General features: G+C 35.4%; 4 protein-coding genes across 16 annotated transcripts; 3 read left to right on the forward strand and 1 right to left on the reverse strand.

Moving 5' to 3' along the window:
• Positions 1–2,137: 2,137 nt before the first annotated feature.
• On the forward strand, positions 2,138–36,243 carry LOC138694607 (protein lin-9 homolog). 3 transcript variants are annotated; one of them, XM_069818512.1, is made up of 9 exons: positions 2,138–2,396; positions 12,691–12,902; positions 14,074–14,426; positions 17,030–17,165; positions 19,989–20,270; positions 20,800–21,021; positions 24,103–24,309; positions 28,014–28,420; positions 28,871–36,243. In XM_069818512.1, the coding sequence occupies exons 1-8, from the start codon at positions 2,357–2,359 to the stop codon at positions 28,386–28,388; spliced, it is 1,827 nt and encodes a 608-aa protein (XP_069674613.1). In that variant the 5' UTR covers positions 2,138–2,356; the 3' UTR covers positions 28,389–28,420; positions 28,871–36,243. The 3 variants fall into 3 exon arrangements, with proteins under 3 accessions (XP_069674613.1, XP_069674611.1, XP_069674612.1); XM_069818510.1 differs by having other exon boundaries at positions 36,161–36,243; XM_069818511.1 differs by lacking the exon at positions 2,138–2,396 and adding an exon at positions 11,334–11,388 and having other exon boundaries at positions 36,161–36,243.
• Positions 36,244–45,535: 9,292 nt separating this feature from the next.
• Nup50 (nuclear pore complex protein Nup50) lies at positions 45,536–60,319 on the reverse strand. Of its 9 annotated transcripts, none has more exons than XM_069818522.1 (6): positions 60,180–60,319; positions 59,409–59,578; positions 52,398–52,819; positions 48,903–49,046; positions 48,637–48,786; positions 45,536–46,321 (listed from the first exon to the last, which is right to left on the reverse strand). In XM_069818522.1, the coding sequence occupies exons 2-6, from the start codon at positions 59,565–59,567 to the stop codon at positions 46,018–46,020; spliced, it is 1,179 nt and encodes a 392-aa protein (XP_069674623.1). In that variant the 5' UTR covers positions 59,568–59,578; positions 60,180–60,319; the 3' UTR covers positions 45,536–46,017. The 9 variants fall into 9 exon arrangements, with proteins under 9 accessions (XP_069674623.1, XP_069674626.1, XP_069674620.1 ...); XM_069818525.1 differs by having other exon boundaries at positions 59,409–59,575; positions 60,180–60,308; XM_069818519.1 differs by lacking the exon at positions 60,180–60,319 and adding an exon at positions 59,990–60,133 and having other exon boundaries at positions 59,409–59,575.
• A 29-nt stretch (positions 60,320–60,348) lies between these two features.
• Positions 60,349–96,814, forward strand: LOC138694608 (PHD finger protein 21A-like). 3 transcript variants are annotated; one of them, XM_069818513.1, is made up of 9 exons: positions 60,349–60,489; positions 66,270–66,302; positions 71,525–71,590; positions 77,382–77,536; positions 80,989–81,188; positions 82,892–83,004; positions 88,841–89,222; positions 93,218–93,327; positions 96,343–96,814. In XM_069818513.1, the coding sequence occupies exons 1-9, from the start codon at positions 60,412–60,414 to the stop codon at positions 96,463–96,465; spliced, it is 1,260 nt and encodes a 419-aa protein (XP_069674614.1). In that variant the 5' UTR covers positions 60,349–60,411; the 3' UTR covers positions 96,466–96,814. The 3 variants fall into 3 exon arrangements, with proteins under 3 accessions (XP_069674614.1, XP_069674615.1, XP_069674616.1); XM_069818514.1 differs by having other exon boundaries at positions 81,025–81,188; XM_069818515.1 differs by lacking the exon at positions 60,349–60,489 and adding an exon at positions 61,740–61,761.
• A 3,217-nt stretch (positions 96,815–100,031) lies between these two features.
• On the forward strand, positions 100,032–104,713 carry LOC138694610 (E3 ubiquitin-protein ligase UHRF1-like). The gene is made up of 2 exons (XM_069818526.1): positions 100,032–102,453; positions 104,579–104,713. The coding sequence occupies exon 1, from the start codon at positions 100,167–100,169 to the stop codon at positions 102,435–102,437; it is 2,271 nt and encodes a 756-aa protein (XP_069674627.1). The 5' UTR covers positions 100,032–100,166; the 3' UTR covers positions 102,438–102,453; positions 104,579–104,713.
• The last annotated feature ends 39,466 nt before the right edge of the window (positions 104,714–144,179 follow it).

Raw genomic sequence — 144,179 nt, forward strand, 5'->3', positions numbered from 1 at the left:
ACAGACCGAAACATGTTACACCTATCAGTCATCTTAATCCACATATTGTGGCAACTGACAACAGCTGAGATTTGAGTTTCAAACTTCAACACAGTAATTTACATACATTTGAATACGAAAATGCTAAAATGTATAATTTTATGTAATATTACTAAGAATATGTAAAATACCTACACTTATGTAAATATATGTCATGAAATTCAGTTATAATGTCCTTAACATAGTAGTTTGTGAACATACAACTTTTCCCAGGGTCTAAATAGCAAGGAAAAAATATATAGTTACATAGAAATCCCAGTTCTACAGGGACATCATTTTATTTTTACTTCAATTTTTATTGTACCTGAGTTTTTGAATATACTTCACTCCCACCCCTTCTACTAAGGAAGTTCCAACTCCACACAGAACCAAGACCGCAGATAGTAAGCAGTACTGAGTTACTGGGTATAGTACGTTCCAGAAATATGTTCGCGTTTTCCAGTGACGAAAGAGCTTTCAATATTGAATCATATTTTCGCACAGGTACTGTCCGTTTGCCTACGTCGCATCCCGATTTCCCCCACCTGCTTCTGCTCGCCCCTCTGTAAAAGCTGGGCTGTCTTAGCTCTTTTCTGAAAACATTAATTTCTCTTAGGAATTGGAAGTTTACGTAATATTATACAGCTGTTTAATTTAACTTAAATAAAAGGGCCTCTTTAAGTAATTAACTGTCACGTGATTTCCTCCCTTTCTACAATCCTGCGGCATAACCACTTGGACGGACAGTAGATAGCATGTCTGAGTAATTTTATATTTTCGGGTCGGGCAGAAGTGAAGATTAAGTTTACAGTACGTAGAGTAGGTACAGAATTATTTCAACATGAGTTACTAGTACGAAGGACGAAACTGGCAATTGGAATTAGATGCAATAGTCTATAGTACGATAATATGCACAAAAGAACTGAAGCCTGTATCGAAATGAACGGCCACCATTTTCAAAATTGTGTTTAAATATTCATATTATGATTATTTTTCAATTTAACTTCTTTCTCTATATTGTACGCTAATGTGCTGTAGACAGTATACACTGCATAATGAATACGTTCGCATGGATAACTCACTTCGTGAGTAAAAACACTTATTCTTAATACAGTACTGTACTTTGATTAAAGAAAAACCTAATGAAAATGATCAAACTCAAAATCGCGATATTTCCTAGTTTCCGTAAATGGATGAACTACTTTTCTTCCATCCTATACCTAGTAGAGTGATTTGTGTTTTACGCCAGTATCATCGAACTCCAGTCTTGGAGGGGGGAGCAAGCGGTGTTTCCGGTTCTCTAAAGGTATAGACAGGTTAATATTAAAAATGTTAGTAAAAATAAAATGATGTCCCTATATTTATAGCAAGCAACTAAAATTATGTGTAACTAAGTATATCACTAACAATTATTAAATTTTAAAATTTTATTTACATAATGATACAAGATTTTTTTATGTTCGAGCAAAAATGATGCCGTGAAATCCAGATAAATACGTCGCATGGTCGCATCATATGACGTTCCGTTAGTATCTGGTGCTTCAGTTGCCTCTATAGTCTGACTGTACCGCGTGCATGACGTTATCGTTCGTAAACAGAGCAAGTGGCACACTCATCTCCCAGGTCCAGACGGATAATATCTATACATTCAATATTGGTCTGTGGTATGCATGTGGAGTGGACGCAAAATACCTCTGTTGCCTTCCCTCCGTCGCAAAAGAGGAGGGTGAGATAAGGAGAAACGAATAAATCATGCTTTAGTACGAATTGTTATGCGTACATGCTAAAACTGAAAACATCGACTGCTCACAGCTCTGTATGTTGCTTCACAGTGACAGTGAGCGAATGTTTTTAATTTCGGCAGTGGGAAGGACTTATTTTTATTGTCGCACACTTGTCCCTATCTCCCGTAATTCCGTTTCTAGTAATCGTAATTGTTATCGTATCGGCGTATCGGTCATCAGGCTCGGAGACATTCTGTGACCAGTCTCCTGGTCATTCACTTTTCGCGACTTGTGAGAACTCGAAACGTCACAATCTATTCTGTTATGAACGTTGTTTGACAGGTCCACTTGGTCTACTTTTCCTTGAATTCACCCACGTATCCCATAATGCATTGAAGTTTTTACGAACAGTGGTGCCGCCAACAATCAGTAACAAGTAGATACGTTGAGAGATTTGAAATTATAGAAATTTGTGCAATTAATGTAGAGGACTGGATATTATTTAGCGCTAATGTATATCTAGATTTTATTAAATTATATATATTGCAAAATTGACTTACCTTGTTGGATATCAGAAATACTTTGCATTGTGAAATTGGCTATCCTGATTACATATGCTTGAAGACTACGTCAATATGGCGGATCAACTTGAAAGTTAGTATTTTTACGTAAACGAATAGTATGTTTTAATTCTACATTGTCTTTTTTTGTACATTATTAAAATAGTGTGCATGTTGATATGCGGTCATATTTTATTTTATTGCGTGGTATGACATATTGTGTTTTGAAAATTCGAAAATCATCCTAATATTTGCCAATAGGAATCCTTCAGCGTATCGAATTGAATACGGTGTGAAAGTTTAAAAATTCAAAACTTACTTACATCTGTACATTCCATTTATGGTTTTTAAATGTTGATGACAAGTTATGGGACGATGAATTACTTTGAATTTAACTATTAAGAAAAAAATGCACAATTTATTTGTTAGTTTAATACAAATTACGTCCTTGAAGTGGGTGTATTTGATTAAATGTTAATCTATTCAAATTACTGATAACGTCAGTTGTTTAGTGTTCAGTAATTCCCATGGTTGTGTCATATGTATTGAGAAATACTAATTTAATGTTGCAATTACATTTCTTAGTTGCTTTATTTACTCATTGGTTAGAACATAATTTAACCTTACAATGTTATAAAATAGTTCATCAAATAACTTTATTAATTGTATGGTTGAGGTTATAAATTTACTTCACTACGTTAGATTTTCCGCTACAGCTTGTTTTTTCAGTTGCTGGTAGCTTTAGGATCTTGAAGTTTTGAATTTTGATCTTGGTTTAAACAAACACTGTAGAACTTCTAATATTGGATGGAATGACTAAATAACCTTCCTTTTTTTTTTATTATTAGCAAGTATCGACGAGGCCGCCATCTTTCAACAGTAGAGCTCCAGGGCACATACTTTCCCGTTAGAGTGTAAAGAGGTTGACAGTATGTCAGTCATAAGAAAACGTTTAATATTTGGTGAAACTGTAACCGGTCATGCTGGCCTTTTTATTTAATTTTTCTTTAAAAAATCTTTTTTCTTGATCTTCCAAAACCGAAAATTACTGAAAGATGCCAAAAAACACAGTTTAAATTTATAAAACCAAATTAGGCCTACACGTTACAAATTTAAAAAAAATCGCTAAAAATGGATAATTTCTACCAAGAAAAAAAAAATACAAAAAAAGTTACTGTTCACAAACATAGTACAGTTAAACTCCTTTTTTCTAAATTTAGCACAAAAAGAAAAAAAAGTGTATGCAAAGCATATCAAAACTCTGAACAAACTAACTTATTGATCCTATATCTTACTAAAACTCGCTTTCTATCTACTTATTAAAAAGCAAATAAGCAAGGACATACAGTACTAAGAGCCTGAACAAAGCTAACCTAACCTGTCACTCATCCTCGACTGTAGGAAAATTCGCTATCAAAAAATGTATATGCAAAGCCTGAAAAAAATCAAACCTAACCTGTCACTGATCCTCGACCTTTCGAAAACTCTCTTATTCCACAGATGCACAGTTTGCACAGACATGCAGCAGCCTATATCGGATATATGCTATGACTTAAAAAAAAGATCGTAATTCTTCAACATTCAACAGTAGCCTCTTTAAAAATTCCAAAACCGTCCATTGACAACTGTACCACAGAGCACACACTTTGGGTCCTGCCTCCTCCATGATCATTAACCAAGAGATTCAATGATCCACAGCAACTTCGCAGGATATAATAAAATATACCATTTACACTGGTCACTATCTGGGTGCAGGCACGTTTTCCCCTTCATGGGCATCAGTGAGCGGACAAAGGAGGGGAGGTAGTGGAAAAATAGTAGGAACCACTCGAAGTACAGTGTTGGTTGATTTGGGAGCATTGTGTACTAGTAGTCACTAATAAGTAGCCTATATAATAAATATTATTTCGTTGTAGATACGATAATTTCAATTTTAGTTGATACAACAACTGTGACTGAAATCCCTGATCACATATAACAGATTGATCAGCCTAATGGACTTTAAAGGCAACCATTTTTATCAATTTCACTACGCTGCCATCTAGCGACTACAAAAAAAGTCATGTTATAACCTTTATGAAATTGCATGTAGCAATTGTACTTCCATCTAATGCTACCAGCGTGGCTCAGTCGGTTAAGCCGCTTGACTGCCAGTCTGAAGTTGCACTCGGGTGCGGGTTCGATCCCCGCTTGGGCTGATTACCTGATTGGGTTTATTCCAAGGTTTTCCCCAACCGTAAAGTAAATGCCAGGTAATCTGTGGTGAATCCTCGGCCTCATCTCTCTGTCACCAATCTCATCGACACTAAATAACCTCGTAGTTGATACAGCGTCGTTAAATAACCAACTAAAGAAAACTTCCATCTGGCGATCATTACCAAAAAATGCCTTTTCGACGGTGGAGGCTCTGGTTGTTCTCATTTTATGTTGCCATTTTATAACATGAGAATGACCAATCTGATATATATATAAATAAAGGGTATGTGATCAGGGCTGAAATGAGTGCAGAATGTTCCAGAACTTAGGTCACCAACACCTACAGTTTTTAATTGTGAGTTGGAGGAGATGATGTTTATGTTTGCGAAAAGGGATGTAATTACAAAATGCAACGACGTCATACTGCTTGCCATGTAAGAGATTATCAGAAATATGAGGGAGCAGAGTGCTTAGAAGTAATAAAAGATATTTTTTATTTGGTTTATTTTAAAATGCTTTATCAACTGTGATGGTTATCTAGCGTCTAAGTGAGATGAAGGTGGTAATACCAACGAAATGAGTCCAGAGTCCAGTGCCAGAAGTTTCCCGGCATTTGCACAATCTTTTTCAAAACTAAAATATGCAGTGCACCTATCGAATATATGCCTATAAATGAGCTCTTTTTCAAAACTTAAACAAGTCCAATATATATGAAAATACTCTTCAGATGCCAAAAACTTACTTCTCTGCAATGAACAAAATATGTTCTATGGCGAAATATTAAAGATTTTTTTTTTTCAATTGATTTGTATAAATTTTTACCGAAGAAAAATCTTCGTTTATTACAGAGACACATAGCTATTAAATTGTAGCATTTTCTAAAAATGGACATGTTAAGTTTTGAAAAAAAAAAAAACTCCTCAAATAAAAGTAATTATATGATGTGATCCAGGAAACCCTGCCAAAAATTGTGAACATTATTTTATATTTTCTCCCTGTTGGTATAAAACCTGCAAAAATTAAAATTATGAGGACATCTTGGTTACACAACTTTTAACAAATATCACTTCGGAATAACATATGTATATATTACTTTCAGGGGGAAAGGAATTGGTCACTCTACCCCATTATCTCCTGGCCTGTTTGCCTCATAAGTGATGCCTTCTTGGTGTCGCTTGTGAGGTTCAAACCTGTCTTTGGACAGTTGACTAAACAACAACAGTATTACTTTCACGTCTTAATTTGAACTAAGTGTAAGATATTTTTAAACTTAGTTCAAATTAACATGTGAAAAATATATACATATTTTATTCCTAAATTAGTATTTCAAGCATTAATAAAACTACTGGTTTTTTACCTGTTTCCGGATAATGGCTATTATCACAGTTAAAAAAAATACTTTGTGAAGTTATATCTCATACTTAGTTTTAATTAAAAGTATTTAAATGTCCTGTTTTAACTGGAAACTACATTTTTGTATGAGATATGAATTTATGTGCTGTTTTGAAATATTTGCCGCCACAACCTGAGGTAGTATTGTGTCCTAAGTCACATTACTTACGTAAGTTAGAGAGGAAAGGAATACAGTAAGAATATTAATTTATTTATATTATATTCAGGATAAATCTGTGATTGTTTTTTCCAAATGCATGATGAGATTATTTATTTATTAAGCTTCATTTGTGGATTCTCTCCGGCACTGGGATTTGAACCTGGGTTTTCAGCTCTACGATGACGCAGAATATCTGCAGGGAAACATCATATGTACTTCAGTACATTAAAATAATATATTTATACTGCAAATGGGTATATACCCGGTGGCAATGGTAGTTAATTACACTGAATAATGATAATAATAAAACAATAAAAATAAAATTAATAATAATACTAATAACAATAATTAATACTACTACTACTACTACTACTACTACTACTACTACTACTACTACTACTGCTACTACTACTACTACTACTACTAATAATAATAGTAATAATAATAATAATAACAACAGGGAGCATCCTAAATTAAATGAAGCACGATCACTTAAAATAACATTTAAAGTAAATCTAATTTGTATCTTAACCCTAAGTTCGAAATAAAACCCACGAGTATGATATGTTCATAAATGCACAAATACTTTTTAGCACTACACTTATTTTGCTGACAACTCACTCACTGCACTGGAACTACGACACATTTCACTGGTTTTATCCTGATTTCACTAACACTTCAAAAACATTTCATTGTTCAAATACTTTACACTGCCACTGTAAACTATAAAACTTCACTTACACAACACACTTCACTGACACAACACACTTCACACTTCACTGATCCAACACTTCAGTAACAAATATCAATTACACCCTTTAAATAGTGTGTATAATATACTACCATCTATTAGTAAAGTTCTTAAGCCTATTTTTAAATACATTTTTGGTTATTGGTAAAGCCTTTAGTAAGTTTGCAGGTAAAGCATTCTAGTCCCTGATAGTACGATTGAGAAAAGAAAACTTTCCAGTGTCCGTCCTTTGTCTTCTTTCCCTCAATTTATATGAGTGGTCGTTCCTTGAAGAGTAATTTGGCGGCTGCAACCTATTTTTTATTTCTCTCCAGGCAGGCTCACCTCTGTGTGTTTTGAACATTGTGCATAATCGAATTCGCGTTCTCCTGTCTGTGAGTGTGGCCCATTTTAATGGTGAATTATTACGACAACACTTGAGAGCCTGTTTTTGAATCTTTTCCAGTGTCTTAATATGTTCTAATCTGTAAGGATTCCAACATGCAGCACCATATTCCATTACTGGACATACTAGTGATTTATATTCAATCTCTTTGGATTTATCAGAGCCTTTTCTTAGTACCCTCATCACAAAGTGTAATGCTCTCCATTCTTTTCCCGCTGTGTCAGTAACGTGTTCCCCCCAACTGAGATCGCTGCTAAATGTTATTCCTAGGTATTTACATTTGCTAACTTTCGGAATGTTTTCACCCCCTAACGTATAAGATGTAATTATTTAATTTATTTTTCTTGTAAAGCTGATGGCTTTGCACTTTAGAGAATTTATTTTCATTTTGACCAAGAAAACCACAATTTGCAATCTCGTGTAGAATGAATAGTTCAATAATATTATCAATTATCACAATGTTAAAAATATTGTATTTTCAAAATTTTATTTATGTTAAAAAAAAAAGTATCCAATATTTTAGGAGGTGATAGTATGCATCAAAACAAGAAAATAATGTCAAATAAATGCGGGTCCTACAACATATACTTTCTGAGATCTGAACACTTGTTCATAGAAGGTGCTCAATGTGACATCCATTTATGGCAATGCATTTCTCTGCCCTAAAATACAGCAGACTACCAGATAATCATACCTTAGTTGACATCCCTGGCATGGAATACTGATATGTCGCAAGGATACTGAAAACAAAAGTTTGGTTGCTGATATGAGTGGGGTTCAGCAGAGATGGTATTGTGAATTTTAGTAATCAACATATGTGGGCTGATGAAAATCCCCATGCAGTTGAAGAAACAAGCCATCAGCACTGATTCTCAATCAATGTATGGGCAGACGTTCTTGACGATAGATTAATAGGGCTATATCACAGAAATTAACTGAGGCTTATTATCAGGACTTTCTTATTAACATATTGCCTATCTTGCTGGAGAATGTACCCTGTCAGCAAAGACTACAGATGTGGTTGATGCAAGATGGTGCACCAGCACATTCTCTCCGCAGTGTGCCTGAACACTTGATGCTGACATTTCAGGACTGCTGGATTGGTCTGAGAGGCCCCAAACCTTGGCCTGCTTGTTCCCCAAACCTAAATCTCCTAGACTTTTGATTATGGGGATATATGAAGGAATTGGTCTATGCCACTCCAATCAACAATGTGCAGACACTACAGGATCGCGTCTTCAATGCATGTCAGTACATGCAAGAACAACCAGGTCAATTTCAAAGAGAGTATGATTCCTTATGCTAAAGGGAGAGGAATCATGAATGGACCTCACATTGAGCATCTCCTATGAACAAGTGTTCAGATCTCAGAAAGTATGTGTTGTAGGACCCATGTTTATTAGATATTATTTATTTGCTTTGATGTATACTAGCACTTCCTAAAATAGTGGATACTTTTTTTACACCCTGTGTGTGTGTTTTTTTTTTATTTATTTAAAAATATGTGAAAATCATCTAATAACTCATACTTCATTATTTTCTTAATGGTAAAATGTTACTTTCTCTATGTACTATTACAGTATCGTCATAGGTATAATTATAATTATTGTTATATTCATAATAATAATAATAATAATAATAATAATAATAATAATAATAATAATCCTCATCTCGTGACCATCACCACTACCATTACCTGCAACAAAAACAAGTTCTGGTAAATCTTTATTAAAATGAACATGTAGTCACATGTTCATATGTAGCTATATTTACAAGGCTGCCACTGCAGCATGTATGTGCATTGATAACAAGCATCATAGCCATATTATCCTTGATCTTGATTCGTTCAACCCATGCGGGCAGTGGGGCAAATATCAGGAGCCTGATAGGACTTTGTAATGATGGAATCTGATCTACACGAACATCAACTAGCGGGAAATCCATACACTATCAGACATTATGAAGAAACATGTCACAGTAACTTTGTAATCTTAGAAGCATATGGACCTCTGGTTACCAGAAAGCCATTATTCTATCACAATACAGGTAAAGTCACAAAAATCAAATACACGCAGAACACACTTAAGTTTTACTGCTTGACCACCACTTCTTAAGCCTAAATAAATGCACTCAAACTGACATTAACTTCAAAAATGTAATTTTTGTATTTTATTGGCATTGTCATGATGGATAATATAATTATCTAATACATGTATAGCTCGCGCAAGAAATGATTACTGAAAAGCAATGATGGCGTTGCTGTCTGTTTTGACGTGTGTATGTAGGCATGCCAAGGAGGGAGAGGTGCGAGCTGATGGAAGTACTGTCTCTTCCAAAAAGATGAACAAATGAGGACATCGCTGTGGAAATAAAGAACGTAGGAAGAGAAAAATTCGAAGCTTATTAAACGCGCAACATATATTTACGAATGAAATAATAATACCGTGCGATACAAGACACGTATTCGCATGCAATGGAACAAACTAAAGTCGTAATGTAACTATCACAACGCAAGACTGATTCTATCGATGTCATTTCTCTTCTGACTGTACTCTTGAATTTCATTCAAGTTATCTCGTGACCTTTCCTGTCGCCCGCTCTTCCTTATCGCAGTGTTTGATTCGCATTCCTTCCTTCGGTAATCCGTACTTGCGAGACATATATATATATATATATATATATATGGGGTAATGTATATGTCTTGGACCTGTCTCTAGTGCAGAAAGATGGCCTTGCTGATGCTTGCTACATAATTAACTTCCTATTTTTTTTTTTTTGTAAGGAATTCATTAGGAAGCTGCAGTAGATAGATTGCTGGACTGTTGATTCTGTACATGATTTGAGGATTTGTGTGTATGATTTTATCTCGCCAAGAAAAATGAATAATTTTTGACTTGTAAGATCTATTTTATTTTTTTATTTTAGTAGATTATTTTACGATGCTTTATCAACATCTTAGGTTATTTAGCGTCTGAATGATATGAAGGTGATAATGCCGGTGAAATGAGTCCGGGGTCCAGCACCGATAGTTACCCATATTGGGTTGAGGAAAAACCCCGGAAAAAACCTGAACCAGGTAACTTGCCCTGACTGGGAATCGCACCCAGGCCACCTGGTTTTCGGCCAGAAGTGCTAACCGTTATTCCACAGGTGTGGGCTGTAAGATCTATGGAATACAATAAATTAAAAGAGAAAAATGAAAATTGTAATAGTATAACTTAGTAATAATTTTAGTTGTTTCTAATTTGCATGAAGTAATAGTGAATGGTGTCTTCTTATGAATGAATAGCTATTAGTAAAGTTTGGCAACTAATGTTTTATGAGTAAACATTTCGGAATATAAATAATTTTTTTATGTAACTGGAGAGCGCATTTTGTGGCTGTTATTGTGTGAATTTGAAATTAATTATTAATAAAAACACACTCATAAATTGCAATAGAAAGCACATGAACTGTAGCTTTGTAATTTTGGTAGGTGTGAAAATCTCTTACCCCAATATATTATTTGGTATACTTTGTTGTTAGTGACAAATTAAAGCTCTCTAAAGCAACAAACCAACTTTTGACGGCTCTGTATCATATAATTTTTGAACTTCCAACCTTCTTACTCTTTCTGAGTAAGGGTGTAGACTGCTATGGAAACACTTAGGCATGAATAGCCCATTGTGCATCCCATAAACTGGAAATCAATCCAGAAATCGCATTGTGTGACCAACTTTGTGAGTTGCTGAGGGAACTCCCATCCACTCCCTGGATTCCTCAACCAATGGGAACTGGATACGTTATTTGCCTGCCTGGAGCCACACAGAAAGTGGACATGGCATTACTACAAAGATGTATTCTCTAACTTTACTTCTGCTCTTATTTTCCTGCCCATCCACAGCTGTCTGACATTAGGGTGACATTTTTCTTATGGGGCAATATATTACCTTTACACACCCACCTTGGAGTAATGAAGTAAATTATGTTGTCCATTTCTGGAGATCAACATTAGATATAAAGCAAAATATTTTGTGGAAAGTTATGATCAGCAGCAGTTGAAATTAATTTCAAAACAGTGAATTCATATGTTTTAAAAACATAATAAGTCATACTTGTCTATCTTCTTCAGTGAAAAGCATACAAGTGAAAGAGGGAAATAGGCCTGTGTGGAGAAACAGTAATGGAGAGAGAATTAAGTTCTCGAATTGCATTCTCTCTTTGTAAGCAATTTAAATGTGAATGTACAGGGTGTGTATAAAGTCACTATTTTCGGATAGAAACAGAAAATGAAACTAAATACTACTTTATATCCTTAAAGAGGTAATTTAATATAAACCTAAAGCAACTACTACTCATTACCATAAAGAAGTACAGAACTCAATGAGTTTCCACGTGAGCACTATCTTGTATCTCTGCAAAGCTCACATCGCAAAGCTGTTTCACGGAAAACATTTTCCAACCTCCATGGAGTAATTCATATAACTGCTTGCAAAATACAATCTCTCAAAACTACCAAAATTATCGACTTTTGTTTCATACACTTTGGATTTTACAAAGCCCAAGCAAAGAACTCTAAGTGTTAAATCCGGTGATCTTGGTGGCCATAGTCTGTCATCATCCCACCCAATCCAGCGAGCGATTTGAAAATCGATCATTGAAGTAATCTAGACAATGGCTGCATAGTGACATGAAGTCCGATTTTTGTTTTGTAATTTATTTAATGAGTTTTATTCTTGCTTATTTATTTGCTTTTAAAAGTTTTTGCGTGATTTAGTTATTTTTGTGCGCTCCATCCTGCTGAAATATGACATCATGAATGATTCCATCTTGAAGTAGTTGCGGCTCTAGGAATTGCTGAAGCATATCAAGGTAAACAGTCCCAGTTACTGTTTTTTTCCACAAAGAAAAGAGGGCTCTACTCTTGTGACTTTGTCATTCCAAGCCACACATTAATCTTTGGCGAATCCCTCTCCCACGTAACAAATTCCTTCCACAAATGTGGAAGGTAGCCTCATCACTAAACAGAATGTGCTTCATAAAACGTTCATCTCCAATCTGATCAGTTGATTCTGCACACACAGCTGCTCGTGTTGGGTAATCTTCTTCATGAAGATCGTGTAGGGTCTGAATGTGGTAAGCATTCTTCCCTAATAAGATCTTGATATGCTTGATTCCTCTTCAAATAGTTTACATGTCAATGCAATACTTCGGCATTAAAATTTATGCAAGAACTCAAATAGACCTGTAGCTTTGTCGGTAGGTTCTCATTTGTTGAAACGTCATGAAATCTCTCTCCAATAACACTACATGTTTGTCCTTGGATATGAAATGTCATGACCAGTATACATTCTTTTTTATTCATTCTTGATCATAATCCTCAATGTAGTTAAAAAGCACGCGCCAAGGATAGATAGTGACTTTATAGGCTCTCTGTATATTGGAAACCCTTGTTGAAGTAGAATATTACAATCATAAGTTAACCATAAATATTGTCACCCAAAAGACACTTTTATTATATTCAGATGAATCTGCAGCAGCATTACTAACATTTAAGAATGGAGGCGTGAATTATGATGGCATCAAGCAGGAAAGTACAGATGATGGCATGGACGTTGATCAGGAGGAGGAACCAATTCTTGGACCAGCTGCTTTGGGATTAAAACGAGTTGGGGAGGAGATGCCTCCAAGACCGCAAACTCAACAGCCTGGATTGGTGCTCAACAGACGAGGAATGGTGAGATAAATATGTTGTATCGCCTAGGCAACAAAATGTGATGTCACATATATATTTTGAATTAATGATTAGTTATAGAAAGCTTTTTTGTGTTAGTAAATTTTGCAGGAGATTTATTCCCTTACATACTGTATTTCTGTTTCATGTAAGGGCTCATTAAATTTAGAGTAGGAGTGCTCAGTAGTATCTGAATTAAGCTCTAATTTTAAGTTTTATTACCATTAATTTGCGAGAGTACTATAAGATTAAAACAGTTACAGTGAATGAGGAATGATGACATCTATAATAATGATGGTGATATTAGTGATGATGGCTACAAGGAAGTGGCAGCACTTGGACTGTGACAGATGGAGGAAATTTCTTGAAAAGTGAATTGTAGAGCCATAGATGGTGTCATGTTGACTACAAAGATGACAACTTATAATGTGAATTCTGTTATTTATATTGTGTTAGAAACGAAAATATTTGCTCCATAACATTACGACAAAATTCGAACTACTGTATATGATAATTATGAAATTCGTTTTGAGAATAGAAACTTCTTTATCAAATATGAAAATACGCGAAGTGCCAATGTTCCTGCTCATTTTTAGTACATTTAATTCGAATAAATTGAAGCTGTATTTTGTGGGTAGTCTGTTCAGCTTCTTATAATAATTATCCCTGTCTTGAATTAAAGAAATAATGCTATGAAAACAGTTTTTTAGATCTGTGAAACAGACAAATTTTTTTGTATTCATATGAAATACTGTCAAATAGAATTATATTACTGAATTATAAACCAGAATTTATTTTCTTTGAAAAATTGTTTCCTCATTCTTTTTCAAAATCGTAGATGTTTGACTTAATAGATGAAACATTGAGAGTTACCAAGTAATTGCTTTAATAACCAAATCATTTGGAGGATTTTTGATTATATATGATAGAAATATTTTCATTGGAAAAGTTGATTTTTATGTGGAAGGGAAGTATAATGTAAGTTAATGGTAAATACTTGTAATTGTGTACATGTGTTTTTGTTAGAATCTAATGAATGGTAATTTCATTTAACAGTTTTTTCAAATGACGAGCTACAGGTGTAGGGATGTAATTGATTATTTTAAATAGAGGTATTCCTCTCTGTACTATAAAATTAAGTGTTCAGTACGAATTATGATTTTGTTATTTACAGCCTGCACGTATCCGTAAAAAGAACCGCCTGTTCTTTGCTGATGATGTTATCAATAATATGTTACCACGCTCATCACCAAAACGTGGCTCAAGGAGCTCTCCAACCAAGAAGTCTGCAGCAGCTGCAGCTTCTGCGGCTGGTAGGTTGGCAGCACTGCAGATTAAGAAGCAACAACAGATGCCAGTGGCACAATCTGAGTCTCAACACTCAGATGCTCATGAAGGAGGTGTTTCTCAAACGTCTCCAGATCGGCGTGTGGGACAAAGGATAGGCATGAGACTACGTAACCTTCTGAAGCTTCCAAAGGCCCACAAATGGGTGTGCTATGAATGGTTTTACAGTAACATTGACAAGTGAGTGTAGCTTATTGTGTTTCTGTTATATTCCTTTTTAAAATTAGATTAGCTTAGAATTCTTTTATATCTTTGTATGTCCCTGGATACCACTACATGTATAAAAAACTATGAAGTGCCTTAACATAGACTTATTTTTAAATTAATTTAATAACCAAAAGAAACAGCAACTGCTTTATTGTTATGTGGTGTTCTAACAACTTAATGGTTGTTACAGTTGTTATGCATTATTGATACTGAAAATTGTCATTTAAAAGCTACTAGAAATCACTGTGTATGAACACACAGATAAATAGCTTTTCAGAAACCACTTTTCGGTATCAGTGATGCTTAAAATGTATTTCTGTGAAAACTCTGATATTGGTTAATTATTTTACATCATCACAGCACACACCTCTTATACAGTACTTCATATAAAGAGACGGTAAAACAGTGAGTTTTCCATACTCTTGCATATTGATTGCCTCACTTTTGAATATGGTTGGTTGGTTTCTAATGCTACACTTGTTGGAGTTCTTCCACTTGCCATCTTAATTCCTAGTAGCATTGTGCTAATCCTCCTGCAGTTAAGCTCCGACATTATTTTTTTATATGTGATTCAGGTTCATTATGCTGTTATCTTCATTACAGAGTATACAATTTGGACTAGGAAAAATGTTCAATGTCCAAATGTTCAGACAATCGTGTATCTTAGTTTCCCTCCTTTCTACTCTGATTAGGTTCTGATCTTATGATGTCTGTTTTTAGATCCAGTTAGGTAAATGATTTTGTGCGAGATCGTGCGTATTTGCTTGGTTTCTGCACAAAACCAATCCGCGGAAAGTGTAAAATTCCACATTCAGTATTCCCAACCTAACACACATAACAATTTCCCTCTCCTTACCGCTTAAGTGACATATTGATTTTACTGCTTTAGGCTTTTAACATATTATTTTTAGAGACGTTGAATATAGTAATCATTATAAATTGGAAACTTACCACTGCAATTTCACCTAAATTCCACTGTTAATTATTGTTTTTAAATATTTGCAAAAATTAAGTAAACTCTACAACTCCACTAAAGTTACTGCATTCGTGATGAAAGTAACATTAAGGAAGCCGTGAAAAAATCAACAAGATTCCAGATGCTGATGTTATTACTGCAATATGTTATATAAATAATATTGTTAAAATATTAAAATGAAAAATAAATCATTACATAACCTTACCGTTTGTTTTAAGTTCGCATTTATAGACTGGGGGAAAAAAAAGACAGACGTATATCATGGCCTGCTGGAGTATAGTAAACACAGAAAACATTTTAAAGCAACAATGTTGAAGATAGATATTTTTGTTTTGCAAATTTGCCGTCATTGAACAGAAACCAAGATGGAGATTTCATTGCAACTAATTAGAAATTCCTCTTTCAGGTATGTAATAAACGATCTTCGCACAAAATAATGTACGATACATGATCGGTATGTTTTCTTTCAATTCTCAGAAATTAAAAAAGCTCAACTACGTTTCGCTTTTTCAAACTTTTTCTCGAACATGAAAACTTCAACATACCATTCTTGTAACGCATATTACCCAGTACTATTATGACAAAAGATCACGAAAAATAAAAATGTAATAGTTTTTTCTTGTTTAAAGAGCAGGTCTTCTATCTAGATAAACTGGCGAGAGCATGGCATGCTAGAAGTTTAACAATGTTTATATTAACCACATTTTCAATTCCCGTCTCTACTGCATACAAAAGAGATAGTCTAGTTTCATCTTAAGAACTGACGTTTGCTGAATACATGGTAGAGCCTGGAGCCAATTACAGTAATTAGTATTCTAATTATTAAATATTAAGTATTAATGCCTGGGTAGCGCAGTTCAGTATGGCACTGGCCTTCTGTGCTCGAGATTGCGAGTTCAATCCCGACCCAGGTCGAAGGCATTTAAGTGTGCTTAAATGCGACAGGCTTATGTGAGTAGATTTACTGGCATGTAAAAGAACTGTGGGACAAAATTCCGGCACACTGGTGACGCTGATATAACCTTGGCAGTTGCGAGTGTCATTAAATAAAACATAATTTAAATTTTTAAGTATTCTAATTACATAGAAAAAAAGAACTTCAAATATTAAGATATAGAAAAGCATAACATTTAACACTGACAAACACTTACTGATATGCAATTATTTTATTATTATTATTATTATTATTATTATTATTATTATCATCATCATCATCATCATCATCATCAGAGTTTCTAAATTAAATACATCTTCCTATGCCAATTTATCATCATCATCATCATCATCATTATACGATTTCTAAATTAAATACAACTTCCAGTCCTAATTTTTATACAATTGAAATTTTATTTCCCCATTCATTTCCATCGTCCCAGTCACCATACCTTCTACTGTAATCCTGATTTGTAAATATTCCTGCATAAACTTGAGGTTTTTCGAGTGATAAGCTATGCAACTACTCTTAGTCATGTTTGTGTCTTAAATGATTTTTTCATCACTAACAAGTACATTTTGTCTTCTGTGGCTCATTTGATTAATACTGTTGCTAGAGAAACTATTTCCTTAGTTACAATTATAGCAATCAAAATTTTTGTTTCAGACCACTCTTCGATGGTGACAATGATTTTATGATTTGTCTAAAAGAATCTTTCCCACATCTTCGAACACGTAAACTAACCCGGGTTGAATGGTGCAAGATTCGGCGAATGATGGGGAAACCAAGACGTTGTTCACAGGTATATAATTAGCAAATTTATACTGTGTCAATGTAAATTATGGTTAATATTTTGCTCTTCCTTAGTTTTGCAACAGTAATAATGAAACTACGTTACATATTTTTGTATTTCCAATTACACTGGCTGGTGAGAAAAGTGAATCACTTTGTGAAAAGCGAATTAGAATAGAAAGGTGTATTCAAAATTTATGAAGGTTAATATGTTACTTTTCACCCTAAATGCTAAGCTTACTTTATTGCGCTGACCAGGAGTATAATCTTTTAAGTTTAACACTAATGAGACAAAATTTGTTGATGGATTATCAGTGTGTGACACATTGTTATAAGCAGACATTTTACTTCACTTTCTCTCTCACATTTGACAAATTAGCTGAGACAAGCTGTCTCTTAGCTGAGAAGACATGAGAGCTGCCACTAGGTTGAGGATGGATAGAGCATTTCTTTTGTGTTCAATGTCATGAGTGCATCACTTGGAAGCATTCAATATATTTTCATTGATTGAGATGCTTTGATTGACCCGATATATAGTGGAGGTGATAGCAGTGCATATAATGTTCTTTGCTCTCAAAATTTCACCTTTCTGCATAAGATCACTTAACCATGCCACTTGGTGGATGATTAAATATTTTCGCGATCTCAGAATACAAACCTTGAACAGGCCAGGATGCAGCTTAGACTTCAGTTGCATTCATTATTGTTGGATATGCTTGGCCAAAATGTCTGGCTACACATCAATGCCCTGAACAAAATGCGGACATCTTAATGAGTGAATGAGCATCTCCCAGAGGACAATCCAGGATCTTACGAGCAGCATTTGACAGTATGTGGAGGTACCACCCTATATTAGGAAATGGTGCACAGTAACAACATTAAAAGTTTTACTGGCATAATCGTGTGTTAAGATCACGACAATTCCATGTAATGTATTTCTTGAAATTTGAAAAAAATACGTAATTTTTGGAACTTGGATTTTGATAATGAGAATAATGTGCATATAACACATGTTAACTTTGTTTCATGGTAAGTTACTATGATGATTTATAAAAAAATAAGTTTACAGTAAAAAAGATACATTTAAAAATTGCCACTTTTTTTGCCGGCCATTGTGTAACAATTTTACAAATGTGTGATAAACACTTTTTTTTTTATAAATTGAAGTAAACTTTATTGTACATAAATAAATACATTATAGTTGGGAATAACAAACAGAGAAAAGAAAACAAAAGAAAAAAAAAATAACTTGACATGATAAACACTTGATACTAATCCTTAACTACGCTATTATTCAATCTCACTTTTTTCATACTATGCACTATCCAGGATAGCCTCCTCCATCTTACTCATCGCCTATTTTCGTTATCTCTGTCATCTCACTTGACTTTTTACTACATTCCCCTAATTTGTTTATTATACTTACTAAATCATCTATATCCTTAACCTTTGCTGGACCAGAATCATCAACTTCACCCATTACTGTCATAAACTCGCCTTCCTTTTTCTTCTCTTCACCTCTCTACATTTCATTCCTTGCACTCACTGAAACACTTTCACATTCCCTCTCTACACTGACCTTCAGTCCCTCTAAACTATTTAATTCACTTCTCGAATCACATGAATTTTTACTCGTGTCACTATAGTTGACTTGATTGATACTAGAGCTTTAATTTTTCTTGGATTCCTGTTACTTCAGTTTTATATAATGCTATTTTATTTTATATCTTTGTGTAACTTCTAACAACAATTTTCACACATTGTTATAAGCCTTTGCAACTCTTCCAGTGAGACTTGTCTCGTAGGATTGTACTGGGAAACAAGAGGATTAATAGATAGGCCATTGTGGAAACAACATTCTCGACAATTTCTTTAAGTCTTTCACACACATCCTTCCTTTTCTCTTTATGTGCTCATTGAAATTTGTATATTTTCTCTGCTCTGTTTTTAAGTTTCTAGTTTAGCTTCCATTTTTTTCTTTTTTGTCACTTACTAAACCATTTCACATTTTTTGTAATTCTTTTAATTGCACCTTATTTTGAGTAAAGCCATTATTGTTGTTCGAAGTTCGTGAAGCCATTTGATATAAATACTGGCCGTCTTACCCAGACAACAATCAGATTACAACATAATGAAGAAACAACTGGTTTGGTTCATCATTATTGCTGTTGTATGCTGTACAGCGTCAGATCTCAATTTTGAGACCGTTTCGAAGGATGAACAGTTGCTTACCAGTTTCATAGGCTGTTTGCTGGACAACAGTCCTTGCTCTGCTGATGAAGCTGAATTTAGATCTCGTCTTCCTGAAGTTGTTGCCTTATTTGAAGACTTTCCTGACATACTAATTACGAATAGAATCTTGAATGAGATAAACATAAAAATTTTAAAGCACACTAGAAACAGAGTTCTGTTTTGTCTGTGTAAATATTGTAAGAAGTTCAAGCGTTGTTAGTAAATTAGATGATGTCCTCTCATTTGGAGACCGAATTATAATGTTAGATCCCTATTAAGATCCTCCAAAATTCGTGGCAGATATAAAAGCTGTGGAACTAATTTTCTCCAAATACCTACTTCTCTTTTGCTTCCCAATATTATTTTACATTTCATCAAGTGACAGTCTCACTGGTTCTGGATAGCCTTGTACTTCAACAATATACATATTATAAACATGGAGAATTTTACCTAAACATGGAGAATTTTACCAGAAATACTAGATAGTCTCTAATATTAATATATTAGGTAAAATATTTACACACACAGAGAATTTTATTAATATGTTTGAATTTTAAAATTACGTTACTTCTATTATAATGAGATAAAATCACTCTTTTAGGCATTCTTTGAAGAGGAACGACGTGAATTAGAACGTAAAAGAGCAAAAATTCGTTTGTTACAACAACGTAAAACTGCCGATGTAACTAATTGCAAGGATTTGCCTGGAGAGATTCCCCTGCAACTTGTGATTGGTACAAAAGTGACGGCCCGTCTGAGGAAACCACAGGATGGTTTGTTCAATGGCAGTATTGATGCTGTTGATACTTCTAATAATACATATAGAATAACTTTTGAACGTAATGGGCTTGGTACACATTCTGTACCAGATTATGAAGTATTGGTAAGCAGTTTATTTGTATTACTAATAGCAAATTAGAGCTAATATTTCGATAGTGTATGTCTAAAAACCGGATAAAACGTAAATATTCTCAGTTGATAGAAGTCTGTTATAATAATTTGTTAGATTCTGATTGCCTTTCTCCAGTATGTTCTGATCCTTTATTAGCCATGCCATATAAATTGAGAAGGACAAACCTTCACAGAATTGTTGCTATTTGTATCAACACTGAAAGATTTTCTCAAAAAAAAAAAAAACCTGTCTCATGATAATGAAAATCAATGTGTGAATGGATTGTTTCAGTCTAATCTATTGCACTCCTAAGCATAGTATTTCAATAATTTTAATAATTCGTAGACAAAATGAATGTGAGAACAAAATGTTTACTTTGTGAACTAAGCTAAAAGATTTTCTACTGATTTCTGTTGTTAAACATGAGAAGTAAGGAGGTTAGTTAGTTCATTGTTAAATTCAGAGCATTAGGTATGTATATTTGTGTATGTATATACTAATGTGTAACTTAATGTTGCAGTCTAATGAACCACCTGAAACCATAACTGTGTCCAGTTTTGCTCAGAAGTTCAGACCACGTAACATGGCTCCTTATATGACCCCTCCTCGCTATTCATCAGATCCTTCTTCTCCAAGACTGAACAGTGATCCATTATTGGCTGGTTCACCTGTCATCAAAACCAAGAGCATCCCATCAGATGGGACTGTTGGAGGTTTTCCAGTAAAGTTCCTTGACATGGTTGTAAGTACATTTATGGTAGCCTATAGTATATAGTTTATATTCTTACTGTATACCCTTCCCAAGAATATTTGCAACCACAGTCTGACAAGATACCAACAGCCATTTTAAAATAAATACCAATCTATTGCTTATAAACAGTCATATAATATTCACTCTGTTTATTTGTTAGAATACTACATAAGTAATAATTGGATGATATGCATCTCATATTTGTTAGATAGGTAAGTTATGAAATTGAAACAATAATTTATTATTCTGATCAAGGACGTTGGCTTTTGGAGTTTTAATTCCTTGTTAGTAGAATTTTAATTATTTAGATTAATCACCAAGGTTCAGATTTTAATGATCCATGAACTGTGAATTTTAAAGAAAATTAACTAAAAAAAATGATCGAAATGTATTTATTAACATTTACTCTCCAATCTCGGAAACAAATTTTCTTAAGCCTTTTTATCCCATTGTTGCATTTTCGCAACATTTGTGTACATTGTATTAAGTGTGTGAAAGTACCATATTTTTTAATCAAGTATTTATGCATATTTAAAGGGTCACTGAACATTATAGACTATTAAACATAACACTAAAAATGGCAGTGGGAAACTACTTCCCAGTATATATATATATATATATATATATATATATATATATATATAAAAAGAAAATTACACTTACAATGCATGGTTTAGATACGTGAATGATACTTCAGTTTCTAAATTATAGTAGTATTCATATTATGTGTTGAAATCTAATGTTGCTTTTCTGCAACAATAGGAAAATACTGTAGAGACCCAGAAACAAATTCAGATGGCCCAAATTTTGTTTTTGAGTCTATTCATGACCTTTTATACATTTATATCTACCTGCATCATCTGTACAAAAATTTGACTACTAACAAAATTGTCTTAGTACAGTATTAGGAGAGGATGACATTCAAATTGTTGTAGAAGTTGTACTTTGGAACCGTGAAGTAGATGATTAGATGATTCTAATGGCAATTCACAAACAAAATAAACACAGTAAATGAAGCAGATGAAAGAATAGGCAGTGTAAAAAACTGTATACTTACAAGGGATGTACTTGATCTTGAATGCTCAGAACCGCATAAAACATGCTTAGAATATAAATCGTCCATCACAAAAACAGTGATGTGAGTCATTCCCATGCAAAACTGCACGTCTTACCACAAGAGACATTTGAATGATCACCTATTCAAGGTCTAGGAGAAGAACTTTGACAATGCAGAGGAGCAAAAATTAAATACAATGGGACCAAAAACACACATATTTCAATGTTGTGACTATATTGTTACATCAACAGTGTCACAAAACCTCTGCCTAAAATAATTACGATACCTGAACAACAAACTTACTTTTTTTCTATGGGGCTATTCCATCAAATGACCAGTTGCCATAGAAGCGACTACCTATCACATAGCTTCCATAATGTACTAGGCCAGGCCCATAAAACCAATGCTTTTTTCTTAATGTGGAATGCTGTAGTGTTGCACAGCTATTCGATCTTCAAAGTGCAGGTATGGGATTTCAATGAAGTGGCCAAAGCAAAGTGGAACATATTAAAAGTAACTTTTTCACATTCAACATCACTTCTGCATTCAAGCAGTCCAATATCAAAAATCACACAATTACGTTTTCAAACAATGATATTAGAATGTCAGTATCATAATCTGCCTTTTGCCAAGCATATTGCAACATACAATAGGCTTATACTTTGGTGATTGTATATCACAAAGCGAAGTAATGAAATGGCGTTCTTGTAACTTGTGGTTTTCCACATTGTCGTCGTACAAAATCAACGATCCTTCTTATATAGAGCTTATATTGCCTAAAGAAGTACACATCAAAAGGTTGGCAATATTTTTTTGTTTGTTGTTGATGTTTATGGGAAGTGTACCAATATGGTCACGACTTTGAAATATGTATGTTTTTGGTCCTATTATATTGATATTTTGCATCTTTGCGTTGTTAAAGTTCTTTTCTCTTAGACTTTGAATAGGTAATCATTCAAATGTCTCTCATGGTCAGATGCGCAGTTTTCTCATACCATTGTTTTTGTGATAGGTGATTAATATTATAAGCATGTTTTTGTGTGGTTCTGAGCGTTTGAGGTCAAGTACATCCCTTGTTAGATGAAAATGAACCTCAAAGGTAGTGAAGTGGTGAAAGACTTGTTGCATAAAACTATTGAAGAGAACGAAAATTTTATTAATCAAGATATAATAATCGCTTACAACATAAGAAATGAGGACTGTTTTTGCAAAACTTGCTAACTGCAAAATTTGCAAAATTGAGATTTTTATGGATTCGTTAACATAAGGCAGGCCTCTACATGATGTAAATGCGTCTTAGTAAAATTGGATTATTTCTCTTCATTATAGTGTGTCAAAGTGTGATCGTTTTTTCGAAACTTGCTTTCTCCTATAAGTAAGAGTTACAGCAAAATTTGCTTACTACAGTGTTTTGTCTCTCCTGTAAAATTTAGTTTTTTCAGTTAGCAAGTTTTGCAAAAACGGTCCTCAAATCTTCCAGTTATTTTTAAGTGGTGCCATGCTTGAAATATTTATCACTACAATACATAATTTGTATTAATATTATTAATTAATGGTCGAAATTGTTGTGCGCTATGTTTTATCTGGATGCTGACACTAAAAGTAAGTTTTTTAATTTAACGAAAATAATAAATTGGTAAGGAATTTGACAGTGTGTTAATAGTAAAATGCAGAATATGACTTAAATGTTCACCTGAAACTTTAAAAATCACCTAAATGTTTACCCAAACTTAATGATTACTGTATCTAAAATTCAACAGCGACAAGAAAATGACGAATTACCTATAAATTATGTGTTTTTAGAATTTATAGATAATAAATACACTTTAGGTTGGCTTGTAAGTTATTGGAATTTTCGATAGAAAACTGCAATAACGCTTCAAAAGAATGGAGTGGGAAATAAAAAATACACATTCTGTGAACAATTGTCACTGTTAGAATTAATAAAGTATGTATTGTTTTGTGGTCGTATATATTTTTTTTTATAGATATACTCTTCATTTTTGTTTTGACAGGTGAGATTATCCAAGATATTGAATTCAAAGAAGTCTAAAATAAAGACATTACGAGAGATGAACACAGAGGCAGAGAAGAGGAAATCATATGGAGCACACATCCCAGAGGACTTTCAGCGACGCTATGCTAGTGTCATAATTGATTTGGAACGTCTAAATCGAGATTTGCAGGATTATTTGACAAGTGTTCAGAACTACTGTCAGGAGGTAATTTTTCAGAAAATTGAAAATCTAAAAAATGGCACAGTGATGTATACATTGACTAGCACAAAAAATGCAACATTTAAATTAAAGAAAAATGATTTATTTTACGTTTCTATGAATTTCATGAAGAGTCATCTATTATTTTATGATTTAATATTGAATTCAAAAGTTTTATAATTTATTTCAGACAGTATTTTTTTTGTAAGAATGACACAATGCATAATCACTGTTTTTTTGCACTTTTACCATTTTTTTTTTAAATGCACTGTTCATTCACTCTTCTCCGCTTGGTTTACAGTACTTCACTGACACTTTTCTTTTACCTCACATTGGTCATTATTTCCAACCTCCCAGACATGCTTCTTATTAATGGTGCAATCTCCTAAGGTCTCACTCTTTTTGGACGATTCCCTCTTGATGAGCTGGCAGACTATTCTTTCCCATTTGTTGAACACATGGCTGATGGGATTCAAATCTAGACTTCAAGCAGGCCATGCCATGACATGAATCTTCACCTCATCTTGGTACTGTTGCACATATCTGGCACATGTGGACCTGCATTGTCTTGCATTAGCAACCATCAATAAATGAAGAAAAAGGCACACCATGTTCCTGAAGAAATTTCCTCTGCATATCTATATGCTGTCATAGTCCCATGCTCTAGTGAGACCAGCTTTGTCTTTGCTGTAAGGCTTATTTCCATCCATACCATCACAGAACCAGTCCTGGACAAATTTGTATGGAGGTAATACCTCTCCCCAGACCTCTTCATACTATTTCTTTGCCATTTGGTGACCTAAGGCAAAATTGCAACTCGTCAATGAAGAATACTTACTCCCATTATTCCATTGCTGAGCTGTGATGTTCTCTTGCATCACGGCATATCTACTGCGTGATGCTGTCGAGTATATTCTGAAACCATGGTAGGTCACGTGGCTTCTTCCAACCTCCGTCGAACAATTTTCTCGCTAATGTTGACCCTTGGAACTTGCTAAAGTCGATTTTGAGCTTCATTGGCAGCGGTGTGGTGGTTACGGAGAACTTGCAGTCATAGAAACTGATATCCCTAGTTTTTCTTGTGCTTGATCCTGATCGCCTTCATTATGATCCAGATTCTTGTACCTTCGTACAGTTTTGGAAATTGTAGTTCCTAACAGTCCTCTAAAATTATGCATGCTGCACCCATGTTCTGCCAATGCAACAGTTCGTGCATTTTCTTCAGGACTTAACTATTTACTCTATTTACTGTTCAGAACTGACTTTAAAACTCTAAGAAATGTCTGTATTTGTTTTGTAGTCATTCCATTTATAGCCTACTGTTCTTAAATATTCATTTCTGCTGCAGTTATTCTTGGTTTATCTTTTTCCTTGGTTGTCCAGTTTTCACAACCATATAGTAAAGTTGGAAGAGTCAATATGTTATACAATCTTATCCGGGTTTTAGTTAAAGTTTATTTTGATTTAAACACATTGTTAATGACACTAACCTTTATGAAATTAATTTATGATTAATATCACATTCAGTTTCATATGAAACAATATTACCTAAATATTTAAACTGATTTACCTGTTCGATAATTATTTGGTTATTTCTAACAATTTTGCGTATCGCTGACTGACCTTTATATGCCATTGACTTTGTTTTTTATATAGCTATTGTTAAATTGTATTCTTGTATTTTAAATTACAAATCAAAGTGGATACAACATGTCAATAGGATGCCTTACAACAGACAGCCTAGATTACTAAAAAAATTACAAGAAACCCTGAAAGACCACTGAAAAGACTTCTTGACCTCTAATATGAGACTGGAACAGGTCAATCTGTAGCCCAACTCCTTGCATGATGATGATGATGATGATGATGATGATGATGATGATGATTTAAAAGGATAGTTCGTACATGTCTTCTTTCTGCTTGGTATATGAACTGTGTTCATCATTCCTGAATTGAATAGCAAGGTTGTAACTAGCAAATATGAAATTCTAAAAAAATGGGAAAAAAACACATTGTACTGTAAATACTTTTAATTTATTAGAGCCTGGTAACAATCAGACATGTGTGCTGATTTCAATACGAGTATAAGCATTACACATAGTGCATCATTAACAACCATTATTCAAGAAAAAGTCAACTAATGAGAAATGAGGGTTACAACCTTGTTCTGGGCAGCTATTCAATTGTTCCATGTACAGTATGTTGAATCTTGTTGTAATCAGTGGTGTGTGGTGATAAATAATCCTGGTGGTGCACAAATATTTATTATGATTATAATTATCATATTATTATTATTATTATTATTATTATTATTATTATTATTATTATTATTATTATTTTAGGTACTAACTACTACATAACTATTAACATATGTTACGTAGGTATACATTTACATAATTTTGTTAGTCAAGAAATTGCAGTTAATCAGTTTCCTGTGTAGGTCCAGTAATAGCAAAGTAAAGTGTTCAATTTCTATTGCAGCACACCGTAAATAATATTGTTTTCGCTATATTGCGTTTTATAACATAGTTCACATGTTCACAAGCATTCGATACGTATGTCGTCTCATCAGCCTTAACTGCTAAAAAGTCAGCAGCTTTCTTTATTTCTTTGAAATCTCATCATGGCATACATCAAAATGGCTTGAAGGACTTCGTTCTGTATAGTGTTTGATGTGCTCTTAAACACTTTCCTCTTTCCAAATGTTCCGTAAGAGTGTGTCTAATTCAGAACTGAAATTCATGAGGCCAAGAAAAATACTAGCGTTTAAATATGAGTTTTCATCTTCTTGACCTCTTGAAGACAACTCAAAAGCTCCACAAAACAGCACGCACATAATATTATCTGTTCTTGATAACTTTATCATTGTGAAATGCAATAATCCAATTGAATCCAATTGTGTCTGTATGTCTGATTGACCCAACACTGCTAATTTAAAATTAGGCCTATTGTTGATATGTGCAGCTGAAGAATCGTGTTTTTTTTTAATTCTTTCATTCATGTGCTTCAAATCAAACATACCTGCAGAACGATAATCAAAATAATTTAGTTACTACGCACAGTCCTAAATTCAAACAGAAAAATAAATAAAATTCATAAAACGTACAACAGGCAAGGAAAACAAAATACAGCGTCTTTTATATCGCAGCCAAATATTGCATTTTTCGTAAGTCCGAATGTTGAATTTTCTTGTCACTTCTCTATTACTGTTCTTCGTCACTTATAATGTTAATTCATGTGTAGGTCTACCCATCTTCTTTATTTTGATCTTTTCATGTAAAGGTCTTATAGAAAATTACACATTTAAAAGATTTTGCACACTATTCATTGTAACCTTTATGATGGAACGAGCTTGAGAACACATCTTGAAGTGCTCCTAACCTCTTCTACGCACACTGTACTGCCTCCCTACCATGCTCCAAATCCTGCCAGTGAAACAGTACTACTGCGCATGCTCGAATGGAACAGTGTGCCGCAAGTGTCGAGCGGTAAATGTAAGTCCCAGGCGTCAACAAGAACAGTACACATGCAGCGTTATTTTTACATAGTATTATAATAAAGAATTATGTTGTTCACATAGTCTACTGAAGCTCATTAATATAAATTTAAAAACATGTGTTATTTGGAGAGGTGGTGCAATGCTCCTTTGCTCCTTAAGAGAAATCGCCACTGGTTGTAATGAAATTAACATGTTCTCTTATATATTGCAGATAGCCCCAGAACCTAGTATTGCAGCAATGCTAGCTCCTTCACACTTGCGAGAGAGAAGTCAACAGGAGGCACGTGATCTTGTACTGAAGCATAACACTGGCACAGGAGGGCGAATGCCAGTGAAGAGTGAACGCATGTTAAGCCTCGTCACTCAACTGACTGCCCTCATGTTGCAAGTGAAAAGTTTATCTGATGCAGACCGTAATGCTTATGAAGTAAAGGTTCTGCAAGGTTCAATGGAAGAAATCCGTTCGCGGTTGAGTCCTCAGAACCAACAAATGTTTCAGAACTGTGTGGAGATTCATATGCAACATATACAGCTGGGGCTGGGACAGTGTGGCACTCTCCATCCTTTTATGATTCAACGTGCATGAGGCGTAACCTCGGGTACTTTGCATATTAACTTGTGAGTATGATTCATCAGAATCTCTTATAATAATTATGTAATTGGTACTCCCTAAATTGGCACTTTATCTGCCTGCAGTTGTGCTGCCAACTTCGGCTCACAAGATAGCAGCCGCTCATCATTATCACTGATTGTTATTACTAGGGCCAGGAAGTTCATGCATTTTCATATATTTTTCCATTGGCTGTTATTAATTGCTGATTAATTATCTTCACGAATCATCTACATTTAAGCTTATCAAACCAAGTTTTATGTTGCATATATTGGCATTTTTTTATAAATGCATAATATTTCTTGATATATTATTGTAGCATATTTTCGCGTTTAAGCTTATTAAAACTGATTTTATATTGCATAAAAATGCATTGTTTGAATTTTTAAAATTAAAAGCATCATATTATATTTTTGAAAACTGGTACTGAGTGAAATTATTACAATTATTTTTACCAGAAAGAATTGAAAGTTTCGCGGCACACCTAGTGAATCTCATGGCATGCCGCTCTCAACAATAAATGTAAGTTTAATCTCATCTAGTTTGGCCTATAATGTTATTACATTTATTGCATATCACCATTGCCACCACCACCCATGGCTTTTAGAGAACCCTCACGTAAGTCCGCCATTGGTCCCTATCCTGAGCAAGATTAATCCAATTATTATTATTATTATTATTATTATTGTTATTGTTATTTATATTTATTATTTATTAGTGAGGCGCATCCTCAGGTTGCGGATAGAGGAGACGGTCTCCAGATATGGAGGGTAGCTGCGAATATATTGAATAAGCAGTCGTGGACAGCCGATTAGGGGTGGTCCTCCAGCTTGGGGGTTGGGCAAAGGGCTAACAACCCATCACCGTAAAAAACAGCTTGTTACGAATCCCTACAATAAGCCTTGGAATAGGGAAAAATTAAAATATCTTGGAGCAACAGTAACAAATATAAATGACACTCGGGAGGAAATTAAACGCAGAATAAATATGGGAAATGCGTGTTATTATTCGGTTGAGAAGCTTTTATCATCCAGTCTGCTGTCAAAAAATCTGAAAGTTAGTATTTATAAAACAGTTACATCACCGGTTCTTCTATATGGTTGTGAAACTTGGACTCTCACTCTGAGAGAGGAACATAGGTTAAGGGTGTTTGAGAATAAGGTGCTTAGGAAAATATTTGGGGCTAAGCGGGATGAAGTTACAGGAGAATGGAGAAAGTTACACAACGCAGAACTTCACGCATTGTATTCTTCACCTGACATAATTAGGAACATTAAATCCAGACGGTTGAGATGGGCAGGGCATGTAGCACGTATGGGTGAATCCAGAAATGCATATAGAGCATTAGTTGGGAGACCGGAGGGAAAAAGACCTTTAGGGAGGCCGAGACGTAGATGGGAGGATAATATTAAAATGGATTTGAGGGAGGTGGGATATGATGATAGAGACTTGATTAATCTTGCACAGGATAGGGACCGATGGCGGGCTTATGTAAGGGCGGCAGTGAACCTTCGGGTTCCTTAAAAGCCATTTGTAAGTAAGTAAGTAAGTGATATCAAGAAACATAACATTTTATTAGTGCATATTTATTTGCATATTTTAAGGTATTTAAAAGCATACTTGCATGTGTATTTAGTAGATTTCTAGGGCACGAACTTCCTGGTCCTAATCATTACACGTCATATTTTGTTGTATTTGTTGTTGGTATATATAATTTTTGGAAGTGGTAGCTTATGTTTTCCATCACTGGATGAGTGAAGGTATATTGTAACAGTTGTGTCTTAAACCTTGTGAATTTAATGCTGGCCATTTGCTCATACTATTGGTGATTTTTATTGGAAAAATAATGAATCCTTAAGCCTTTCTTTCTTCTCCATGTGCACAATTTTATGATCCCTTTTGTGTTGGAAGATTCATAGCCAATTTTTATTCTTAAGCTAGCAACAATGTGTTAAGATGGTGTTGACCCAGGTTTCATTCAGATCTGTAATAGACCCAGTTTTTCGAACATTCTTTATAATAAGCATTGGTTATGATTGCTATTACGAGGCGCATCCAGAAAGTAAGTTTCCCGATTTTTTTCCCCTTGAAAGTAAACGTAATTAGCCGTGTCAATTGCGCATGCGTAACAGATCTATGACATATCAATCATATGCCAGCCAGACAGGTCCCGCGTGGTACCAGTAGCGTGGCAGCAGTGGTCCGAAATGGAAGCTCTTATTCCTTCTCCCGCCGCTGCATTGCGCCAATTGAAATTCATCGGCAGCTCTGTCAGGTCTATGGGCCGAACATCATGAGCAAGCAGATGGTGCATCGCTGGTGTAGGCAATTTTCCAAAGGTCGTCAAAGTGTCCATGATGAAGAGCGCAGTGGGCGACCGTCCCTCATCAATGATGATCGTGTTGATCTGGTGCGGCAGTGCATCATGGAGAACCGTCGCTTCACGATTACAGAGCTGAGCAGCCATTTTCCGCAGATATCGCGATCCTTGTTGCATGAGGTTGTCACTAAGCACCTGCTGTTAAAAAAAGTGTGTGCCAGGTGGGCGCCGAAAAACCTGACACCCGAACACAAAATGCAACATTTTGGAACAGCACTGACATTTCTGCAACGGTATCACGATGACGGCAACGAGTTCCTCGACAGGATCGTTACGGGCGATGAGACTTGGATTTCGCACTTCACCCCAGAAACCAAGCAGCAGTCAATGCATTGGCGGCATAGTGGATCTCTGGTCAGGACGAAATTCAAACAGACGCTGTCATTACGGAAAGTGATGTGCATGGTGTTCTGGGACAGGAAGGGCATTCTGCTCATTGACTTCCTTCCAAGAGGTGAAACAGTGAACGCTGACCATTACTGTGAAACACTGTGAAAATTGCGACGTGCCATTCAAAACAAGAGGCGTGGAATGCTTACTGCAGGTGTTGTGCTCCTCCATGACAATGCTCGTCCACATACGGCTCAGCGCACAGCAGCTGTTTTGACGGAATTTGGCTGGGAGTTATTTGATCATCCACCCTACAGTCCTGTTCTTGTTCCCAGCGATTTTCACGTTTTCTTGCACCTCAAGAAATTCCTGTCCTCCAGTGAGCATTTTGGCAATGACGAAGAGCTGAAGACCTCTGTCACACGCTGGTTCCATTCACAGGTGGCAGAGTTCTACGACAGAGGGATACAAAAGTTGATCCCACAATACAAGTGTCTCAATTCTGATGGTGGCTATGTTGAAAAATAGCTGAAACATTGCTGTACCTGTTGCCAATAAATGTTTTCCTGAAAGTGTGTGTTCTTTTTTTTAAAAAAAATAAGGAAACTTACTTTCTGGATGCGCCTCGTACATTCAAATATGCTACAGAACATTTTCAATTACTCAAGAAATGGATTCGGAACACCTTAAAATCTGTGCTTCAGTGGCTGACCATGACAATATCTTTGAAAAATATTAGAGTGCAAGAGCTCAAGTGACTTTATTGTCACACTATTACTAAGTATTTAATGAATTTACCAGGCATATTGATATATTAAAATGAATTGTAAATTTATTGTCACACGCCTGGCATTAGAAAACAACAACAACATTTTCAATTACTGACGTTTTTCATCTATTGCAACACAATGAATGTTCTGCAATATTTTTCATAATGACCAATGGCTCGTTTTATGCCCTAACTGTTTCTTACAAGCTTTTCCAATATCATTAAGATTAAAAATGTAATCTTCGTAGTATAATTTTAAAACAAGCTTTCCTATAGAATTACTCAATTTAGTTTTTGTGTTATGGTAGTTTTTTGTTTGGAATTTTTTTAGCTTTTTCAGATTGTATTTTGTTTCAGTAATCATTTCATAATATTGCATTAAATGTTCTGTGGCACATTTGACCAACCAAATTTTTTTGTCTTCATATTCATGGTGAAAATAGGCATGTGTCAGAGGACTACATGTTAATTTTACTCACTGAGCAGCTACACTATTGCAGTTATACTATAAATATTATCCCATAAATACAGTCTGATCGGGAAGTAACTAGGAATTATTAAATGGCTGTAGAATTTTCATTATCATTGGAATCATAATGAAAACAGTGTGTACATATAGGTCATAAAATAGGATTAAACTTTCGTGCATTAGTAGTACAAATGGTGGTTGTGAGAGGAAGTACGCACAACAATAGCAAAGATGGCCGATTGCCTGTCTGTTAGTGAGCGAGCGCAGATTGCTGCATGCTATGAAGTATGGACGTCCATTCTTGTACAGAAATGGTGGTGTATGGTGAAGGGAAGGAATGTCACTATCCGTCCAGAGATAGTAAAGAATTGTCATAGGAAGCTAATGACCACAGGTTTGGTTAAGGATGCAGGAAGAACTGGCCATCCATCCATGCGAAGACTGATTCCCAAGATACACTGTACGTCAGGTGTTGCAGAAAGAATTGAATTATCGCCCATGGAAACCCCATTACATGCAGCAGCTGACACTAGAAGACTGTGATTATAGAATGGAGCATGGAGAGTTGATGCTGGGTTGGCACATGGATTGGCTTCAATTGTTTCAAAACATCCTCTGGAGTGACGAGACCGTATTTCATGTGGGAGGTTTCGTCAATTGACACAATTACCATTATTGGACAGCACAGGATCCTGGTATGATGGTGGAGAAGATGCAGTCTCGTCCAAATGTAACCATGTGATGTGGAATCATGGCCAAAAATGTCATCAGGCCATATCTCCTGTGTGATGCCATGAATGCAGAACATTACCATGAGATGTTTGAAGATTACATTTGGCCCATGGTATCTGGATGGAAAAACGGAAAAACATCGACATTGGACGTTGGCTGGGGCGATGTGGACTTCATGAATGGCTTGCAAGAAATCCTGACCTGACATCCTTTGGCTTTTTTGTATGGGGCTGGGAAAAAGATGAGGTGTACCGGACGAAACCGTGCACACTGGAAAAATTAGAAGCACGAATTCAGAGCATTATCACCAATGTTGCACGCAACTTTCTCCAGAAGACTGTGGATTCCATTCCCGGTCACTTTAGGAAATTGATTGACGTCACAGGTGCCTAAGTTGAGGTATTCATCCTTATTCCCATTTAATAATGTACACACAAAATTAATATCAATAAATTAGTGTTGTAAATGTAGATTTTATATGCCTTTTTAAAACCTAGTTACTTCCTGCCCACTCTGTATATTATATTCACTTATCTTTCATAACTCTGAAGAAACAAATCAAGAAGTCTGTTCTGAAAAGCAGCAAAAGTGAATTGGCATGACTTGAATCATAGTCTCTCTTGTTTCACTAGAAGGGATATACACATTTATGATGACACTTTATAGCAGATGTGAGAGATTTCGGTCATTCCTCTTTCTTCCCACACAACTTTGTTCCTTTTAAACAGTTGGCAGGATGTCACACATAACAGCAAACAAATATATTAATGCTACAAGCTTCAATCAAAAGTTGGCTGTGCTTATGCAGCAATAACAGTGATTATAGTTATTGCTATTGTTCCTTCAATACTGTATTTAAGACACTGATTTATTGGTAGATATCTTATTGTGCTTCGAAATCATGTTAGTATTATGTTACAAGACTGTTCAAATATAAATGGGACTGATTTTTTTTTACAAACATAAAACCCCATTCAGCACATTACTGACCTTGGAAGGGGGACGTTGCTTTCCTCCCCTCCCTCTCAGGTAGTTACGAGCTTGTTCAGCTTTTTCTGAGTTCTGCTAGAGGGATGAGTGAACAGAAACTGCTAGTCAGCATGGAACAACATCTTATTATCAAGTTTCTTATTGGAGAAAGAGTCCAGCCATCGGAAATTTTCCAGAGACTCGAAAAACAGTTTGAAGAAGCATGTCTCTCCAGAACTTAATTGTTTGCATGGTGTAAAACCTTCAGAGAGGGAAGAGAGAGAGTAGAGAGCATGCCACATACGCGTCAACCATGAACATCGATCATCTCAACGAACATTGACCTGCTAACGTGCTTATGCAGAAGAACAGGTGCATTAGTGTAAAAGAACTTGGTTCAATATTAAGTATAAGTGTTGGTAGTGTACAAATTATCGTACGAAAACACTTGCACTACAGAAAAGTTAATGCCCATTAGTCCCACGCACACTTACCGATGAAAACAAAATGGTACGCATGCAGATGGCCACTCAACTTCTGGGATGGTTTGAAGCAGATGGAGAACAATTTCTTAAGTCCATAGTCACCACTGATGAAACCTGGGTCCACTATTTAATTCCTGAGTCTCAACAGTCAACGAAAGAGTGACACCATAGCGGTTCTCCAAAACCCAAGAAACCAAGGAGGACAATCTCAGCTGGGAAAGTAATGGCAACATTCTTTTGGGATTGGAAGGAAGTTATCCATCTTGATTTCCTTCAGGAATGCTGGACCATCAATGCAGAATATTATTCCAACATTTTGTCAGGAGAAGTGAATAAGATCCGGTCCAAGAGGAAAGCAGGAGGAAATCGGATTTCCTTCCTTCAGGACAATGCAAGACCTCACACTGTCAGAAAAACCATGGAAACTATCAGAAAACTAAACTGGGATGACCTGCCCCACTCATCTTACAGTCCAGATATTGCCCAAGTGATTTTTATTTGTTTGGGAGACTTAAAACCACCATGGAGGGAGTGCAGTTTGAGGATAACAACACAGTGATCTTGCATGTTCGTGAATGGGTATGCACTCAACCAAAAAACTTTTGGGAAAATGGAATAAAACAGTTGCCAGAAAGCTGGAAAAAAATGTATAGAAGCCCATGGGGACTACTTTGAAGGATAATATGTAAAACAGGTCAGTTTGTAGTACAATATTTTATAAAACAAATCAGTCCCGTTTATATTTGAACCACCTTTGTATTGTATTACCTTTATCTACAAAATATTAGGTTGATGCATAAGTTCGTAGCATTTTTGTTTATCATCACAACACTGCATTGGTAGATTGTTTGTTTGTCATATGTTATTTTGATTGTTGTGTTTGTTGGTAAATATGTCTTCAATTTTAAGAAAGTTTGTGCTATTTGTGAGCTAAAGAAGATGGAGTGTCAAGTGAAAAAAAAGGAAAAGTGAACACTTCCGACATATTATTCTGTATGAGTTTAATAGAAGAGCAAAGACAATGGAGGTGACTCGAAACATTTGTGCTGTATATGAGGAGAAAGCACTGCAAGAAAATGATTGTCGTTTCAATGCATAACACCCCGTACAAAAGTTAGTGTCCATCCACAGAAGGTGATGTTATGTGTCTATTGAGATGAAGAAGCATCATGTACTACGAATTGCTTTCCAGGAATGTAGCCATGAATGTTGACATTTATTGTCAACAACTAAGATGTCTTGCGGCCGTAATTGAAGAAAAACGACCGGGAAGATTGCATCAAGTGCTATTGCAACATGATAATGCACACCTGCACTCTGCTAACATAAGGAAAGCAGTTATCCAGGAATTTGATTGGGAGGTGATTCTACACCTCCAGGCACAGAATCGAAAATTACCACAGCATTGGACAGAGACTCATAGTTAATGTTGGAGAATATATTATTGATTAACTTCTGTCTTCTATTTATCTCAAAAACTTTTGTCGCAGCGAAAAAATGGTACAAGCTTTTGCATCAACCCAATACATGAATAGGAGTGCATGTAACATGATCACAGGTAGATAACTATGAGACATTAATTTTGTTTAACATATATGTATTTCTCTTTTTCAGCTGACCGGATTGTACATATTTGCTGTACAGAGATTTCTATGGGTTTGAAATGAATTGTATAAATAAATAAGGATACGAAGATACTTTTCTTTTCTTCCTATATAGGCTGAGTAGGAGTAGATTTTTTAAAGGTAGTTGCCCACATCTTGATACAGAAAAAAATACCTAATGCCTATTCCAACCGTTTCCTTAATAAAATTGAGAGTTTTACTTGGCACTTGCTAGTACTTTATTTTTTCTGAGAACAGTCTCCAAATTTTATGTAAGTAATGCACAACTGATTGCTAACACCTCCAGATGTTCCATCTTTCTGGACTCTGTTAGGTTTGCAATAGAAAGAATCCAATTTTTGAAGTGAGAGGTATGGATATTAGCTTCGATGATAAGCAAAGACGACTAAGGCTGAGATTATGATCAACATTCATTTGCATTACATTTCATTATGGTGAAGTTCGTTGAAGTTGACAAATACAAGCTCCATGTATCTGATTATGGTCATTGTTTGAATGAACAGACGCGGAAAGTGCTGATTCAACATTGTCAAGGTCTAGTTTTAACAAACGCAAAGAAACATAAGTTGAATATCATCCAGTTATGAATTAGAAGTGCAGCGATGTGCTGCTTTTGTTTTTATCTCATCTTTCATTGTAATGTTGCCATATTGCTACTGAAATATTAAATAAAATAATATTAATTTAAAATTTCGTAAATGAGTGACCATCTTTTTTATTGAATGTGTCAGGTCGCATGAAAAAAAAAAAATATATGGCATAAAACATATTTTTGTTTAATATTTCAGAATTCAAAATTAAAAATATAATAGGCAGCAAACATGAAACCATTCATAGCACTAATTCAAGCAATATATTGCATAGGTCTCTGTAGTGTAATGGTAAAGTCAAAGGCCGTGATGTAATTGAACCCAGGTTCGAATCCGAGATCAAGTGATTTTTTTTTTCTCTTTGTTAATTTAAATACGTTATTTTATTTTAACATGAAATAAAGGAGATTTTACTACATAAATAATATATCCGTAATTCGCACTAGTCCAGTTATTTAGTAGTCTATGGTTATTATTCATTCATTCAGTGTTCTGCCCAAGGGCAGGACTTTCACTGCAAACTCAGCTTTCTCCAGTCTTTCCTATTTTCTGCCTTCCTCTTTGTTTCCTCATACGATCCATGTATCTTAATGTCATCTATCATCTAATATCTTCTTCTGCCCTGAACTCTTCTTCCATTCATCATTCCTTCCAGTGCATCCTTCATGGTTATTATTATTATTATTATTATTACTTACTTACAAGGGATTTTAGAGAATCTGGAAGTTCATTGCCACCCTCACTTTATAATTATCATCATTCTATATTTTTCTGTCATAACATATTTTTCTAATTCCTGTATTTTATGTATGGTATTTCAAACAAAGTTACCATAAGATTCAGTGTTTGTCATGAACAGCTGACTGTCTGGCGTGTGCATTTCAGTACTCATTATGGCCAGCAGAGTGTTATAGTCAATCATAAAGGTGCGTACACACACAGCAAACGAACAATGAATGAATGATGAAGCAAAATTTTGTTGTTCATTCACTGTTCAGAGCAACGTACAAATCATCAGCAAATAGTCAGAGAATATTCGTGTTCACTGATTATCCGCAGTAATGGCAGATGAAGATATAATTATAGTAAGTGTAGCCATTGTTATTATACACAGTTTAACAAAAAAAAAAAAGTTAAGAAACAAAAGGCGATGGTGGCAGACGCCACTCTAAAAAGTCGCAATCTATATAGAGGCACTGACTTGCTTCATGATTTACATCGAATTGAATCAGGACAGTTTCACAACTTCTGTCGCATTTCAAAAACAAGACTTCGAAATATTACTGTGCAAAATAGGGCCATAAAATTTCCTCCACTCTATATACATAAATAAATTTGATAATAGCTTCTTCAGTCCACTCCAGTTTCGACATCCTGTTGGTGAAATTAAACCATCCACTGCATTCTGCTACGAACTGCAAACAAGTGGCAAATCCTGTCCACAACAAGTACGAACTTCTTTTGACGTAGTGACAAGTGATGGATCACTACCGAAAGCAAACCAAACAATTGGTTTGCCTTTGCTGCATAATCCACACGTTCCTATTTCAGTCAGCAAATGCATTCATTTATCTTCGTTTGCTACATGTGTACGCACCTTAATATACAACCTCTGAATGTTCGGCAGAAGTTCAACGTATGGATGAAAGTAACACAACCGTAAACGAACTTTGATTGTAATCCCAGCCTAACAAAGTTGAATTTTGATATGAACGAGAAATGACTCGTAATATAGTCGTATTACCTGTCATATCAGCTATAAATCTTCGACATGGACCTTTCAGCTTTCCTTCTCTGCAGAAAGAAATCATTCTGTTGCTTTTTATTATCGCTGTAAAGACACCTTTCTCCTGGGATGAATTTAAACTGTCCAATCTTATGTAATATCCAGTGACAAGTATCGTAACCACACAATCACTGAAATTATACATAAGAGTAGAAAATGGAAATTGGGAAGAAATTTCGTTTTCTCAAAATGATAAGCAGATGTGTATGACTCTCTTGTCTGCTAAATTCATGAAAATATTCCAGATTTTACACTTGTAATGAATGATGGTAATAGTAAATTTTTGGGATGTCACAAATGAACCGGAGAAAACTCCTATGTTGCCTGAACCTTAGGCTTGCACAACATAAGTTATAAATTCAGGGTAAAATGGGATTTGATCATGTGCCCACTAGCTATAGCTTAGCACTCTAGCACTGAGCCACCATAATGGACATTCGCAATTATAAGTTGGTGGCTATGCAGGCTAAACTTAGCAGCCATTTCATCTTCATTTTCAGCAGTTTACACGCCCTTCATTTACTTTCTGTGTCACTTGCTGTAGTGTTGAATGACATCGAAGTGACTTGGTCTACCACATTTCACTCTTGCAGTACATTATGAACTGCTGTTGCCTGGGCTATTCCACTTCCATTTGGTATCTTGGGAACTGTCAAGACTTTAATTACGCTGTCTCTGAACACTATCACAACAAATCTCAGTGATGTTTTGTGGCGACATTGAAGCTAACTGCGTAACCTCGAAATATTTATTAATTTTTACCAAGAAATGGTGTATCATTTGTTAATGTAAGAAGAGAACATTTTTAAGGGGCCCCGAGGAAATATTGTCCATATCACAGTTTGGAAGACTCCTTCCTCCAATAAAATTTAGAAAACAAAGCATTCGAATTTATCTATTCATTTAAGAGATATTAACTTGTAACACTATGTGGGCCACTTTTATATACTGTAAATGAGATTGTGGTGGTAGCAGTGGGTATAGCCAATATAAACAGGTTTTTAGTGAGATTTTTTTTATTGTAATTCGAACATATTCGTAATTTCCGTAGTTCCCTTACAAATTTATTTCACTAAGTAGGTATATTCTGACAAGAATAATATTGTGCCAAATCTAAAATGTCATCTCCAAGATACTAGTGTTCATAGCAGTCCTTAAGCGACACATTCCTCTGAGTGGTGGCATATGAGTAACACCAGGCAAATATTGTCCAGTATGTTGGAAGGCCAGGAGACTAATGGATTAACTTCAAAGACTGCCATTACAAACAATCATCTCCAAGATACTGTAAACCAATAAAGCTTTTCTTTCAGGGGACAACAGATCTTTCAAGAAAAGAAACAAAAAAACAAAGCAAGAAATTCAGAATTTAACCAGAACTAAAGTTAACATGGCAGACAGAGAAGTTGAAGTTAATCATAAATTAATTAAGATGATGGTGGATGGTAAAATTTGTAATGCGGTAACAGGTCGTGCATCACAAAAATATTATATAATTATGTGGTGCTGCACTTACTGGAAAACTTTGTTCAAGGTGTAACAACATTATGCTTTCGGATCAGTTTATATATATATATATATTCTATATTCATTCCTGTTCTACCAATTTCTTCAAATCTTTGGTGATACAATTGCTCTACCTCGACCAGTCATGATAAACTAGATGACCCCAATAGGAGGACCATTGGAAGAGGAAGACAATTATTGCTCTATGTCCTGAAGTTTGAAAATAGTATTCATATTTGCCATCTGCTGCTTGGCATCTACAAATTAATTCGACGGGGCTTAAAATTGGATGGTAAGGCAGTAACCTGAGCTTTGTGACCATTGTATGATAACTAGTTGATCATATAATATGGTTCATGTGCTGCCTTATGAGTTTTAATTATGTCAAACAATTTAGTTTTTTGATGAATTTTTATTAATTATGTCAAACAATTTAATTTTTTGATGAATTTTTATTCAACGTGATTTTTTGTATTAACCATGGTTTCATGCCACCCTACCCCATTATCTCTTGGCTTAGTTGCCTCATAAGTGATGCTTTGTATCACTTGTGAGGTTCACTTGTCTTCGGACAGCTGACTAAACATGTCATTTATCAAGAAGATGGAGTAGGCACAGTATCTATTACAGTATTGTGATATGATGCATTGTCAATAACTTGAATGGAATTGGAGAGTAAATTAAGAATTGACATTGCTCTGCGTCATTTCGTATAATTTTCTGTGATTTCTCCCAGTGAAAATCACGTGACTTGTATTGATTCGTAATGAGGAGAGCTTTCGGGACTAAACCCTACCTTCCACCTGTATCAACTATAAGAAGTCTCTCTTCTTTTGATACAGGTGCCAGACAAATGAAGTTACTGTCATCAGTCCGAGTTTTTGGGGTTATATGGTTGGTATGGTTGTACAGTATGTTTCGTCCGAATAAGAAATGATCTATTTTCATCTATGTATTTTTGAAGACACGTGAAGTAAGTTTCATGTTTACATCATACTGGTAATCATGCTTATCAATCAAAATTCCTCCGATAGATTTCGTTTTTACCCACCTAGAACCAAGACTTTTCATAATTCTTCTAGGCTTGTGCAACTTTCTTGAAAGTTAGTTTAGGCAACTAATTTCCTTATAGTTGGAACAAATCCCTTTTGAATGGTATGCCAAATAAAGCATCAAAATCGTCTATTCAGTCATTTTCTTGGAGACATTTGTTTCTATCTTGGAGTGTCAAATGAAGTCCCTGACTTGTATTTCTTTTGAGCTTTTAAAATTCTAAAAACTGAACATACTGTTAGCCCTGCCACTTTGCTAACCCTTTCTTGCACTTATAAAATTTCTGAGTACAGTAGAACCCCTATTTAACGTTTTTCTGGGGGATATATAATAATTATCCTTAAATGGAGATTAACATTAAATAAGAGTTTGCTATTTTAAAAAATTCTGAATACTTTTGCAAAAAAAAAAAAAACAATAAATTATGGATAATACTATGCAAAAACTGGAAAACCTTAAGGGGAAGCTAGGTGCCAATTAAGTCTTCGTGCCATCTTGTGATTTTTCACATTTGGATTTTTTTCATTTTTCCATGAGAGATAGTATTTTCCTTTTTGCAGCCATTGTTTTTAGTGATATGCAACAGTGAAAATAATTCCATCTCTTCATTGTTGTAAGTTGACAACTAAGCACTTCAGTGAGCACAGTGAAGACAAGAACCAACTGATGCTGTAAGTGGTTATGGTTACACAGGCATGCAGTTTCGTATAATAGCAGGGAGGGAGGGGGGATCATGTGGCCCACACCATTAACACGTGGTGGTGAGGCAGCAGCGTTGTCAAGTTACTATCTCTTCAAAAAAATTATATTAAAAAAAAAATTTAAGGACACTTCAACATAAAATAAGGATGTGACGGCAAAGAAAATAATGTTAAGTCGAATATAAAAATATATTGATTATATTTAATAATTATTGGGACCATGAAAATTTAATGTTAAATGTGGAAAAACGTTAACCCAATCACCTCGTTTGATGAGCTGTGGTCGCGCGAGATTTATCACTGCATCAAAACATCTAACTAAAACTATGGTTCTGCTACGGCAATCATTGTCCAGCATATGTTAGTGATCACTGCCAAGCGAACATTGGGTGAGCAGTTTCCTTTACAGTGAATATTGTCGTCTTTCCTATCGAAAGTATTAGGGCCAATGCCATCAGAAAATTAGATAGCTCCAAGTTTGGAAGCAATAATTCTGCTGAATCATTTAGCATTGGAGACTGGAGACAAGTTTAAGGCTTACTTTTCTAGAAAAGAAGAGCAAAATGGTATTAGTGAGATGCATTGTTCCATTTATGCCACTTTAAACAGAGATGTACCTTATTTAAATTATTTTCCAAGCGAGCTGTGTCAAAAATAATTACATCATTCATTCTAAATCACACCTCAGACTGCAATGGGCACATGAACGCTGTCACTGGCATGCTGAGTGGCAAAATGTGTTTACGGACGAGTCCCGCTTTAACTTGTCCTACAATGATGGCCGCATATGTGTTAGACGCTACCGTGGTGAACGCAATCTGAGAGCTTGCATTGTTGAGTGGCATAGCGGACAAACACCTAGTGTGATGGTTTGGGGCACCATTGGATACAATATGCCCTGAATACATAGGAGGTGTCCTATGTATTCAGGGCAATCTGAACAGCAACCGCTACATTAGGGACGTTTTAGATCCAAGGTACTGCCCCTCCTTCACGCAACTCCACATGCCATATTTCAGTAGGACAATGCCCGGCCACATGTGGCGAGGATTATGCACGCCTTCTTCAAAGAATGACTGGTATCACTGCTTCCCTGGCCTGCAAGTTCGCCAGACATGTCGCCCATCGAACGTGTCTGAGATTTGGTTGGTCGGCAACTTGTTCGTCATAGTCCTCCAGCACCCACTCATGATGCTCTGTGGATTCACAAACTGTGTGGAGGAAGATTTCTCAGGAACATATCCAGCCCCTCTTTGATTCCATGCCACGACGCTTAGAGGCTCTGATTGCAGTGCATGGAGCTTCACACCATAGTGAAATCTCACTGTCACAGATCAGGTACAGTTCTGTGATTCTAATCATTTGTGTGCTGTCATGTATTTAATCTGTGGTATCAATTTCATTTCAGTCACATGTATTCTTGGTGGTATCAATTTCATTTCAGTCACATGTATTCTTGGTGTTGCAATTTCCACAAACATTAGTGTACATTTCTGCTCTAACAACACTAAATTCAGTTTTTTTTATAAACACTCTAAAAATAGACACTAATTTAATTATTCTTTCTCTAATGTATTTGAATATACATGGAATTAACCTGTGTTGAACTACAGTACTTTACCAATCTTGCCTACAATTTCACCAACTTCCTTCCACAACATTTCCTTTTTATGGGTATTTCTGCATTTTGAACTCATATCGTACAGGACAGGATGATTGGAAACATGGTTAATTAAAGTTTCATCATTTATTTGTGAGGAATTGCTAAATACACGATGTTTTGCAGCCATATTTGTGATATCGTTTGTTTTCAATGATTGTTTGAACAACGATCATCGCTGTCAATTTGAAGCCAAGTCAATTCAGAGGGATGAACACCAGCGCAGATTGCTGCAGTCTGCGCTGAATGTTACATAAAGAAACCAGGACCATTATTTTACACATAGAGCTAATCAAGTGGCATTGTTTGCTTGACGATGATTGCCATAGGAGAACTATAGTTTAAGACATCTTAATCAGTAAACACAATCCATCTAGAGATAGAGTGGACCGTGGTGGCAGCAGTCTTGCACTGAGTGATAGTTCCTGCATCTACCACCATGTTAGCATTGCAGCTCACAGCAAGTTTTGTTGAGTTGTATCTGTTGCATATGAAGGACGGTTGTGCATGGCAGGAGTAAAATTGTTTGTTTGTGATAAGTTATTTATTTTTATGGTTGAGTATACCTTAGAACAACGTATTTTTCTGTATGATATGTATGAAATACTCTTCTGCAAGACAGTGTCGGACACACTTCTGTCGTAAATTTCCAGACGTTACAATTCCTAGCAGGACAACTGTTCATAACCTTGTGAATATAGTCAGGTGAACAAGATCTTTTTTGAACAAAAACAGAGTTCAAGAATGCCATGTGTTGACTGAAGAGAAACTAGATGAAATAGGAGCCAAGTTAGAAAAAGCACCCCAAAAATCACTGAAATTTTTAGTGCAAGAGACTGGCATTTCCAAATCGTCAGCTGCTGTGGCAACGGAACTTCGGAAACTTAAGCCATTTAAGGTGACTGTAGTTCATGTTTTACAACCATAAGGCACTATAAATAGAGTAAATTTTTGCAATTGGTTTCTGCAGTCCGTCCATGGAGGCTACGTGGACCCACTTTTAACCTTCTTCACAGATGAAGTGTGGTTTCAACTTAATGGTTACATTCCTACTCAGAACGATACTGGGCTACTGAAAATCCCCATATTATTCAAGAAGTTCCTCACCATGATAAAAAAATTGATGTGGTGCATAATAAATGCGAATAGAATTATCAGCCCCATATTTTTTTACACAACTGTTAATTCAGAAGTTTGCGTGACAAATCCGCACACATTACAAGAATTTAAGAACAGAAATCTTTTCGGAGATGTGTTTGCACTGAAGGTCATCATTTGCAACACCTATGTGATGCAGGTAAGCCAAGTATGTAGTATAGTACGGGAATGTCAGTTCTACTGCACGTGACTTGCCAGCTGTTTACATGTAAATCTGACAACGGTGCACTCACCCAGTCCAAGGCTGCCGTCGCTGCAGTCCATTCTATCTCTAGACACACACTGTGTATACTGTTGGCATAGCCTCTTATAAATTCTGCATTAAAATCTTGCATAGTTTTTTTTGTCATTTTTTTTTACAGCACACTGCACATTCATCCTCAATCAGGGTGCAGGAAAATTAAATATGAGTCCATTGGGTTAAATGGACGTTGCTTAAAATCAGGGTTCTATTGTAGAAAACTACTGTAAATTCTTTTTCTACACTTTGCTTCTTCTGTTACGAAATCATACATGTTGCTAACAATTTCACGGCTTTGCCACTCAATTTTCAAAACACATGAGACAATTTTATACCATATGTCAAGCACAAATATAAGACTGCAACACCTACTTCTCACTCCAAGATGACTACACTGACTACTGGACGCAGATCAGTGAATAAACATTTAATAATATCGACCATGTGTGTGTGTGTGTTTTCTTATAATCATTTATGTGGGGATGAGAGTTCTGCACCTCTGTTGTTTTGGAATGCAATAGGTAGGCTCTCACACTGAATAATTTCTGCAAGAACTTTCTTAAATTTGTTTAACCAAACAGTTTTCTTGAAAAGTCACTTTTATCATTTGACACTTGCGACAGGAAGAAAGAAAACAAATGTAACTTGCCTAATGTAAGGACTTGCAGATTATGGCATATTACTATTAAACATTTATTCATTATGTTACATTACATTCTTTCATACATCCCAGACAATTTTTCGTTGTAATCACCAGTTCTATCCAGAAATAAGGCATAAAACAGCTTTAATTATATATATTTGAGGGTACGAAAGGCTCCAGACTGAGTAAGTGAACACCCTTGGGATGACAAAAATCTTTTTTGATTTGAAAATGGAGAATTAAAAAGTCTTCAGTTACTTCAAATATTGAGTTATATTCTCGCCAATAGCACAAAGTAGGCACAACAGATCTTGTGAAAATGTTCATTAGTGCCTCTAAGTTGCAATACTGCAGGCTGATGAAATATGTTCAAAAATTTTATCTCACAGTACTAATTGTGATTAACCTATTTCAGACGTTTAGCTCTCTAATTGAAAGTTCGGAGCAGGAAGAAAATTACATTGTACCTGGAGATGTTAACACTTGTTTTAAGTTACACTCAGAATGTCTACTTGATGTATTGTTTGAGCTTCTCTAATGCTTCATCTGCATCAGCACTTGTCTTAAATCTGAGGAGAACAGGTATTGGTGGTGGCTTGGTTTCTGGAGTTGGCACACAAGCAATCATTACATTGTTCACACCCATCCGCTGAACAGGCATTCCGGCAGATAACAAAGTGTTGACCAGCAAGTTTCCTAAACTTGTATCAGCCCTTACAATGAGTTGAGTCTTCTCTTCCACGGGCTTCAGGTACAAGGTTCCTACTCCTCGCTCTTGGAATGACGAATCTTTCTTAACAAATACTTTGCACCTGAAAGAAAATAATGCCAAAATACAATTTTATTTAGTATCTGACAGAGCCAATCATTTGCCAAAGACAAATATATCTCCGATTAAAACATGTAAAAATTTACAATTTACCCGAAATTATTTTAACAATTCAAAAGGCCCATAAATGTCTGCATATCAGTAAAAATACTGTAAGTTGATAAAGATGACAGTAATGTTCAGAAGATTCATGGGCACGTAAGTTACAGATCATTGTCAACAAGCATAGTTAAAATAGTTTATTGAACTTCACTTTGGTTTTTGAAACCTGTGAAAAGCAAAAAAAACAACAATGTCGATAGAGGTTACACAGACGAATTTAGTTAAAAGTAATCCATACAATGTTTACAGACATCACTATTAATATGTACTTAATTCTGCTTTCAAGTGTAGTTGTCAGCATCTCTACAATCATATGACAAAAATGAATTGACGAGTATATAGTGATTTTGAAGATTCTTGTGATTTATTTAGCATTCGTAGCCTGTTCAGTCGATGTTTGGGAATAAAATGTATCAAACTATGTAGACAATGTAAAGAATATGATTACGGTACACTAAAACAAAGACATGAGTATAAATTAATAAGAGGAGTAAAAAATTTGTTTCTCTGGCACTTCACGCTATTAAAATTCCCACTTTCAGTTCTTGCAGATTCAGTTTGCCATAATTTTAACTGACATACACTGACAGGCAAAAAAAAGTGGAACACTTAAAATAAATTACATTTCTTCTATATAATTAGGGACCAAAGAATTCTCTTCTCATTTTTAAGATGTTTAACACATTAACTGAACTGTTTGTGAAAATAAATTGAGGATATGACCATCTTTTGGGCAGTTATTGCACCCTAATCTCCAAAATACTTATCTTTATGATTTTTGAGAGTAGTGCAATAAAAGCTTTTAAGGTTTATAACCTTGTGGCACCCTTATTGATGATCTATGAATATCAGAAAACATTTTGAACCATTCAATAAAATTTTAGTCAGTTATTCATGTGCTGTAGTGAGTAAAACATGCCTCTTGGACGTGAAGATGTCGCAAGGGCAGTTGCTTTGGTGGAAGATGGACGTAGCCTTCGTTATGTAGCTTGGATCATCGGAGCATTGCTCGGTAGCATTCACCGTGCAATGCAATGTTATAGGGAACTTGGAACATACGACAGGAGACTGCGATCAAGCTGTAGAAGGAGTACAAGTGCCAAGGATGACAGATTTCTCTCTGCAACTTCTGCGTGATCGCCATACCACAGCAATACAGGCAAGAAATCAACTGGAAAATGTCAGGCATGTGAAAATGAGTGAGCAGACAGTGAGTAGGGGTTTGTAGAGCTAATCTTCTGTACAGAAGACCTGCATATGGACCCCAACTCGAGCCACGGCATAGGGAAGCGCACTGTCATTTTGTGAGGCAGCACCAGAAATGGACTCAGAGCAGTGGGCCTCTGTCCTCTTCACTGATGAGAGCCGCTTTAACCGAGGTCTGCTGATGGACGAGAAAGGGTATGGAGAAGGCCTGGAAAGAGGTACTTGCTTTGGGGGTGGCACAATAATGGTATGGGCTGACATCAACACTCTAGCCCGCTCTGAGCTCGTGTTCATTGATTGTGGGACCTCAGTCCACAAAGGTACATCAAAAAGATCCTATACCTCTTCTTGTGTTGTGCAGTACCTACAGGAAGTAGGGATACGAACCCTAGACTGGCCAGCTCGTAGTCCCGACGTAAATCCTATTGAGCATGTGTGGGATATGCTTGGAAGGAATGTCCAATGGCTTGACATCACACCTTGACGCAGTTCAGAGCAAATTTCTGGAGGAGTGGGATCTCATCCCCCAAGAGGCCCTCCAACGCTTACAGGCTGTTATAGATGCCAGAGGTGGAAATAACAGTTTTTTAATGATTAGTGACCTCAAGAGGTATAGTGTAAACATTAACTTTCTCTTCATTGGCCTTAAATTGACAAAATCGTAATGCAAGGTAATTTCAAAATTTCAAGATTTGCGAAAGTTACAGAAAATTGTGAGTTATATGCATGTTGCTATTAATGTTTCAGTATTTTCTATAATGAAATGTTTTTTTCATAAAATGATCATAAATATTTTAAGGGAAATAATTTTTAATTGTAATAAATTAAGATTTTTATAAAAATGTGAAGTGTTTCACTTTTTCGCTGGTCAGTGTATTTTAATAAGCTGGAGAAAATGACTTACAAGAAGTCCACCCTTGTGAAATGATCTGATGCTCAGACACCAGAGTGACATGCTATTTTGCTAGTTTTGTGACAAAAACACAATACCTCTTGGAATATACAGCTCCTTCCTCCACAACCAATTTGAATTCCGCTTTTGGTGGTTGCTCTTCATCTTCCTCACCTGATGCTTTACCATCATCTGCTTTAGTGTCAGGCTTTGTTACATTGCTGAATGTAAATGGTTGGGAACTAGAACTTAAGAATATTACAAAAATAAATATAACAGTAATGGTTAAGTTACAACTACTATATAAATGAAGTTAACAAAATGCTGCGCAACTATTAGTATGTTTTTACAAATAAAAGTATACCTTCCAAAAGTAAATCCTGCTGTTAGGTTAGAACCAGTTGATGCACCAGAACCGAAGTTGAAAGTTGTTGCATTGCTTCCAAAACTAGTAGTAGTGAAAGGATTCAACTTTCGGACCTCTGTAGTGCTAGTGCCTTCTGAATCACTGTAGAAAAGTGAACAATATTCAGTTAAGCTTTCCATTTTTGTAATTAACCTGTTGTCAGCTCAAATGGCTGGAAAGGTATAAAGTTCCTAATATGTATTATACAGTACATTAGTGATGAAAAAGACTACATTGTCAGCTAACAAGGCAAGCATTTCCTCGTGGGATGATGATGATGATGATGATGTGATAATTGAAAATTGGTGGGATAACAGGGAAAATTAGACTACCTCGAGGAAAGAGTCTCTGAAAATAATTACCAGTAGATGTCTCTCCCCAGTTTTCAGTATAAAGTTGTATTTAATTCCCCAGTTTTCAGTATAAAGTTGTATTTAATTCCCCAATTTTCAGTATAAAGTTGTATTTAATTCTACAATCTAAGTACACCAATCAATAATCTTAAACTTTTTTCTATAATATATATGGCATCGTAAAATGTACTGACATAATTACTTATATTTAAGTCACCAAAACATCTATAACAAAGAAACAATCAAATCTGATAACTAAAGAACATACTTAAAAACAAGCAGGCAAATTAAGTCTCCAGAGAACCCTTCGAATATGTATGGTTTAACAGAAAAAGTGTAGTCCTCTCTTTTCAGAAACCAACCTTCCTTGATACAATTGTTCTATATGCAATAAAACTGCTTTTAAATTTACTTCTGGGTAAGGTGCCTCTACTGAACATCTAATTCTTTCATCAATAAAATTTGTTCACATCTTTGCATGCATAAAGAAAATTTTCCATTGCAAAATACTTTAATGACCGTTTCTTTCATTTCATACACAAATACCAGTAGCTTGGTATCTTTTATTAACAAGTTCCACTGCTGAAATCTAGAACTCAATAGTTCTGCCTTCCAAGTACTCTGAAAGATTTAAACTTCTAAATTATTATAGTTTTGCCTGCTGTAGGAGATAAGATGCTCTATCATGTTTGGAAATGAAAGATACAATCAGATATCACGGAACTGTATCTGTGTCCTGGGACTCTTGTCTTCTGGAACAGTAGAATTTTCCCACGGGACAGATTGGAAATCGAAAGTTCAGGCAATAGTGACATGAGCCTCATGATTGATAAGAGGTTAGAATATTCAATTTTATTTCTCGACGTATTGTTTACCTCCCTTGCCAATAAAATAATTTTACATAAAATGTTGTACAATATACACAAGGCACCCAACTTTTGTTATGCCCATATACTTGTACTTAACATAAAAATAATAGATAGATAGAACATCAGTGTAATTTAGAGGTTGGCAAGCAAGAGTGCTTAGGCACGGGTTAAATTCCACTTGGACCCCATCACTTGTTTTATTTTTTCCCCAATTGTAATGCAAATGTCAGGTAAACTCATGATGAATCCTCGGACTCATCTTGCTAATGGCAATTCAACCAATGTTAGATAACCTCGTATATATAACAATTTGATGACGGTTTTTAAATACATGATGCTGATCGCATTTCATTTTTATACAATTTCACTATTACAGCAGAACAAAATATTTAACGTGCACTGTCACTTCCCTCCAAGTTTCACAAACGACACTAACCCCTAAAATGAATATTTCTGGTCTCAAAAGATCGTACCTATGGGGTTTCTTTCTCATAACTGATATTATTCTCTGTGCAGTCTTTTAATAAGATAATAAAGTATTATTCACCTTGGAACTCAGCTCTATCTTGTCTGTAAAAGTAAAAATTTTTTTCAATATGTAATAACTAAAAGGAACTGAAGAATCAAACCCAGCGCAATATTGGCCAGTTTTTTATATGTACTATACAATGAAATATCTATTAAAAATATTACGTGTCAGAACTTTTTCAATGTCCCATTTGGGTAATTATGTTACTGTTATGACAAAGCCGATAAAATATAAACATAATATTTTCGAAGTTTGGTATGCCTTGTATATAAGCATATGATGGGTATGACAGATAGATACATAGGAAGTTTGTCTTTGTATGGTCAAGGATAGAATCAGTGACAGGTTTGGTTTGTTCAAATTTTTTTTGTAGATAGGTACACAAATAGAAGTATAATTTGTGTTAACTTGTGAAATGGAAGTTTTTATATTTTTTTTATTTTCGTAAAAATTATCCTTTTTTTTTTTTTAATATAGCGATTTCTGAGCTCTGGAATTCGTAATGTTTTATTTGGTTTTAGAAATTTAAACTATGTTTTTTACAATTTTTCAGTAATTTTCGTTTCTGAAAAACTATGAAATACGGTCGTGTTTGAAAGAAAAATTAAGGAAAGGCCATCATGACTGGCTCCAGTTTCATCCACATTTGTAATCAGTTAAGAGAAAATAGTTTTTTCTTATGTGATGGAAGTCTTGTTGACTAGTTCTACAGTAGAACCTCTATTATCCATGGTAATGAAGGGGGTGAATCGAGCGGTTAATCGAAAAAATGGGATAATCCATACCATAAAATATTTTCATAAATTAAGTGCATAATACGTATAGTTTCGTAATTTCCTCCATGGTGTATGTTTAACATACTAGATAGTGAATCAGAAGTTCAGTAATTTAAGTCTCGTCAACTATGAGTTTTTAAAGGCCAAGGAAATTCCTTGTGATGGCTATCAGCAGAAAAATTGGAACAGTATAGGTCTCATGTTGTGGATTTACATACTTTATACACTTTGACCTTATTTTTTATTAAATCGTACACAGTTGTGCCAATCTCATATTCTGATGAGAGACTAGTTACGGTTTTCCTTTTTCCAAACTGCTCAATTATTTGAATTATTTGCATTTTTTTTTTTTTGATACTTAACAGACACGTTTTCTCTTTGACACTCATGAAAAACATTTTGTATAGAAGTTACACACTACGGCCACTGGAACAGTAGGACAAGGACTGAATGGTGCACAGTTCTGCTATAAATTGTGCGGAAGTTCTTGATGTCATTTCTTTGACAGCAGGTAGTGACTACTTTACAAGTTGGGAAAGCACTCAAAAGTAACTTCCTATTGGTAGCAGCAGTAGCAATACTGTGTAAGGGCTTGTAATAACGCATTTAGAAAAAATACGTATTAATGTAAGGTACTGTACAGTACTACATGCTTTTTCTGCAGCAGAAAAAAAAGTTGGATAATCCGCTGATTGGTTAATAGAATAACAGATAATCGGGGCTCTACTGTACTTACCATTAAGTACCAACCATAAAATTTAAAACATTTTTCTCCAGCATATAAAATTAAGCTCATAATCACACCAATTTTCAGCCTAAAACTTTAAATCTATAAATTAATTGTTATGCTTAACTACAAAATAAAATTAATTTTATGTTAACATGTTCCTACTGATTATGTAACATCAAGATAAAGGCTCACATACCTCTCGGTCACACTGTTGCTCCCTGTGGTTGAGGTTGGAACAGATTTTTCTGGCGATTTTGACCTGGGTTCCGTAGTTTCTGTTTTATCCTTCAATTGTCTTTTAGCCTCTTTTTCGTCAATTTCAGCTAGATAACGCTCGTAATCTTTAAAAATGGGGGTTAGGATACAGAAGGGGTTGCTGTCAACATGAGATTTGATCCACTGCGACACACACTGATTCAAACCCTTCAGACTGGAGTAGTATTCTGGAGACTTGCTGTCTGTGTCTTTATTATCAGAGTCTTTATTTGATGAGCCATTTGTCTCACTTGATTTCTTAGGATTTGCCAAGAAACCAAATGTTGATGTTGTTGGGGTTGAATTACTGGATGTTGCTTTGAAACCCCCAAAAGAAGCAAACGGGCTCTTGGATGCCACATTCTGAAATGATTATTTTAATTGTTTAAAGAAATATATATTAGAATTAGAATTTAATTATGAATGTCATAATCATAAGCAATATGCAGTCTGACCTCTCATATTTGAGACAGGGTACCAGACAGGAATATCGCAAAGTGGTACTGTATTTTATATTCATTTAATAGTTACTTAATATTGATAAACGTATTTTCTTATGTGGAGAGAGTGGTTTTCAGGTGCTAATTGTAATACTGCACTAGGTCATGAAATACTATGATCTAAGTGCTATGTCATTTTCGTCTTGGGAATATTATAGCCTATTTTTTGTCTTTATGTGATGCTTAGGGGGCAGATGTTGATGAAAAGTCATCTTCTTATTTTTCACATTAGGACGATGCCTAATAATATAGAAATCCTTTCTATGTTAATATAATCGTAAAAAAGTAATTTCTTATATTGCATTTTTTTCAAGTTTTTGAACTAACAGGTCATTTTTATATTTTTTTTTCGGCATTTTTGGTCATTTGAAGTACTTTTAGATCATTTGGAATGCATTTTACTTTCTTCTTTACCAATAGGTCTGTTAAATCATTTTCTAACCAAATAGGTCAGTAGTAATTACCTACTGAATAAGTGAATAACAGTGAAGTTTGTGTTTTATAGTTTGGAACAAACTCTAAAGTTCATCCCTCATTCCACTGAAGGCTTCACTTCACACAACGGAAGTAATATAAAATGCTTGACAACAGCTTAGTTTAAGTGAGGACTTTGACTGCTACTGTTGTTCTGTCAGAACGAGAGTGTCCTTAGAATTTATGTTTGCAAGGGGGGAAACTTTCACAATGTTCTGGATAGGACGTTGTTTCCTCAACATGGTTCGGAAGAAATGTACTACAGTAATAGACAGTATTTTTAGCACAAAGATTGCGCCCAAAATTTATTTGGTCATTCACACTCCCTCATCTGGAAGATTTTGTAACAAAAGTGAAGCGCGGAAGGAAGAGGAGATGGAGAATGAAGGCACTGACATGGACCACCCCTGATTGAAACACAATGTAAACCCCCATTAAAATCTATAATTTTCCCTTAAAACTCTCATTTTGTTGCATGTTCTTTTCCTTTATCTTAACCAAATTCCAGGAAGTTGCCCCTCTTTCTGAGATTTGCAGGACAGTCATTGAAACAAGGTGACTAATTTTTAAAAAGTTGTGGTGCGAGTATGGTGAATAATATTTAAATGTCATTTTCTTTCGATTTTATGCCATTTTTCCATTAGTTTAAGAACATTTTAATGATCATTTTTAGTAGTTTTTTAGGTCATCAACATCCGCCCCCTAGTGATGCTGTATAGATACAGGATTAAAAATGGGCCGCGTCTTGGTAGCAGTCCTCCTCTATGTAGGCAACAAGCTTCGCAAGACTGTCCACAAGTAGCATACATTTAGGTGCTCTTGTCCACCGCACATGCGCAATACGTTGTATCTGGAACTTAAATTAGGTGGCCCAAATTTTGTTTCTGGATCTGTACTTATATTGTAACAATCAGGTTATTTTATATCCTAGTGCATGATATTAGCTTACGTACCTTTCTGCTTTCAGTGTTGCATTGGCATTTTTTGTCAGTGTGTTGATTATGTTCATAATGGAGACGACAATACATAGATCGCCAGCTCATGGCATCAATGATTGTAGTTTCACCAATATAGACTTACAATGCTAGGTTATTACTAGGACAGATATTAGTGAAAGGTTCATAATGTTCATAATGGAGACGACAATACATAGATCGCCAGCTCATGATGTCAATGATTGTAGTTTCACCAATACAGACTTACAATGCTAGGTTATTACTAGGACAGATATTAGTGAAAGGTAAGGGCTTAGTAAAGGCTGATATCAGAGACAGGTTAGGGGTTTTTGAAGGATATGTGTTAACACATTTATTAACTCAGTGTTGTTTATGCTCTTTCAACTTGTCTTTTAATATGTTTGATGGTACTTCAAGATGACTGTTTGGTGCACTTTCTATTTTTACGTTCATGCACATTAATTTCTTATGCTACCTGATGATCCCGGATAAAGAGAAAGTACTTGTAGCCACTACTTGTTTTTACATGCTATTCACTTATTGAATGATTCATAATAAATAGACAGTCAAATGAAGGTTCTTTTTATCATTTATTTGCTCATCTCGAAAGTTGGCAAAACTGTCTCGTGAATTAGGAAGGCTAGTCTTTCATTCTACTGGTTTCAGCTAAGTTGTGTTTGATTGTCGCTGATATGCTGTGCTGCATTTTGTAGGGAACATGACACAATGAAAAAGGTAAGTGGTTTGTTTTATATTCTTGTTACTTTTCCATTGTCATTGGCACTTCTATCCTTTTATTTAGAGATCCCCTAACTCAATGGTGTTAAGAAATTTGATGAAATAGAATTCGCTGGTCCAGTGTAGCCAGGAACATTCTTGTTTTACCATATGGTTACACTAGTCTTTCATGAGTACATTTTTCCTTATGACTGAATTATTTTGCTTATCAGGTTTTCTGCACAAGAGATAATGGAAATTCTGGAAAATAGTCAACTGGATAGGAAGTTTCAATAGGATTGAGCCTCCTGAAGTACATGATCAGTCTGATGAAGATTCTGCCGATGAAGACAATGGTGGCCTAGTGGATAACCTTACTGGTCAACAACTAAGAGCACATGCAGAGGCCGTTTTAATATCTGGAGAGAGAATTGGAGGAGATAACGAATTAGAGGAGAAAAACGAAAAAAGTGCTCATCGAGAAGATAGAAGACAAACACGTAAGTGGACAAAAACTGACATTGTAAATAGATGTGTGTTATTTCCAATCCCTGACTATTGTGAGTTCAGAGGAAAATCATGTCTTGAATTAGTAGAACTATTTTTGAATTATGAAGTGATATATATTGTAGAAGAGACAAACAAATATGCGCTCTTCAAACACTTTCCAGATGCTAAAGTGACCTCGAAAGAAATGAGGTGTTTTCTGGGAATATTAGCATTTTCTGGTTATAATAAGCTGCCAAGTAAGAAAGATTTTTGGGACTGTAATGAAGATATGAGAAATCATATGGTGTGCAAGAAATGAGAAGGGATAGATTTATTCAAATTATGTATTGCTTGCACTGCGCAGGCAGTACATCATTGAACAAACAAGCCAAAATGAGGAAGTTGAGGCCACTTACAGTATGATTCTGTTGAAGAACACTTTCATTACAAATTTCAAACCTAATGATAACTCAATTTTGATGAAAGTATGATTGAATATTTTGTCGTCATGGTTGCAAGCAATGCATAAGGAATAAGCCAATACGTTTTGGATACAAGTTTTGGTGTCTCAATACCAAAAATGGATATCTAATAGGTTTCAAAATTTATCAGGACAAAATTCCAAACACACATGTGAATTACGAGACAAAGTATGGAAAGCCAGTGTTGCAGATGACAGATTTTCCTCAAGAACTAAAGGCTTTGCCTTTCGACTTATACTTTGACAATCTTTTCACTGGAATTCCTGTTCTAAGTCATCTGAAGGAATTGGAATATGGTGGTACTGGAACTATAAGGCAAAATCGCATACCTAAGGACTGCCCAATGCAGAATCTGGAAACTTTGAAAAAAACTAAGTGGAGAACATAAGACTACACTTACAATAATAATGAAGTGTTACTGGCAATATAGATGGACAATTCAGTAGTAACTGTAGCCTCAACAGTACATGTAATCAATCCAATAACATCAGCTGATCGGTATTCATGCTCAGAAAAAAAAAAAAAAAAGAGAGAGAGGTTCAAATCTAATCACAATGTACAATAAATACATGGGAGGAATTGACCTAATGAATGCAAATGTAGGGACATATTGAATCAGAATAAGAGGTAAGAAATAATGGTGACCTGTATTCGGTTGGATGATGGACACTGCAATTCACAATGCCTGGCTTCTCATGAGAGGACTGGATCTAACATTTCTCATCTGAACTTCAGAAGGGAAATTGCGCAAACATATCTTCGATGTTACCAAAATATTCGTAAAGGGTCGAGGACACCCTTCAAGCTCCAAATCTGGTGGATACATTCTTGCTGATGTGAGATTTAATTGAATACGTCATTTCATTGAACCTGTGCCAGGAAATAAAAGGGGAGGTGTGCAGGTGCATTCTGCTCAAGTGTAAGTCGCACACAATGCAAGAAATGTGAAGTTGGACTATGTGTATCATGTTTTATGGCTTTCCACCTGAAGTAAGAATAATTTGTTTAGAAAAAAAAAACTTTTTCTTACAGTTCATATTTATTTTCATAAAATTTACATGCATAGGACTTGTGTGACCATATGGTCATGGCCTGTAACTAATATATTACATTGTTAGAAATAAAAAAAAAAAAGATTGTTTTGGTTACATTACGAAGTGTTTGTACCAGTGGTGGTTCATGCCTAAAATGATAAGGGGTTCACTACTTTTATGATATTACATAGTTTTCCAACAATTTAAACAACATCTCATTTCTGAAAAATTAAAAAAAAAAATATATATATATACTACAGTTCTTATGAGCAATAGATTCCTCATGCTTCTTAATTTTCTGTGTCAAATGACTTAAATCTGACACACCAGTGCATGTCCAGCTCGTATCTTTACCCTTAGCAAATAGCAGGCACAGGAAACAAAATAATTTATTTGTAGATTTATAACTGCAAATCCAGCTGTTTCATGTATTTTTACATCAAAAGCCCTGTCAAGCTTCTTTATTTTACACTTATCTTCCAAAATTAAAACTTTTAATCAGCGCATGCACATGTCTCCCATGCAGCATTTCCCCCTTACCTTTCGCCCCACCAAGTCCAGAAGCTCGCTCCGTGAGGTTCAGAGAAGAAATTGAATCTCATAAGCATGTATTTGATCTCTGCGATTCATAGGTTTTCGTATGACAAAAATACATCAGAGCCACAAGTAAACTTATTAAAAATGATATGCGTAAATTATAAATGAATTTAATTATTTAAACAAATTGTTTTTCCTTAAATTTTCCTGGTGGTTCTCTAAACAATTGAATCCATAGGACACACTGCCACTGGTTTGTACTAAATTATTATTTAAAAAATGTGAAGATAAAAAATTCCGTCCTTAATGGGTTAAGTGTACCTATATTATTTTTAGCAATTTAGTCAGTGTCGTCACACTGCTTTTCCAACCAAGTGCACTTTATGTTGTACTAAAATGTATAACTTCTGACAGTGGTGGGGTCCCAAATTCAAATTTGGGTAATTGTGAAGATCCACTCCACCATCGATTTTCAATTTTTTTTTTTCTGAAAACCCCCAATTTTTACCGAGATGACCTAAGCTGACCTGACCTAACCAATCTAAATTTCGACTTAGGCATCGATCTGACAAACACATCAATCTCTCTTACCTTAATTGTCAGATCAGGTTAGGTCATCTTGCTACTTTTTTTTCTCAAGTTCTTTTGAAAAAGAAGGGTAAAAATTGGGGGTTTTCAGAAAAAAAATCTAAAATCCATGGTGAAGTGGATCTCCACAGTTACCCAAATTTGAAATATAGATACAACATTAAATGACAGACAAAAGATATTATTTAGAACAAAATCCAATGCGGGAATTTTCTATAATTAAAAACATTTGACGATATGTGTCAGAGGAAGAACAATTGTTTGTATGCAATGAAGGGGGAAAAGAACTGGACACCCTACCCCGTTATCTCCTGGCCTAGTTGCCTCATAAGTGGTGGTATCACTTGGTTCAGACCTGTCTTCAGACAGTTGACTAAACAACAAGGTCAACCATGACATTTGAAAAACTAGTAACATACTCATGCAACTTATCATTGGAAAGGGTATGAAACCAGCTTTCTAACAGTTTTTAATCAACTACTTACACCTAATAGGTCCCAAGTTAGAGTAATGTTCATACCACAAGTCGTAAAGCAATTATGAAAAATGTTTAAACTTTGCAACAGCAATGTTAAAAATGCACATGTAGCGTAGACCAGACAAAATTTCATTAAAATTTTAAAGGATCGAGTTGTGAGCTGCGTTGATTTGATATGGAATGACCCAGGAGAGAATATAAGGAAAAGCATGTTTATTTAAATTTTTCGATGCAAAAAATTTTTCTATCGTAGCCTATTTTGTCACATTTTTTCTCGAAAATGGGTAATCTCTCTGCAATAAAATATGGGGTGTTTCATTATTATAGCATGTACTAGTATCCATTGCTTTCAGTGACATTTTGTCACTACTCATGTATGGTACCGCACCCTATATTTTTTGCACTAGCTGACCATGAGGTATTTGGAAACAGCACGGTAATGCAATTGCACTATTTAAGTAGACTTTATTTACAGTACTGAAGAAATTGTTAATTTATAGCAGAATATCCTGAGAAAACCTTTCCAATACCATCCTTGTCCACTTGGACCTGCCGAAATTTGACCTAGAGCAATAAGTAGGCCCTACTTAATAGGTTATGTTAGACCTAATTGTAACACAACTTTCGAGTTTGCATTTATTTTGAACTAGGCCTAATAATGTATCGTGCAACCCTCATAAAGAATACTTATACTCACATTTTCTGGAGTACCAACAGATCTTCGTTTGGCTGCTTTAATTATGCGATTCTGCATAACATCCGGAGCAGCTTTTCGGAATGTTCCAGCTTCTTCTGGCGCTTCTTTTTCGTTCCAGTTGTCATGGTTTAGCTCTGAAGTTGCATTTCGTTTAGCCATTTCAAAATCTACTACAAGAAAGTGATATTATTTTAAATCTCAATTCTTTAATAACTTATGGGCTATGAACCGAGTGAAACATAACCTTTCTGCTACTGGTTAAGCACCGATGTCTAAATTACAGAAACAAATTCAAGACCATAGCCCGTTAACCACTCAGAGAGCACGGTATTTCATGTATATTTATTTCTAGGCTTCTAGATATCTTAATATCAAACAAGAGATGAAAATAAGTTGGTGTCAATGGGTTAGGAACATAGTAGCATACTTATTTTGTAACTTATATTTTTCACTCAACTGTAAATACAGCATTTAATTGTTGAAACGTTCTTCGATGGTTCTATACTTACTTTACTATCAGAATATATAAGTATATAATGAGAAAACAAACACAATTTCTTTCATATTGTGATGTACAGTACCTACTCCTGGATTAGTCTGTTTCCGCCGATTTTCTATTCGACATTTCTGTAATTTATTCTGACGTACTACCGCCTAAACACATGTGTATTGAGGTTCTATAAAATGTAGTTCTTTTATCACGCTAAAATAATATTGTTACTACTTTTGCCATGACGTTTAAAGGTTACTATATGTCTACACATTACTTACTTTATTACTTCCTATAGACTCAATTGTGTGAAAGATTTGCTAATATGCAGTATTTTTAGTTGAAAACTAGGCCAGCGCAAGAATGAAGCGCGATTTGGCATTTGCTTTTTTTTTACGCTATTGGACACCACCACTGCCACCTTCAGAAAGCGCCCAGACTGGCGATTTAGTATCGCCGCCAAAAGTAGTTTCCGAATTGTGTGTGTGAATTGTGAAGAGTACAAATTGCACCATGGAGGTGTCAAAACCACTTCAGGCGGATATTAGACACATTCAGAACCAACTAAAAATTGCCATCCAAAATCATCAGGTGAGTATAAAGTTTTCAATATTTTGGGTTACTTCATAGTCTCAGCAGTTTTCCTGAAGTCTCAAGCACAGGCGCACTTGCCAAACAATCCGGAGCAAGTTGCACTTTTATTGATACTTTGAGATAATTGAGCATAAAACTTTTCGCGAATCTCGTAATAGTAATACAATTTATAGAGAGATAATGCAGTGTTATGTGATGTATATACTAGAGTAATAACATTGCATTTATCATATGATGTCACTTTAAAGACAGTCTTTAAAGATAAATATTCGTACTTTGAAAATAGGGAAGATACACACATTAGTAAACACGGTCATTTTACTAAAGAAGAAAAGTTGATTAAAGAATTTTTACATAAATAAAATATGAAATATTGAACGTTAGGCCACCGTATAATGTTTACAACTGTAACGATGTATAAACAGATATGTAATTACTTAAAAATATCAAGATTGTAGCGTGCAGGGTCACAAACATTCGCCCGACTTTAAAGTTATTGATTCATTCACTACGCCGGTATTTAGCTCAGTACATTCATGCGTCCGGACTTATATGGTTTCTGCATTGCATTAGTATTGATTTAGTAGAAGAAACTTTGATGGGTACAAACAATTCCAACAAGTATGCCGGCCGCCAAGGTCATTTGCACGAAGATCACCGAAGTTGTTGAAGTCCTTGACTCAAGTATAATGAATTGGCGAAATTCGTTTTACAGACATTAACATCGTTTTTATATTCTTGCACATGGGAATTGAAATAAGTTATTTTTCTCGGTTCTGTGCGTAATTACCATTTTTATCGGTGTCCTCAAAGAGTTTACCCCACCCCTCCTTTCGACACGTGGTCATCTCGTGTCACAGAGGTGTCAATGTTATTGCTGTCGTATCGTTAGGTACAAATTTAAGTTCTCACCATTCCGTATTAGACAGAGCCTTGATTAATGTTGTGCAGTTACATGCATTCGTGTGATGCTCTCAGATTTGTTTTTATTAGTAATTCAAAGTTGACAGTTAATGAGTTATTTTTATCACACTTTATATTTTGAACAAATTGCCCTAAATACTAATGAAAATAATAATACTAGGGGAAAGGCTATACAAATTTTCCTTTCATTGCATTTTTCAGACATCTCAAAATGTTAGAAATATTGTAGGCCTATACGTACTTTTCTTAATTCAGATTTCATCATTTTCTTACCAAATTAAAATTCATTACACGTGTAGATCACCACGACCTGATATTTCGTAGAAGGCGTCAGGAGAAATCAAGGTAGCGAAATCTCTGTTGATTAATTAATTGATGTATAATAGTACATAGACAGAAAGGTTCATTTACACCACAGCAGAAGTAACATTCCAATTTTGTTACCTTTGCCATGTTTTTGTTCGAAATTTTGTCACCTGGATCTCATCTGTTACATCCCTTCTGGATTATTACACCAAAGTATTGAAGTCATTTTTGTCCCGTTTTTACTGCAGTTGGTTTAGGATGAAACTGAAATTAATTCATTTCATTTATTGTATTCCATAGTCCTTACATTAATATTGAAGCTTTAAGATAGTGAAGCAAGTAAAGAATTATACAATTTTTTGGCGAGATCAAGTCAGTCAATCTCCTCTCTCCCTCCTTTTCTTTCCTAAAATGGTTCATAATAAGGGAAAGTTTTCTATTATGTCATGTATTTATTTCAGACTAGTCTGATGCCTTATTTACTGTTTTTTACTCTCATATGTTAAACCTTTACTGAGGAGATTTGAGACCATCCATGTTCTTGCAAAGAAAGTTTTAAATCTGACTTTGGGTAACACTTCTGTTGTAACTTGGTGTAAAACCTTATTGTATATTATTAAAGGAATCAAGTTTTTATAGATACCGTAATTAAATAAAATGAACTTAGATGCTTAAGAAATGACAATGTGAAGAGTTTTTGCTATCCAGTGGCATTAAGATTTTCTTCTTCAGCAGTGAAGATCTGGAATTTTTGGCCCATTTAATCTTCACATAATTTAGGATTATGTATTGGTATTAACATCAAGCTGTCACAAGTAGAAGAATTTCCATTGCTTATGACTTCAGCTTGATGTAGGGTCACTGCTTGAGACAGTCACAGAAAACGCATATTAAAAGAACATGTCATTGCTGCACTCCAAAATCCGCAATGCTTTTTGAAATGATTTTGCAGGACAAAGAAAGAAGCATTGCCACTTTTAATTCCTTTGATTTTCAAAGCTACTTTCGGTATAATTTCATAATTTGTCTTGTAATGATTGAAATTATACCAAAAGTAGCTGTGAAAATCAAGGAAATTAAAAGTGTCAACGCATTTTTCTTTGTCCTGCAAAATCTCGTTACAAACACATTGTGGATATTTGAGGTGCAGTGATGATGGACAGTACACACATTCGCAAAGGAAAGGAAATAAATCTTTTAATTTTAATTTATTAATGTTAATTATTTCTTCATAGCCTGCGTAAGCTAAGGAAAATAACTCAAGCTATTGAAATGCTCTTTACAGGTTATCAGTATTTTCTTCTTTTTATTTCCTAGTTCAAGCTTCTTTATCTGATGATGTGCACCCCCACTCTGTTCATTGTTCAGATGTCTTCCTCTTTTCTCATGTAAGGGCCGATCTTCTTTACCTCTTCTCACTAATCTTATTTCCTCCATTCTGTTAATGTGTTCTACCCATTTCTGTCTATCTTTAATGGATTTAGTAATATCTTGAATGTTACGCCTACTTCTTCTTCTTCTTCTTCATAGATGCAACAGCCCACTTCAGGCCATGACCTCATTCACCACATTTTTCCACTTGTCCCTATCTTCTGCTTTCTTCCTCCAAGCACTGATTCCTAGCTCATGTAAGTCCACTTCCACATTATGTCCTTCCTCATGCCGTCCGGCTATATTTGTGGTTTCTGGATTTGCAACAAGGATTTTTTTACGGTATAGGGCTGTCAACCCTATGCCCAACCCCCACTCTGGGGACTGGGTTTGGGCTCAGGGTACCTTCTCCTAGAAGGATTGGCTTCACTACGCCTTGGAGATCCTTCCTCCCCTTGGTTTGATTTCGGAGTGACCTTCCCTAGGGAAGTTGGCTTCACCACGCCTACTGAGTCCTCCCTACCCATGCTAGTTTTGGTTCGCCCTGGGTATTTGATTTCCCCAGTACCACCCATATCTGGGAGGCTTCCCCTATCTGCCACCTGGAGAGGCGCCCGATGGGGGACTAGCAACCTCACATGGGGGTAGGCCTACTATACTGCTCAAAAAAATTAGCGAAACAAATGTTTTGTGTGCTGTAAATTCTTGGTATAAGGCAATAACTGTGCTGTAATGATTTCACCATTTGCGTTAACATTTTTTCTATTCAAGAAACACATTTGGTTTTTATCTTCATCGTAGTCCAAGGAAACCAGATAATAATCCATCCATTGTGAAAACCAATATGATTTAGCTTGATCTTCTTCATTTGACTATGGCCGATTTAGAACATATCGGAGACTGTGGTCATTGTTGTGATCTAATTCAAATGTTATTGCAAAAGAACTACAGAATGGTTGATATCAGGGAAGTTGTTGTCGCACGAGCTGTCACCATCTTTCAGCAGGGATGGACTTATCGTCAGATTGCCAATGACCTCTGTTACTTTGTGAGTTGTGTATAGAACTGTGAAATGTTATAGGGAGTCAGGGCAGTACGAAAGGATACATGGGCAAGGATGTAAACGGAAGACAACTGGAAATCAGGACAGATTTCTAATTCTTTTTGCTCTGCGTTGGCATACATCCATTGCTTGTAACCTACAAAACGACTTCAGATTAGTACATGGAATAGCAGTAAGTATCCAGACGGTCAGGAATAGATTGTAGGAAGTTCATTTGAGAGCTCAGAGACCTCTGTGTGCCCCTCATTTGGAGGTTCATCATAAGCGAGCAAGGTTAAGATTCGCTCTGGAATGTGTAAGTTGGCAACTTCGACATTGGAGGCAAGTACTGTTCACAGACGAATCGAGGTTGTCCCTGACTTCCTGGGTGGTGGTGGATGATTACATGTCTGAAAATGTTGTGGAGAGCATCTCAATGAACCTAACATTCTTGAAATTGACAGGTTTGGTGGGGGCTCAATTATGGTCTGGGCCAGCATCAGCTTAGAAACAAAAACTGCTCTGACTGTCGTTCCTGGCTGGCTGAATGCAATTTGTTATGTTGACAATATATTGCGACGTGTTCTGTCTAATAAAACGTATGGGTCCTGGATTTGTGTTGATGCATGATAACTCGAGAGCTCATGTTGCCTCTGTCTCCATGATCTTTCTTAACAAGCATGAAATTCCTGCAATGGATTGGCCAGTGATTAGTCCAGATTTAAATTCTATTGAATACGTATGGGGTATACTTGAAAGATGCATCCATAGGCGCCATCAAAACCCACAGAACCTCGAAGAGCTTGCAGTGGCACTTATTGAAGAGTGGATGAATATACCCCAAGTTACAATTTGCCAGCTTGTGAGAAGCATGTTTCGTAGATGCCAAGCAGTAATTCATGCTCATGGAGGCCACATGAGGTACTAAATCCATGTAGAGATTGTAAGAACTCAACGATTGTTAGAATAAAGAAACAGATTTTACACTATGTTTTATGCAGTATCGAGTAAGATGACCATTGTTGACCACAACTTGGTTGTAAATGGCCATGGAAAGTAATTTGTTATAAAATATGGTGTCTGAAGTTTATGCTGTACCAAGGACAATATTCTACATTTTCATTGTGCAATAAAAAATTAATTTCAAATCTTGTTCCGCTAATTTTTTTTTTGAGCAGTATATTTGTGTTAACGTAATTTCTTTATTAGCCTATGTACACTGGCAAGTAATATTTTTCCTTGAATAGTCCTTAAAATATTCATTTCACAAGTGCTCACCATATGTTAGTTTTTTTTTTTCGGTATCTGCCCTAATTAGTCTGCTGCATATGCTACAACTTTATTGGTCGAACTATTATTTTGTAAATACGAACTTATTTAATACAAGTTACTTGTGTTCTTACGAGAAAAATTCCCGATAACTTTTGCAGGAACTCAGATTTTGAATAATCTCTGTAATAATGAACCAAACAATGAACATTAAATCCAGACGTTTGAGATGAGCAGGGCATGTAACATGTATGGGCAAATCCAGAAATGCATATAGTGTATTAGTTGGGAGGCTGGAGGGGAAAAGATCTTTGGGGAGACTGAGACGTAGATGGCAGGATAATATTAAAATGGATTTGAGGGAGGTGAGATATGATGGTTGGGACTGCTCATTTATAGCATCACAACTAACAACTGTGCTGCTTACCTTCAGTGAAGTACAAGAACATTCATATGCACGATAATGATTGTTGCAAAGAATTCTGCTTAATTTACTACCGACTTATTCTTTTTTTTTCTTTCACGCTGTCCGTTTTTTGGAAGTTTTAATTGTTGTTGGGAGATACATTTCAGTGTCCGTGTCTGTTATTGGGAATGTCCGCTATTTGGAAGAATTTTATCATAAGGGCCAATGTTATTTTGCAGGGGAATTTTAAAATGTCCGCTATTGAGAGGAGTCTGCTATTGGGAAGTGTCCATTAAGGGAAGTTTCATTGTATACTGGTAACATTAAACATAAACCTATGTGAATACTTTATTGGGTTGAGATGTATGGAATATTTTAGATGTGCCATATTGCAATATGTTATTTTTTTGGAAACTATTGTAACTTTAATAAAATTAAACTGTCTGTTTTATGTTGCAGATTGTGGTATTGAAAATGCGAGATGACCCAACAGTAAGTGTAACCTATTTATGTTCTTTTGCAAAAACAAGTGCAAGTTTGATTACAATGAACAGAAGTCTGCTAAGATAGTTTTCAGGCTCCCTACCTTCCTAAGGTTAAAGGGTAGTGTGATGCTGTACAGGATTAAGGATTAAATAAGTTAGTTAAAATGATGACACCAAAGTAATATTTATATTCATAAAAAAATCTAAATGGATTTACATAATCATCATCATCTGGTCAAGCCTTGGACCTACTAATCTGTTACAGTCTACGGTTTCTTTTCATCTTTTCATAGGTCTCCTGATATATCATTCTCCAGTAGGGTGATATACTAAAGTTGAGTTTGACCATTGGCTCCTCAGCATCCTTTCCACATGGCTCCTCCAGTTAGTTCTGTATTGTGTAGGAAATTAATTTTGGGTGTAACTCCTAGTTCCTTCAAAATTTCTTCAATTCATTTTTTATCCCAAAGTATGTACACAGGTTGTAACTTTAATAATGGCAACTATTTATTTATTATGAATATACAAGTGATACATCTGTGAAACTTCTACAGTCCTTCAATGTAGTAACCAGCATTGTCTACAACTTGTTGCCAGCGATGTGGAAGTTGTAGTATCCCTCTAGCAGCTCCTGTTCTGTAGATGTTTCTGATGGACTGCACTATTGCCTGCAGAATATCGGGAATGGTTCGGACTCGAACATCATGAAGTATTCCTTCATCTTTGAGATTAAGTCATAATCACAGGAGCTTAAGTCCGGTGAATATGGTGGATGGAAAAGCACTTCCACCCACAGCGACGGTACAAATCATTGTGCCTTGTGCGCCCTTGCATTATCCTGCATTAGGCAATTCTTTAGAATACGAAAGACAGTCATATGCGATATTCCTATCTCCTGGGCTAACCCACGTACCGTCTGTCGTCGATCACCGTCTAATAGTGCGGAAACAGTTTGCAATTCCTTTTCACTAACACTAGGACGACCCTGCCGAGCCTTGTTTTCCACGTGGTCACGCCCCTCGTTGAAGGGTCGAACCCATCTCGCCACAGTTCTGTATGGTAATGCCGTCTCTCCACATGCCTCAACAAGACCATCATGACCATGCCGTGCTGTACGACCACGGGCAGATTGAATTTTCAGCTAAGATCTCTGTTCCTGCTTTGTAAACATGGTGAAACACAGCCGCTTAGAGCTGTAACTAACATGCGCTGTGAGTCGGATGGAAGAGTCATTTTAGGGGGGAGGAGGGCAGACATAAACTAACATGTGGTAAAAATGACAACAATTAACTCTGTCTCGTTTCACTTTTACAGCAGTGTTGCCACTATTAAAGTTACACCCCCCGTATCCTGCTGCTTTCCTCATAAATGTCATTTCTCTAGCCGTTATTTTCTGCATATCTCCCTAGGGGATTTACATGATTAAAAAACAGTAATTGTGGAGATCCACTTCAATATCGATTTTCGATTTTTTTTAAACTCCTAATTTCTGCCCTTTTTTCAAAAGAACTTAGAAGAAAAAGTAACGAGATGACCTAACTTGACCTAGCCTAAATATCGACTTAGGCATCAATGCACCGAACTATTAAGGTAAGAGAGATTGATGTGTTTGTCAGATTGATGCCTAAGTCGAAATTTTTTTCTAAGATCTATTTAATAAAACAAGGGTAAAAATTGGGGATTCTCTGAAAAGAAAATCGAAAATTGATGATGGAGTGAATCTCTACAATTAGCCCTAAACCAAATAAAGTCAGAACGAGATAGCCAATACACCACAAAAACAAAAACAATGGATCATTATCGACAGAGATGGAATGGACTATCACTTCCTACCAAGAAAAGAAGCAACAACAAAATTGAGACTGTACATGGGACATGACTGCCTGGCATACCACCTGCATTGCATCAGCATAGTAAATTCTGAAAGCTGCCCACTCTGCAAAGATGACAACTCCACAATGGACATCGCTCACTTCCTAACATGCATAGAACTAAACAGATAAAAACAGAAATGAAAGGACCAAATAAGCCTCTACAGGGAAGCAAAGAAGGAAGATGACATTAAGTCAAGATCCAGCCATTGGAAACTAACTATATTCTCTAGCGTCTGTCGACTCAAATTTTGCAATAACTTCAACAGTAAAAGTAACTTGCTTAGCTAAGTCATTTACGATGCACAAAATTGCTAGATGATCAAGTCATTCTCGATTAGTTGTGCTTTTTTACCAAGTTTCCAATTAATTTGCCTGTGTACTGAACAATCTTGCAGCTGAAGAAACAGTAACTAGTACTGTGCAGAACAGTTCAATGATGAGACAATTATCAGCAAATATATTTTGCAATTTTGTGCCTTAAATTTTATTGCATTCAGAAGTCTAATCAGGCTTCTTTCAGTGCCGACAGCTGTCTTGTGAATACTTTTAAGGTGAAGGATTTTGTGCAGTAAGGTGTCTGATAGAAAATGTGGGTTCATAACATAAAGGGTTGATTTTTGCAGAATTGACTCTCGCATAATTCAATGTATATATTCTGCTAGGAGAGAACAAGGTGCATTTGTTTTATTTTCTAAGATATGGGACTTAAAAGCCATTTATTTTACCACACATATTTCCACTACGGTATTATCATAACCTTGTGAACGATAATCTTGGAGAGGTATATTGTGTTTTTGCAATTGCACATATTTCTTCAGTTATTTCCTTCTCCAGTTTTTCCAGCAAAATTAATAAAATCAATGAAATGTTCAATTCGAATTCCATTGAGTCTTGGTTTTGAGATACATATCTGAGAATTAGGATATTTTATTATTTATGGGAGATATCTAGTGTTGTATCTACTATTATTCTGTAGAAAATTGCGTCTTACCTCTGGTCTGGAAAAATCTTGTTTGTCAAAGCCCAATAAACTCATTTTGAGAATGCAGCAACAGATAATGTGCACATCGCTTCATACTTTCACCTCCCACCTGATTTTGTTGAATTTTCAGAGATGTTGTCATGTCATCATACTTTCCAATCAATCATAAAATTCCTAAAAACTTACAATTATAAACATCTTCAATTTTTATGTTTTCTCTTTGAAGAGCTGAACTTGTAGATGATAAAAATAATGTTAGTTCTACAATCCGTTGCAGAAGTGATCTCCACTTAGTTGTCCTACAAAGAATTTGCAGTTTTAAACCTTTATCGATTCCATGTCCTTTTAATGATTGCATAAGAAATTTCTAAGTCAAATATTTTCCTGTGTTCAGCACTATTTTCGTGAGGAGGGAAAATATTATATAAGCCTGTCCAAGGTTATTTCTAGGACAAATTTTTGTTACTTTAGTCGACAAAAATAACGACTTGGTAAACAGTACAGAGTTTCTTTTGATGCACTCCATGTTTAATCGTTCTAGTGGAAATTGTTCTCTTGTTCTTTTGTCTTTTATATATATATATATATATATATATATATATATATATATATATATATATATATAGGGAGTGACAATAATACATATGAACCTGTTATACTTGAAGAAAAAATCGCAAGTGAAGAACCTGAGAAAGGAGTGGCTGTGAAAGACTACGATGCAATTGATGCTTTAGTTACAGACTTTATCGAAAATCTGTGATATAAAATATGACGATCCTGGTACTTGGCCCCAAGTAATCTAAAATAACCTGCAAAAAGAGATAGTACAAACTATCAATTTTCAAGAATTCCAAAATATTTATAAGGAATAGCGAAAAGATCTTAATGGCATAGAATTTCAAGATTGTTTCTCTCTCTCTCTCTCTCTCTTGAAATTCTATGCCATTAAGATCTTTTCGCTATTCCTTATAAATATTTTGGAATTCTTGAAAATTGATAGTTTGTACTATCTCTTTTTGCAGGTTATTTTAGATTACTTGGGGCCAAGTACCAGGATCGTCATATTTTATATCACAGATTTTCGATAAAGTCTGTAACTAAAGCATCAATTGCATCGTAGTCTTTCACAGCCACTCCTTTCTCAGGTTCTTCACTTGCGATTTTTTCTTCAAGTATAACAGGTTCATATGTATTATTGTCACTCCCTAAAAGTTGACATTTGGCATCTCTTTGATTACTAGCCATGCAGAGAAAGTTTGCTTTGTCGAGCCATGCCATTATCACCAATCAGATTTGGTTATTCTTTAGTAGCTTCTGTATTAGTCCATGTAGAGTCATTTCCATGTTGCCAGATCGTGTCTTAATTATATATGAGGAGGTTTGTTCCAACCATTTTAAGTCCACTGAAGTAATTTTTTTAGGAGAGAAGAAAAACTGTCTTTGTGCCAACTGAAGGAGGTAAATTAAAATACTAAAATTATTAATTACTGGAAGAACTTCATTTAACAGAATCAATTATATTTGAAATCACTTTTATACCAGACTGTCCTGAATTTCAGAAAATATCATGGGCATAATACGGTTTGACGTGAACATAAAAAAGAACAAAAAATTCTTTCTCAATATTTGTAAACATTCAACCAATGTAATTGTGTAAGTAATAGGTAACGGTCCTTGATTTACTCCTATGTAACATCATCCAGTCTGCTGTCAAAAATCTGGAAGTTAAAATTTATAAAACAGTTATATTACCTGTTGTTCTTTATGGTTGTGAAACTTGGATTCTCATTTTGAGAGAGGAACATAGGTTAAGGGTGTTTGAGAATAAGGTGCTTAGGAAAATATTTGGGGCTAAGAGGGATGAAGTTACAGGAGAATGGAGAAAGTTAAACAACACAGAACTGCATGCATTGTATTCTTCACCTGACATAATTAGGAACATTAAATCCAGACGTTTGAGATGGGCAGGGCATGTAGCACATATGGGGGAATCCAGAAATGCATATAGAGTGTTAGGGAGGCCGGAGGGAAAAAGACCTTTGGAGAGGCCGAGATATAGATGGGGAGATAATAGTAAAATGGATTTGAGGGAGGTAGGATATGATAATAGAGACTGGATTTATCTTGCTCAGGATAGGGACCAGTGGTGGGCTTATGTGAGGGCAGCAATGAACCTCCGGGTTCCTTAAAAGCCAGTAAGTAAGTAATATTGAATCACAAAGGTAATGTTCGTTAATGCTACTGATCTTGATCAGCTTTCTTTTATGTTGAGAAAACCCTTTCCTTGACCCTGCATAATATCTTCAGATAAATAAAATTACTCTTAAGAAATAGGTTTGTATTTTTACTTTGAGGTTTTTGGTTGTTTTTCAGAATGTGCAAATGAAGAAACAACTCCTGAGTGTGCAGAAACACATCTTGTTGCTAGGAGAGAACCAGGTGATTATCATGCTTTTCTAAATCCTGAACTTCGGTCTTTTAGTGCTAGTAAACTATATACATTCTTCACTTTTAAAGATTGGTGACGTACTTCTAAAGCACAGGAGGAAATATTTACATTGATGCATTGAGTTTTAAGTTGTTGTAATCCAGTACAACCTGATAAAGTGCAGTCTAATGGGTGGGGGGGGGGGGAACTCTGTAATAATACCAATTTTCAACTTATGTAAGACATGATTGCTTCAGCAAACATTTACAGAAATTGGTATTACAGAACCTCCTATGTGCCCTTTCTGTAATGTTAATGAAGATACGGATCAAGATCATCTTTTTCATTGTCCAACTTTTACTCAGTTTTCCAGTCTTCCTGCTAAATATTGGAATGTCAACTTGGACTTCATTGTCAACTGCTTAGAAACCAATCAGATAATTCTCCTAAACAAATTAAATAAATTTTCATAACATCTTTGTTCTTAATTTTAGAATGAATATTTTACATACCAGTAAAAATCCTGGCCATTATATATTATCTTTCAACATCTAAAAGCAACTTTTTTCTATATTTCGAATCTTGTGTTGGTTTTCAGTTTTATAGATTTGTGCAAATTATTTTAGTTCTTATTAATATACAATTGTTCGTAAAATATTAATAGTTTGATAAGTTTTGCCTAACTCTCAACTGTCAGATTTTGTTTTGATTGTTGTTTCAGTTGGGAATAAACATTACATTTTTTTACCTTTAAAGAGATTCTATGATTTTTAATTAGGGGAAAAGATACAATGTTTAAACAAACATTTCTGTTGCAGAAAATAATATATTTTTGTTACCGATATTTGTTGTGTAAGGCATCTGAAAATGAATATGGCGTTATAGCAAAAGATCTCTATAATATGTTGTGCAGGCAGTTATAGTCATCTACATCTCTTGCAACCAAAGAAGTGACTTCTGACAGCTCTGTGACGTGTATTTTTGAACTCCACCTGCTTCCCAGCTCACTCAGCTGTTAGGATCTGGATTCGTCACTCACCTTTCTGGTGCCACATAGAAAATGGAGACATTGTTGCCACACAGAATCTTCACTCAGTTATTGTATTGTTGGGGTGTCAAGTTTATAATTTGTGTTAGTTTTGTTTAAATTTATTAAATATAGTTACATCCTAGTTAGTTTCAATTTGTATGTCTACATAGTTACATTTCTTATTATCTCCGTAATAATGTCGTATAATCTGGACAAAATAGTAGGAGCAGAAGACTGAGTACTGAAGGAAAGCAGGCAGAGTATCAAAAATGGAAAGGGTGCCCAGATTTGCGAGCAAGCATATAAAATGGTGTGCTTGGTACGAGTGAGGAAGACAAAATAAAGTCCACTTGAAGATATGAACAAGTCATGGATAGGACAGCCTTAAAAATTAATCCACCCGTTACCAAAAAAAAAAAAAAGCTGAGAACGAAGGAAGAGGAACATGAATCTGGGTCTGGGATGTCACAATTGAGACCTCTTTTATAAACCCTAGGGAAGTCATTCCATCTATCCCATAATGCCTGTCATAATAAGTATAAAGAAATTTGACTGATGTTCTGCATAATTATATTCCCCAACTTTTCTTCTCCTCTTATCAGTAATGAACACAAAATCTCTGCCTGCCCCTCCGCCTGCCAGCTATATATTATTGAGGTGAGGGGAAGGAGAATGCTGTTAGTTGAAATATTTCTCTTAAACCCTGCACCTGTCATGTATTTTACAAAGGTGTCAGAAGTCTATTCTTTCCTCACAGTGGGAGTAGTTGGCCATGCTTCAGATTATGCTTTACTACTCGTAGACAGAGTGGGGGAAAAATCGTGATTTTTTTAAAAATTAAAATCAAAATCAGTGATTTTTTAAATTTAAATCAGACTTCTTTATTTCAATAACAATGGACTACAAGCATTGGACAACTATAAGAAAGCAAACTGATTTCAAATAATATTAAAGGGAAAAATTGTTCCGGGATCAGGTTTTGAACACGAGACCTTTGGCTAAGCGTCCCAATGCTCTACCACTGAGCTACCAGGAATGATACACAATCATGATCCAATTCTTTCCTTTATGTCCACATACCTCAAATGGATTGATGAGTGGTAGAGCATTGGCACACTTAGCCAAAGGTCCCGGGTTCGATACTCGGTCCCAGGACAATTTTTCTCTTTAATATTATTCAAACCAGCTTTACAGGAATCTAAACCTGGAAGCCAGATTCGCATAATCAACTCGCATGAGCATTATAACATGAAACCACAATTTAAAGTTACACAGTATATTGTGCTCTCAGGCTGGGTCTTTGACGTCGTCAACCCACTTGAGGTATGTGGACGTAAAGGGAAGAATTGGACCATGATTGTGTAGCTTAGTGGTAGAGCATTGGTGCACTTAGTCAAAGGTCTCAGGTTCGATACCCAGTCCCGGAACAGTTTTTCCCTTGAATATTATTCAGACCAGCTTTACAGGAAGCTAAACCTGGAAGCCAGATTCACATAATCAACGCACGTGTGCATTATAACATGAAACTACAATTTAAAGTTACGCAGTATAGTGTGCTCTCAGGCTGGGTCTTTGATGTTGTCAACCCACTTGAGGTATGTGGACATAAATGGAAGAATTGTATATCGTTTCTGGATAGCTCAGTGGTGGTGTGTTAGTGTGCTTAGCCAAAGGTCCCGAGTTCGATATCTGGTCCCGAAACAATTTTCCCTTTAATACTAAATGAACAAATATTATTCAAACCAGTTTTATAGGAAGTTAAACCTGGAAGCCAGATTCGCACAAACTGATTTTAATTATTTACCCATTGAGTATGTTATTGTTAACATATAGGATGTAAATTATTACTTAAGAAATTAATAATAAACATAACTTACTTAAAATAATTCACTAATTTTTACAATAAAAATAATATGATTTAAATTATTAGTGATTTATATAATAAAAATAAAGTGATTAAAATCAGGATTTAAATCATTCCACCCTGCTCGCAGAGACGTCAGAAGTCGATTCTTTCCTCGTGATGGGAATATTTGCTATGCTTCAGATTATGCTTACTTTCTGATTGCATTGTCAGCTGCATGGCGATTGTTATTTCTCTCATGTTGACTCTAAAATGAAGGTTGATAAAAATATTCAGGAAGAGGCAAGTCTACCACATATAGATTTATATACCATCCCCTGCAAGGCAAATTATCATGAACGCCACTTTTACCGAAAATGAGTTATGGTGCTTAGGGTAAATTGCCCGGCATTGTGCATTGACTGTAAAAGTTCCATGAGCCCCAAATTTTTTTTCCTTCTGAGAAATTGATTTAAAGTTAGACTATCGTGTTCACCACCATGTTGGATAAGTATCTCTTCTGTAAAGTTAGCAAAATGGTGCTTATGATACTCTGCCTTGCAGGGGACGATTTACTGTATGGTAACTACTTTCATGAAACAGAACGACTGCTTCATGTCTCTCAAAATTCGTGATGCCAAAGCCACATGGTAAGAACATTTATGGTCTCTTCTTGATTAATTAATGTTGTGTCCTAATGCCAGGTGTTTGACAGTAAATTCATTTGATCTCTTGCACTCCAATATTTTTCAAAGATGTTATCATGATCAGCCACTGAAGCACAGATTTTGAGGTGTTCTGTATCCATTTCTTGGTTTGAGTTGCACAATGGGCAGTTAGGGGACTGATATATTCCAATTAATTAATTAATGTTTGTTGTGATTTGATATGAGATTTATTTAATTATTTATAGGAAACAGTGCTAGTGAGGCATTTATAGGGATAATGCCATTGGGTATATCTAAAGCACAAAAATGGTAAATATATGTGTCCTAAGCACATGTGACGAGAGCAACTTGTTACTGCACATTAGGAAAGTACACCATACATAAGATTTCTTCGTTTAAAACTTATCAGCAAGAATAGGTTACATAGTCATTTTCTACAATGTATCATAAGCAATTGACAGGGGTGAAAAAAAGACTAAGCACAGGGAACATTGATTCATTATATCTTAACCCAGAAATAGCTGTTGTATTGTGTTATAATGTTACACCAGTAAAATTTCGTTTTAGGTTCATTTGGTATTTTTTAATTTTTGTCGATAATATTTATATTTTATCTCAAAAAGATCAAATTTCTTAAGTTTTCGAAACATGTTATTAGCTTATATCATATTTGTAATTCTAACAAGGAAACTTCTTACATCATCATGTCTAAACCACCTTCAAAATTTATATATAGACAAGTACTGCTAAGAAAAATGATTTACAAAATTTTAGCTGCCAGTATAAATAATTCAGGGTATAAAAAGTAGTTCATTAATATAAAAAATTCAAAGTATAAACAAATAATTCATTTAACTAGCAACACAATGGTAGAGCACGTGTTTCATTTGTTGAGACAGTACTATAAGGAAGGTGTATTACCTGAGTGTTAAGGGAAGAAGACAAACCATAAGAAAATATCCTAACAATTTCTACTACATGGTGCGGAATTTATCATGCAAGAAGAGTCAATAATTTAATTGTTCACTGAATTGTAAGAGCAGTATGAAATCCTGTTTTTATTCCTGTTTGCTACAACCCATATTTCATATTTCACAGATGCATTTAGATAGTAAACAATAAGAGGATATATGGATCGTATGTGGAGACTACAGAAAATAGGAAAAATTGAAATTTACTATAGCTTGAGCTCAAATCTAAATCTGGCCCAAATTATACAAATTTTTTGTCAAAAATCTCTGAGGAATTTAATGGTTGACTTAGAATTTGTAATCGAGTGCTTACTGACTCACTGAAACAAAACATGGCATAAAATTAACAGTTTCAAAATTCCTAAATATTTTAATTTACAACATAAATGATAGATTGGGGAATTTAGATAAGGTTACAATTTTCTTTTTATATTTTACCTCCTAAATGTCACTGATGACAGGAGTTATAGTGAGGATGAAATTAAGTGAATACATGAAAAAAATCAACAGAATTGGGTAGTGTGAATGGACTGTTCAAAAAAGTACTTAAAAACAGGTGTAAAAATTTCAATTGCCATGCCCATTAGAATGGACTCTCTGACAGTTGTGTCATTGTATGTTGTCCAGGAATCCATGACTGAAGTATAATTACTTCCAATGAATGTTATTTTTCCTGTCTTCCCTGACTTTGAGGCTCTTATTATTAAATTATTTATGATCTTTAAACATATTTCGAGTGATTTTCGAAGGCTATTTGTTGTGTCTTGCAGTCCGTCTTGGCAACTTATTTCTTGTATTTACTGTAACTCTTATTTTACACTGTCTACCTGTGTACAGCCTTCTATCGGATTGAATACTGAGTCTTTCCTGGTGCTAAAAGGCAATGGAGCGTGGTGACAGCCACATCACCTCATTCTAGTGCCAAGGTCAAAAAAGCATGGGAATCTATCTCTGTGTCCTCCCAAGTGTCTTCATGGCATGTGAAGAGGCTACCTTTACCTTTACACCTGTGTACAAAATTTTAAGGGAGATTTCGACAAGATTTTGGAATGTTTCCTTGTAAGAACTAACTTCCGATGGAAAATAAAATTTACGCATTTTCTCTAATCTTATCTTATCAGTTATTGGATTAGATGGTGGTTTTATATTGTTATTTTTGTAGCTCTGTTCTTTTTCGGGTAATCTGTCTCCTATTTTGTTTCTTTGGAGCTTGACATGTGAAGGAATCCATTGAAAATGAATGGTCTGGTCTATCAAAGTTAATTTGGTAATTTGTCACTGGTGTTGCAGAAACGACTTGTTCAGCGGTTGAGGAAAGAACTAGAAGCAAATGCAACCAACAGCACATTAAACGTAAAAAGTGTGGCCCTGTCTTTAGGAATTAACAACATCAGTAACAACAATAACAACACCAGTAACAACAACATAGTCAGGGAGAGATGCACGTAAGTCCTGACTTTTTTTTTTTTTTTTTTTAATTTCTGTTGTTTAAAACAATCTAATACTTGTGCATGATACAGAGAAACATATTTTGTTAACCTTTGTGAAACCAAAAAGGGTTTATACGCTTAAGCCACATGAGTAAGTCATACAATGAACGATGATGATGATATTTATACATTAAATGATGTAACCTTCTTAAATTAATATGTTTGTGGTAAATAGAAACATAAATATGAAGTAAAGTGACATTGCTAATGCTAACAGAGACTTTATAATCATCACATGACAAAACCGAGCAGCTGTTTGAAGTATTACGTAATAGGCAGTTTGTTTGTTCATAGTGTATGCTGGTTTACATTTAGTCATGAAATGGCAGCATCATTTCCAGAGTGTACCATGGTACAACAGTGAACTATGATCCAGATTTTGTGGTCAGGTTGTGTTAGAACATCTGAGTGGTAATGCAATATGGTAAACACTATGAAGTACAGAAAAATATCTGTGGATAAGATGGGCAGATTTAAGCATGAGAGAACAACTCTTGGAAATCGTGATTGCTCTATTGGCCTTCGATATCACCAACAGTTGACAGCCAAGTGGATGCACCAATAAATTAAAGAAAATCGCTGTATTACTGTAAACGAAATTGCATCAACTGTTGTCTGTCATGGGTCATATTTTGTTGTTCTCTGTGATCTTGGCTGAAATAGGCACTACAACATCTAATTGAGAAAAATTATTGTAATATTGTCACAAGCGATGAAATAGGGTTTCTTAATTATGAATCGTGTTCTAAACAACAACATCCAAGACCCTAATTTCGTTACTTTTGTTTTTGGGACTGTAATGAGTTTATACTAGATAATTCTGTATGGCAAAGGAACCACAGTGACTTCTCTATTAACAGAGCCATATGGACAGAGTTATGCAATATTATAGACCAACTGACAATTTGAAAAAGTGGAGATATTTGCACAAATTTATTGTAGACTTGATTATTTAACTAAAAAAAATCAAGAATGTGATATCTGCACTTGGCTGATATTTATAAGCAAAATTCTTTCCTTGCATAAAATTCATTTATTTATTTTGCTTTGCAATATTAGAGTCCACAGCAAACAACGGATCAGTAGACACGTGTGCGGAGGGAGCTCAACAGTGAATATTGTAGTAGAGGCATTGACACCGACATCACGTAACAGTGTAATAACGGTGAATATTGAAGAAAATAGCCAAGCAGTAGTAAACTTGAAGCAAACATTGAAGAGATCTACAAGAAGTTGGAAACTCTACAGAAGGAAAACAACCGAATTAAAAGTAAGGTGAAATATCTAGAAGAAGATCAGAGAAGAAAGAACAATATTTTTTGGAATCGAGGAAAAGAAGTAGGAACAGGCATTGGAAACATACGAGACTGTAATGAAAGTGTGCTGGGATTGGTTCAGGATTGATATGAGTGATGGACAAATAAAAGAAGCATACAGAATCGGGAAAAATGGAAATAGACCTATTCTAGTTAAATTCTCAAGTATAATGGCAGAAGAAATTTTGAGCAAATGAAAGTACTTAAAAAACTCATATTAGACTGGAACATGATTTTGAATATGAAGTAGGATGCAGGAGAAGAATATTGGTTCCTTTTATGAAGGCTGCAAGGAAAAATGTTCATTTTACTAGATTATACAGAGACAAATTAAAGATAAATGGGGAGATGTTTGATGTGGAATTCTGTTTGGAAAATTTGAACCGTACAGAGATAGGGACAATGAAAGAGGAGATAAGGAACATTATAGTAAAACATACGATGGGAGAACTATTTGAAAAATAGGAGAGGTCATCACACAGGAAAGAATAGCAAGCAATGGAATGAATCAGTCAGCAAGTCACATGAACCAGGAAGAGAGGCCAGCAACCAGAGTAATGCATAGCGCAGCAACAGCAGCAGATGAGGGTGTCAACAAGCAATTAAAGAAGAAACAAGAGGCTTGCAATAAAATAATGATGACGGTATCAGGTAGACAGGAGAGAACAGAAGAATGGCATATAGGAGATGAGAACAGCAAAAAGAGTGCAGTGAATCCAGCTGAATGAACAAATATGGGTCAGCAATTACAAAAGGCATCGAGAGATGAAGAAGATACTAAGATAAGAAGTGAAGATTCTGCAAGAACTGGAAGGGATGAAGTAACATTAGCGACACCAAATAGGGGTATGTCAGTGGGAAGAAGTAGAGGACAGAAAAATTTTAACTTAAGAGGTTGGTGTATGAGTGACAAAACATAGGAAAGTGATAAAGTGACAATGGTATGCATGAGTGACGAAACTTAGGAAAGTGATAAAGTGAAAATAGTATGCATGAGTGACGAAACTTAGGAAAGTGATAAAGTGAAAATAGTATGCATGAGTGACGAAACTTAGGAAAGTGATAAAGTGAAAATAGTATGCATGAGTGACAAAACTTAGGAAAGTGATAAAGTGAAAAGAGTGATAGTGACAGAAAAGACTGTAAGGGAGGGAATAATAGTGAAAAAGGATAAGATATAAGTAATAACCAGAGAGTGATAATAAGTAGTGATACAAATATAATAACGAAAGTGGGAAAGGAAATGTGATGAAACTGTAGAAACTACTTCGTCTGAAAATATACAGATTACATTAATGGGAATAAGTGGTCATTGAACGTTAGTGATTCAAGTGAATAAATAAGTTGACGACTATGGAAGAGTTCAACTTCATGTAAACAATGTTGGGAACAATTAATAAGAGATTGAGAGAAGTGATTGTTTAATTAAATGAGATTAGTAAGAATAAAATAGATAACTAGGAAAGGGAAGGGTAAATAGAAAAAGAAGGGAGGGAAACAGAGGTGAGTGACGTGATAGAAAAGTGATCAGGGTCATTTATATGTAATAGCCGGATGTTTAAAAAAGCGTAATCTGACTATTATGTATCCAAGGGAGTGATGGCACTGTATGCAGGAATGTGAAGGGCCATCACGACAGATGTAAGCTGGTGGAATAAATATATCATATATCATATCATATATCATATCATATCATATCATATCATATCATATCATATCATATCATATCATATCATATCATATATTATTTTATGAACAGATAACGTAGTATTTGTTGTGCTGGTAAGTCTTTATCAAATTACATTTTCTTACTACAGAGGCTATTTCAGAATTGATGAAATGGCAAAACAAAAACACAACTATTATGAAATAACAATGGCAAGGAAAACACAAATATTTAAAGATAACCTAACCTACATCCATTTTATCCATCGCAAATCACATAGGACGTCAGAGATTTGACCCTGGTCCTTTTGTTAAGATGTCAGCTGAGCTACTATTAGTCTGCAAGAGATAGAAGTATGTTCCATTCCATATGCAAACCAGACTTATAGTTATGTGGGGTAATCTGTAGGAAGACTTAACTTGCAGGCCAGTACGTCCGTCATCAGTTTCATCAACTTGCAGGCCAGTACGTCCATCATCAGTTTCATCTACTTCATCTTCAACTACATCAGAAGACTCAGAAGACTCTCAGAGGGATCGGGATGATGTTGTTGCAAAGTGCTGCAATGGAGGAGGTGGAAAAGATCCGAGCCTGGCCACCAAATTGCAGTTTATGAATGCTGTCGGTGAGTAATTATGAATAACTGACGCTTTCAATTGTGCGTGATTCCATTGAAGGAGAAACTGTTTCCAGAGGACTAGAAATATAGAATGGAATTGAAGGGCAATTTAGATTAACCCTGAGCATTCTAAACCACTTATTCCATTTTGCTTATCATTTTACATCAATAGAGATGGGGCCAATTAAAGAGTTTGAAGCTTAATTTCAGAAGATGATAAATTTGTATTAAGTACTTACTATTTCTGAGGCTTAGTGAATTACATACATACCAAGTGGTACAATACATATTCATTATATGAGGTCTCATTCATCCTACAAAACGTACACTTGAGATTTCCATTGTGGAGCCCTATCTTGTGTATTTGTTTGTAACAGTACATTGCAGTGTCCTGTCAGAAAGCCAGTCACGATTTTATTCACTATGTGCAGGAATCCAATTATTAGAATAATAATTATATGGGCAGTAAGAGGTGAGAAGTTCACGTGTTATTTCTTTCACTCATAATCAGAACATTTTGAACACGCAGCTCGAGTTTTCGTCTTTGTCGCAGCAACATGTGGGAGATGGAGTACAAATATGTATATGCTATATACTGACTAAGGAGGAGGAGGAGAAATTGTATAATGTTCACAATTTTTTATCTATATGTTAGTGATTTAATGAAAATTAAATTCTGTGTATACTAGTTGATGATAGACAACATAAGATTTAAGGTACGGCCACACTTCGCTACTTTTGCAGCGCTGCAGTACAAAAAACTGCGCAACTCTTGTACTGCGATGTGTGAACAACGGTGCAACCCGAAAAGTAGCGGCTGCCGAACGTGCTGCCCGCTACTTTTCCATGCTGCGCGCAGTTTAAAAGTAGCGACGTGTGAACAGGGTTCTCAGGGTTGCAGCCGCAGCATTTTTGATATCGGTTTTGTTGAAACTTTTGCTGCGGTTGCAACCAATGTTACCACCCAAATGTGCTAATGATACTTTTATTGTTTGGATATATTTTAATGTTAAATGTGATGAAAATAAATTATTTGTAACAGTTATTAAATACACAACACAGTCTGAACATAATTGCTGACGATATAATTCATTTTTTAAATTTTCCGTAGCGTAGTTCCAAACAGGAGGGTTGTCAACTTTGATTACGTGAATATAGTGTTGGTTATCATAAGTATATAGACGTTTTTAAAAGCTTTATAGTAAAAATAATGTCAATTTCTGAATAATAGATACGACAGAAAAGCAAATAATAGATAAGGAAGCTTTCGCATGAGTTTCTTAATAATGTGAACATAACCACAAAATGTATATTGAGAAGTCAACACGGAGATGGAAACCTGCAGCATGACTGCGGCTGCAAAAGTAGCACTTTGTGTGTGAATAGACTCGCAACCTCCAGTTGCAACTTTTGCAGCACTCGGGTTGCGCAGCACAAAAAGTAGCGTGCAGCGCGCTGCTTTTGGCTTACGTGTGAACACGACACGCAACTTTTGCAGCTGCAGTACAAAAGTTGCGCTGCAGAAGTAGCGATGTATGACCGTACCTTTATATGGATTGTATGTGAAGACTGGGAGATGCAGAAAATAAGGAAGATTGAAGAATGCTCGGTTTGCAGTGAAAGACCTGCACTTGGGCAGAAAACTGTAAATGAATGTAATACTAGTTAAAGTTCATTATTAAAGTACTAATTCAATGTTGATTTTTCAGGTCTTGTTACACGAGAAGTCTTATCAGAGTTGCAAAATCGGAGAGTGGAAAGGAAGAGACGTAGTACTGCAAACCACACACAGTTTGTATATGGCAGTTCTTGGGATTTTTCAGTGAGTACATACAGTGAGTGTATTTATTCCTTTTCTTCAGGAAATTTTATGTTTGTTTTTGAATCTGTTTAAAAAGGTCAGCGTTTTGAATTTTTATTTTTATTTTATAGGATTATTTTACGACGCTGTATCAACATCTATGTTATTTAGCATCTGAATGATATGAAGGTGATGTGTTGGTGTAGATTCATGTGGCAGACGTATTAGGTTCTCAAGAAATAAAAGAGCCTTCTTAAATTTAATATAAAAAGCAATCTTTTCTGTAATAATTTGCATGACTGTTATTGGTGTTGATTTTACATTACCAGTGATTATTTGAGCCGTTCAGAGCAGAAGTGGTATAAGTCAAAATTAGGTAATGAGGTTTAAAGTAAAAATTCTGTAAAATACAGCGCAAAGTAACAATTAATATATCCTTCGTGCTATTCACTGACTACTAATAGCTTAAATAAATTCAATATTAACTGCTACTTTGCGCTGTATTTTACAGAATGTTTACTTTAACCCTCATTACCCATTTTTGACTTACACCACTTCTGCTCTGAAAATAAAATTAGGCCTACATTTTCTGAGTTAATTGAAGTTACAATTTTTTCAACAAAATTGTGTATTCATTTGTTCTCACCTTCTCACCTACGTCATAATAACAGTAAGTGCATGTAAATTACGTATTATATAGGTAGGGTAAGTTAAAATTAAGCTTATGTGTGAAAACTGGAAATGTAATGTAAAATGCGGTAAACTTTCCATAAATATTTAAACCATAATATCAGCACTATTAGTGACTCAAAATAATAATAATAAAAAAAAAAAATAATAATGAACTTCATAAATCAATGTCTGCCAAATTAAGGTTTAAATCTTCCCCTTTTATATTTTTAAGTTTACCTCAGCGGCCGAGTTTACCCCAATTTGCGGTATGGAAAATAGTTAATTTCTCAGGAAATAGGAAGAGGAGTTCACCACGAGATGTACCCTACGAGATATGCCCTACAATTTTGACTCTTCTCACAGGAAATAGAGAGTTCCAATGGTTCATAAATATATTTAGGAATGAATTGAATTAACCGTTCACGTACAAACAATTATATTATTTCAAACCATGATACGTGATCAGGGCCATGATTCAGTTGTAAGGAGCAGAAAGAATTACGTTTATTCCCAGTTTCTGAAACTTGTAGATTAACTGCGTGTGAAATTCTTCTAGGATTCTAAAGTAAAATTAATAAGAACATATACACTTACTGTGTAGCATAAAAATATAAAATAAATTACGCAAAACCCGTTTTCTGATGTGTTATCATATGTCGTGTGCACACTTTTAACTTGCCTGCCGCTAGAGGGCTACTGTCGTGCCAGCTGTCAAATGTTGGCATATTTTATACGTATGAGTTGCGTGACTGTATCTATTAGACTGTGGCTAAAGCATGCGCATTCTCGTTTCCCAGGATTCCACAATTGGATGGTATCCATTGAAATACAATTCTTTTATTGAGTGATATTAATTGAGAGAGCATTTTATTTATTTCTGCTCTTTGAGATGAAGGTGTGTGTTTAGAGACTATTGATAGAATAGCTGCTTTGGAGTCTGACAATATAACTGCATTCCTAAATTTATTGATGTGGCATAGAAGATTCGTGAGACTTTCACTTATTGCAATGATTTCACCATCAAAACTTGTTGTTCCATATCCAAGAGATCTATAAAGTGAGAAGAGACAGCACGTAACACCTGCACCGGCACCTTATTCTCTGGAGATCAAGGATCCGTCGGTGTATAAATGAAGCCAGTTTTGTGGAGGGTACCTAATATTAATTGTCTCTAAAGACAATTGTTTCAGTATTTCATTGTTTACTTCTGATTTCAGTATTTCTTCTGTTAAATTTAGATTATATTCTATATTTAATAGAGTTAAAGGGTTTGGTTTAATTTGTAAGTTTTCTTTTAAATTCGGGATATTGATTTTTTGTTTTAATTCTTGAACAATGGATATGAAACTTTTTTGAGTTTTCAATCTACAGAGAGGACTGTATGAATGCCAATTGTTTCCTGGTAATCTGATAAGTTTTTCATGTGAATCAGTGCTTTTTCTTCTATTGTCATTTTGATGCTGTTAATATTAGTGAGGAATCTCATAGAATCTATTGGAGTTGTTTTGATTCCACCAGTAATGAGTCTGAGAGCTTGGTTTTGAACATATTTTATGTCGTTTATGAAAGGTGAAGTAATTAAAATTTCTCCGCAGTATGTCAGCACTGGCTGTATAAACATTTTGTATGTAATGTTCAAAGTATTCCTAGAGCATCCCCATTTCTTTCCTGCTAGTCTTTTTAGAAGGGAGAATCTTTTACGAGCTTTTACAGAAATGTATTTCAAATGGTTGCTCCATGTTAATTTACTATCGAAAATAACTCCAAGATATTTGGATTCATAAGTCCTAGGAAGGTGTTGGCCATTGTATTGGATATTGAATTCTCTTTCTTTTTTACCGAGTGAAAATATTTGGTAGTTACTTTTGCTTAAATTGAGTGTCATCAAATTTGATGTATTCCATTCATGTAGTTGATTTAGAGCTTTAAGAGCAGAATTTTGAATTTTGTCTCTATGTCTGTAAGATCCGGAAGTCCACAAAACTATATCATCTGCAAATAGTGCTGTTTTCATGTTTGATTCCTCTAATAGGGAGGGTAAGTCATTTATATAAATACTATTTTAATATTAGTAGTACAATACGTGTGCAATGATTATGACTATACATATTATACTTATAATGCTGTATATATTAAAACAAATACTCATCCATAACATACTTCAGAAGCCAAGTTCTAACTGCTGGATCATCCATCTTTTCAATGGGAATATTTGCACTCAAAAACATTTTCGTAGTATCTCCATTTTTTCTTCTTTGGCTTTCTTTTGGTGATCAAACGAACCTTCGATTGATGCTTGTCTTTTTTTTTTTTTTTTCTTTAAGACGCACATGCTCTTTATTTTTTAAACAATGTTTAGACACTGTGTCGTGTTTCTCCCAGTCTACCCGCATATTACAAAATTTACACATTAAAGTGTTAGTCTCAGATACATAAAGATCCTCACTAGCAAATTCTTTAGCTCTGGAATGAACTGTAACTGTTGATGTTCGACCCATCTTTAAAACTGAATATTGGAAAAAGGTTTGGTCTAACTATTTTATATAACACCAGCAAAAAAAAAGTTAACTTTCGAAGAATCAGATTTATACGCGTTAAGTTCTCGCGTGGTTTGTGTGACTACACCTGGGTACCGGTACCAATGTTACAGTAATCAGACCTGCGTCATTACAGGTTAAATGGTGCGTCAAATGTTTTGCTGAAATAATTTATTTCGCTCTAAAACACATCTAGTGCGAAAATTCACGATACAAATATTGCCATTTTCGCTATTGTTACAGGCGTATTTGTAAAGAAAAACAACTTTATTTATAATCAATGACTTGTCGCTTTATCGCTAGTGTGAAAATCTGTGGTCTTTAGGTGTAGTATAAGGTGGAAAGTAATGGTTGCCATTTAACATATTAAATCCATCAGTCAAATGGATTTTAATCCATACAAATTCACTAGTAAATCAAGATACGCCTGATTATTACTTCTCGTGTGTGATTGTTGACAGTATTTATGGCACTCCCACAGGGAGTTTTATGACATTAAATTTATGATCACAGCAAAATACAGTATAAAAATTGAGAGGGTGAAGAAATTCAAATTATGGTTTATTTAACGATGCTCGCAACTGCTGAGGTTATATCAGCGTCACCGGTGTGCTGGAATTTTGTCCCGCAGGAGTTGTTTTACATGTCAGTAAATCTACTGACATGAGCCGTGTCGCACTTAAGAACACTTAAATGCCATCGACCTGGGCCGGGATTAAACCCGCAACCTCGAGCACAGAAGGCCAGTGCTATATCAACTGCACTATTGAGGTTGACGAGAGGGTGAAGATTACTGTCAACTAACTCGCATTACCATTTGTTTCCAGGAGGCAGATAATAGATTTATTATTACTAAATAAATTATAGAAATAAAATTAGTCTCTTTTGAGATTTCAACTTATAATGTTTTTCAAGGTAATTACTTGAATTGACTATATAAGTTAATCGTAACACTAAGAGTTAACCTCCATATTCTCCACCAGGTTCATTTTTAGGAAATGCATAGAGTTGTTCTGGCTTTAATTTTCAATAGCAAGATGTAATAACAATAAGACACCTAACTGACTAAACGCAAGTATTATTTACAAAAGGAAAATCACTTTCATCGACCAAAATAGGAAATAGGATTCGAATTTAATTATCAGTTTGGTTACTTTCAAAGTCTTTAATGGTAAGTATTTCTTAAAAAGGTTTTTATATATTGCTGCAATTAAGATTTGAACTGACTTATTGTGATATGGATAAAGATTTCCTCCATAGTATATTGGATATAAATAAAAAGAGGAAAGCATTATTAATAATGTAATATGTTTCCTTTCACATTTTATGTTCGTTGAAATACTTTGTCATCCGAAAGTTGAGAAGAAATTTGATTTCCTTTCTTAATGGTGAGTTACAAAAATGTTTGAAAACACTGACCTAACAGCATCGTTCGGTATAGCTGACACAGCACGTTGACTTGCCTTCATTTTCTGTTGACCTGAATTGTGTTCAGATTTAGTTGAAGGGCATTTATTCTTATCCAAAATTTCGGGCATTAAGTTCGGACATATCTCATTCTTAAATTCGGACATATCTTTGTGAAGTATTTTTATTTATTGATTCTAGTTCACGTTAACACTTTGTTTAAAAACTTAAAATTGTTCAGTCGTTACGTTAAAAGTATTAAAATTTATTAAAAAAGGTTATGTACCTTGGACAGACGGCCCGTTTCGATGCTGGTGAGAATAAATACATAACATTAACATATCACAGTACCAATACTTACAAAATTGCAGTGTCATTCAGAAAACTAAAATACAAGATAGCATACAAAACAAATAATACAACACAGAAATATCTAAATAATCACATCAAACATTCAAATAAATATAATTCAACTGGCGTTTAGAAATTAAAATGCAATAGTTGCCCACATTTTTACATAGGACAGACAGGCAGATCCTTGCAAACAAGATGTAATGAACATATTAAAGCCATAACCAAACCCTACATCACATCAAATTACGCAGAACATATTATCAACAATAATCATGACTACAGTAATATAGAAACATATATGGAAATTTTACACATCACTCCAAAAAGTTCACAGTTAAACATCTTAGAACAATACGAAATATATAAACATATAGTAACATACCCACAACATATACTTAATACACAATTACAGTTCAATACCCACACAGTGTTCGATATCATGATACATAACACACAAACAACCACCCCCCACCGTAAGACCAACACACCCCACCCCTACAACTGACGAATGCAAGTGGCAGAATTCAAGATCAACAGTAGCTCGTAGGACACTGAAGAAAATGCAGGACCGGGATCGAAACGGGCCGTCTGTCCAAGGTACATAACCTTTTTTAATAAATTTTAACACTGTTAACGTAACGACTGAACAATTTTAAGTTTTTATTTTATTTATTCAAGACTTTTGTAAGAATGTCCAAAATGGCTCGATTATTCTACCTCACCATTTTCACCCGAACGATAAGGTGGTGGTGGTGGGATGACATGACATGACAGATGACAATGATGATAACCTGTTGTAAAATTTATAGTACGAGATTGCTCACGTGCTTGCCATTCCTTAAAGGCCTGTATGGATGCGAAGTGCTTAAAATGTGCTTTAATTTCAGAAACGCAAGAAGAGCAGCTATCTCACATCTAGTGCACCACCATCAACACGTCAGCTCACACGCAGTTTGAGAACAGAGCCTACTGAAGAAGTAAAACCTCCCTTGTCGTCTGGAGAGAATGGCACAGATTCAGTAGCATCCCAGCAGAAGACAGTATTGTCTCAGCAAACATCAGGGTCACTTGCTCTTCGCATTCCTGGTCTACCTGCCTCACTCACAATTGAGAGGATACAGGCAACAGTGTGCATTGTATGCAGGAAACCTGGCTCACTGAGTACATGCAGTAGTTGTAGCACGGAATACCACACAGCCTGTGCAGCAGAATGTGGCAGGTGTCCGAAATGCAGTTTGAAACAGGAGAAAGATTCAGTTGATATTAAAGGTGAGTCTTGGCCTTTCTTGCACATTATATTACATTTACGTACTACTAAGACCAAATTATCTGTTAACCTTGTTGTTTCACCATCACATGGACCAATGGTTAACATTTCCAGACTGGTTCACAAGTTGGTTACTGATATCTCCAGATATGGTCAATTGAAACCTTCTGACTATGGAAGAATTCCATTTCTTAGGTGGAAAAATCTGGAAGGAAATATGCATTACACATTATGATGACTAAGGGAGTTCAATTTTTTATGTGGGTGAGAAATTGCTGGTGCAGTAGTTTCGGAAGCAATTTCTATGGTGAACAAGCAAGGCAAATATCAGTTTCATAGTATTTTTTTATTGGTATGGTATGCCTTCGTATATTTTATTTTTCTGTCATTGAGCCCACGGATTCGATTTCTTTGACGAATTTTTAATCTGCGTCTTGACAAAGCGTAAACATCAGGAAATTTTTTAATAGATTCCTTTGAAGACTAAAGAACAAACGTGTATAATTCCTGATACAAGGGAAAAACTCTGATGCAGAGAGAGAGAGAGAGGGAGGGGGGGGGGGAGAGACAATAGTAAGTATGTATATGTTGCTAATAATTAATTTTTGTGTTACCATGGTATGAATACCATCCTTCTGCTATGTTATTGTCTACATAGTACTTGTTATCCAACAATGTGGCTAATAGCAAAATCCCTTGTAGTGGCATACATTTAGAAATAAAGCCAAAAGCAAAACATTGAAAAGGACATCCTTTTCTCTCTCTCTCTCTCTCTCTCTCTCTCTCTCTCTCTGTGTCTCTCTGTCTCTCTCTGGTCGTTTTCGGTAGTGTGATTGTTTACACTTAGTCCTAAGTGTCGTTTGTTTAAAACTGAATGTAATTTTCATTGGATAAGAAAGTAAAGTGTTTGACCTTACGTAGTAGATTTACTGAATATAAATAAAGGATTCCTTTTTTCATGAGTAAAGGTTCAATCAATCAATCAGTCAGTCGTCAGTCAATCTTCTTAATGTATCCAGCTGTTTGCTGACAACATAAAGTCCACTGTAGTCTATTCAATTTTTGTTTTTCATGAGAAATGAGGGGTATTTTGATCAGTGTGTGAGTAAAGGTTGAATAAGACAAAATTCTGTGTACATTATTACATTTCATGTTCTGGTAATACTGGTAGGTAATTACTATGAAAGAGTGAGAAAATGTTGATTTAAAAACCTGCAATTGTAGATAACCTTCTGGGAGAAAGACATGCTAAGACAAAGTGCGTAAATTTAAAATAGACATCAAATAATTCATAATCAGTTGAGGAAAAAAAAAATTTAGTTGTAAAAGTATGCTCGACATTGGAAACAAGCAGCTTTGTTTCTTTTTCTATATAAATACGCAAACATCCTTAAAAATATTATTTACTCCCTCAACCTAGTATTTCAAAGTCCTGGCGCTAAGTGTTAAAGTGATATTTAAATGCCCTAGACTGCATGGCATTTTGGAAGGCGGTCTGCTGCTACATGCTTCGTAGCATTTCTGGTATGTGACGTTACAAACTTGTACAGTAGAACCAATCAGAATTGGTCTATAACAAGTACTTCCAGTGTTCGTTTGTTCACGTGTGAGTATTTCAATACATTTAATAAGTAAAACTAACATATACTGTGTATGTGTAAGATAAATAATTGGAAGAAGAGACTGTAAAAAGTCAAATGTTGCACAAACAGACGTGGGAAATAGTGTTTAAGGTATATAATTATTTTAAAAACGTTGACGAGCAGAATGCTGCCACCATCTTTGATGCTGACTGCAACATTGCCAACATGCAAGAAACGACTGCAGAAGCATGTGGTGTGGGATTGAGAAACGTGCATAGAATATTGTTAATGAAGGAAAGAGGATTTGTTTGGTGTCATGCTTACAGTAATCAACGGCTAAGGTCATTAATGTCTTTTGATTATTAATTTTAATTCTCTCCTGTGCTATTTGTATTGCACTTGTGCATGAAGTATGATGTGGCAATGTTGTACGCTGCCTTGCTCTCTCTATCTGTCTCTCTCGATGCAAATGCTAGCAGACTACCGCCTTCCGAATTGCCGTCGACTCTAGTAAAATGAAATTTACATGACGTCACTCTTTTTTATTTCTATTTTCGAAATGGTTAAACACAACCATATGGCAGTAAGAAAGAGACTCTCTGCAATACACTCGAAAAAACCTTATGAAAATATCCCAAATAGATTACAAACTGTGGCTGGTTTTGTGCAATCATACTTGATGTGTATACATGTATGTAAAGCTGCTACAAAACTAACTTAGAGAGCTGCGTACATGCGTATGGCAAACTGGCCTGAGGAGTTAAGGAAACAATAATTGTTATGAATGATCAGGTTATGTACACTGCACTGCTTTGGTGTAGGTCAATCAAATTTAGTCTTGTGATATTGTGATTGGTATTAAATATAATGTACATTGTAATCAAAAAATCGTTACTGTGTCTGCAAAATCTGCTATGTGTTTTTAAAAAGGTTTTGCAGGAGAAAGAAAAAAAAAACATTGTCATTTTTAATTCCCTTGATATTCAAAGCTACTTTCTATATAATTTCATAATTTATGATGTAATGATTGTAATTATACCGAAAATAGCATTGAAAATGAAGGGACTTAAAAGTAACGATGCTTTTTTTCTTTCTCCTGCAAAAGCTTTTTAAAACACGCAGCGGATTTTGAAGGCGCAGGAACAAAATACTGTATGTAAGATATTTACGTCTTACAGCAGTAAATATATTTTTTTGTTTTTAAATTTTGTTTGTTTCATTAGGGTTTTGTTTGGTTATAATTGTTATAAATGATTTAATTTAGTTTCTATAACATTTATTGCATTTTTTCCTATTTTAATACACTGTTGTCTGTGAAGAGACCACATCTATCCTGTTTGGAACACTGTCAGCAACAATTTTTTCTTGTCTGTTTTCAATAACCAGAACTTCGTCCATTCATCTTAGCTGATGACATCTTACAAAAGACGAGGCTTACACCTCTAGTGACCCTGTAAGATTTGTTGGAGACATATTGCTGATAGAGCTGCTTATTCCACTGTTGTTCTGTTATTGCTAATACTATCATTTTATATTTTACAAACTCAGAATAAGGTGTATGTAATTCGTAAGAATCTTTAGATAAAGAACTTGTATGCATTATTTGCTACTATATCATATTTACCAAAATGTGTTATTAAATAAACAAGTTTTTATTAATTTTTTTCTTTATCGTGCCTCTCACAAACTGTATGTAAATAACACAAGGATGTGATCAGATATAAGATCCCTTACTATGTGCTGGAAGATGTATAGTATTCTTTTGTAACACAGGTGACTTCTTCATAAGACAGTGTTAGTAAGATGATAATAAAGAATTCGTGGAATGATGTCAGGATAAGAGGAAGTACATATACCATGAAAGAACTCTTGCTAGTAGTGTATATAATCACCATGAAGTTGGTGCCACTGGATGTAATTAAAATATTCCTGGACTCTCATATTCTGACAGCGAAAAAATTTCATTTTTGAAGTTAAGAGGCCTGTAAAGTGGAATTTATGACTCCTTAAAATAGGATTATGACTGGAAAAGTTTCATTTTGACGTAAACGAGAAATTACTGGTAAATTTGGAGCACACTTCTTCAAAGGACATTGTTCTTTTTCTGATCTGACTTCCTTTTCTTATGAAGGAAGGATGCTAAATATTTGTGTCACATTTAGCAGAGTTTGAACTCAAGAATCTCAGATATGACGACAAGTGTGGCAACTACTTGATTTTTGAGAATGATGATAGTAATGGTATGGTGAAATAATGGTACGGAAAGAACATGAGAAAATCTACTCTAAAAATGTCTCATATATAAACATAACTCAGATTTTTTGGAGAATTTTAATTTGAATCTTTGGAATGAAAGGTAAATGTAATGGCCAATTTGTTACAGTAGAGTTCTTGAATTTATGTATTGTCTGCAGTTGCAGAACGGGAAGCAGAGAAGCAACGGCTTGTGAGTCATAATGGTCAGCTCAATGCAGAGAAGGATGCTTTGGAGAAGCGGGCTGCTGAACTCAGTGCTGCCCTTGTGGTAAAGTGTAATAACATAATTGAATTTGATTAAATAACTTGAAAAATTGCCTGCAGTCTGTGGAAAGTTATTTGCAACCATGTCTTATCATGTTTAATAAATTTGAATTTTTGCTTGCAACAGTAAACTCATCATAGTGTGTGCCTTCAGTGAAGGTTACATTTTCTCAATTGTTATTTAGCACACAATGCATATCTTGCTTCTAAATTATCTTGTGCATCATTTGTATATTCTGATGTCCTTTAAAAAAGTATGGTATCTAAAAGTAAGTAATAGTCTTTCAGTACTTAAAAATATAAACTGTTTTATTTACAAAATTGATATTTAACTTATTTTGTGATATTTTGTTTTATCAGGAAATTAATAAACTAAGATTATAAATACTTTGATTTTCGTATAGTATCTTTATTATTTTGTACTTCCATTCTTTGATGATCCTTTTGTCCTGATCGTATTTTCAGTTCCACTGTATTTGTAACATAAGAGGACTAGTATTTAAATAAAATACATCTTACATACAACTCACATTTAAATAAATTAGCCTGAACTATTTATATTTTATTAGGATTATACTTTATATCAGAATTTAATTTCAAGTAAATGTATATTTGCTGATAACACCACATTATCTGTTAAAGAATTAAATTCACTTTAATAATGGCTAATGAGTTTAAAGTTTAAAAGAGTTTGTTTACAAAATTTTTCCACTCAGAACTTGCAATAGCTCATTGCCTAAGATTAGACACATTTAAGAAAATACTGCATAATTACTATCGATCCACATCTTTTGTTTAAAAATTCCAGAAGAATATATTACATACAGTTTTCATGAATCATTATTTTGTGTTGTTTTATTGAGAGCTTAAAATACCATTCATTTATAAGTAAATTTTCTAAAAAGCTTGTCTATTTCTTGAATAAATTTAATCACAAATAGGGAATACCGTCAAAATACCACGAATCTGGGATGCATATCTACACACAGACAGACTGATGGAATGACAAGATGCTCAAGATGTGTGTTTATGTCGTATCACTTACTGTGTATTTTGCATAATGAAAAGATAAATAAATAATTAATAAACAAACTGAATTTTTAATAATACTTATAGCTTAAATGAATATTACTACATTTTCACTGTAAAAATAAATACATCTTCTATAAAATCTTACTAAAACCACGAAGAATGTGTTTTGTCAAGGTATATTAACTTAAGTTTGTTTTTAGTCCTAAGCATTTGATAAGTATATCAACATAGTATGAACTTCATCAATTTTCAATAGCTTAAGTACGGTATAATAGTATTTAACAAACATTCAGCAGAGATATTCTGTTTGGCATACTAAGTTAATAGTATATTATGAAACTAGTTTATAATGTTATATTTTATTGCACGAGTCATTGATTATGAAATAAGCTAAGTGAGTTTTCTAATTTTGATGAATGCAGTAATTGTATAACATATTAAATGTGTTTCATAGTCTATTTTTGTATGACACCATTATAAAACATTAATAAAGACCACCTTTTTGGCATAGGGGTCAGCATGCTGGTCTCTTACGCAGAGGGCCCGAGTTCGATTCCCAGTTGGGTTGAATTTCCTGGTTGAGGTTTTTCAGAGCTTTCCCTCAACTGTAAGGCAAATTTCAGGAAATTCGGGCCACAACATTCCTGAATGTCACTGGCTTCATTCATCACCAAAATCATATTCATAACAAATCAGTAAACATCTACAGACTCCATCTAATTCACAACAATAGAACCAGTACTCAACAATAGTACACAGGCCTTCGGATTTCACTTAAAAGATTGACTCGTAGTATGACCAGAGATTTAAAGCGAGTATAAATAACAGCAAAAAAAAATATATAATATTAATAAAGAAATAACATAAATTTGTACTGATGGCTAATTTGATATCATGATCTATAAAGAATGTGTTGCTATGAGAGCAGTGATGTATTAAATATTATTGCACGGAAAATTGTTTAACAATATTAACTTTATGGCACTAGTTATGCTGTCATAATAGAAAAGTAATTGTGTTTTAGTTGGCATGGTAGTATTTTACGAAACTGAAGCAACAGTGTGGCATATTGTGCACGATTTTGCCTAACAATGAAGACTGTTAATAATGCTGGTGTACTTTTTTTTTATAATGCAGACCTCTGTTATTGTACAACCATACGGAATTAAAGTCGAAGTGACTTAATATATGCTGATGCATAATTTACATTATTCATACAGTGTCATACTTACTATTACTTTTATCTACATAACTCTTTACAGATAAATAGACATTTAATCAAGATATGAAATATATCAGGTTCCATTTGTTTATATTGAATAACAGTATATAAATTAATTTTGTCTGGCTACTATTTTATAATTTCTCTTTCACTCTTAATCTTCTTCTGGTCAGGTATGGGACCTCCTATTATTTTATAATGTTAGTTGACAAGCACAAACACTTTTCAATCGTGTTATTATGTTATAGAATTTGTTACATTATGAGAGGAGAAACAGGAATATTTCGAGCACATCTGCCACACCATTGTCTATGTCTACCAAATATTTCAGTTATATTGACATAGGTTTGAACTCCAGTCTCCTGTTAACTGCCGAACAATGATGCACCTTGTTATTTCTCAGAAAAAGCTCATTCTTAACTTGGCAATCTGTGACCATACATCTTATCTGAAGCATTTCACGTGTTTCATTCATTCACTTCAAAAGTTTGAGTTTGTAGACATCTAGTTGTTCATCAGTGGCATCATGTCTTTACCAAGTTTCGTAATAAATAAATCATTGTTTCTTAAAATATTGAAAACACACACAGACAGCTGGTGATTTAATTACACTACTGTATATATTCTTTTGAAAAAAAAAAAATCAGTTTAAAAGTAATATAAATTGATCGCAGAAAATCTTTATTTTGTAGTTCAACATAAGTTTTCATTAGATCATTAAGTGAGATAAGGAAATTCAATCTCACTATGACAATAACTTTACAGGCTCAAACTACTAACCGCAAGGAACTCCTACATCAAGAAGAAATGACGAGGAAGTCAATTCAACGAATACATGACTTTGTAACTATCATCAAATCAGCGCCTTCACCTCCACCACCATCGTGAGACACAGTGTTGCTGGTGCATACAAAAACATCACCAATATGTACAACAAAAACTGAAATATTTAAGTGTCACTTGTTAGTTGCACTATAAAAGATCAGGCCATAATTACAGTGATATATTTTTATACCAGGTTTCTGAATGAGAACAGATCTTGTAATATGTGTTCATTAAGAAGGATCTGAAAGAATGTGTTTATATTGTTAATGACAATGGATGTCACGTTAAAGCTGTGAAAGTCTTCCTTGTCATTGGTGAGAGGCAGTTAATTGTATGTGTGTAAGAGTGTGATTCTGCTGCAGAACAGTTGAATTGTACATATTACTTATTTCATTAAAGATTATATACATTGCTTCATGACAACTTATTCTTCTGTTGACTTGATCTTGTTAATTACAGATTTTCTGGAGGAAGTGAAAGGTAAGTTCATGTTAAATGCCTAAAACGTGAGTGATAAGTACATATGGTCTTGATAGCTGTCATGGTTCATATTTATGTATTAATTTGAAAGTAAGTAATTAGAAAATTAATATCTATATATAATTACAGCGAAGTTTAATTATTTTATTATACTGTATGTCTAGAAATAGCCCAGTCAACTGAAAGCTTTTGGCCAAAAGATAGGCTACTCTGTTTGACATTTGTAATTTTTGTGATATTTATTTTGTAGTTTGTGAATTTTTCATTGACGTATAAAATTATATTTCTCTAAGAATATGAGAGTGCAATAATCCCAGAGTACACTTGTTTTAAGATAGCGCAATTTTAGCCTCTCTCATAAACATACCTTTGAAATGTGTTGAGTTTTCTTGTAATTAGTAAATTGTGGTTCTGAATTGAACTTTCGTAATGATTGGAAATGACTCCAAGAAGAACTGCATTTATTATAAAGTAAATATAGCGTAGAACCCAATTAATATAGCAATAATAATAAGAAACATAAGATCTAAAAACGGGAATGGTAATCTTAGAAGACAAATGCTAAACAGAATGAAAATTTCCACTCTAGGTCCTACTTGATAATTTGGTGGGGAGAGGAGAGAAAGAGCACATTTTCGTAATCCAATCATGATATTGTAGCGACCTGTGTAACAACCCACGATTGTAATAAGAAAAAAATCTCTAAGATTATCCCAAATATGCATCAACTGTTCAAAAGGAACTTCATTTTTTAAAAAACGATTGTGTAAGTATCCCTATGACATCAGTTCGGAATTTTTTGTATTGCTAATTTCCTCTTTCTACATCGGTTATTAATGTAAAACAAGAAAATACATATATATATATACATACATATATATAGATACATATATATATATATATACATATATATAGATACATATATATAGATATATATATATATATACATATATATATATATATACATATATATATATATATATATATATATATATATACACATACATACACACATATACATATACACATGCACGCAGGCATGCACACACTCACAAAATTATGTTTCATGTCAGCGTAATGTTTATCAACATTTGTCAGTTTTTATATAGTCACATAATATTTTGAAAGGAGTAATACTGTATACAATACTTCATGCAGACAATGCGTGGCAGGCACACACTTGTTACAGTGCAGTGCTTCGATAAAAATATAGATTGTATACTAAGACCCACAACCAGTTAGATCTTTATCTTATTCATGTTTAATGCAATAATAATTACATCATTTATTCACAATATAATGGTACATATCCTTGTTTGACTCAAAAAATAACACTTTCTGTGATTATTGGGCATGTTACCCAAATGGTGAAAAGCTTAGAAAATATGCCAAACATCATAAAGTGAAGTCAGTGATAGAAGTTGCATTGAGATTGAGTGCTAGAATAGTCCTCTTGATAGAGACAAAAGGAATTCATAGTATATGAAGAGGTACCGGTATGTGGCAACTCAGAAGATGGTAGCACTCGATGCATTGATATGATTACCACTGGTCTGGCCACATCCATTGGGACTCATCAATTTCACAATTCGAAATGAATGCCTCTGTGATCTGGTCCAGCATGCTGGCTTTCAGATCTGGAGGTCTCGAGTTGGCTCTAAAGATGCATCGACACTTTAAGCATTCAAGCAATGCATGCAAGAATGAATGAAACACTTCAATTGTGCATGTTTTTTTCCACTAAAATGAAAGTGTATGTGGAAATTGAAATCTATCCATTGCCGGTGGGTATCTTTTGCGTATTTTGTTCAACAGTAGTATGTAGCGTGCAACTGATTGTTTTAGGTGCCCGTGAATAAACTGAAAATTCCTTTGTTTGGTGATTGTGGATCTTATAAGCTGAAAATGGTGGCAAGAGGATTAGCTTTATTGAAGATTATCGCAAATTCGATATGGAGTGTTCAACCACAGTTTTGCGAATCAAGTAGACCCAAGTATTGGACTGATATTTAATATTTATTAATAATTTTATTATGGATATGTAGTGAAGATGACATTCAACACGGCATACAGTGTAGACACAAAATCTGCATGCATCACAATTGAACATTCGTTTTCAACTTGATTCTTTCAGTATTCTCCCCAGATTGCATGCGTATGCGCCTGGAAAATTGAAGCATGTAGATGAAACTTTAAAACCTTGGTTTTTTATGAACTGACGCATGTGAGAGGCCTGGCATCCCTGAAACCCAACTCGCTCAAAGTCTGGTTTCTGGCACCTTGTCAGCCCACTTGAGTTGTGTGGATATACAGGGAAAAATTGCGTCGGTGTCGGCCATTGTTCCTGAGTAGAGCATTCGTGCGCTAAGTGAAGGGCCCCGGGATCGATACCCGGCCCGACCCCGGCACAATTTTGCCCTTGAATTTATTTAATAAGTTTTATTTTTCGTGCTATCTTTAACAATTCCTTTCATGATGTCACATTGTGACAAATAATTAATTGATTTTATAAGATCAGACGCGACTTTATTTTCGTCTTTCTCTAAAAATTTGCTTTCATCTTCAAGATAAAGATGGGACATGGCACTTAAGCGACCGAGCATGGAGCTACAGCCGTATGTTGCCAATATGGACTATCACATTGTCAGGTGATGGGGATTAACTTTAGATGACTGACATTAAAACATTCATTGACAATTTACGGGAAGGTATAAAAACAATATAAAAATCGACAAAGAGTGAAAGACGAAACACATCAATGCTAACATTGTGTGCACAATAAATTTCGCCGAGAGAGCTATTGAGCACTCACCGCGTGGAAACTGCAACTTTGGCAACTCCACCGTTGTTACCATGGCAACAGGCCTACCACGCTATGCGATATTCAGTTATTTTTCCTATCGCAGCACCAACGAGTTAGTATATAAGTCGTTGTGCAGCGCTAATGTCATGTCCCATCTTAAAAAAAAAAAAAAAGACAGGTATATATTGTGAAATTTTATTATGCTCTTTCTTGCCATTTCGCTATCAATAAATACCATGATGAATGATTTGGAAACTCGCTCAGCTGTTGCCATGCCAACTATATAGTCACTCCCACTAATGCGATTACAAAGGGAATTTTTTAATTGAAGAAGGGACATTGTATTGTGTTGGCTTCCCTGTTTCACCGCCATTCCTTCATTTTCGCGCTAAATCGGAATGTGTTTTGAGGTCTGTGTTTAAGGTATTTTATGTCTGTTTTTGTTTCGTGCTTCGGTGATTACTGGTTATCTCCTTAAAACATGTATGTTCGAGTTCGAACTGTGGACGGGAAAGAAACTGCTGTTATAACGATATCGAAATTAACGAGTGTTGAAGAATTTAGAGGTTTGGTGGAACGTAAGTTGGGGATAAAGATAGAAAAACAAAGGCTTTTCTACCGTGGTAAGCAATTAGAAGATGGTTATAGAATATTTGATTATGAAGTCAGGTTAAACGATGTGATTCAGTTGATGATTAAGCCCGATATCGAATGTTTTACTTCATCCAAGTCGTGTCATGTGCCTGTTACAATTGAAAGTTTACCAAATAAGTCTGACGTAAATCTTCAAAAGTGCGGCGTTAAATGTTTTCAAGTTGGTGATTTAGTTGATGTAAAGCTCTTGTCTTACGGTGCTTGGTTTGAAGGGACGGTAATTGACGTAGTGAAAAGAGATGAAATAAATCACACAGATCTTAAAGACACTGTTCATGAAAACAAGATTGAATGTTCAAAGGAATATTTGAACTTTGGCATATTGCAAGATGATAATGTGGCATATCGAGTTGCACTAGAGCAGTATGAAGAAGATGAACCTTTGGAAGTGTCTTTAAAAAACCTGAGGCCACGAGCAAGACATACATGCGATTTTGATAGCTTGAAGGTAAATGATGTTGTCATGATAAATTATAATATTGAAAAGCCAGAATCTTTAGGCTACTGGTATGATGTCGTTGTTACTGGTATTAAAAAGACAAAAACATCAAAGGAGCTCACGGGCACTATACATATAACAGATGACACATTTTTGAGTAATTGTAAGATCAGATCATGCGACATTATGTTCAAAGTAGAACCATCGCCAGTTGAAAACAATGCTAACGACATAGAAGAGTCAAATTTTTGCGACAGAGAAGAGACAGATGAAAACCAAAGTGATACGAAGTGTTCAGTGTGTAATGACAACATTAATGTAAAATGTAGACTGTGCAATTGTCATGTTTGTGGACGAAAGGATAGTCCGGAGACACAGGTACTGTGTGATGACTGCAACATGGCATACCACATCGGGTGTCTGAATCCCCCACTAACTACTGTTCCAGAGACAGATGAGTGGTACTGCCCAGACTGCAAGACTGATGAGAATGAAATAGTGAAAGCTGGTGAGAAACTGAAAGATAGCAAGAAGAAAGCGAAGTTACCAAGTCAAAATTCAAGGAGTAGTCGAGATTGGGGTAAGGGAATGGCTTGTGTGGGGCGCACAAAAGAGTGTACTTTGGTTCCATCAAACCATTATGGGTCAATTCCAGGTGTGGAAGTTGGAACATGTTGGTTGTACAGAGTTCAAGTGTCAGAATCAGGAGTGCATCGCCCTCCCGTTGGTGGGATTCATGGACGTGAATGTGATGGTGCGTACAGTCTTGTTCTTAGTGGAGGTTATGAAGACGATGTGGACGACGGAGATGAGTTTTTATATACAGGTTCAGGAGGACGGGACTTGTCTGGAAACAAGCGTACGGCCGATCAGAGCTGTGACCAAACTCTAACACGTCTAAATAAGGCACTGGCTCTCAACTGTAACGTTTCTTTTAGTCTTGAAGGTGCAGAAGCTGCAGATTGGAAGAATGGCAAGCCCGTACGCGTTGTCAGGAGCAGCAAGCTACGAAAACATTCAAAATATGCTCCTGAGGTTGGTAATAGGTACGATGGTCTGTACAAGGTAGTAAAATATTACCCTGAGAAAGGAAAATCGGGATTTGTTGTATGGAGGTACCTTCTGCGTCGAGATGATGAAAGTCCAGCGCCATGGACCCCAGAAGGTAAGAAATTAATCGAGCTTCATGGGCTTGATAAGCCATTAGTACCAGATGGCTACATTGAAGCCAGTAAGGATGAGAATACAGGTTCCAGGAAACGAAAGTCGCGAGATGTTCTCAAATGTTCAAGTGAGAAGAAGTTGAAGGGCATAGAGTATAAACTAGAAAAGAGTGTAAAAGATCTGATTGACAAGGACGTTAATGTTAAACTTTGGAAATTGTGTTCTGATTACCTGAAGAAGGGCAAGCAGATATATCTTGCCGAAGTGGCGCAAACCTTCACATGCATATGTTGCCAGGAGCTGGTTCATAATCCCATCACAACACCATGCAAACACAACATCTGCAAGAATTGCTTGCAGAGGTCTTTTGCTGCTGAAGTCTTCACCTGCCCATGCTGCAGGTACGAGCTTGGAGAAAATGACCACATGGTTGTGAATGAAAATCTTGCTGCCATTCTCAATAAACTTTTTCCAGGATATGAGAATGGGCGATAACTCAGCATAAAGAGAGGTAAGATCGTGTTGCTATGTATGTGCCAATTTTCATTCCTAGTTTTGAAATGTACTTTGTAAACTTTGTTGACTGGTACAATAATATGATTGAATGCGTGAAAACAAGGTAGACTTACCCGAAACTTTTCAGAATTCCTTAACACAAATCTGAATTGATCAATACTCTGTGCTTGATTTGTGTTGTTAACATGGAGTTTCAGTTGCTAACACGAGTTGTTTTAATCTATTTTTCACTTGTGGGGTGTAAAAGTGTTCTTAGATTTTTTTTCGAACTTCTTGATAAATTACATCAAAATTCTTTGTGCAGGATTTACGAATCCTTTACAATGATCCATATATAATATTTTTCCTGGATCAATATAAATGTTGTGTACATTGTTTGCGTATAATTCTGTTTTTAGCTAGATGATCACATATAGGCTTACAGTTTCATCTAGTAGGCTAAATATGTGAAATTTAAATGTTGTATTCTTAGTCTTCCTTAAATGTTACAAACATCTTAAATTTTATGGCTAGCATTCAGTCCTAATGCTAAAGTAGTGGTGACATTTTTAGTAGAATATTTCAAAGACTTTTTATTTAACCTAAATTGCATTTTGTTATTAAAGGTGGTTAGCCAAATGGCTAGAGCATTAGCTTCCTGTATCAGAAATGTAGGTAAAAATCCCGAGTCCAAGTTTAGTGCAATTTGTGATGGACAAAATATGTTTGTAACAATTTTTTGCTGAATACTCCCACTTTCGTTGCCAGCATTTCACCAATTACTTTATTAATCATTGCTACAGCTGCCGCCACCACCACCACCACAATCACCACCGTCATCACCACCACAGCCACTGCTGCCGTTGCTGTCCCACCCACCACCAGAAGTAATTTATAGTTCATATGTGTAACTTGTAGAAGGAGATCTTTGAGTCAGTGATGATTAGCCTAGTTCTTTTGGAAACATTTAAGTTATCACTTTTTTTGTTAAACTTTTTTTTTTTTTCATATCCAGTTATTGCTTAACTTAATATTTGCCCCAGTCTGGTGAAGTCTCATGTGAAACATAAGGGAGAATATGTTTGGTGTCATTGATTTAATCAAGCAACAAATCTTACACATAATGATAAAGATGATGATAGTGTGAGATCTTATAACTTCTTCTAGTGAAAATATATGAAATAATCCTAAAAATTATTGAGAACATTAAATATGAAATATTATTTTGTTCTTGGATTTCTCCACAATATTATGGTTCTCTGTCATGTGTCTTGCCAGGTGTGATACTTCTTGGATGGAAGTTATGATGATGTAAGAAGAATGGTAGTGAAGGGCTAATTAGAATGGAAGGAGGTAGATCATGGTTCTTTGAAATGTTTCTTTCTCAGTTTTATCCTTTATTAATATTATGCTGTTAACATTAGTGCATAGATAGATTAATAAATTATGTAAGAAGGATGTCATATTGAACGATATTCCCTGCTGAAGGTTAAATATTTGGAAGTTAATTTAATTATTTTATTATGTCATAGATAATATCTTGCTAAAGATGTACATTTTGTTTCCATGCAATTTCTAGGGCTACAATTTTATGAAAAGTTAAGTGTTAACCTTTTTGTGAAATTATTGCAAAATTCCCTCGAGAAAGGGCATTTTCTTCTTTTTACCATTTCTGGCTTGACAATGCCATTATTGTGGAATGATGTCTTGTGTAGTAATTAGAAACTGGATCTGTAATATGGAGAAAAAGTTTCCATAGGAAAAAATACAGTGAATTAAGGCAGAACCTCTGTTTATTGTATTAATTATTACTTGTTGTCCATTATTCTTGCACTAATAAAATACTTCGTTGTATTCTTCCTTACGTTTGTACTGAGTTGCTTTTATTATGTTCCAATCTTTAGATCTGTATTTTACTTTCTTTTATCTATTATGATATTATTTTCATATTGTTTAATGTCGAGTTTGTTATGCTATTTTTTTTGTGATATGTTAATATTCTGTTCTTTTATTATTATTATTATTATTATTATTATTATTATTATTATTATTATTATTATTATTATTATTATTATTATTATTACTAGGTCTACTGTAAATATTAAAAGAAATAGCTAAACTTATAAATCTTTACCTTTCAGGTATAAGACAGACTTGGGCTTGATTGAACAAATGGAGGGAACGTTTTTTAACAAATGAAGGAGCGAAAATGTTGAGCATCATTATTCAATGTAATTCAAATTAGGCCTAATATATCAAGTACAGTATAAGAATGCTTTGTTGTGTGCTGGTGCAGTAAGTCTGTATAATGGAAGCTATTTATACTGGTACTGTTATTAGTTAAAGGCGCGCTTCCATACAGGAGCAGTGGCATTTTCTCTAAGGTTAGAGCCCAGTTTAGGTGTGTGTGTGTGTGTGTGTGTGTGTGTGTGTGTGTGTATTAATCGAAAATTAGGGTCTAGAAAATACTGAGAATAGGACGCATGTTTATATGACATTTTTTCGATTAATACTCACACACATAAACTGGGCTCTAACCTTAGATGAAATGCCAATGCCCCTGTACGGAAGCACGCCCTTAGTGCTTTGTCTGTAAACAGATTAAGCGAGGAGGTCATTTTCAAAATGTCTCTTGTCCACCTGACAACGAAAATGAGTTCCTGTATCCATGCATTCTTCAAATATAACTCTACATAAAACTGTCATGGTTTGGCTTCAGAACGCCTTTTAAACCACTAAAATTCTATGTTAAAAGTGGCTATTGGAATCAAACTCAGTCCTGTCCATAGCAAAATTGCGACAAAATATTTGTTCCAGATTTGGAATCAAAGAGTCTCATGCTCTTATTTGATTGTAAATGTACCCAACCTCTTTCGTTTCATAATGTCTCGTGCCTAGCTGGTAAAAAATGTTAGACCTAAAACGTTTTTTGTGATTTTCCACAAAGTTATGGGAATGAACAAGAATCGTTTTGAAAATAAGCTCCACAAGTAATAGCAATTATGTCTACAGATGAAAGCTGAGCTTTAGATGCTGTCATGAGGTAATATTGTGTTATTCGTAATTATTTGGTAAGTTATCTTATATGAATACAGTAGCTACAATGAAACCACATTTCATAGTGTTTAAAACATATGACAGGAGTGTAGTAAGTAGTACATGAAACATTTCCTTGGGCACAATGAAAGAAACAGATTTTTATAATAAAATAATGTTTTAGTTGATGTGATGTCTGCTTTTTAGTTTATATACATACAGTATATAGACACACATACAAAATGGAGGAGAGTGTAACGTTTTTATAGGCCAATGATACAACCGTCTTTTTATGTAGGTCATGAATTAATGTACTATTGTCCTCGGATTTTCATTTCCGGTTTCCTTTTCTTTTTTTGCTTTTTTTTTACGAAGATAAATTTTCCTTTTGTTCACTTCTTTATTCTAGGTAATTCTCAAGATATTAAATTATTGATAAGAGAGCTGCAATTACTATTTCCTCAGAATGCTATTTGTTCTCACAAGAGTATAGATCTTGCAAATTATGTTGTTATTATAGAAGTAGAATAGTTAGAGGCAGGTAATGTCAAGCTTCATTAATTGTGCTTATCACATTTACATTATAAAGGTGTAGTTTAATTGAGCAGTCCTGAATCCTTAATTAGTTTCAGAAACCTGTAATCATTTTTGGCGATGTTGTTTTCCTCAGATTTATGATACAGTAGAGTCTCGATTATCAAATCTAATCTAAACTGGACTGGAAGGGGCTCAGATAAGGGAAAGTGTCGAATAATGCAGAATAGCAAAGAAATATAGGCCTATTATATAATAAAACAAGTATTATAGTAAAATATTTTATTTACTGAATAAAGAGATAGAACAAAACCTTAATGAACAATGAGAACCCAGCAGGTCCACAGTAATTATAAATGTTTACAACAATGACCGCACTATACATCTCACTCAGCACTGAATCCTAGAGCGAAAAAATTCCTCTATACTAGGGTTATCATGAGAAGAAATTCTATAGGAGGACATGGAATCTAAAATAAGAGGACATTGCTGAAAAAAAGGAGGACTTCTTAAAAATTGGTATGAACAAAATTAAAGATAAAAACAATAGCTCACCTTAGTTTTCTCACTAGTTGCTGGAACAGTATTACATCTGTACCCTACTTATCGGTGGACCCACTTTGTGCACAAGAGCCTGAAGGGACCAACTTATATCTTGTAACAAATGACTATGGAACTGTTCACAGGACATGTCCTTGAAATTATATTTCACCATGATGATACCCCTGACTGTATCCATTAGCATGTGATTTCGTTCTTTTGTCCATTGAGCAGGTATTAGGGAAAATACTCTCTCAGCACTTCCATTGTGACTTGGGATAAATAAATAGAATTGACATATTTTTAAGAGTTCTGAGAAAGTTTAAGTACTTGCAGAACTATTGGAATTGAAGAATTTGCACCATTGTTTATCTAAACGTAAATCTTTGTCAAAATTAACTTGATCGGCATATCTTTGTACATTTCAGAATAAAATTGATAGCTTAGAATCATGAATAGTGACATTTTTAGAGTGCAAGAATTCAATGCATGTCGATAGGTCATCATATTTTATGTTTTTTTTATGTGCTCCAGCTTCAACCATTGAAAGCAGTTAATTCTTTCATGGGTTTTCACCATTTATTTAGATATTCTATACATAATATCGCACATTATTCAATAGTCATATTAATTGTAGTTGAAATCGAAATGCCCGACATTTCAAATTTTTTTTAAATGCCTGTCGGACAGGATAAAATGATTAAAAAAGAGGACATGTCCTCCTTTTGCCAGGCGGATGGTAACCCTACTCTGTACACCCCCACTTTCCCGTACTAGCACATGTGTATAAGGCATAGCAGAATATGTATATAGCTTGACATTGCAGGATGCTACAGTGTACAGTCGCACCAAAAGTACAGTATAGTAAAAATTTCGTCTACCATGAACAGTGATGGATAATAATATGTAATGTTGGATGATCGAAGGTCAGATAATTGAGACTACTGCAATGGTAACCAACTTCGTGATATCTTCTGAGGTTTAATGATCATATTCTGAGGTTGGTCTCTTCTAGCCCATAAAGTCTACATTTATGGTTTTAAATATAGAATCTCAATCATGTATTCTAGAAGTATAGTGTATTGTGAGTAAATAACGGGTGCATATCTGGAAACAGGTTTTGTTTAGTACAGCTCCATTTGAAGAGTGACATGGGCAAGTAAGCCTTAACAGCCCACTTAGCAGTGATTCAATGCATCAGCTTTCAGCAATAACATTTCATGACTTCTTTATTATATTAGAGATACAATAGAATTTATTTGCATACCTTATGAGTGCTAGAACTGTCGACCATCCTCTCTAATGCACATTTCACATCTTTTGAAAATATTTCTAGACACATGTAGACTTTCGCCTCTATCACTAGAATTGAACTCTAGATAGTCTGTTTCATTCAATTTGTGAAGTGCTGTTGTCTTGTACCCTATAAGACTTGGGTTTTAACAGTTTCGTCACTTTCCAGCTGATGTCTTGGATACACCTGTCTGTTGAAGTAACTTTGTTTAATGATTTCGTGGGAGATTGTTCTAGCCAGTAGCCTCTGTCATAGAATTTTGCTTCAATTAGAACGCAATTTAAGGATCTTGTTTTTCTGTTTAAAAATAAGCTGGTTTCTATCACTTTTTTTTTTTACTAAATTCTGGATTGTTGAATCAGATGGTTGTTGAACGCCAGGATATTTTTTCTGTAGAAATATAGTACAACACTTTTTGTACGATTTCTTCGTATGTACATATCATAAATGAAGATTCGCTGTTCTAATGTGTACTACATTGCCACGAACTAAACTGCACTGAATGGAAGTCAGCTGTATACTAATGCTCTAACCTTGACATTCCTTCGGCTGTGTTGTCTGCCCATACCGAGTAACACGAAACCTCTTCATGCTTCATTCAGGGGAAATGTATATAGTATTTCCTTAGCAGTCGTGTTTGATCTGTAATAGTAAAAGGCTAACGACATTCATCTGAGCAAAACCTGTTTCCTGGAGAATGCAGTGTGTATCTCTGATATCAGCTAGATTCCGCTTGGTGTCATGATCATCTTAGTGATGTCCTTATGCAATATTTCAATTGTCCAAGTGCTATGTCTCAAATCTAGACAGGATTCAGGAAGAGCTGATGCTTCACCTGGAAGTAGTGACATTGTGTAACGAAAGTTTTGTGATGATATTTCGAGTGTACAGCATTCAATCATGTGTACTGAAACATTGAAAAAAATTAAGAAATGTTCAGTTGCATGTATCCCTGCCCATAAGGATCAAAAGAATGTTTGTATGATCTAGATTTTGCTACTCAGATTGCATCCTGTTAAAAGTCTCTGAGCCCCTGAAGATTGCAATCCACAGCTTAAAATTCGATGATAATAATGAAAATATTTCTCATTTGAAGTATGGTTGTACATGTGTACCAACACACACGTGTGTGTACCATTTTCAGTTTGCCTTAAAACAGTAAATGAATAATAGATTAAAAAATATTTGCAGTATTTAATTATTATCTGCATTCTCACATTATGTCCTTTCAGAAACACGATAACAAATATTGAAATATATCTTCATATAGTTCTGTTTATCAAAGTTTTTCTTTTGAATATCCTTCCCAATTGTATCTTTGTTCTTGTATGTTTTCTTTTATTTGAGCCATCAATTCGTGATCTTCTAATTGGGTGTTTATCTTTCTCTTTAAAATTTGATTTTGGCATTATAATGACAGGAAATTGAAAAGAAATATAAAATTTTATAAAACGACTAGGAACTTATGGCTGTTAATGTTAACAAAAATTACTGTAAAAAAATAAGCTGCAGAAATAAAATAAATGTTTAAGGACAGTGAAGGGATGCACATACCTGTACTAAATAATGATCATAAACATAAGAGAAGAATTACAGTTTTATATTCTAAGTGAATAACTGACAACCTCGAAGAAAACAAAAAAATCATGTAGAATTAATGAAACGTAATCTCATTTTGGAACAGCTCTAGTGATCCATGGTAATGTGTACTTAAGATATTTTAACACACATTTGGTCCAGGGAATATACTTGTCTTTTTACGAAAATATTTTTTGTACTAAATATACTGGTTATAGGATTACCGTGAATGACTATAGCTTAGGCCTCAGTTTGTTGCAAACTCATAAAAAGACTTTAAGTAATATGAAAGAGCATAGTTAATTCATACTGTTAGAGAAATGAATGTAATGCATTAATTTTTAGGCATCATGTTATTTTTAGTGAAAAACAAATTTTAATTGTATCAGCTGTTGCAAGTGTAATATAGGTCTATCTTTATAATTGTATAAAGAATTTGATTTAAATTGAACTTTGTTAAAATATGACTTGTGTCTTGCTTTTATTAATTATGGGATTTACGAGATGTAATACTAACTACTTATAGCTTTTGGTAAATGATTAATTGTGTAACCAGCTGAAGATTGAGTAATGTGTAAAGTAAAACAGTGAATGTATTTTTTCTTTAACAAATATATTACATATGTCATTTATTATGAACATAATACAAATAATTTTTATTGTTGCTAAAAAATTGATTTACATACATTGGATTAATATGACTGAAATGTAAATATAGGCCGAAATGTAAATGTAGGCCTATGTGCAATGAAAATTGTAGTGCACCATATTAACCTAGAGAAGTATAACTGCAATGCATTTCATATTGTCTGGATCTGCGGACGCAGCAAATGTATTCTTTTCCAGTACAAGGCCTACAGTTGGACTGCAATACTACGTGTAATTGGTAACAGAAGGCAAATAAATAGCTAACACTATCGCAATAGAATAGAAATCCACATACTGCCACTAGAGTCGGGCAGACTACCTCATATTATCGCCCGTTCTCGGTTGCGTAATCACCGCAGTCTCGCCCAGTGCGCGAGTACCTAACGTAGCCAAATGACTCATTGATAGAGAACACGAGATTCTCTTGGTCCCGAGATTACCGATTCCCGACAGTCTCGGAGGTCTATGCGGGACTGTAGTAATGATAAGAAAGCAGTATCGCTCGGGCCATGCTTCTATAGGAAGCATTGGCTTATGCACTTCCCGGTTCTTTAAATATATATCATGTCGTAGCTCCTATAATACTTAATCAATCGCGCTGTAATTTTTTGGATTGATAGCTCAATGTCTAAGGAAAGCATAGAAAAACAAATCGAACTGAAAATCTTTTTTGGAAAGTGAAAAAAAAAAAAAATTAACTTCGATGGAGATTGATCTGTTCAGACTTCACCGCTGGTAAGCGGCAAACTTGTTTGTTTTTCACGTTAGATGGGGGGGTCAAAGCGAGAGAAATGTTGAGAAGGGATGGAAATTACTTTTAAAAGTGATGGCAACTCAAAATTTTTACTGGTTCTCGAATAACGGCGAGTTAACCTGTTAGCGCGGGACTCATGACTCAAACGTTTGTTCCCTAAAATTTGATCGGAACCCTTCAACGCTTGAAAACTCGTTATTGTACGGATGGTATTAAATGGTATTTTAATACAGGTAGTTGAAAATGAGGCTATACTCGTATAGTCCAAGATGGTTTACACTTTACAGTAATTAGGCTATCTTTTATAACTAAATAAAAAAATAGTTTGTAACACAATGATATGAAACATGAAAATATTAAAAGCTGGTTCACAATAAACCGAGAACGGAAACGGCAATGAGAACTAGAACGGAAATATTGTTAAAATAAATGTATTTAAAGATAAGCATTCACAATTAACTATTCTGAATTCTCACATTTAAATACTGTACATTTATTGTAACATTATTTCCGTTCTCGTTTCCGTTCCCGGTTTATTGTGAACCAGCCTATACTATAGAAAACTACACTTTCTATTGGTGTGCACGTTATAAATTATTGTTACAGAACAATCATTATTGTATTCTAGCCATGTTACAATATAAAATGATATAGGCCTATATGGTTTATAATAATTATCCTATATGTTATAGGAACGAGAATAACAAATTAAGAATTAATCAGATTTCTAATACTTGTACCGGTACCTAGTGATAACTTACAAGACAGTAATAAATAATAACCATCATAATAATCCTGATAATCATAATCTTAATCATCCTAATGATTACGATAATGATGATGATAACAGTACTAATAATAATAATAATAATAATAATAATAATAATAATAATAATAATAATCGCTGTAGAGTAACGGTTAGCACACCTGACTGTGAAACGATCGGCTTCCGGTTCGAATCTTGCTTGGGACAAGTTAAGACTGGTTCACAATAAACCGAGAACGGAAACGACAACGATAACGGAAATATTGTTAAAATAAATACATTTAAATGTGAGCATTCACAATTAACTTTCACGTTCCCGTTTCCGGGCTCCGGCAATCTTCTCGTTAATTGTGAATGTTCACATTTAAATATATTTATTTTAACATTATTTCTCGTTGTCGTTTCCGTTCTCGGTTTATTGTGAACCAGCCTTTACCTGGCTGAGGTTTCTCGCCTCAACCCATTGAGAGCAAATGCTGGGTAACTTTTCGGCGCTGGACCCTGGACTTATTTCGCTGGCATTATCATCTCATTCAGACGCTAGATAGCTATAGCAGTTCATAAAGCGTCGTAAAGTAACTAGGTAATTTAATAATAATAATAATAATAATAATAATAATAACCCTCTTTTATTCTCTGTTGTTATGATAAAGCAAATATAAATGACACTCAGGAAGAAACGCAGAATAAATATGGGGGGGGGGGAATGCCTGTTATTATTCGGTTGAGAAGCTTTTGTCATCCAGCCTGCTCTCAAAAAACTTGAAAGTTAGAATTTATAAAACAGTTATATTACCGATTGTTCTGTATGGTTGTGAAATTTGGACTCTCACTTTGAGGAACAGAGGTTAAGGGTGTTCGAGAATAAGATTCTTAGGAAGATATTTGGGGCTAAGAGGGATGGAGAATGGAGGAAGTTGCACAACGTAGAACTGCACGCATTACCTGACATAATTAGGAATATTAAATTCAGAGGTTTGAAATGGGCAGAACATCTAGCATGTATGGGCGAATCCAGAAATGGATATAGAGTGTTAGTTGGATGGCCGGAGGGAAAGGACGTTTGGGGAGGCAGAGACGTAGATGGGAAGCTAATATAAAAATGGATATGATGGTAGAGACTGAATTAATCTTGCTCAGGATAGAGACCGATGGCGGGCTTATGTGAGAGCGGCAATGAACCTCCGGGTTCCTTAAAACGCATTTGTAAGTAATTATGATCAATTTGTGAAAGGATCTACTCTATTTCGTAATTCTGTCCTTCCCCTTGCAAAAGTGTTTCCATTTCACATTCAGCATTTTATCAGTTGGAAAACAAAAATATCTTTTGTCAGAGCCTTTGGTCCTTTATAATAATATAAATAAGCATTATTTTATTTCGTCCTTACACAGCGCAATAATTACCCATGCTGATGAAGATGCCCTTGCATTACAACGAAACATCCAGATGTGAACGCGCAATATAATAATAATAATACAGTCGTGTGATATCCATTACTATAGCGTATACAAAACACTATCGAATGATTAAATATGGAATGTCAACAAAATGCTGATAGCGAGAAAGAATATCATAGCTCCAACCATAACTTGTTATTGTTTTAGACTAGCTTAGGATTAGGTAACGGCTGAAAGTGCTGCATTATTTTGCTTCTCCGGAAAGGCAATAAATAGTTCATTAAAATAGTGTGACTTCTGTAAGAATGTCGACAATCATAATGTGCTGTATTATTTATTGCATACCACACTGCTGTGCCTTCTTAAATTACTTTATGAACATTAATATTTCAGAAAGAGTCACGAATTGCAGTGATGAGCGGCAATTAAGCCGGCAGTCAGTGTACGCATTTCGTAACGATAAGTCGGCCGTGCGATAACAGGCCGGGACCTCGTTCCCGAGAGTGCCAATCTCGAGAATACGATTCTCGGAACTGGCATTATCGGCCAGCTAATCTCGCCTACGAGAACGAGCGGGAGTAAGAGGCTGTTTGCCCGACTCTAACTGCCACTCTAGTTTTAAAAATTACTTGCCAGAATTAAAGAAAATGTTGAAAATTAACTTCGACTTTCACACATTTTCTAAGACTACAATTTCTGCTTAGACCCTTTGTTGCAAGATCTTATGTTGCAGGTTAGGTGTACAGTTATAGCTGAGTGAATCACGAAATTTGTCAAAATTTTTCTTCAGATAGTCCAAACAATAATGTAACAACTTTGGGAACCATTGGTCTAATGTAGCACTTAATGGTATTTATATTAGTAGTTGAGTAGGTAGTTTTTATTTAACTGACGATTTAACCTACAGGTGCTCTTCATTTTAGTGTAGTCCTACTTTTTGCAATAATGGAGCAAGGAGAATGGAAATTTAAAAAAAAAGTACGAAAAATTTTGGAAAATAACTGCTCATATGCTCGTGTCATCTACCACAAATAACACAATATTCTCCTGATATCGAACCTCGATTCCTTTGATAGGAAGGCGTCATATTGTTTAGCGAATTAAGTGAAATAACACGAAAACCAATATCAGAATGCTGAATGACGTGTTTATCACCGTTTTGTAGGATTAAACACAACGTGCAATTAGCTAAGCCAGTTTGTTTAAGTATAATGTTTGTAAACAAAGGCTTTTGTTTATTTAGCCTAGTTTAGCACATGCAATTCGAGCTGTACACTACGGTGGAGCGCTGCACTTTTTGTGTATTTAATGATTTACGGTTTTAAAAGTGCTTATAGGGGATGCTGTTCATACGAATAAAATGGAGAAAGGTTTAATTTCAAATTAAATACGGACAACTGAAAAAAATCTACTCACAGATTTCAGGTATTGATGAATTGATAAGTTATGGTTGCTTTGGTAACTGTTTCTTCTGCATTTGGTGAGTAGTGGAATTTTGCTAGTCTGATCACTTCCATCTGGAGGCATAAATAACATTCATTCATAGTGTTCTGCCCATGGGAAGATCTTTCACTGCAAACTTAGCATTCTCCAATATTTCTTACTTTCCGCCTTCCTCTTAGTCTCCACATACGATCCACATAGGCCTATCTTAATGTTGTCTATCATATATCATCTTCTGCCCTGAACTTTTCTCCCATTTACCATTCCTTCCAGTGCATCCTTCAGTAGGCAGTTTCTTCTCAGTCACTGACCCAGCCAATTTCTTTTTCTCTTCCTGCTCAGTTTCAGCATTATTCTTTCTTCAGACTATTTTTAGCACAGCTTCATTTCTTGTTCTGTCCATTTCTCACGCTTCATTCTTCTCCATATCTACATTTCAAATGCTTCTAGTCATTTCTCTTCACTTTGTCGCAATATCCATGTTTCTACCCCATACAATGTCGTACTCCACACAAAGCACTTCACTAGTTTCTTACCTTTTTTCCATAGGTTCGCAGAAGATTTTCTTTTTTCTATTAAAAGCTTCCTTTGCCATTACTATCCTCTTTTGTCTTACTAGCAGCAGCTCATGTTACTACTTATAGCAGGCTACACTCCAAGTATTTGAAGCTGTCCATTTGTTCTATTGCCTTATTCTAATTCGCAAGTTTACCTTCTTTAGTTTCCTTCCGCTCATAAATAACAACAAGGCGCAATTCATTACTTATTCTCACAGGACGATAGGCCAGGATGATGATTAATAGTGGGGGTGAGAAATGGTCGAAATAGTTGAATAGGAAAAGTGTTATGCTTACCTACCGTAAATAGGCCTATATATGTATGAGATGAGATCCCTGGCTTTATTTTCTTTATAAAGAGTGATGCCTTGAGAATTTTACCTCCCTTAAAAATTCATTGCTTTTGACCAGATTTAAACATGCAAATATTCAGTTTATAGAGAGAATGGTAGACCCTCGGTCAATGAAGACGAATTATTATGAATTGATGTATGGACCCGGATTTGGATCTAAAAATGTCTAAGAGTGGTCTATAAAATGACCTAAAATGAATAAAATTATCTAAAATGATTAAAAAATTTTTGTCCTAATTTCAGGGTATGGTAGTACAGAGCATAGTTCTTACTTATGTAAAGAACTGGAATTAAAAATTAATATTAATTTAAACTCGCGAATATCTATGTTCTAGGAAGGTGCATGTACGGGGTGGGCAAAATAAAACTGGCCCGCGGAAAATATATATGAATTATATAAATTTATATGTATAAGACTGACGCAGAAATGACCCTGACAATGCAGGAAACCGTAATTTCGATGCAACAATGGGTTGCATGCTCTGTCTCGAGCTTCGCTGTGTTTGAGTGAGTGAGAGAAGCAGACGTGTTTAGTGGCCAGTTGAATGCAACACAAAATGGTGCTCACGATAAAACAACGTGTGTTCATTGTCGAGTGTTATGCGAAGCACAATTCATGGAAAAGACGTGCGGAACTGTTTGCGCAAGAGTTTCAGACTGGACGTGTTTTGGCAAAACCTCCAGCAAAGACTGCAATGCAAAACTTAGTGGCAAAATGGCGTGAAACGGGGTCTTTAGGGAATGAAAATCGCAACTATCCGAAAAGAGTTCGAACACCGGAAAACATTGCTCGAATCATAAATGTAAATATACAGATTTTCCGGGCCAGTTTTATTTTGCCCACTCTGTATAAAAAGTATCACTTTATTTAGAATTATTGCAGTAGGTAACCACCAGAATGCGCAGGTTCTCGAAAGTTAGGGAATGCATGTTGTCGAAAAGCACATTTTTGTAGGTACTGCGAGAAACTCCTTTCCACATCCCCTGGTACAACTGGAGCATACTTGAAATGCGCTGAGTCACTGGCAGTGAGATCTTCAATGCAGGAAGTATCAAATGTTTCACCGATTAGTACTTGAGAAATTCGACACAAAGTTTTGTGTCTAGAGTTTTTTTTTTTTTATTAAGAACGCTTTCAACTTTCTTAGATACTCTTCTTCCAACTTCTCTCCCTACACTTTTCAAATCAGATGCAGTTTTTTTAACTAAAGTTAGAAAACTTTCCAGACTTGCACCTTTCTCCTGTACACTTGTGATTCCTTGTGTTAAGCAACTGAAATTTTCTTTTATAAAGGCTAGCTGGCCTTCAATTTCACTGTTTGAAAATAGTGTCTTAGCCGCTTGAATTGAAGGGTTCAGAACCATAGTGGCCCGAGCGCCATTTACTAAAACCGTAGAAAACGAGGGTTAAAATGAAGTTATTACCATAATTCAATGGAAACATATAGCAGGTAATATAAAGTATACACATTAAAACTAAATGATATGACAATCTTCATTAAACTATAGTATTCACTTAACTTTAACCCTTGCTTTCTCCGTTTTTAATAAATGGCGCTTTGCCCACTATGGCTCTGAACCCTTAAATTGCAATAGCATCGTCAAAATTCAGTGTTTCGACAACACGTTTCACCATCTGGAAATTATCACAATAATAAATTGCTTAATCTATCCAGGTGCCCCACCGGATGATGGCAGGTTCTGGTGGTAATGGAACACGGGGAGCCATGGACTTGAAGAGCAGTTTACGAGAGGGAGCCTTAACAAAAATTTTCTTCGTCTTTGACACTAGGGAATCCACTTGAGAAAAATTTGCTCTGACTTCCTCTGCCATCCTATGCATAGCATGTGCCAAGCAAGTAATGTGCACCATTTTCGGATAAAAAGCTTGTATTGACTTTCCTGCTTTCACAATGTATGGCGCTGCGTCGATCACAAAAAAGCAAGATGTCACCATTTCTGATACCCTCAGGCCATAACAAAAACATACACTTTTCAGAGTCTAAAAATTGTGGCATGATTAACAGTTTCTAATACCTCACTTGAGAGCAGAAACATTTCACTTGGTCCATCGATCTACAATGTACCAAAAATAACGATTTTCTACATCATTCGTTTCGTCGACAGATACGAAGATCTTTCCATGTACTTTTCCCCGTATCTTGCTAATAGTGTTGTCGTAACATTGCAACAGGTAGTTCTTCCGAAGAGTTGATTTATCTGGGATAGGACGTCCGAAATACAGTTCCAGAAAGTTCTTCAATTTAGCATTGTTCAGTGTCCAAAATCGGATGTTTGCAGATAACATAACTTCACAAAAGTCTCTGTAAAAATCTGACGATTTACGATTTATTCTCCTTCATGGATACACTTTGTTGCAGTAAAAGTTGAGTGAATTTCTTCTTACTTACGAATTGCACTGCCCGTACCTATATACTCATTGCGACCCACATGTTGTTGAACAGTGAATTTTCTTTTGACTGATACCTTTATTTTGCACAGCTTACAAAATAATTCTTCACCGTCCGTAGAGAAAACATCATCTTCAAATTCAGACACAATCCGTCTTAAATGACAAGATTTAGAGGTTTTATTTTAGGCATGGCTAAATGAAAATACAAAAACTGAACACCAAACTTTCCTCTCTGAAAATCTGTAATTAACTAAATCTGTGACAGTGAAAATAACGAATCAAACGCTTGCAGTGACAGGAAGTAGCTGAAATAACTACTTCCAACATGTACATTGTCGAGCGACGTGTTGTTTTTTTACTACAGTGCCTGTAGTAAAAAAAAAAGAAACATGGAAGTAGGAGAATAATTGTTTGCCGCGACAAAGTATAGCTAAGACACCGACTCTTAACATGCACATTGTCGAACCACTGATAAAACATCTATTTATTACGTTAGATTAAATATGCATTTTAAATAATTTAATAATGTTAATTAATCTATTTTTTTGCAAAAAGAAAGAAAATAACTATAAAAGAAAATAAAACGCGAAACGATAAAAAATAACGTAAAATTTGAAAAAAAAAAAAAAACCCCTAAAACTTCAAAAATAGAAAATATGACAAAAAAATACACAATAGAATTAATATTTTTATAACCAGAGGTTCGTGTTGAGGATTTTAATACTCAGGAGCAATTAGGTGACCAGATTAACATCGATAGAAAAGAGGACACAAAGCTTCAAAAAGGAGGACATTGTTCGAAAAAAGAGGGCAGAAAATATTATGTACTTAGATTTAGACTTATTATACCATAAATTACGTCAATATCTATTTTCTTACAAAATATTTACAGCATAGTCGGCCTGGGTAGCGTAGTCAGTATAGCGCTGGCCTTCTGTGCTCGAGGATGCGGGTTCGATCCCGACCCAGGTCGATGGCATTTAAGTGTGTTTAAATGCGACAGGCTCATGTCAGTAGATTCACTGGCATGTAAAAGAGCTCCTGAGAAACAAAATTCCGGCACACCGGTGACGCTGATATAACCTCTTTAGTTGCGAACGTCGTTAAATAAACCATAATTTTATTTTTTTTACAGTACAGATTTAGGCTTATATCATACTTAAAAGTATGTTAATATTACAAAATAATTAAGGTAAAACTTAATAATAATGGTTTTATAGTTAGCTACTTGTGAAAGTCAAGGGAACTATAATTATTAAAAAGTATAGAAAATATATATTTAGATTTAGGCTTAAGCCTATATTATACTTAAAATTATGTCAATATCTATTTTATTTCAGCATACTTATGATAAAACTTAATATAAAATTATTTCACAGTTAGCTACATATGAAAGCGAAGGTAACTATAAATTAATCAAAATAAATAAAAATACCGCACAAAATGTGAATTTAATATTAGGCCTACTTTGTAAGCATTACTCTTAGTTATGATCGTTGGCAAAGAGTATATTTCGTCGATGCTGCTGCCACCTACATGCAAATTACTTGAAAAGGCGTCAAATCAGATAATTTCAAAATATCAGGCATACAAGTTACGAAAAGGAGGACATTTCTTGATTTTTTAAAAATCCGCCCGGACCCCGGACATAGGCCTAAAAAGGAGGACATGTCCGGACAAAAGAGGACGTCTGGTCACCCTAAGAACAATGCATACTGCATGACGAAAAAAAAGATGAGGCCATCAAAATCTGAGCCCTGGTTATGACAATCCATTATTCGTTCCTGAACTTTAAAGTGAATGCTCTGCGAAATTAATTTTCTGTTTCAACGAAACAGGAAATGCCAGAATGGTAAAGATGTGACCCGAGGACTGCACGTAGCATTAATATTCTCAGTACTTAAAAAAAATAAAACAAATAATTGCAATAATTATAGAGGCAATTGAGTTTGAAGCATTCCTACACGCTTACTACGAAACCAATTATGGAAAGGGTATAAATATATCATGAAATGAAAGAAAAATATGGCTTCTGGGCAGAAAGGTTGTGTGTGAGCAATGTTTTCTGTCTGGCTCAGCATCCTGGAAAAAAGACAAAGTGCAGGTCATTATCTTTACGGCGAAGCCAAGTCAGAGAGCTTAGTAATAATTTTCTCTTGCGCTTATAGCCGAGTAAAAACTTGCACTTGAAATAAAATGCTAGTGGCATTAATATCAAATATATTGTATGGAGAATAAAAATGACAAACTTCAAGACCCCAACTCTTCCAACATAATGACTTAACGTCGAAGTGAGGAAGAGATATTAGGTCTAACATTAAAATGTTCATTTCAGATAGTGTGTGTCATGAATGAGATAAGAATAGATTAATAAAATTATGAGTAAAAATTGATAATAGAATAGGCTATGATAACACGTTGCCGTATTTTGTGCTCTAGCCATTATCATGACCTTGGATCAAACCCGGTATAGGAAGGTGGATCTTAAAAATATATAGGCCTACTATTTTTAACGTGACTTCCTACGAGGGGGAAGTAAAGCCGTGAGTCCTGTATTGTTTATTATATTTATGGCACGTAAAGGAGTTCTGTTCCTGATGGAAGGCTCCATACACAATTTATCGGCCATTTCCCGCCAACGTTGCAATTGAAAGCGTCATTAAATAAGATATTATACGACTATGACTACCAGTACTACTGCTACTATTACGCTAGCTTGGCTATTCGAGAATGATGGATGATTGTCAAGTTCGAATTTCATGCTACAACTGCTTCTGTTAACATAAGGTATTAGTCGTAATGACGTAAAAGAAATCGAAGTCTTGAAAAATTTTGAACTCAATAAACAGTTCAGGCACCACATAAAATTTTTTAGTCACCTGGCGCCCGGAATTTGTCTAACTCATGATTTTTGCAATAAGTAAAATGCATATATAGGATGATTCACGAGGATTTACAGTCCTTTACGGAGCTTATTTCTAAATACATTTTGAGCAAAAAATGTCATATAAACATAGTTCCTATTCTCAATATTTTCAGAGTTACAGAATTTAAAGTTGTTTGTAAAATACGTTTTTTCTTTAGTTTGAAGGTAAAATAATAATACAAATAGAGCATGAACTATTCAGACGTATCATTTCTTTAATTGGCAAGTATTATTAAGTTAAAAATGTGCTGTGAACTCCTTAGTTGCTTCGTACAGACATCTTTTTCTATTTTTAACTAGAAAATTACATTATTCTTACGCACTTATCACAACAATTATTACAAATCACACCATTTCCACCGACTTTTATTTGCAATTCAGTTTTGCATACTAATTTAGTCTTGAAGAGTTTACAATATATTTTAAAAAATGTCGCCGTCCGCTTGAGTACACTTGGCCGCACTTGTGAACGGCACTCGTCGCGCTACGTAACTGCATACGGCTATCTTTGATTTCCGTAGCGCTCGCGCTAGCTGCTGACCAAGATTACGCGTTGTTCACAGCAATGCGTTTCAATAACGAAACGTAACTCTGTAAATACTGAGAATAGGACCCATGTTTATATGACATTTTTTTGCTCGGGATGTCTTCGAAAATAAGCTCCGTAAAGGACGGTAAATCCTCGTGAATCACCCTGTAGAGACTTTGGATCTAATTAAAGTCTGGATTTTACAAATGAAAAAATATAAATGTCAGCACACACTTAAAATAAAATAAATTATGAATGCGTGCTTCACGAGTCTCTACACATTACAATCAATGACTGTAAACATTTTAAGTGTTTGAAATGAAACATTTTTCTTTCTGTCTGATAAAATACAGTTCCTTCTTTCTTAATGACGTGCTCGCTACCTAATTCTTCTATCGGAACACTCATTTCCAACCGCCTAGCTTTGTTTTGTTTTCATATGTTCAATAACAGCAGACTTGAAAAAGTTGCGTTGGATGCCGCGGATCTATACTCCATACATTGTTGCGGGTTGCTTGGAGACTTAAGGTAACCAACGCAGATTCTAGTTATTAGGCTACTTAACATTAGAAATAATTGAACTTACTGAGACGGTGGGATGGTAGCCTAAATAAGTGTTAAGCTTATTGTCTGTTCTAAAGAACAATCACACCAGCAGTTGTCTGGGAAGGTTGAAGATATCAAAGTATAAAAGTATTTACTCAGTAAAGCAGATTGTTAAAATAGAATCGAATTTCGTTTCTCTTATTAAATAATTGGTCTCTGAAACAAATTCTACGGGGATTAGCTGAAGTAAGGACGTAAGCTAGCCTATACAGTATTAATTTTTAGATATTGTGGCGAAATAGGAATAATTTCTCCTAAAACTATTAAGATAAATCCCACTAATTTGAATATTTATCATCATACATTACTCACATAAAATGACAAATCTATTATGGCATTTAGATTATCTGTAAATTGGTGCACTAAATTATCTCTACGTTATCGTTCAATGACAACTGCAGCAGATTAACGCGAAATGATTACTTTTTAGTTCAAAGTCGTAAGATAAAATACTGGTGAAATTAACAACAGGATAGCAGTAGCGGCCGGTGACGAAATCCTCGGTGAGGTCAGATGCAACTAGTTTAAGTGCCTCCGATAGGAAATGTTTATTCATGATATTAATTATGATTGTTATTATAATATTAATATAATTTTTACTGTATAATAATAATAATAATAATAATAATAATAATAATAATAATTATTATTAATGAAAAATAATATTGTCACTCACCAAATAAATTGTTATACTATGAGTTTGTTTCAGTGATTGTGTGAGTGTGTTGAAGCAACCCATATTATGCTCAGCTGAAGAAGTATATGTTGAAATTCCCATTGAAATATATTTCAGATCGCTGAAGTTCTCAGTAGACACGCTGTACTTCCTTTCTTTCTATCCTTGTTATTTTTTTCCTTTGACAGCAACAAAAAAGGTTTATTTTTATTTAAGATTGTTTTACACCACATTACTACTTAACCATTTATGATGCCCATATCAGGATGCAATAGAAACTCGCGTTTTAAAATTATCTGTCAGAAAAATTGTCAGCGATGGCGTAGGTATCGCTGTAGATTATATCTTTATTTAAAACTTCATTTCTTTCAATATCATTTCTTCTCGAAAAAGGACACTCTAACAATGGATTAACTAGGCCTACATCATCATTATTTCTCGCATCTATTTCTGTTTATATTTTCCCGAAACAAAACACGAAACCACACTCACTACTGTACTACGAAGTACAATAGTACAACACCCCCGCTTAAGTCATAAACTAAGACATAAAGAGAGAGAACAGTGCGGATCTCTGCGTGATAAACAGCGGGAATTTTTGTGTTATTTATGGCCTATTTAGGAAGAAAGTCACCACTGCTATAGGCCACCGGCGTGGTTCAGTCGGTTAAGGCGCTTGCCTGCCGGTCTGAAGTTGCGCTCGGGCGCGGGTTCGATCCCCGCTTGGGCTGATTACCTGGTTGGCTTCTTTCCGAGGTTTTCCCCAACCGTAAGGTGAATGCCAGGTAATCTATGGTGAATCCTCGGCCTCATCTCGCTATCACCAATCTCATCGACGGTGTCGGGTGGAGTTCCCGGGTAGCTCAGTTGGTAGAGCGCTGGTCCGTTCAACCAGAGGTCCCGGGATCGATACCCGGCCCCGGAACAATTTTTCCCTTGAAATTATTCAAATCTGCTTTACAGGGAGCTTTACCTGAAAGACTAGATTTGCATAACCTCGTAGTTGATACAGCGTCGTTAAATAACCAACTAAAAAAACCACTGCTATACCCACCCCATTCCACCCCTGAGACGGGTCCATGGATGGGAGGAGTGAAAGCTGACCAGGCCACGAGGCCAGACGATTTGTGCCTCAGCTACAACGTTTCAAGTCCAACTTCAAAGCCCGCGAAAACATACGAAATGCAGAAGCCAGACCCGGCACGAGCGATCCTGGCCTCAGGAACAAATTTTACTGCAAAACAGGTCTATATACATCACGAAGTTTTCAAATACTTCTACAGCGATATATGCTTCATTCAAATGGCTAATATATGGAATATAAAAACACAAAATTTGATTTAAGTTAAGCCAAGTGACTGAGGCCTGGCCTCACTTGCCTCAGTTAATCAGCCACCACTGCAGGATAGTACCTGGAAACATGTGAGGTCAACATTTTTATGTTTCATTATAGTGTTACGAGTATGCATCGGTGTAAGTAGCAGCTAAACCACTACTGTAAAATGAGATTAGACAGAACTTCCAAACGCTTCGTTCGTAGCTTACATCAATGTACAGGAAAAAGAAAACTTGAATAGAAGAGACATGAGGACTTAGCAAACGCTGCTTATGTGGCTGAAGCGCTATCGCGCTGGTTTTCCATCCAAGTGACCCTGGCCAATTTGTGTTGGGATTTTTGTGATGGACAAAGCAAACGTTACGGAGGCTTTATCGTGGGTACTCCCACTCCCCTCTATCATTTCACCTTCCTCCATTTTATTTATGCTTTCTTTTTTTTTTAAATTAGTTAATTAATTTAATGTTATTTATTTAATGAAACTTTGAATTTTTTTCCATTGCTAATTGTAAATATATACAAAAAATAAACACAAAATACAGAACATATAACAATACAAATAGAATAAAATAATACATAAGTATAAAAAAGAGGATACAATAATATTAATAAACTTGAGGATCGAATGAGCAGCATTCGTGTTCGGTTTCAGTTTAGATATAAAGGGCATTTCACTATTTCACTTTCATTCATAGTGTTCTGCACAAGGGCAGGTCTCTCACTGCAAACCCAGCATTCTCCAATCTTTCATATTTTCTGCCTTCCTCTTAGTCTCCGCATATGAGCCATATATCTTAATGTCGTCTATCATTTGTTATCTTCTTCTGCTCCGAACTCTTCTCCGTTCACCATTCCTTCCAGTGCATCCTTCAGTAGGCAGTTTCTTCTCAGCCAGTGATCCAGCCAATTCCTTTTCCTCTTCCTGATCAGTTGCAGTATCATTCTTTCTTCACCCACTCTTTCCAACACAGCTTCGTTTCTTATACTGTCTATCAATGTCACACGCTTCGTTCTTTTCCATATCCACATTTCAAATGCTTCTAGTCGCTTCTCTACACTTCGTCGTAATGTCCATGTTCCTGCCCCCCATAAAATACTACACTCCATACAAAGCACTTCATTAGTCTCTTCCTTAGTTCTTTTTCCAGATGTCCGTAGAAGATGCTACTTTTTCTATTAAAAGCTTCCTTAGCTTCCTGGCAGCAGCTCATGTTACTGCTTATACATAGTACTGTATAGGTAGTTCCTTTTCTTTACTAAAGGTGGTCTCAGGAGATCATGTTCTGCCATGTCCAGAACAGTATTTTTAACACAGTTTTCCGCAATGTTCACACGTGCAGTTGCAGTCTTGGCCAAAATTGTACCTAGTAATTATTTCGTGAACATAGGCTACCTTATTCTGTACTTCATGGACTTCCAGCCATGTTCGTGACGTGTCTGATTTCTAAGTTTCTTCTCAACCATTCTCGTCTCAGAATGGCGTCTGTTCAATTACAGCACGAGTACAGACCGATTATTATTTAGTCCTGACAGCTCAGCGACGCGAAAGAGAGGAAGTAGTAGGAGTAGTGGGAAGAGTTCCAGAGTAGAGATAAGGGCGAACGGTCAGTAAAGAAATGCAATACAGTTTAACTGTAATGGAAACACACCGCTCTACCGCATGGGTGACATCCGATCGCTCTGAATGCAAGCTACTGACTAACCTGAACATCCCTTGGCGTAAAATGGACTCTCCTGACTCAGGCGCACATTGTCGGTGTCTGTCAGGACTAAATAATCGTACTAGCATATTTTCAATGTCTAAGTAATAAAATTGTTTTTACTGGAACTGTGGAACCCGAATATTATTTATACTGGAACTACATTCCGGCCCAACTACAGCATTGCTACCACCTCTCAGAATATTAAATGCTCTTTTTTTGTGGAAATCACATTGAGTATTTCATGATGATGTTTTTTTTTCTCTTGTACGAAGGAGGGACCCGAAGGCTTATACTGCAGCCTGAGGCTTATTGTGCTTACCACTCCTTTTCTTATGAATGATAGGGTAGCCGAACAGCCGCGCTCTTGTACAAGTACAGCACGCCGCACCGTGAACTTAACCCGGTCTACTGCCGATCCGGAGTTGCACTCGGGCGCGGGTTCGATTCCGACGTTTTTCCCAATCGTAAGGCAAATGTCAAGTAATGTATGCGAATCCTCGGCCTCATCTCGCCAAATATCATTTCACTGTCACAATTTCGTCGACGCTAAATAACCTCGTAGTTGATACAGCGTCGTTAAATAAATAAATAAATAAATAAATAAATAAATAAATAAATAAATAAGTAAGTAAATAAATAACCCGGCCTATTGTATGGATGATGATTTACTCACTTATTCCGGTTCTCTTCTACCTTTTGGTGTCGAGGTTCTGCAAAGGGCTCGCCATTGTTTGCGATCTACTGCAGTGATGATGATGATGATGATGATGATAGGTGAATTAATGATGGCGAAATGAGTCCGAGGTCCTACGACGAAAATTACCCATCAATTCTGCTTTAATTGGTTGAGGGAAAACCCAGAAAAAACCCTACCCAGGTAATCTGTCCCAATCAGGATTTGAACCCGTGCTCGCTCGTTTCATAGCCAGACGTGCTGATTATTACTCCACAGCGGTGGACTCCTATGATGTTAATGAACAAATACTCATATTTTGGAAGGTATTAATTTTAGGATCCGAACAAATACTCATATTTTGGGAGGTATTAATTTTAGAATCCATGTTTGTTACACTTTTTTGTCGTTTTGATGAATACTACCGCCCCTCAAATATTGAATATTTTTTAAACAGTCTGTATATTCCACCCTTGCTGCATTATCCCCATGACATAATTTCATTGCGTTAGAATTCAGCAGCCTTTGGAGTTGGATATAAACGTTAAATTACGACTTCAATACCCATTTCACTCTTAGGATGATTTACGTAGCGCTGTGCTTTGTGCTGTTGCGAATCAAGTATTCAACTGACCAAGGCACACGCATCTGCATCATCGTCTTCCTGAGGATCTGATGATTCATGCTGTGTCCAGACTGGTTTGTTCTCATCCAAGCCTTCCGAACTCAACTTTTCTTTTCACTCGTCAAACGTTCCGTGCAGGTAACGCTGAAGCATTTCATCTCGAAGTAATTGCTCTCTTCCCTTTCCTTCAGGCAGTCTACATTGTAAAAAGTGTTAATGCTGATGACGTGGCGGCGGGATGCTTGCCCTTGGCCTAGTAACTGTAGCGAGACGAACGAAAATTAATTGAAATTAAATTAAATTAAATTACATTTGTAAATGTCATGAAAAACAAACATTGGATTGTATAAATAAGATAAAAACAGAGGTAAGCTCTAAGCTGAAATGGCTGGCACGTCAGATTTCAACGTCGGATACTAATTTAAAGGCAACTGACGCAGCTCAGGCGGTAGGTGCGTGTTCCTAGTAACCCGGAGCTACGCTGGGGCGTGAGTTCGATTCCTGCTTCAGATGATTAGGCCTACCTAGTTGTTTTTTTTATGAGATTTTCTCCAACTGTAAGGCGAATCTTCGTCCTCATCTCTCCACATACCATCTCGCTGTCCATACAATGTGGAATCGTTAGCAATCAAGACACTGTATCCATTACTTTCCCGTCGCTCTTATTTCCGGCAGCCAATCACGTTGTAGGTCGGCTACATTTAAACGTGTGCGTCTTGTGATTTGCTGATGATGACGTTATGCATTTCCTAAAGCTCGATAAATACTTAATATAATCGCCAGCCATTTTGGCTCTTTCGTTGGCGTTCGCAGAAAGCACACAAGGACGTTATTTGCCGCTCAATTATTTTCTGAATTACAGTGCGTTTGATTCATTATCATAGGAGCTACGACATGATAATGCTAACGGTGTGGCAAATAGATTCCTCGTCTGGTAGCTCGGCAACGAAAGAACAAAAATGGCGAACGATATTACTTACCTAAACTTTATAGAGTAATCACTTGCTAAGACGTAAGCAAAGAGGAGGAGTCACGCCGAAAAGACTATAGGTTATTAACACTGATAGAATTTGTGAAAGCGTGCAGAATTGTAGATATGATATTGGAATTCCAGGGAAAATTAATGAAATTACATGTAGAGTGAACGAATGAACATCCTTTTTCAGTTATTGATTTATCGATATCTACGGGGAAATCAACTACATATGTGAAAACACGAGAAAGCTCGAGAAAGATCTTGAGCAGGCTCAAGGACACAGGAAAGGTTACGAACTGTTGTCTATCAGAGTGCACTTTGCGAGCGCTGTGGTTTGAATGATCGTAAGAGAAACCCTCAGTCATGGATGTACGTTGTAAGTTACTATAGCAATGTAAAGTTAATACTAGACTATACATAGATCATTTATTTAGGAAATTTGTGTTCCGACAATCATGTTAAATAATATTTATTTGGAGGTATACTTGACAATAATTCTTAATAAAAATTATTTCATATTGTAACACAATTTGAAATATTACACTACCCATTCATGAAAAAATGTGCAATAGGCTATATTTTGACACCTTTTCAAAATTATTATATATTGACGAATTTTTCAAAATAAGACTAAAATAATTCAAATCTCTTTTGTTTTTACACACATATACAAATAACCGGGTTTGTCCTTATTCGTGAAAGTTACAATCTTCTAAATTTGTGTAACGTTCTCTAGAAATAATTCTTACAATGTCAGTCTTGCTAGAAACTATCCTCATAATGGACTATATTATGTGAGAATCTGTCAAACGTGGTCTTCGCCTAGTTTTGTTGTGATTCATTTCTAAAGAACTGTTCGCACCTGTAAGTGCTCCCAAATATTGACAATACTCCTTCTGCAAACTCACGAGCAAGATGGAATTTAAACAAATAAATAATAATCGCAGTAAAACTTTTAAAATTGTTAATAACACAGCGTTATAACTTCTAGTTACATTTTCAATGTTTTAGTAAAATTTTGGACTACTTATGGTTTCAAATGTTTTTTTTAATATTCATCAATCATTTTAATCCTATCATCTTACGCTACGTTCTTGTATCCATGGGAATTTTATATACAGGGTGCGTCAGAAAGAACGGATGGATTTCACATGGCAAGAAAATTGTAAAGATTCATCAAATCAAAAATTTATTGTTATCAACATATTCACCAATACATACAGTTTATTTATGTAAAACAACATTATCCATATGATGTCCTTGGCTTTCAATACAGGCATCGAGGCGTTTTCTGATGTTCGCCATCACTTTCACAGTCATAGCTGGTGCAATTGCCACGATTTCTTCACGAATCGCTGTCTTCAGTTCGTCCAGTGTATGTGATCGATGTTTACAAACTTGCGCCTTCGAATGGTCCCAAAGAAAGAAGTCGCAGGGCGCGAGATCTTACCGTAGCCTCGGACAATCTCAGTGCAATAGAATTTCGTCCAGGTGATTTCTTCTTTAATGTTGAACCTGTGATACGAAATGAAGCCTCCCACCGCAAAATTGTATTCCGAGTTGGAATCCTAGCGTGACATCCGATGTCGAAATGAGTTCTGAGTGGCGATCACAGACTCTTCATTTTTCAAAAATGTCTCTACGATGAAAGCACGTTGTACACCAGACCAACACCATGTTCTCAACTGAAACTGCATTCTCTGGCTGACCCAACAGTCGTGGTCCCCCTCACTATATCTCTCTCCTCGTTGCGTATCGATAGTTTGAAATCCATCCGTTCTTTCTGACGCACTCTTTATATATCATAATGTCGCTGTACATTAAATTTCTTACAGATAATGTATTTTTTGCACATTGTACATTGTGCCTCTCTATTGTGATTGCGGCTTGAAAGTTTGAATTATCAGTCTTCATGCTAAGATTGAATAAAAGTTACTGCTGATTCCAGAACTAGTAGTTGATTTGAGTGCCAATTAATAGTCTTCATAACTTATTTCCCCAACGTAATTTAATCGTATAATGAACAAAATGGATCAGCTTTCTATAAATAAACGTGTAAATATAAAAAAGAGTTAATTATTATCATCGCCCCAACAAAATAAATTACACATTATATAATAATTAGACAAACATAATACAAAAATATATAAAACTCTATAGGATCTCACTAACACGTGCCATCGTGTTGTATATTTCGTATTACCATTATAGTTATTCACCTCTGCTACCCCTCTTGCAGCGAAAGAGGGGAAGAGTACAGACGCCCGTGAGTACGACTGTATAGTGTATGGGCTACGCTGCGGGCGAAGTACTCATCGCAGGCTGATGCTGTCATGACATCTTGAGGTAAGAAAGGGAAAGGAAATTGCTCCGAACTTGAAATTTGTGAGCAATACGATAATGATAGCGACAGATTAAGTTTGAAATTAACTTGAAGCGCAGATAGACGTAGCTCTAAATAGACAGATATGCATATGTAGATAAGCAGGTAGTTAAATAGGACTAGAATTTCTGGAAGGGGCCACTTCGACTCAATACTACGTCTTTTCTCGATCTATTGCGCTAACCTTCAAACTAGGCGATTCCCAAACCCACACCGTCTGACTACACTAAGGTTCGCTGTGTACCCAGGTTTCAAGTAGGCAACGTCACTCGTCCCAAGACCAGCCACCTCCGTTCGTCGCCAGCCGACGTTCGGGGAAGCTATGGAATGGTAACGAAATGGAGAAATGTTAATGGAATGATGTAGAATCCTAATGAGGGAAACTGAAGAATCACGAGAAAAACCTCACTTGCTACCTTGTTCGCCACAAGTGTCACAATGGATTCCTCAATGAAAAATTCCAGGCCTGATCGGGACAGGCTGAAGGTCTGACCACTCAGCCACCGCAGGGGTTAGTTAAGTAAGAAGATGTGAATCAATGATTGAAATAAATAAATAAATAAATAAATAAATAAATAAATAAATACATAAATAAATAAAAATAAAATAAAATAAAATAAAATAAATTAAAATAAATTAAATTAAAATAAAATAAATGGAAATAAAATAAACTGAAAAAATAAATTAAAATAAAATAAAATAAATGGAAATAAAATAAACTGAAAAAATAAATTAAAATAAAATAAAATAAAATAAAATAAAATAAATTGAAATAAAATAAAATTAAATTAAATTAAATTAAATTATTAAATTAAATTAAATTAAATTAAATAACATAAAATAAAATAAAATTAAATTAAATTAATGAAATCAATAAAATAAATAAATAAATAAATAAATAAATAAATAAATAAATAAATAAGTGCATAAATAAATAAATACATAAATAAATAGATAAATAAATAAGTGCATAAATAAATAAATAAATAAATAAATAAATAAGTGCATAAATAAATAAATAAATGATAATATTATGAATGAGAAAGTTATATCCAATTACAAATTTGAAGAAACAAGGTTCCTTCTGTGCAAGGAATCTACACAGTAAGCTATTTATTTTCGTTATTTTTTCGTTCATTCTTTGCTTTTATATCCGTCAGTCCATCCATTTTCCTTTCTTTCTTTATTTAGTTTTATTTCTTTTTGTGTGTGGTGTGTTACAGGATGAATACACGCCTGAAACTACTGGGTGATGTCTTCGATTCCGCGCGGATCTTGATAAACGATTCAGGGCTGCAGACTGGAAATGACTCATCGTTTGTCATTTTGACTGCAAAGCAAGTCGCGTCGCTTAGGATGAGTATGCCTACAATAAACCGACTGGGACAAACTTTTGCTGTGTGAATAAGAGCGCAGTATGAATCCATTGTCATCGAAGTATAGTACTACATTAATATTCGGCATAGTTCACCATCTACTCAAACTTTCAAATCAATATAACACATTTTTACCATAGCATGAAATGAGTTTACGTCGTATATTTTACTGATTAACTTTACAACTTCTTCTTACTGTGTTAACTTTTTAGGAAATTACCTGGCTGACTAGTTTCGAAGTGTTATCCTTTATTGTCCAAAGCCTAGTCACATATTTTACTTGCTGCACAATTACTCGATCGGTGAGATAATCCGTTTTCCAATCAGAAGACCCAGTGCACCGTTGTGGAATAACAGTATACCGAATATGTCTGCCAGCCTGGATTAAAATCCTGGTTGGAACAAGTTACCTGATTGAGACTTTTGCGAGGTTTTCCCTCAACCAAGTGAAGCAGAATTGCTGGGCAACTTTCGGCGTTGGACTTCGGACTCGTTTCGCTCGGATTCATTTCGTCATCATAATTACACCTCTCCTCTTTCATTATCATCTCTGTTTCTTTATTTTATTTCGGGCTTACTTAATGTAGAGTAAGCTGCGGTTCGCCACCGAACTTGGACCTCATGATATGTGGTCATTAGTTGCTGGTGGTAGTGTTATGTACCATGTGCTCTTCTCTTGGGCTCATGGTAGCTCGTGGAAACACGGTGATGCCTACCCGGGAAGATAAAGGAAGTGCAGGCTGTAGTGGAGATCGGGGGTGGCCGGCGGTGTAATCTTTAGTGCGGGGGGCCTTAGGTTAGCATATTATTCCAATGGGCTCACACAAGCGCCCTACATGCGAGGAATAAAGCAAAGAACCCTTAGCACATTTTTGAGAAGAAACTCAATCTGTTAGCACAACCATAAAGCATTTAATAGATGCTATAGAGTTACCAACAACTACAGTCTGTGAATTTTCTAATTAAAATACTTCTGCAACATGAACATAATAAACGTTCTCTTCGTTGTTATGCAAGAAATTAAACCGTATTTTAAACAGTATTCGTAAAATTCGCGGTCGAAATGTCGGCATAAAAGTATTATTTCTTCAAAAACCTCGCAAAAACGAGCAAAATGGTATTATACTTTTTTGTTCGTTATATTTCAAGGAATCACATCCTGCAATTAATGTACTATCTTACCTTTCATTCTGTATATTTTTTTGTGTAGGATAATTTTTTGTTCTAAAGAGCAGTTTCTTGCATCAATAAATATTTTATGCTCGACCATGCCGAAATGTAGTAATTATACACCTGGTAGCAGTTCTTTAATGCATGCCATTAAAGTACACCTATTCATTAAAGTTCAGGTTTTCGATTATTCTGTCGCCCTGGTTGGCAAGTTGGTATAGCGCTGGCCTTCTATGCCCAAGATTGCGGGTTCGATCCCGGGCCAGGTCGATGGCATTTAAGTGTGCTTAAATGCGACAGGCTCATGTCAGTAGATTTACTGGCATGTAAAAGAACTCCTGCGGGACAAAATTCCGGCACATCCGGCGACGCTGATATAACCTCTGCAGTTGCGAGCGTCGTTAAATAAAACATAATATTTAAAACATAATATTTATTCGATTATTCTCGGATATGCAATCGAAAGACAACTAGCAAAACGTCACGCAGGCTGGAAATCCAATACTGTCGCAGAAGGTTATGTTCTGTTACTATAATAATTAGCGTTAATTGTAAATAATATTCAATTTATCGTCTCGTTTTTCAATTCTAAATCAATTTCCAGGTTATATCAAGACTAATGTTCTCTAGATTATATCAAGGTCAATGACATTCGTGCCTCGGAAAAAATCAATACCTTCGCGTCTGCGCACATGTCACAATTCAGGTCAGTTCCGCTCCTCTCTTACATAACCATAACATGAAAACTTATGAATAATTTCAAGTTAGAAATATGGTCCAGCATAAAAAGTCGTATGAAACTTGCCTATAATGGCAATTAAGACGCTCGTATGAAAATTATGAAACTCGCTTGCGCTCGTTTCATAAACAAACATATTTGCGTCTTAATTACTACCATTATAGGCTCGTTGCATAATGTACTATTATTTTGTGAAATTGGTTCTTTAATATCTAGGTCGGGCATTTCAATTATATTTATTTCATATCCTGGACATAGGTTTTCCAACAAAGATTTCCTCTACTGTGTGAAGAGTTACTAGAGCAGTGGCGGGATATCTTACTTGGTAGAGCAACTGGCTAAGTACTAGACGGTACCGGGTTGAATCTCATATGGATACAATGATTTTCTCGTTTGTCCAAACTTCCACAACCTCCACGGGGTTCACTAAGCCTCCTATCAAATTGATTACCGGGGACAAAAGACGGTCGGCCGACCACACGAGCTCATTCTAGTGCCGAGGTCATGAAAGCATTAAGCTCTATTTCCATGTCCCCCAAGCGTCTTCTTGGTGTGTACCTATATATTGGATACTTTTACCATTACATTATCGTTTGTCTCAATTACACGTGCATCTTGTTACAACCGTTACAATTAAATTTAAATATTCAGATAAATTTTTTACACTCCTTACGCCCAAAACAGCTGATTTATTTGAACGGTTTTCTATTAAGCTACATCAACATAATTTAAAGAAGTCGTTGAACCTTGTCGTAGGTGTTGTTACATCATTAAGACAACTTCTTTTCGTTGGACAAAATCCCAACAAAGTCGCAAGACTTGTTTCTGTCAGTGTGAAAATCATTACAGAAGTCTACGTATTAAATATTACTGATTGCTTCACGTTGCTGAAATTTGCGAGTTTTCAAGTGAATACGATTTCATAACGAAATAATCTGATCTTAATCTTTTAGGTGTGCCACATTGATTCATAGCAACTATCTCTAACAACTTCACAACTTATTCAGGTGGGTCAGCTTCGGTGTAGAAAATCTCTTTTATTCTTCCGGTCTCAGTCGAAGATGCTCCTTATGAAGAACTTTCTGGAATGAGGATGAGTACTGCGGTACTCCCAGTTGAAGAGACTTACTAGCATACGAGGATGACCTATAATACCGTATTTACTCGAAAATAAAAACCCCATTTTTTACCAGATTTTTGTCTTTGAATTTGGGAGAGCCTTATATTCGCATCGGGTCTTAAAATCGAGTATATAGAAACATGAAATTCCAATTTGAGGACTTAGATTGTAACTAAGTAAAGATTATTATATTGTACTGACACAGACTAACTCTAAAAATATTTAGATGTTTAAATTTATATAATTAGATATTTAACGGTTATTTAATAGAAAAAATTACAAAATTATTTTTTATGCACTATCTGAATCGCATAAAGGCACTTGAAAGCACTATCCCACTTAAGCACAAGACTACCGGTAGTTACTGATTTTATGAGCTGTAAAACTTAGTTAATACAATAGAATAGAGAATACAAGTTTGGACAGAGTTGCTTTTGATTGAACAGATTGGATATTGTTTGTATTTATTTGTCACAATGCTGGACCTAGTACCTTTTGATTGGAGATACACGCCAAAAGTTTATTGCAGTCATTTTATGAAGTAGATTTGAAACAAACTTAAATCAAAGAAGACTTACAAAAGCAACAAACAATATTAGTTTATATTTAGGATGTTTGTCCGGGAATCGAACCCGGTCCGCATGAGTGGAAAACCAGCGCGATAGCACTTGGGCTATAGACGCGGCTATTACTTATAATAGGCTTACAAATTAAGTATTTGAAACTGCCCACTTGTTCTACTGTCTCATTTCGAATTTGCACGTGTATATTCTTTATTTTTCTTTCAGTGTCTATGGTCATCTTTTTGTTTGCATTTATTTTCATTCTATACTGCTCACAGCTGTCATTTACCGTTAGTTCCAATAGCATATTCCTTAGCACAGACTTGGGCTTGGGCACTAATACCTCAACCGAGTCATTGCAGACAACCCTTAACTTCCCACTCCACCTCCTCCGGCTGAGATAGTAGTGTTTTGGCCCGAGACGAGTAAACAGGAAGGTAAGCATTACTCAGTAACGGATTCTATAAAGCAGGCATAATAGCTTTCATGAACTTTCGGCTCTCGCTTGTCGCCTGAAATCCACCACTGATGTATAGTGCCTTATTATACGTTTGTTTATAAGGTGGTGTAACAAAACGAACATGGACGGAGGTTTCTCCGATCCCTTTCACTTCTCCGTTGTACCCACGGCTGCCTTAGTATCATCTCTTCTGCTAAAAACGCCGTATGTTATACACTTTATTATTTTTCCTCCTACTATCGCCGCTCCCATGTTCTGAAATCCTCCAAGTAGATGTTGAACAGAATGAGTAATAAAGGGCATCCTTGTTCTACCCTGCTCCACTTCCCTCTAACATTTTTTTTCCATTCTGAGTTGAACTCGTTGTTCAATAGTAAAGATTACTTCATAGCCTCCTCTCCTTCCATCCAATCCAAACCGATTTTTCTCAGGATCCCCAAACACTTCGAAATTTCTGTATTCCACTTTAATACTCTGCGTTGGCGGGATAAATAAAAACAGAAAGAAACACGCAAAAGGTCTGAAATCTGTTTATTATTGAAGTGTATTGGAATATTGTCGCTTTAGAAAACTTTGTTCATCCTTGATCTGAAAGTTTCATAACCTAGATGGCATGAGGAACCACAGTGAAACTTGTCTCGATGCCATGCCGGTTCTATTAGCGATTTCGTAATCTACTAATGTCATTTCTCATCATAAAGGATAAATTGCTTTTAACGTGAAGAATTTTAATGTATGATATCCTCTACTGAGTCTCTTACGACATACTCGCAGCCCAGTGAACATTTGCTTCGAACCAGCTTTGCAACTCATTAGGAAGAAAATTATTATATATATATATATATATATATATATATATATATATATATAATGATTTTAGTATTCGCTACAAGGTGAATTACAACGTCCAATTTTTAATTTTAACAAAATTGGAATTAAGTATGATATGAAAATAAATAAAGAAAAAACTAAAATTATGGTCTTCTGCGGAAAATACCTGGTGTCAAGCAAAATATGATCAGATTAAAAAATATTAGAAAGAGTGAATTATTTTACATATCTCGGATAGACTACACATTATCTTTTTTCGATGAAGTAGACATTTCACAGAAAATGTCTAAATACACCAAAACAATGGGAATAATTAACAACATTGTGAATGAAGCCTTCTCTAGTACAAAGGCATACTAGAATTCGCCTATACAAGACCTTGGCGAGACCTATACTTTGTTACGGTAGTGAGGCGTGGACATTGAGGAAGAAAGGCGAAAGCAGAATAACGGCTAATGAAATGAAATTTATGTGATATACAGCAGGATATACGAAATGGGATCACAAACGCAATGAAGATGTAATGGAAGAATTACAACTAGAACCTGTAATTAATATCACGTAAAACATCATCGGAACAACTGGATAAATCATCTGCATCACATACTTAGAGATAGAATCCCAAAAGTCATGCTCCACTATCGTCAAAACGGGAACAGATCTCTCGGTCGTCCAAAGAAGCGCTGGATTGAAAATTAAACTGTGAAATCGTAACAGGCCATATGGCCTAATACTTGAAAGGAAAGAGAAGAAGAAGAAGAAGTAGTATTAGCTACAAATATGTTTGTCGCTATGGCTCAGTGGATAAAACGTGTGCTCCCAACCAAGCGGTCCGAGGTTTGATTCCGGAGATTTATTTCCAAGCCACGGAAATGGGTGTTTGTTTTTATGTCCAATGGCAGGGTCCTTAACTTGTCGTTATTCGTTCTGACTCTACAAGCGTGCTCATAGATGTCACTAGTGCTGAGAAGTGGAGACCACTTAGTTCGCCAGAAACTATCCAGAGTGCACTACAGGCGGTGAATTTACATTACAAGTCTTATAATGATAATGAATGAATGATGACAATGATGATAATGATGATGATGAAGAAGAAATGTTGGGATGACACAGGGGAGAACCCTTGAGAAAATTCCTGTGTTGCCTTGACCACCTGCTCCTTTGTCTTGTACTTATCCTGTGACGTCTCCTCGGTGGCCCTGCATCGTGCTGACCACAAGGTCAAAGATGCCCACTTTATGAGAGTATAATATTGATACAAAGGTACGAATATACCTCTCCCACACCGCACTGTAGTTGGTAAGAAATAAGAAGGTTAAAGACGACAAACAACTACTAATTCTATGTTGTCAAAGAGGCTAAGTACCAATTTTTTAAATTTTATTCTACATAAGGGAGGTACATCCATATGAGAATATCATACAAAATGGGTTCTGTTCTAGCTCAAATGAAAGTGACTCATTTGTGCGCCGAAAGATGGTATCGGAGGTATTTCAACATAATATATGTTTTGCTGTGTGTTTTTAATCAATATCTCAAATTCGTTTCTGGCCCTTATTCTCTTTGGAAAGATAGGTCTTCAATTGTCCTAATATAGGATATATTGAGCAATGCACAGTTTAATATATACTATGAAGCTTGAGTTGATGAGGTACTAGGAACAAAAGACTGTGCTGGTACTATTTCACATTGTCTGTGATGAGGCGATAGTAGCGATCCTAGTGGTTAGCAACTATCTATGAATGCATATTCCCTACGAATTGAGGTTCGTGACTGTATATACTAGACTGTGTTTATACTTTTAACTAACTGCATGTACTCCAGATAAATACTGCAGAGCAAAATACAAAAACATGAAAGGATTTAGTTTAATGTTGTTGTTCAGTCAACAGTCCGAAGACAGGTCTGAACCTCACAAGTGATACCAACAAGGCACCACCTATGAGACAACTAGGCCAGGAGATAATGGGGTGGGATGGCCAATTCCTTTCTCCCTCCATTGCACACATCACCGACTAGCTACATATGACACTAGTCAGACTTCAGATGCATACAAACAAATTGTTCTTCCTCTGACACATATTGTCAAGTGAGATGGACTGCCTGATAATAGATGTATATATCAGCCGGAACCACAATCAGAGATGTTAATCCTCTTCAAATGAATAAACGAAATAAAAGTGTGAATGAAACTTTTAGCATAAGTCCAGCAATTTAAAACGTGTCTAGGCATTTTTAAAGTAACCCAGTATATTCACAAATTGTGATTATTTCTCCTAGGGCATACATTTGACGGCGACAAATTAATAGTGATGTAGGTACAATAGATTAATAATTATTCATGAATGTTAAATTACGTGTAATATTGGAGGTAAGTATTTTTAAAAAGGGGGACAAAACCAACTGTGGTAACTTTCGAGGAATATCACTTTTGTTGACGTCGTACAAAATTTTGTCCAATATTCTTTCGAGGAGATTAACTCCGTACGTAGATGAAATTATTGGGGATCATCAGTGCGGTTTTCGGCGTAATAGATCGACTATTGATCAGGTTTTTTGTATTCGGCAGATAATGGAGAAAAAATGGGAGTATAAGGGTACAGTACATCAGTTATTCATAGATTTCAAAAAGGCATATGACTCGGTTAAGAGGGAAGTATTATATGATATTCTTATTGAATTTGGTATTCCCAAGAAACTAGTTCGATTAATTAAAATGTGTCTCAGTGAAACATACAGCAGAGTCAGTATAGGTCAGTTTCTATCTGATCCTTTTCCAATTCACTGTGGGCTAAAGCAGGGAGATGCACTATCACCTTTACTTTTTAACTTCGCTTTAGAATATGCCATTAGGAAAGTTCAGGATAACAGGCAGGGTTTGGAATTGAACGGGTTACATCAGCTTCTTGTCTATGCAGATGACGTGAATATGTTAGGAGAAAATACACAAACGGTTAGGGAAAACACGGAAATTTTACTTGAAGCAAGTAAAGCGATCGGTTTGGAAGTAAATCCCGAAAAGACAAAGTATATGATTATGTCTCGTGACGGGAATATTGTACGAAATGGAAATATAAATATTGGAGATTTATCCTTCGAAGAGGTGGAAAAATTCAAATATCTTGGAGCAACAGTAACAAATATAAATGACACTCGGGAGGAAATTAAACGCAGAATAAATATGGGAAATGCGTGTTATTATTCGGTTAAGAAGCTCTTATCATCCAGTCTGCTGTCCAAAAATCTGAAAGTTAGAATTTATAAAACAGTTATATTACCGGTTCTTCTATATGGCTGTGAAACTTGGACTCTCACTCTGAGAGAGGAACATAGGTTAAGGGTGTTTGAGAATAAGGTGCTTAGGAAAATATTTGGGGCTGAGCGGGATGAAGTTACAGGAGAATGGAGAAAGTTACACAACACAGAACTGCACGCATTGTATTCTTCACCTGACATAATTAGGAACTTGAAATCCAGACGTTTGAGATGGGCAGGGCATGTAGCACGTATGGGCGAATCCAGAAATGCATATAGAGTGTTAGTTGGGAGACCGGAGGGAAAAAGACCTTTAGGGAGGCCGAGACGTAGATGGGAGGATAATATTAAAATGGATTTGAGGGAGGTGGGGTATGATGATAGAGACTGGCTTAATCTTGCACAGGATAGGGACCGATGGCGGGCTTATGTGAGGGCGGCAATGAACCTTCGGGTTCCTTAAAAGCCATTTGTAAGTAAGTAAGTAAGTATTGGAGGTAAGATAACTGACCCTTGTGACTGAGAACAGGTGAAGAAAATCGCATTTATCTTTCTGATATCGTGACAGATTCAGTCGAGTCTAGAAGTTTGAGAAAAAGAAGAAATTCAGCACCATACTGAGAAATTTTGAAGAATTATTGAAGATATCAAGAGTGTGGTTCGGCTTTCTAGCATCGATAGATGTAAGACTGTTTCTGGAGCATGCACAAACGTAGTTATCACGAAATTGTTAACGTAGTGCAATAGCGGAAGATGTGAGCCGCTTGGTTGTCCAGTTGTCTTGGATTCGTCAATCCTCGTCACATTTAGTGAAATTATCTAAGGCTATATTGAAGCTAAGTTGGCTGGATTAGTTGACTAGCTGTGGGATGGAAGACTATGAATTCAAAGTAAAATTCTTTCTCGCTAGAACTTCCAGAACGAAACTAGGGTCTAGGAAGAGAATAGATTAAAGAGAGAAAAGGAAAGGAAGAACGGGAAAAGAAGAAGACAACTGAAACATACGCAGTAGACCATGTAGTCAATTAGTATAGCTATAACGAGTGTTTTGTTTCTTTGATAACTCGAAAGTTACTTTAGGAAATTAGTAACAGCCAGATAATACATTTTAATTTAGTGTTAGTTTATTATTCAAATGATGCCTTCTTAAAATTTCTCCACATAATTACGGAAGTAAATTGTCTCAATTTACATCCAAATCACACAAAAACGTTTCATCCTCTAATGTGATGTTAACTCGAAATGGAGCCAAAGAATGCGATAATTGGGTCCGCAGTTAATGAATTTGTTTGCTTTTCGACGTTTATCTTCCTCAGTATTAGGAAAAGACACACACACATTAAGTCCAACTATGCGAAATTGTAAATGAAGATGCTTTTAGTCTGGAGATGTAACCATGTAACCATCCTTACACAGTGTTATTTTCCAAGACACCGTATCAGAATTCCAAACTAATCATCTCTGATTTTATGAAAATAAGGACTTGAACACTTAGGCCTACTACTACTACTACTACTACTACTACTACTACTACTACTACTACTACTACTACTACTACTTCTACTACTACTACTACTACCACCATACTCTACCACCACCATTACTACTACTGCTACTGCTACTATTACTACCACCATCACCACTACTGCTACTGCTACTACTACTACTGCTAAAGATAATACTGTGCGACCAAACGTTCAGTCGTATCGGCGAAATACTGAACTAAACATCTTACGTCATTCTTGGCAATCGCAGAGTGCATGCATCTTCAGATCTGACAACGTACGAGAGATGAAAAGCGGGAGGTGAGAATTTAGCAGGAGATATTCTCAATAATAATAATAATAATAATAATAATAATAATAATAACAGCAATGGGACGAAAACATAACATTAAACAAGAATTATGATCTACTCTAAATTCCGTGATTATTCTTGTCAATGCGAGAGGGTGAAAGTCGTGAGCTAATTACGGGTGACTCGCTCATTGTGCTTGAAAGTTGGTAGTTCTGAAATTTAACAACAAACTCATGTCAACAAACTGACAGCAGCGACCTGCTTCCGACACAGTTCGTTCCTTAGTCTCATAGTAGTACTATAGTAGTAGTAGTAGTAGTAGTAGTAGTAGTAGTAGTAGTAGTAGTAGTAATAGTAGTAGTAATAATAATAATAATAATAATAATAATAATAATAATAATAATAATAATAACAGCAATGAGACGAAAACATAACATTAAACAAGAAAGTTATATGTTCACCTCTAAATTCCGAAATAATTCTTGTCAATGCAGGAGGGCGAAAGTCGTGAGCTAATTGCGGGTGACTCGCTCACTGTGCTTGAAAGTTGGTAGTTCTGAAATTTAACAACAAACTTATGTTAACAAACCTACAGCAGCGACCTACTTCCGACACAGCTCGTTCCTTAGTCTCGTAGTAGTAGTAGTAGTAGTAGTAGTAGTAGTAGTAGTAATAATAATAATAATAATAATAATAATATAATAACAACAATGGGAGGAAAACATAACATTAAACAAGAAAGTTATATGTTCACCTCTAAATTCCGAAATGATCCTTGTCGATGCGAGAGGGCGAAAGTCGTGAGCTAATTGCGGGTGACTCGCTCATTGTGCTTGAAAGTTGATAGTTCTGAAATTTAACCACAAACTTACGTCAACAAACCTGCAGCAGCGACCTGCTTAAGATACAGTTCACATTTATAAAGAAGCAACCAAATTACATTAGATTGTACTATTGCTTTTTATCATGTTGGCCACTTGCATGTGCGTATGTGTTACCAGAACACTTGGAAGATGTTTGCTTCGCAACACGGGCTGGTATGTACTTTCAACAAGATGAGGCCCTTGCATATTTCAGGCTGTTAGTAATCCATTACCTCAGTGAAACCTATCCTGGACGTTGGATTGGTTGCGGTGGTATCTTCTTGACCACCGAGGTTACCCGACCTTACACCGTTAGATTATTGTTTGTGGGGCTGGCTAAAGAGCAAAGTGTATAAGCGCAAAGTGAGAATTAGAGAGTACTTGCTTTCCCGCGTTTTAATTGCTTGTAATCAATCACATTAAGGAATGTCCGAACCAGCTGAAAGCAGTAATACGTCATCTGTCTACACGAGCTGCAAAGTGCATCGAAGTTGTCGGTGACATTTTTTAACATGTTATGTAAAAAGAAATGGACAATTAAACACAAAATACAGAAAACGATCTTTTAATCCACTATCACCTGCACTGTTTCAGTTCCTCATGGTTTTCTTCAAAACCGCTCAGAATTAGATCTATATTATACAGTGTGTCTAGAGATAGAGTGGACCGCGGCGGCTGCGACGGCAGCCTTGGACTAGGCGAGAATTTCCGCGCAATTGCCGCACCTACTGGCAGATATTGGCCATTTTAGGCGCACTGTATAATACAGTAGTTTTCCTTTAGAATCGCCCATACTATCATCCTACAACGAGAACGCAACATAGAGTTAACAGTAAATAGCGATTTGTTAAATTGTGACTCAGAAAAGTTACTCCAGTTTACATCTACTGTACGTGTGACTTCACTGGCATTACTCAACAACAGATGATTTTACATCATTTTTCGGAAATAATTTTTATGTCTTAAGTTTATGTCATCTGCTAGGTAGTTTACACCTGATGTGATATATTCTCTTGTGAGCCAAGTGAAATAGTTGACCGCTTTTCACCAAAGGGATTGAGCTTCCTATTTCATACTTCTTTCGAGAATGATATTTGCGAAGAACAAAGGTAATTGTGGAAGGTTTCTTAAGAGCACTGCTGCCCCCTGACACTGCCATCCGCTTTTATCTCTACATTGATATCTCATTATCGCTGAATAATTTCTGCAATTCAAAGCGATGTTGTATAAAGAATTATCTTACATTTCTTAAGACAATAGGTTTTGCTGGGTACCTAGTTTGTTGATCACTTACTGACTAGACAGGCCATTTTAACGAAATTCAGTTTATTAACCTGCAATTCTATTTAAAGATCCTGTGACAGGAACTGTTGTTCATGTTTGTAATTAATGTCAAGTTTTTGCAGCAAAATTTGCACAAGTTGGGCGGCACGTTCTTTTTTTAAGTGCCGTTTTAAGCAGCATCTTTCTCCATAATTGATCCTTCTCAGAAAATCAACTAATATGACATACAGGATTCATTACACCTGTGGGAAAAATGTCTGGGGGGGCTTTTTTGTAATAGAACAGAAATAAATTTTGCATTGCTTTTGATGTAAAGTGTTATTCCATGTATCATAAAAAACTACTTCGCTTTGCATATTTATCTCTGTTCTTTTTGTAAGTCATGCTATTATCCGTGCATTTAAATGCTGAAAATACCTAGGATACAGCAAATGCTTCTAAGTAAAGTCAACAACCTTACGACAATAACATGCACATGCTAAGCTTATATCGCTTTGAGGTTTAGATCGCTATTGCACGGAGAGACCATTAAATCAA

This window comes from Periplaneta americana, chromosome 2 (genome assembly GCF_040183065.1).
Source record: "Periplaneta americana isolate PAMFEO1 chromosome 2, P.americana_PAMFEO1_priV1, whole genome shotgun sequence".
Taxonomy (NCBI): domain Eukaryota; kingdom Metazoa; phylum Arthropoda; class Insecta; order Blattodea; family Blattidae; genus Periplaneta; species Periplaneta americana.

Bases quoted from the DNA above. Each gene is read 5' to 3' on its own strand.
- LOC138694607 (XM_069818512.1), top strand. From the start codon at position 2,357: ATGCTTGAAGACTACGTCAATATGGCGGATCAACTTGAAA. The intron at 2,397-12,690 runs GTTAGTATTTTT...TATTATATTCAG, and splicing joins TATGGCGGATCAACTTGAAA to ATGAATCTGCAGCAGCATTA. The intron at 21,022-24,102 runs GTAAGTACATTT...TTGTTTTGACAG, and splicing joins TAAAGTTCCTTGACATGGTT to GTGAGATTATCCAAGATATT.
- Nup50 (XM_069818522.1), bottom strand. From the start codon at position 59,567: ATGGCTAAACGAAATGCAACTTCAGAGCTAAACCATGACAACTGGAAC. The intron at 48,787-48,902 runs GTATACTTTTAT...AATATTCTTAAG, and splicing joins GCAGGATTTACTTTTGGAAG to TTCTAGTTCCCAACCATTTA. The intron at 46,322-48,636 runs GTATTGTGTTTT...ATTTTCTTTCAG, and splicing joins GGAGCTGTATATTCCAAGAG to GTGCAAAGTATTTGTTAAGA.
- LOC138694608 (XM_069818513.1), top strand. From the start codon at position 60,412: ATGGAGGTGTCAAAACCACTTCAGGCGGATATTAGACACATTCAGAAC. The intron at 89,223-93,217 runs GTGAGTCTTGGC...TATTGTCTGCAG, and splicing joins AGATTCAGTTGATATTAAAG to TTGCAGAACGGGAAGCAGAG. The intron at 93,328-96,342 runs GTAAAGTGTAAT...ATAACTTTACAG, and splicing joins AACTCAGTGCTGCCCTTGTG to GCTCAAACTACTAACCGCAA.
- LOC138694610 (XM_069818526.1), top strand. From the start codon at position 100,167: ATGTATGTTCGAGTTCGAACTGTGGACGGGAAAGAAACTGCTGTTATA.